General features: G+C 40.8%; 2 protein-coding genes across 15 annotated transcripts in view; both read left to right on the top strand.

The window, feature by feature from the left end:
- The first annotated feature begins 58,939 nt into the window (after positions 1 to 58,939).
- On the top strand, positions 58,940 to 125,043 carry SPIN1 (spindlin 1). 14 transcript variants are annotated; one of them, XM_049796194.1, is made up of 11 exons: positions 58,940 to 60,679; positions 61,254 to 61,508; positions 61,985 to 62,202; positions 65,956 to 65,987; positions 66,067 to 66,164; positions 92,319 to 92,485; positions 94,576 to 94,801; positions 111,573 to 111,621; positions 117,602 to 117,855; positions 118,824 to 119,057; positions 121,804 to 125,043. In XM_049796194.1, the coding sequence occupies exons 7-11, from the start codon at positions 94,750 to 94,752 to the stop codon at positions 122,001 to 122,003; spliced, it is 789 nt and encodes a 262-aa protein (XP_049652151.1). In that variant the 5' UTR covers positions 58,940 to 60,679; positions 61,254 to 61,508; positions 61,985 to 62,202; positions 65,956 to 65,987; positions 66,067 to 66,164; positions 92,319 to 92,485; positions 94,576 to 94,749; the 3' UTR covers positions 122,004 to 125,043. The 14 variants fall into 14 exon arrangements, with proteins under 14 accessions (XP_049652151.1, XP_049652149.1, XP_049652147.1 ...); XM_049796192.1 differs by having other exon boundaries at positions 62,013 to 62,202; positions 65,956 to 66,164; XM_049796190.1 differs by having other exon boundaries at positions 65,956 to 66,164; positions 92,352 to 92,485.
- Positions 125,044 to 139,720: 14,677 nt separating this feature from the next.
- Positions 139,721 to 144,179, top strand: part of NXNL2 (nucleoredoxin like 2) — a 10,041-nt gene continuing 5,582 nt past the window's right edge. Inside the window, exon 1 of the mRNA XM_049796203.1 lies at positions 139,721 to 140,208. Coding sequence (XP_049652160.1) covers positions 139,907 to 140,208 — 302 coding nt within the window. The 5' untranslated portion in view covers positions 139,721 to 139,906. The remainder of the gene's footprint in view (positions 140,209 to 144,179) is intronic.

Below are 144,179 nucleotides of genomic sequence, written 5' to 3'. Positions count from 1 at the left end.
TACATGAGACAATGTGGTGGGTTGACTTAGACTGACTGCCAGACCCCCACCCAACCACTCTCTCGCTCCCCCTCCTCAACAGGAAGGGGGAGAAAATAAGATTAAAAAGCCCATGAGCTGAGATAAGGACAGAGAGAATACTCACCAATTACCAACACAGGCAGAACAGACTCGACTTGGGGAAAATTAATTTTATTTATTGCCAGTTAAAAATAAGAGTAGGATAGCAAGAAATAAAAACAAAACGAAAAGCACCTTCCCCTACCTCCCCCTTCTTCTCATTTTCAACTTCATTCCTTCATTCCTGACTCCTCTACTCCTACACACACACACACACCCCAAGTGGTGTAGGGGGTGGGGAATAGGGGTTGTGGACTGTTCATAATGCTTTGTCTCTGCCACTCCTTCCTCCCCACACTCTTCCTTTGGTCCACCGTGAGTTCCCTCCCACGGGATACAGTCCTTCACAAACTTCTCCAACATGGGTCCTTCCCACAGGCTGCTGTTCTTAAATAACTGCTTCAGTATGGGTCCCTTCCACGGGGTGCAGTCCTTCAGGCACAGACTGCTCCAGCATGGGTCCCCCACAGGGTCACAAGTCCTGCCAGAAAACCCGCTCCAGTGTGGGCTCCTCTCTCCATGGGGCCACAGGTCCTGCCAGGAGCCTGCTCCAGTGTGGTCTCTCCACAGGCTGCAGCTTCCTTCAGGGCATGTCCGTTTGCTGCAGTGTGGGGTCCTCCATGGGCTGCAGTGTGAATACCTGCTCCACCGTGGACCTCCACAAGCTGCAGGGGGACAACCTGCTCCACCACGGTCTTCCCCAGGGGCTGCAGGGGAATCTCTGCTCCGGTGCCTGGAGCACATCCTCCCCCTCCTTCTGCACTGACCTTGTTGTCTGCAGGGCTGTTTCTCTCACATTCTTCTCACTTCTCTCTCTCACAGCTGCTGTGCATCATTTTTTACTCTTTCTTAAAAATGTTATCACAGAGATGCCACCAGTGTTGTTGATGGGCTTAGCTTTAGGCAGCTGTGGGTCCATTTTGGAGTCAGCTGGAGCTCAGTGTGCAACACAGGGGCAGCCCCTGGTCTCCTCTCACAAAGGCCACACCTGCAGCCTCCCTGCTGCCAACACCTTGCCACATAAACCCAATAGAGACAGTATCTAACTGCATTACTCTTGTTTCAGCCACTGAAACCACCAGGTGCTACCAAAGTTACTCCAGGGTAGTTCTTTAAAATAATCAGAATAGCTAAGGACTTAACCTAACTTTTTACTGCATAAAATCTAGTGGCAAGTTTCTTAATTTCTCTGATAATAGTGTGTATCCCAGAAATATCAAACATCAGAAGGCTGTTAATGACTTCTTAAGGCAAAGTCATTAAAATCAATATAACAGTATAGCAAGGGGGTTGGTTTGATATCTGAAAAAAAAAGTCTTTTACTGAAAGTGGTTTTATATAGTCTATCAGCTATGTGATATTTCTTCAGCTTTCAGATTTCCCTTACTTTCATTTGTATCATTAGGGTGTATAGGAGATTGCTACATCAGGCCAGTTTTAATCTTCAAAAGAAAACTATACTAAAGTGAAATTGACCAACAATACACATTGCCAATGGCTAGCTTTTATCTGCTCTCTGTCATTACCACTGCATATTTGAAGTTAGTTCTTAATAATCTTGTCTGAAATCAGCTATAAGTGAGGAGCTGATGCCATTCTGATAGCACTGGTGGCTGTAGTTCTCCATTGATTGGTCACTAAGATCCAGCTGATTGGACTTGAGAGTCCCTTAAAGAAGAGGAAAGAAGGGGGCAACCAAAAGGGGGCAACAACTTTCATCCCTATTTCATACCTTCGGTGTTCTTATGCTCCTTTGTCTCTCTGGTGCAAAAATAAAAAGGGGGATCTCATCTTCACCCAGGATTATTCACATGATTTCAGGGCCTGGATCACACCAGGCAGCTTTCCTGCTTATTCCACACAATTTTTCTGTTTTCCCTCTTATTCAGCATCCACAATGCTCATCTCCCAGTTCTTCTACCCAAACTGTTGTTCAGGTGTATACCTGTACCCTGGTTGTGCAACTGTATCACAAGTTGGCATTGGTCTCTCTGTGGTTTAATATTATTTACGTGTTGATGCTTCACAGTGTTACAAAATGCTCACAGGTTGTTACCAGTTATGCTATTAGCAGTATTACATTGTTACAAAATGCTTACATATTGTTGTCATTTACACCATTTTGTTGTGTTTATGCCTAGGTTCAAGGCATGGAAATACTAATTACACTCTATTTAGTGTAATTCTGCTTTATGGGAAGCAGCAGTTCTCTGCTTTCACTACAATTTATTTCATATTAAACATTTGGCTTCCATGCACTTCAAAATCAGCAAAGGCAAAAGACCTCTGTTTCCTGATTTCCACATGAATTTAACTCTTAGAGATAATGAAACTTTGAACATAGGAGTATACCAGAGAAATACTGTCAGGCACTTGTGCTGTTACTGTTAAATGGGGATCTTTAACTGCAATAGCATCTTGCTGTGTTGAAGCCCTTATTCATGCCTCAAGGCCATCCAAAATACTAGTGTTTGATTTATTGGCAGTTGTTATTATGCAGTGTAAAGGACTATAAACAGCAGATCCAAGTGGTATAATACAGCATAGTGATTCTTTCTGCAGGGCCTTCCCCAGTAACTATTTTTCAACTCCCATTATTTTTAGATATGATCTGTATTCACAGCAGACAAGAAGTTCCCACCATGCATGTTTATTTTAACAGCACCTTGACTAGTCTCTGTAATTACCAGGACATTTTAAAACAAAGTCTTCTACTGGAAGGGTTTTAACACAGTCTACCAGCTATGTGATATTCCTTTGGCTTTTAGATTTCCTTATATTTCCTTTATATTATTAGGGTGTATACGAGGTGGATACCTCATCAGCATTACCATTTCTCATTATTCAGATGGAAATGATGTTATCCAATACAACTGAATTCTGATTTCAACTGCAAGTGTATAATAAGGACTTCTATATATATAATTATTAGGACTGATTAGCTTCAGCATTTCCACCATTACCATTGACCTGACTTCTAAACATTAAAGTATTATTTATGTATTTGTTTATTTATTTTTATATTCCCATAGCCAGCATCTTGTCTTAAAACTGAAAGTACCTGGCAATTTCTTTATTGTACTGTTTGAAAAACAGCCACCAACACTTTCCAGCTGTAGCTTGAGAGATCTCTCAACTGTAGAGGTATCTACAGTCACAAGTAGCTTCTGAGCATCTAAATCTGAAGGCCTCTCAGAAATTCAAGCAAGCATCAGTACTAGATCCATGCATTTAAGGATCATGACACAAATTTCAGGTCATCGCCACCAACATCCTGTTCCACATGACAAAAGTACACTAAGAAATACAGGAATGTTAATGGTCAGATCCAGGTGACTGGTTCTCCCTATTCAGTCAAGATGTTGTCATTCTGCAGAGGCTGCACAGTGTGGAAAATGGCTAATCTCACACATCCTTAGTTGTCTTACTTCCAAAAGGAAGGCAGAGATGCTGAAGGTTTGTGAGATGGGAAATAATTTTCCATCATTCTCTTAAAACACCTGGAGCATGGGATTCGATGCTTGTACCCATGTTTCTGTTTTCACTGGGGAACAGTTCTAGGCAGCAGCTGCTTGCCGCCCAACAAGTAATAAATATGACAGTCTCTAGTGATCACAGGTAAAAAATACAGGTAAATAACAGCTTGAAAAATTGAAAAATATTTTCGAAATGGTTCAAATGACAGAACTTGTGTTGTCACTGCAAACTGTTGGCAGACCTGAATGCTGAATTACCCAGGTTTCCAAGACTTATATTTCACCAAAAAGCAAGCAATATCAAAACCCCTTATGCCTGAACTACTGCTCACAATGCAATAAGTTCTGTAGGAACATGGAAACTACAAACAGGACTGAATTTAGCCTAATGTGCCTAAATCTGGGAGTGGAGTTGTGATTACATGTCATAGTACACAGAGCATCTTATTTTGTAAGTCTGTTTATCAACTCCCTGTGATATGTGGTCTTCTAAAATAGCTGCATTTTTTACTAAAAGCCAACTGTCTCTATCACTAAAGTGTTAAGCAACATGATTGGCATATTACAGCAGAAACCGTGAGATAACAAGACAAGCCCATAATACGTTGGCAAGCAATTGGCTGACGGGTCAGGCTCAAATAATTTTAGTAAATGGGGTTACATCAGGCTGGTGGCCAGTCACTAGTGGGGTTCCGCAGGGCTCAATTTTAGGGCCAGTGCTCTTTAATGTTTTTGTAAATGACCTGGACGCAGGAGTCGAACGTACATTAAGTAAGGTTGCCAATGATACTAAATGAGAAGGAGCTGTGGACTCCCTCGAGAGTAGAGAGGCCTTACAGAGAGACCTGGATAGACTAGAGAGCTGGACAATCGCCAACCGTTTGAAATTTAACAAGAGCAACTGCTGGATTCTGCACCTGGGACGAGGTAATCCTGCCTATGCATACAAACTGGGGGGCAAGAGGCTTGAGAGCAGCCCTGCAGAAAGAGATCTGGGGGTTTGGGTTGATGGCAAGTTGAATATGAGTCAACAGTGTGTCCTGGCAGCCAGAAGGGCCAGCCGTGTCCTGAGGTGCATCAAGCACAGCACAGCTAGCCGCTCGAGGGAGGAGGTTGCCCCACTCCACACTGCGCTGCTGCGATCCCACCTCGAGTCCTGCGTGCAGTTGTGGGCACCTCAATACAAGGAGGACATCAAACTATTAGAGTGTGACCAGAGGATGGTGACCGAGATGGTGAAAGGTCTCGAGGGCAAGACTTAGAAGGAGCAGCTGAGGTCACTGGGTTTGTTCAGCTTGGAGAAGAGAAGGCTGAGGGGTGACCTCATGGCAGTCTGCAACTTCCTCAAGGGGGGCAGTGGAGGAGGCGGCGCTGATCTCCTCTCCCTGGTGACCAGCAATAGGACACAAGGAGATGGAAGGAAGCTGTGTCAGGGGAAGTTCAGATTGGACATTAGGAAAAAGTTCTTCAATGAGACGCTGGAACAGGCTCCCCAGGGAAGTGATTATGGCACCAAGCCTGTCAGAGCATCTTCAAGGAGTGTCTGGAGGACACTCTTAGTCATACGGTTTAGTGCTAAGTAGTCCTGTGAGTAGCAGGGAGTTGGACTCAGTGACCCTTATGCATCCCTTCCAACTCAAGATACGCTATGATTCCAGGATTCTATAACCTTCTCATGGGTTGTTCAAATTTAAACCCTGGAAGACTGATACTTCTTTTCAAACTCAATCTTAATTTTCAAAAAGGAGGATGTGACTTGACTCTTACCAATTTAAGCTGCCTTAAATTTGGCCTCATCTTTATCACTATTGAAATCACTACTGTTTCAGAAAAGACATCAGTCAATACCACACTGCTGTGTTTAAACATATTTCTACCTACAGATCAACAGCTTCTTTCAAAAAGCCTGAGAAAGCTGCGGCAGATGATAAAAGCCACCAAAATGCAGGTGAGAAATCTTTTGAACTGATAGGTGAGAGAAGCATTAGTTTTAATGAGTAATCTCCTGCTGCTCAAGCCAAAGCTCTATTGTTATCCAAAGAAGAATCCTCCAATCTGTATGGTAGGAAATAAATTTGAACAGGATGGAATAATTGTTATTATTTCATAACAACCTAATACAGTACATCAACTCATTTCCATTGCAAATTTTGGTCCCAAATCAATCCTGAGGGTTCCATTAAGAGGTGGCTGAATATTTTCAGAAGAATATTTCTCGAAGAAGTGGTTTTTCAGCTAAAATCCCTTTTTTTCCACGGGAAAAAAGAAATCACTTGAGGTGATTTTTTTTTTTTATGATTACCTATGGAAATTACACTTCTGCCACTAGTCTGTAGCCTTGTTTATGTGTCCATCTGTGTATTTTGTTACCCCAAATTAGTTTTGGAGCTGCTGGCTTATGCAAGTTAAATTATTATTTAAATTAAAAAAACTACAGTTCCTAAAAATTCTGTGAAAGGTATGGTTGGAAAGAGCATAAAAATTTACTAGTACTCCTTGGCCCAGATAAGAAGACTACACCACACTAAAGAACAAAGAATGCACAGGGACCAGTCTCCTGTCCCAACAATGAGAGAAACTCCAGTCAGAGCTCCTACTTATCTGCATGTGCAAACAAAAGACACACATCCATTCATCAGACACCATTCTTTTAAGTAGTCACAAAAATGCCTAATTATTTTTTTTTTTTGTATCAGGTTATTTTAAAGTACATAAAAGCTTATTTTCATTTTTGGCTGAAAAAATCCAACTTTCCCTCTTTTTTACCTATAAAGAGAAAAAATGTTGAAGGATAGGAGCATAAAAGACTATGGGGTTTGTTTCTGATGTTTTTATTAAAAATAATTTCATTTTTATGAAGGAAATAGTTCTTATTTGTACTGTCAGAACTGTACTTGCAGATTTTGTTTCTGTGTTTCTTACGAATACTGAGACGTATAATGAGTTTATGTTTCTGTAGTTAACAAAGGGCCTTAATACAGCCAACATAAAGACTAATTTAGTTCTCATAGGATTAATTAAGCTGATTTGAAGGAGCAGCAAATTGTGTTTTGTTTAACTTAGATTGCTAAAATGAGGCTAATAATATAAATGAGGATTCTCCTCACTAACTAATTTATTTACTTATGTGGGGAAAAATAAAAAATTACAGAAGAGGAAAAAAAAATGAAGTTCAGATAACTACAGACTCTTTGTCAAGCAGTGAAGAGTTTGCGTTGTAAATACATACAAATTCAGTATAGTGAAGTAATGCCAGTTCTGGGTCATGAATTTATGCCCTAATTTTGTTTCTGTCACATCACTCTAGGTTCCATTCCTCCTGGTTTAGCCAACTGTTTTAGCCAGTGTTGTGTGTATGGGTCAAATGTTTTGGTCAAAATATAAGCACAAAGAGAAAACAACAAAGGGAGAAAAAAGGGGGAAAAAACCCAAAAGCAAAGTACATCAAGGAAAAGAGAGCTAGAAAAAAGTTTTCTACAGGTGAGAGAAAATCTCCAATTTGGATTAGGTGCCTGTTACTTAGAAGGTACTTAACACTTTCGCTGTTAGGTCAGCCAAATAACCTCTGCCAAAGTTTGTTCCTGGCATTGATAGAGTCCTCCAGTATATGCCTTTGGCTACAAATACTGCTTTTGGCTACAAATACTGCTTGAAATAACCACACTTTTGATGAGCTGGCAATCTTCCAAAATGCTGGGCAACCTCTCAAAGCACAGTTCTAGGAAGTGATTTTTAAGAGGTTATTTATTGTTAGGGTAATCTTCCTGCCTATGTCTAGTTAGAACAGTCTACTCTTTTGATCACATGTTGATCCTCCAAGCCATGCCACTGCTCCTCGCTATGCCGCTGTTCTTTGCTAAATACTCCTCCTTACCTTACCCTGTCTTTTGTACCTTGGTTGCTCACACTCCCTGTGGACTGTTTAGATCTACAAATCACTCACACAGAATGTCAGAAGTGAGAAAAATAAGAGAAATAAATGGAGGGAAAAGTTCCTGGGGAAACTGGAAGCTGATTTACCATTTCTTTAATTTGAGATTACTTGGAACATGAAAGGTAGGTATAATGACAATTTTCTGCAGAGTAAGAAGACATTAAATGATGTCTGCATTTGCATCTTTGCATTTGTGTAAAGCTATGGTTTAAGTTGAAACAACAAGAGGTCTCAAAGAGAGTAAGTCTCCTGCCCTCCCCCAAATTCAATACAAATCTGTTCAGAGCTAGATGTGTGGATACTGAGTTTTACTGGCCAATGGTCACAGATACAGAGGAAGCAGAACCCTGAGAAAAATCTTAGAGAGTGAACAGACCAGCCAGTAAATTAAATAAGCTTTGGAAGAACAACCTCCTCCCAGCATTTAATTCCTCTCATATTCAGAGAAAGAGACTTTAGGTAATATTTGTAAATAGGTAATTTTGTATCAAAGATACCTTACTGTGTTTTCAGTCTCTGACATCATTTCCCCCCATACTTGTGAGGACCTGAATATCTGACCAGCCACTTTGGTCAAAAGGGATTGTACAGTGGTTAGGATCACCATCCATTTTCAGTTCCTGAGCAAGTATGATTTTCTACATTTTCCATTTACACTGACATATTTTGACATGGATCACATTCTATGTATTGCCTCTGAAAACTTCAAGGCAAATGTTTATTCATCTTGAAAACGTAGACACGTTATCAGCTTCCAAATTCTGCCATCTAGTGTACTGCAATATATTTGGAGCAACTGCTAATAAAGATAGTTCCTACAGGTTTGTCCTTGTTGTAGGTCTACAGTCCCAGACTGCTGACAATAATGGGACTGATAAAACTCCCACTGACTACAGTGGTGCAGGATTCAGTACTAGCTGAAGATGTTAGATTGGTTTAATATTTGCAAACTTAGTGTGAAATTTTACTTGCCACCTGAAATTTTGAAATTCTCTTTAATCCCTGAACTGTATGACTGACAGCTATAATCCTGATATATCACTTATGTATCAGTAGTCATCAACTGTATTTAGCTCTTTTTACTTCTGTTCACACTGATCTTTACAGTCACATTTCATCCACGAATTAGAAAATAAAAAAAAGAAGGAATGCATGTGGATACGCACAGGTGGATACACTGCTATTGCTTTTCAGAAGTCATGATCTCCAGTTGCTTCACAGGAAGAGTAGCAGACTCTTCCCTGTCTGGGAGCATGACTAATCACAGAATAATTTTCAGGAATTAAGTGGGATTATGTTGGGCTCTCATCTCTCCCCACCCCATCCCCCACCCCCCGAAAATGACCATGAAACAAAACATCCTTTCCAGAAGTCTCTTACCTTCCTCTTCTCAGCCATCCCTGTCTTAAAATAAAAATCCTCCTCTTTCTCAACAGATGTTGTCAGTTTGGGACAGGGATTTGGTACAAAGTGGAGCTATGTGGTTTGAAAACCCCAAACTGAGATTTATGGGTTCATGGTAATAACTTCACCATGTTCTTGTTTCCATTTAAAGCCCAGTTTTCCAGGCTCTGTCTAACTCAAGTTTTCTGTTTAAAGGCAAGATTTCCAGGCTTCCTCTAATCCAAATGCATTTGTCCTAGAACCATTCCCAAACTAGAGTGGCCAGTGTTTTATCCATGAAACCCTCTTCCTTGTCCCACAGTGACAGAAAGCCATCTCCACTGTGGTGAAGATGTGAGGCACCATGTTGCTCCGTATTGTCACACATGAATCAACCAAACTCTAAAAAAAACCCCTCAGCCCCCAGAAAACCCCACTGGGGTGTACAGGAATTATGCACTCTCTTTGGAATCTCAGATCCCCTGATGGCCTCCACTTAGTTCGCAGCTCTCTTTCTGAGGCTCCCAGATGCGGTGCCAGAGCAGCAGAGTGCATAGAGAAAGAGTTCAGGTCTTTGTTTTGCATATTTTTAGCAAACACTTTCATGCAGACCCCACTGTGTCTGTGTTTTCCTTCCTGTTTTATTTTTTTGTGTAACGAGCAGCAACACGGCACTCACTCACACACTAAAAAATCAGAATTAATTAATCACCAATTAGGCTGACTCACTGAACAAAGCAAGCCACAGGCTTCACCTAGTGAGTCCTGCGTCTAATCTTCTAATGAGCTGTGTTTTCATGTCTTCAAAGGATGTGTGATTTCTCATATTTGTTGCAGTGTTTAATTTTATGTCCTGTTGAAAAAGCAGTTCCTGCATGAACTTTCCCGATATCATCTGATAGCCACTGGATCTCATTACACCTTCACCTCCAGAATGGAAGAGCTTTCTGGCATAGCTGCAGTTGTGAGAGTCAGTGGCACTCTTCCTCATGTCCTCTGAGGTTTCTTTGTTCACAGGACTGCAGCTTTCCTGCAAAGGCATTTGTTGCTGAATGTTGCTGCCATGCTCTTGCAGAAGTGACACTGTATTTCCTTGTATTTGACAAATTTACACACAGAAGACATGTAGGAGGAAAAATTACTGTTGTGTGGAAGTAACTTTGCCTCTGCCTACTGAGATCATTTTTCAATCAGGTATGTTCCTCAAGTATTCTGGGTGCCTGTTGCCATTATATCCATTTGTAGTTTTACTTTCCAAGGTTGCAAATTCTCCTACTTTTGCTGTAATGAGACACAGCCTTTACTGCTGCTATCTGTGAAGAGGCTGTTCCGCAGAGGCATGTTGATTGCTGACACTACACACTGGGTTTTCCTTGCAGCATTCTGTTCTTCTTTCGTAAACCTGGATTGTTTCTATGCCGAGAAACTCAGATATGTTACTGGTACAACTTTGTCTGCCTCTCATTGCTTTTCAGCTTTTCTTCCTTTAGTTCTCCAGCACCCTCTTTCAGAATTTGAGCTTTATCAGTGCGAATCTCATACATCACAAAAAGCATATACTTTTCTGATGGTGCACAGTCTCTCTGGGCTACTTTCCAAGCACCACTGTTCTTTATCTTATAAAAGTCACAGACAATTAATAAATGAAAGACATGAGAAAAATCTATAAATGGACATGAACGATTAGCAAATCTATGTATTTATTCAAGACACTACTAATGTCTCTGAGTTAAGGGTCAGGCTTGTTTAATAGGCAATTTTTACTTCTCTTCAGGTTTTTCCATATAGCTAAAGGATGGAACGTGAAATAATTTTCCAGCTAACAAATGACTACTACTAACAAGACCTTCTCATAAAAGTAAGCAGAAAATAAAAGAAACATTTAAACAGACTTCTGAGCTTGGACAGTTCCTTGCATGCTAATAATTAATTAGCCAAATTTAGTGTAGCAATTTCTAGAATATGTTAATTTTTTAAAAGAGCGCTTATTAATTCTGTGTGAGATCATGAACGTGCTGTGTGTGTATGCTCTTCATTACTGTACGCTCCACATGGGAAACACAGCTGAATGAAGAATGAAGGATCATTAAGCATGAAGATCCTCTCCCACAACAAGGATGCTGTAAGTGCAGGTTGTCCTCCAGCTGGGAGAACTGATTTAATGGCATAAGGTCACCTAGCAACTAAGTCACCAGGCAAGCAAGGGTGTGGATCAAGTCACCCCATGCACACTGTGGTGCCCCCTGTAGACACCAGGTAAAATGAGGGCTGTATGCAGAGCTCAGGCGTCTATCCACGATGCATTTGAGAGGGAATGTGAGTCAGAACTGAAAAGTCTTCAGTTTACTGGCTGGTTTACAAGTAATCTATATTTAACTGCTCCCAATCTTGTAAGTAAAAGGCAATTGTCTTTGTAAAGGTCTGTAAAGCCTATTTCAGCGATGGGATCTATGCCTGTGGCATGCTCTTGGAAAGACAAGAGTGGAAATCGTGAGATTTACATTGATGGTGGAATACTAAACTGGGAGAAAAATGCTATGAGAGACAGCATTACCTTCAAACAAAAGGATTAAGGGTCATCCTGTACTAATTCGGCGCTTGAAATGCTTGCTAAGAGGTCCAAACAAAGGCAAGGTGTAATATAAGAATGCTGTCTAGCTCTACAGAGGTGAAAGCACTCGCTATCTCACTCAAGAGTCTCTAACAAGGAAAAATCAAACAGGTCACTTGCACCAACACATTAACATTCTAGTATTTCTACTCGGAGGCCTGTATTCCCATTGTACTGCTCAGGGAGTTGGCCAAGCTGGAACTGGAATCTCCTTTTCCTCTTTTACGGGCCTCATATATGGATACAAGGGCTTCCACCTCTTTAGTATCCTGTCTTGACAAGATAGAGAAAGTGGTCTCCTTTTCTTCCTAATACTTCCCCGTTCATTAGGAACTCTTGGGACTGAAGTAAACTGGAATTGTTCCAGGAACTTAAATTCTCTTCTTTGCCAAAGATTAAACAACTTTTTTAAGGATCACTGAATCATCATGAATACAAATAAATCAATCTTTCTCTGAAGTCTTTATATAGAAGGATAATGGCACACTGTCAAAACAATATCAGATTAAAAAAATAAACTCTTGGAGCAATAACAATCTGAAGGAACAGTGTATCAAGAAAGAAAATTCATGTGTTCTGCTCATGTTCTCATCATCCTGCAGTTAGTAGCCATCTCATGAGTCACACAGAGGGACAAGGACAATTTACTCACATTGAAAAGAACAATCTTATAATAGGCAGATTATTTAAATAAATAACTTTCCAGGGCTTGATAGCCCTGTCCTCAAGCACAAATATCTATACATGAAGACAAAAATAACTACGCAGGATACTTCTATTCATGTATGCACAGGCATTACTCAGCAATGGTATTCTTGAACAAAATGGGTAGTTATCAGAATTTCTGCTCCATTTCTTTTCAATATTAATCCTTCTTCAATCTCCAGATGCACACCACACTTGAAACAAGCTGCTGCCATAGAAAGTTAACAATCTCAGTGTACCTTGATTTTCCCACCTATAAAATAGGTATAAATTTAAAGCTTCATTAAAAATATTAAATCATGTTGACAAACATTGATAGTTGTCAATATACATGAAATCCATAGCTATGTGAATTTATACATATGCTGAATATGAGTATAAATTTTCTTTCCCTTCTTTCTTTACATTTAATCTTCTTTCCCTTTTTCTTCTACCATTGAATGCAAATAGTGAAATCCTGGCCTTATTAAAATTTTTGGCAAAACTCCCAAGTCTGAAATGGAGCCAGGATTTTACTCAGTAAATCTGGTTGACTGCTTTATGTATTTTAATAGTATTATATCGTATCATCTTTTTTTTTTCCCCTTGTGTTGTTTTCGTGCTATACACCTCTATAAAAGCTTGTATTTGAATTAACTAGCATGCAACTGTGAGTATGTGTTTATAGAAAAAAATTCTGAATGTTATTTTGCCAGGTTTAAAATAGAGTACTTGTGAGCTGCAGTCCTTTGTGCTCCTGATGGATATTCAAAAGCATCTGAAATGTCTTTTGATTTCTCACAACAATTTGAAACGTCTATTACTTTCAGCGTATTTCATACAAAATGTCCTCAGCATTTTCCAGCTAAATTCTGTGCCTTACTTTCAGTTATGAGGATGACTCTTTTGTTAGGTCTTTTCAATTTCTCCACAATCCCAAGACATGCTTTGATCACTTTGGAGTTAGTAACAGGTATACTCAAACTCTTCTCATGTAAAAGAACAGGCATGGCAGTAACTAAAGCTAAAGAAAAGTCAGCACAAAAGCATTGGTAGAGTTATTCTGTTCAAGAGCATGTATATACCACATAAAAGGCAGAGCAGCAGTAGGATCAGTGAAACAAACAGGAACAACTTAAAATTTTAAACAGGTTTTAAAAAGAGAAAGATGTTATTGGATCAAAGAACAGGTAGTTCAGATTAGCTTGTCTCCTACTTAATAAACTTAGAGATGGGCCTCCTTCTAGCCTAATTTTTCCATTCTTCTCACTAGAAGGACATGGAGAAACAAACATATTTTCACTGTTTGAGTCCACCTACAAATGGATTCTCAGAACTAGTAATGTTTGATACAGGGTTTTATGCCATGCTGAGCTGTGTACTTAAAGCATCTTCCCTTAAAGCTTTGTGACCAACCGCCACCATCCTCCCAAGGAAAGAGACACAGTGAATTCAGGGCTTTTAGTCGTCCTTTTATTTCTATTTGACAGGTGAGGAAAGGGGAAGAGAGTTTATATTTTATCAACGTGTTCAAGAAGTCTTTCACACACACACACACATATATATATTCAAAAAGACACTTACAAGTAACCCAGACAAAAAACCAAACCAACATATTTTGCAATATGGCCTGGCAAGTGATAAGATTGTCATGATCCCTAGATCCCTTGCACATTCATTTCACAGTGATAAGCCAGCTGCCAAGTAGGTCTACATGATCTTCATCTTTCTTGCATGCCAAGGTATTCCATAAAGCCAGAAGCATTAAATTCTCAGCCATGATTTTCACCATGGTGTTTCACACAGTCTATTGAGTATCCAGTCCTTGTGCAATGGAGGCAACTAGAAGAAAAAGACCATGTATTTTAATTGGGCTGGGAATCGATCCTACAGGACAACAGTGTGGACATTGAACAATTGTTCCTGATATGCTGTTGCTGAGGAAACATTGTATGCCACTCTGTACTAGCTGGAGTTTCCTAAGTACTAATGTCTAGGTATACTGGCATGCTGTGGTTTAGCTGAAAGATAGTGAGGTTTTCAATATGGTGAGACTGTTCCATCACCTACCAAGAAGAGCTGCCCAACTAACCAGCTAATACAACGGGGACAGAGAATAGGAGGTGGAGTTTCCCATCCTTATTCAATGGGATCTTCCCTCCAGGAGGGGCTTGAACTGTTTAGTAAATTGAGATGGACCCTGCCATCTACTTAAAGCTACACAGTTTTGTGCTTTAGTTTTGTTGTACCTCACACTTGAGATCCATCTTCACTAGAACAAAGCACTGCTTGACTCATTGCTCTAATGAGCTCAAACTTCTCTTCCCAATAGTCATGTATTTATTCTGTAGGTTTCTAAGAAAGTGAATAACTGGAAGAACTGCATGTTGTGAAATCTAACTGCCATGGATACATTCTAAAAAATAATTATTGGTACAACTGTGGCTGGCCATTTGATCCCACTCCAAAATGCTCTTTTAAGGAAAAGTTTTATTGTCAGAACCAACCATAATACCCTGATACTGAAGTTTAGCAGAGGAATCCAATTCTTTCCCATGCTACAAGGCATTGTTTAACATATGAACAAAACTTTGCCATTCCTGACTATCTGAACTGCTTTTTTCTTGTTCTGTACTTAGAGGGGAAAAAAAAATACAAGTTGTATTTGATATAGGCATATTTCACTCTACCTCATTTACTGTGCTGCTTTAGCTACTCTGTGGCATGTCTTCCACAAAAAATGATCTGATTTCATTCATAAGAGGACTGAATTTTTATTTTCTTTTATTAATAACTTCAGAGAAAAAGATGTTTAACTTTCTGCTAAACTTTATGATTTATTATAAATTCATTCCATTTAACACCCATTCTTTTTCTAAGCAATTTGATTTTAAGAGTATTTGTATATGTGTGTATATACATGTGTCTTTGGTGGATTTCCAGATTTAATGAGTGTATATTAAGACTAGAGTAACATTTGAATGAAGGATTGGCAGTTTAGTCTTTATGCTGCATGTTTTTGCAGAACAAATTTGGCTTCAAGTGGTAAATGTTGCTTCTCTTCAAACTTAATGATGGTATTGTCTTCAACCACCCCTGCTGGCTGATGTTCTGAGGGGAAGGAATATATTCAGATTCTTTTATTCTGTTACTTTCCCCTCCAAACTAATGTTTGTGCAAAAAATTACAAGTCATTTTTATATTAGGCCCTCCCTTTTTTTAAACAGCTCTCTGTCTTTCCAGCATGTTAATTGAACTACCATTTAGAAGACATATAAAAGACGAGAATAAAATAAAATTTCTTCTGGCATTTGAGGCCTGTGATATATCCATTCCTGATTAAGTCAACGATAGTACCACACAGCACAGTGAGACAAGGCAACTTTTTGATTCAATTTTAGTGTCTGTTTTGAATAATTTGTTCAAGATGGGAATTATTTCAAGGCTGTCAAATAAAACTTGCTGGAAATACTTCATGATGATGAATACTTTTTGTTGTCAAAGCATAATACCTGTAGATATTCCTGAGTGAATCATGGTGAAGGCTGTCAAATATTTAAACAAACAAATCCCCTTCCACAAATTACAAGGAATAGGGGCAGGGGAGGCTCACAAAAGTTCTCTTCAGTGACAAGCCTGACAGTGGAAATCTGCTTGACAATTGCCTAGAGTGGAAACCAGCCTGATCTTTCTTGTCTGTCCCTTTACCACGTCCTTCATGCCATTTCAGAATTGTCTAAAATACTCTGCAGTAACACTTTATCAGATAGTTAAAATCACTTGCATCACTTTTCTCTAGTGTTACAACAGTAAAGTTTTTCCCTATTTTTCCAAATGTTTTTCACTGAACTGTAGAAAATTTGGCTGGGAGAAAACTTGATGCTGTACCTACATTGTTCTTGGCAGATGCATTTTTCTTTTGCAACCTTCTTCAGTGTTCATGTGATTCCACCACCTTCTTAAAAAACTTATTACTGTTATATTTAAGTTTTTACTAGTCTCCAAATGAGACTCTGCTGCAGTCTAAATTGCATCTTATTTTTTCTACAGTGGTCACATAGATTTGATTGTTTTACTCCTCACTGCAGCAGCCTTCTGTGTATTGGAAGATTGTTAAGTCTCCCTGTCTTCACGCCTTTAAACTAAATACACACAGTTCCCTAAAAATCCTGTTTTCTGGACCTCATATCCCTTAATTTCCAGGAATTTTCTCTCAGCTGGTCAGTTCCCCTGTTTTATGGTATTGGTAGCATGTTTTAGAAAAAAAAAAAAGCATACCGTTAAAAGAGGATACTGTCATGACCCAGACTGGACAGACCAGGGAGTCATGTTTAATTCGAAATTCCCTCAGGCTAAATTAAGGTGAAACCTACACCAAACGATCAGTTAAAGGTTTGATTTATGACAGAACCAAACTGAACTGGGGAGGCCTGGTAGTAGGTGGCAGGGTTTCTCACAACAGAAACTGGCATAAGATTACTTCTGTAAACTGTGCAACCCAGGGTAAACATATACATCAATTCAGGGAATAAGGAGATGCCTCCCATTGAGTCACGAGGTTCAGAGCAGTGTCCCTTGCTTTCCAGACTCCTTCTCAGAGAAGGGTCTAGGGGCGGTTGGATCCACTTTAGTCTCAGACTTGGTCAACAGTTTATATCTTGAAACAGATCAGGTGTAGGGATCGTGGAAAAGGAAAAGGAAAGAGAGAAGAAGACAGAGAGAGACAGGAAGAGAGAAAGATTTCACCGGTCCTGGGTCCAGCATTGGTTCAGTCAGCTGAAGTGTTCAGTCAGCTGAAGTGTCCAGTCAGCCGAGGGGTCCAGTCCTGGTGGGCCTGCACACCCAGGGCTTGCGTTTGAGTCTTTTTATCATCCTTGCCCCTCCTTCAGGTGGGCACCTGAACTGTCAGGTTAATGAGCAGTTTGTAAGCCTTTGGGCTTGGGGGCTGTTTGTGGAGTAACTTCTCCTTCCCTGCAGACACTGCCATTGTTTGATCTTTGTATCAGAACAGGGAGCTGTGCACCCTCCAGCACTCCCTCCCCCTCCAGTTGCTGATGTCTGAGCTGATGGGCTTTTCACCTTGGTTCCTTGCTGTGCAGGGTTTGTTTTTAAGCAGAACTTGCCCCACCACAATGTTTGAGACATTAACTCTTTCAGCATCTCACAGATACTGATTAATATTGATTAAAAAAGGGTACTGTCTGGAAAAAAAAAAAAAAAAAAGAACATATGAACTTAATGCTACAATCCATAAATTTGAATACATTTGAAATATGAATATTTGGAGATGAGATTACCAGTAAGAAGGTGTTCGTTAATTTAGTACTTTGCTGTCTTCACTACTTTTAAGACTTTTTCAATAGTCCATAACATATTCATCTTTAGAAGTGTTTGCTAAACATACATTTCATTTCATAGGTGGATATTTAATTAGATTTATCTCCCCATTGAGATCACTCATAAGAGACTATTATAATTTATAATGATCATTTATAGTTTGGGGTTTTCCTTTCAAATTACTCCCTTCTCACACAGATTTTTTGTCAGTTTGGGGAGGCTTCTAGTGTCACAGTAGGGCAAAGCTTTTGTTACTTCTCAGCTAGCTGCAGAGAGAGATGTCCTGTCTAAACATCTGCTCCCTTCAAAGAGGACTTACCAAATCACGTTACTGCTTATGTGAGCCTGAAGAGAGAATATAAAAAATTATACCTGTCCTAGATCATATCAAAATTTTCAAAAAAAAACCAAATCCCACCACAACTAACTTAGCCATGGGACAGACATGCTACTACACAGGAAAATCCGCAGCCCTGTGGCATTTAGAGGTCCTGTTATCTTGACAAGAACATTGGTAGAAAACCTCTGATCTCTGGTGTCGTGGTTTCAGCCCGGCCGGTAACAAAGGACCACGCAGCCGCTCGCTCACTCCTCCGCCCCCCTCCGGTGGGATGGGGAGGAGACAGAGGAGAGAAAAGAAAAAAACCTGGAAGCTCGAGGGTTGAGATAAAGGCAGTTTACTGGGACAAACACAAAGAGATTACAACAACAACAACGGCACTAATGAAAAAAAAAAAGTATACAAAAAGAGTGATGCACAGTGCAACTGCTCACCACCCGGGACCCGACGCTCCGCCACTTCCCCCACCGAAAACAGAGAGCACCCCCGGCCCGCTCCCCATTTATATACTGAGCATGATGTCCCATGGTATGGAATAGCTCCTGGGCTAGTTCAGGTCAGCTGCCCCGGCTGTGCCCCCACCTCCCAGGTTCCTGTAAAAATTAACTCTATCCCAGCTGAACCCAGGACATCTGGTCATCCCAACTTTTATAAAAGGCTCCTAGTTACTAAGAATCAGCACAAGGTAGTAGTCTTCAACCTGCTAAGCCTTATTTGTGATGAATGCTGAGCACCATTAAAATGGGCAGCAAGATCAGAAAAAGAGGGGGGAAAAATAGGATAGCAAAAACATATAACCTCTGCCAAAGATGTTTTCTGGACTGTAACAAGTTCTTCTCTGATGTAAGATGAGAAAAGAACAATCAAATCTGAAATCAGTGCTACAAAAACTTTTAACATTTTCATTAGTTGTTTTTTTTTTTTTTTAAGAAATATATAAAGTGTTTTGTTTTTTAATCTCTTCAGCCTCATATGTGTTCAGAGGATTTTGCAGACAAAGAATAACAAAGTGACCCAAAGTCTACAGACCTGGATTTCAGTCTCTGACAGCCATGAGACCACAGAATCCTGGAATCATAGCATATCTGGAGTTGGAAGGGATGCATAAGGGTCACTGAGTCCAACTCCCTGCTACTCACAAGACTACTTAGCACTAAACCGTATGACTAAGAGTGTCCTCCAGACACTCCTTGAAGATGATCTGACAGGCTTGGTGCCATAATCACTTCCCTGGGGAGCCTGTTCCAGCGTCTCATTGAAGAACTTTTTCCTAATGTCCAATCTGAACTTCCCCTGACACAGCTTCCTTCCATCTCCTTGTGTCCTATTGCTGGTCACCAGGGAGAGGAGATCAGCGCCGCCTCCTCCACTGCCCCCCTTGAGGAAGTTGCAGACTGCCATGAGGTCACCCCTCAGCCTTCTCTTCTCCAAGCTGAACAAACCCAGTGACCTCAGCTGCTCCTTCTAAGTCTTGCCCTCGAGACCTTTCACCATCTCGGTCACCATCCTCTGGTCACACTCTAATAGTTTGATGTCCTCCTTGTATTGAGGTGCCCACAACTGCACGCAGGACTCGAGGTGGGATCGCAGCAGTGCAGCGTGGAGTGGGGCAACCTCCTCCCTCGAGCGGCTAGCTGTGCTGTGCTTGATGCACCTCAGGACACGGCTGGCCCTTCTGGCTGCCAGGACACACTGTTGACTCATATTCAACTTGCCATCAACCCAAACCCCCAGATCTCTTTCTGCAGGGCTGCTCTCAAGCCTCTTGCCCCCCAGTTTGTATGCATAGGCAGGATTACCTCGTCCCAGGTGCAGAATCCAGCAGTTGCTCTTGTTAAATTTCAAACGGTTGGCGATTGCCCAGCTCTCTAGTCTATCCAGGTCTCTCTGTAAGGCCTCTCTACTCTCGAGGGAGTCCACAGCTCCTCCTCATTTAGTATCATTGGCAACCTTACTTAATGTACGTTCGACTCCTGCGTCCAGGTCATTTACAAAAACATTAAAGAGCACTGGCCCTAAAATTGAGCCCTGCGGAACCCCACTAGTGACTGGCCACCAGCCTGATGTAACCCCATTTACTTGATCTAGGTTTACACCGAAAAATATAGCTCCAATAAAACAAGGCTATCTGTGCACAGTATTGGGAGTCAAAATACACTTCATCTGCATAAACCTGTATCTTTTTCTTACCACCAGAAGCCCAGTGTGCTCAAGCGTTTGGTATTCATGGACAAAAATGCTCCATTTTGTTCCTTACAACTTTCCCAGGAAAATTATGTAAGTTCTCACCTTCTGCAGATATGATAGGAAGGCCCCTGATCCTCTGACTTCCATCCTTATATCACAGAGATTCAACCCTGATATTGCACGAGTCAATGGAATGACTCTCCTCTACTCCAGCAGTATAAAATCAAAAAAGGTGGTGCTTTATTCTGCAGCCACATTACCTCCAACCAGAGGCAGAGACTCCTGCTTCAGTCTTCTCATTCCCTAGGAAGCTAAGAAAATGCACTTTGCCTTTCTCGTCCTTTGGCAAGACCATTCAAACTGGAATTTATATTTATATATCTACGTAAGCATTAAGACATAACTAACCTGTCCACCATCCCAAGCTGCACTTAGCTTTGCGTATTATTTCTGTTGAATTTCCTATCTTGTTTCTCAAGAGTTAGAAATGGAATGAAACAGAACTTTGCTTCTAACATGCTTGACTGGAGCAGGAAAAGCAGTAGGTGGCACAGAGAGTGTGCAGTATGAATAGCTGAATTTTGCAAATTAATCTTCAGATGTGGTTTTCATTTTCATGGAAAGGTGAATGTATTGGTAATAATGTAGGAGAAGAAGGCTGCCATAGCAATGGAGGAAAGAAATCAACAAGTTTTAGCCCTGAATAACAGAATATTATTTTCACAGAATCAGCTATGATTTCATGGATGTCTTATAGTCTGACGCTATGAAGCATATCATTATTCTATCATTTTTGCCTGTCAGTTGTTTAAATATATTCAAACTACACTGCAAAGTAAATTTCTCAACACCAGATACGCATTATGTAAGTATCCTGCTCACATAAACATATCCTATGCAGAATAAAGAAAAGTCACATGGTAAGTAGTCTATTTTTAGAGAAAAGTTGGTCCTTCAGCTGGAAAGGAGACCGGGAAGTTGAGACTTCTTGGATCTGTACACTTCTGAACGTAACTTACTTGATAAAGCTGGGTTGTTCATCCTGCCTTTGATGTCATGCATCTATCTGTAAAACCAAAAGACTTAATACCTTGCATACCTGTGAGAAAACTGTATTTATGGACTATTTTAAAACACATACTTTCTAAAATATACAAGATAAAATTATATATACCGAATAACAATAATATATTCCAAATCAAACCTGGTCTGAGTAGATACTTAAAATACAGCACAAAAGAAAACTGAAGAGTACATCTGTACTAGGTCTGGCTGGGCTGGAGTTAACTTTCCTCTTAGCAGCCCATATAGTGCTGTGCTTTGCATTTGTGGCTGGAACAGTATTGACAACACACCAGTGTCTTGGCTATTGCTAAGCACTGCTTGCACAGCATCAAGGCTTTTCACTACCAACAAAGGAGAGTAGGCTGGGGGTGGGCAAGAATTTGGGAGAGGATAGAGCCAGGACAGCCGATCCCAACTGACCAAAGATATTTTGTACCATGTGATGTTGCGTTCAGCAATAAAAGCTGGTGAAAAGGAGGAGGAGGGGGTGACATTTGTGGTTGTGGTGCTGGTCTTCCAAAGAAACCACTACATGTGGTGAGGCCTTGCTTCCCAGGGAATGGATAGACATCTGCCTGCCAATGGTTAAGTAGAGAATACGTTCCTCTTATTGCTTTGTTTCCATGAGCAGCTTTGGCTTTTCTAGTTAAACAGCCTTTATCTCAGCCCACAAGCTTTTCCATCTTATCTTCTCCTGCTTTCCTGTTGAGGAGGGGGAGTGAGAGAGCAGATGGGTGGGCATCTGGCAGCCAGCCAAGGTCAATCCACCATAGTGTATTACCATTTGATCTCATTTATCCTTTTTCTGCACTTCTTGGAAGAGAGATTGTATTCGTAACTCTTAACACTAATGTTGTATTAAAAAAACTAGTGTACCATGCTGAACACAATACCATTAGGACAACAAACTTAGGATAAAGGAGCAAGAGATTTGATACACAGATTATCACATTACCTTAACTGCTATTTATTTTCTGGGTCATTAAAGTAATTGTACATTAGTAGCAGTCCTTGACAGTTTTCAAGGTAGGAGGATGGGAATGTAGTAGAACAGGATTTATTTGAAAGTTTCTGAATCTTCCACTTTGAACACTGAATTAATTTGAACTGACAAAATATAAACATAAGTTTTGCAGTAAAGACAACTCCTACCATCTTGATGGATTTTCAGTATGATTATAAAATCTGTTCCCAGGTAATTATGTATGTAAGTTCTTAATTTACTATTGTTGAAATATGTATGACTTGACCTAAATATAGTTGCACAACAGTAACAGTATTTAGATTAGGTTAGACCATGCAGTATTGATGTGTTTGGTAAGTTAAATACGCAAGTAAATCAATACTTCAACATTGTGTACTTTTCCTTTACATGATGTTTTTTTAAGTGCAACAGTAGAATACATCAAAACCAGGTACTTTTGTATTGAGAATTATATAATTTCCCAGAATTTTGCCAGAAGCAGCTATATTTTGGATATAATTTTTTATATTATTTGCAACATTAAAAAGAGAAGTGATGGTGATAATGAGGTTGTCCATTATTTCCAAAATAGATGTAACTGCACCTAAGTAGAGCTGACTATATCTTCGTGCAAATAGTTGCAAATTATGCATCTCAACCTTCACAATTATGTTAAATGTATAAAAGCTAATTAACAATCTATTCATTACAGATAGACAAGACTAATCCAATCCAAGAAAAAGGTATGTGCAGTTTTGTGACCATCTTGCATTCCTCTCTTAGGTATCCTACCTGGAGTGAACTGATCATAATTAGGTCAAGATACTTAATGTTTTTTGCAGTGCTACATGCTCTTAGAAATATTTGCTCTGAGATGCAAGCGTTTGTTCTTTCCTTTAAATTCAGCATAGTGTAATAGAAGACATGACGGTGAATGTATATTTATCCAAAATATTGACAAAAAAGATCTTTTTTTCATTCTTCACTTCATACAGTTTTGGAGTTAAATGAACCAGGTGCAGAACTGATGACAAAAAGAGTGGTCCAACCATATTTTTTTTTTCTTCTTATACCCCCCTTCCCAGTATGCTGATCCAAATAAAAAAATCCCATTTTGTATTTTGTACAGACACGTTTTGAATGGATAGGCAGCTCCAACTCACCACATAACTTCATTGTCACTAGAGACAACACAGTGTAATCAGTAGGAGTGCATATCAAAAGGGCAAAAGAAGGCAGGACCAGTTGGCAACAGCACAGCTTCAGCTTAATTTGAACCAGTCATGAAGCATCCCCAGAGAATGAAAGATGTAAATAGGATACTTCCCACTCTTTTTTAAATTCCTTTCAAGCTCAGATTAATTTTTGACTGCCTACCAAAGCCGGTAGACTTGTCATGTCTACTGGGCTTACAGATAGTGCTTGGACATCCTGAGTGCAGGAGTTCCTGTGATTCCACTAGTCATGAACCATGGCTGTTGTGCAAGCACTTTCCAGGCCTTTGGGCTCTTCCTGAGAAAATGGAGTATGAGCTGAATCCAAACACCTCTCCAGTCCTCCTCACTGCATTTTCACAAAGTTAATGAAATTATTACTTTTCTTTATAGGTTTCTTTATCATGTTATCATTAGACAACTGCTGTATCCAAAAATGGAATTCAAGTAGCAGTATTGAGACCTTGTTTTTTCACATAAACCCTACTTGTCAGACCTGCCTGTATTATAGGTAGATTGTTCCTTAGAATTACTCCTATCTTGATGGTTGATTCACAAAATTAACTCTCCAAGATTCAATAACAGTGCAAGATCCTACAATTATTTTACTTTGAAAAAGAGGCACAAAAAATAACTGTGAACTGACCCAAATATTTCTCATTAACCCATTTATTCCCAAAACCCAGTTCTCTATTCCAAGTTGTGAAGATTACTTTTCTGCAACATATGAATTTGTTGACTACATTAAAACATGCAATTTTGCAAACTGAAAGTTATTAAATTCCTAAAAGACATGTTGATATAAAAGTTGCATTACTTTGAAAATGAGGTAGGGTACAGGATTCCAGTCATCGAAATAGCATATCTTCTTGCTATTGGGGTGAAAATGCACTAAACCTTGCCAGACATTCATGTGTCAGTTTGATGTGTCCAACAATGAGGTGATGAGGATATTTTTGCAAGTGCTATTCTGACTTAATTAATGATGCTGTCTTGTGCCAACACCTACTTTTGAGAAAATATTTGCAAGATGAAGCTTTTATCTGCTCTTGATGGGAAGGGATTGAATTCTACTGTTAACTGATGTCCTGGGTTCAGCTGGCATAGAGTTAATTTTTACAGGAACCTGGGAGGTGGGGGCATAGCAGGGGCAGCTGACCTGAACTAGCCCAGGAGCTATTCCATACCACGGGACATCCTGCCCAGTATATAAATGGGGAGCGGGCCGGGGGGTGGTCTCTGTTTTCGGTGGGGGAAGTGGCGGAGCGTCGGGTCCCGGGTGGTGAGCAGCTGCACTTGTGCATCACTCTTTCTGTATACTTTTTCATTAGTGCCGTTGTTGTTGTTGTAATTTCTTTGTGTTTGTCCCAGTAAACTGCCTTTATCTCAACCCTTGAGGTTCCAGGTTTTTTTCTTTTCTCTCCTCCGTCTCCTCCCCATCCCACCGGAGGGGGGCAAGGAGTGAGCGAGCGGCTGCGTGGTCCTTTGGTACCGGCCGGGCTGAAACCACGACAGTCCTTTTTGGCGCCCAACGTGGGGCAGAAGGGTTGAGATAAGGACAGATCTGGCCAGAGCGTGTTGAAACAAATTTGCCAAACGCATTTCTTAGATATATACATGTTAGCCACAATGCTGTTTCATTTGTTTACATGGTGGCGTTTTGTAAGCTCTTATATGCTCTATGTATTGCCTGTAGTTGCGTATCTCATCTCTGGGAGAGTGATTGGGATTATATTTTTGCTGTACTGGGCAATGTCGACTTGTGAAATGATTACATCACTGGTCATGAGGTTAAGCTGGTATCTGTATGAGGCAGTGATAATATTTCCATACTTCGGGCGCCTTCTGTCGGATTTTATTAGTAATTACACCCAATCCATGGGGAAATTAGGGGGGGATACCTCCCCCCGTCCGTTCACCTCCCTCTTCTCCTTCCGACTAATTACAACAGCTTTTGAGAATTTTGAATATCCTTGGGATGCGCAAGCCAGTGTGCTGTTAGTGCTATGCCTCCTGAATATGTTTCAGGTCTTCTTTAGGGCTACAAAAAGGCTCTTTAAGAGTACCACTCAGAGATCTGTCCCAAAGCTGGATAATCATGGGTGGCACGGCATGTGGGAGCATATGGGCAAGTATCTAGAGAACTTCTCACCGCCAGTGACTTGGAAGTTCACTCCCGAACAACTACAGAACCCTTATGAAGTGACAGAATATTTGAAAGAAAAATGCTGTGGCTATTCCAAAGACATACAACTCGCCTCACTGTGCTGGGCCCTGGCCAGTATCTACCAAACACTGCTTGATATTATGCAGCACCCTCAGGGTGAGAAGGGGGAAAAGATGGAAAACAGGACAACATGCACCGTGGCTGCCCCTACCCCGACAACAAGCACCGTGGCTGCCCCTACCACGACAACAGGTACCATGACTACCCCTACCCCGGTGACAGACACTGCAGCTAAACCAGAGAACCAGCCTGTGCCAGTATCAGTCGCCCCTGTACAGAAAAAGAAACACACAAAGAAATCAGTTCGCTTAGCGAGAGATGAAGATGAACCAGGGTCATCGCGAGAACAGGAGGTAGAGGCAGAACCTGAAATAATTACCCGATCTCTATCCCTGAGTGAGTTGCGTGACATGCAAAAAGATTTTAGCCGCCACCCAGATGAGCACATTGTTACCTGGCTGCTCCGATGCTGGGATAGCGGGGCTAGTAGTGTGGAATTAGAGGGTAAGGAAGCCAAGCAGTTGGGATCTCTGTCTAGGGAAGGGGGCATCAACAAGGCGATTGGGAGAAAAACACAACTCCTCAGCCTCTGGAGGCGACTTCTGTTAGGTGTAAAGGAAAGATACCCCTTCAGGGATGAAGTTACATGTCACCAAGGCAAGTGGACCACCATGGAGAGAGGTATCCAGTACCTGAGAGAATTAGCCGTGCTGGAGGTGATTTACAATGATCCAGAAAATGCGCAGTCACCCACAGATCCAGATGAAGTCCAATGCACACAACCCATGTGGCGGAAGTTTCTACGAAGTGCACCACCAACCTATGCCAACTCATTGGCAGTAATGTCCTGGAGAGAAGGCTATGGACAAACGGTGGATGAATTGGCTGTCCAACTCCGGCAATACAAAGGGAGTCTCTCTTCCTCCCTACGGGCCTGTGTCTCAGCTGTAGAGGAGTTGTCCCGAGAGTTCCAGCAATTCAGAGTGGATCTGTCCTCCTCCTCACCTGTACAGGCCCGCATCGCAGTTATTGGGAGTAAGTGTTCCTCTGCCCAAGAGAGAGGAGAGAGAAAGTACACTCGACGGGCTAACCTGTGGTTTTACCTGTGTGACCATGGAGAGGACATGAGGAAGTGGGATGGAAAACCTACCTCAGTCTTGGATGCACGGGTACAGGAGTTGCGAGAAAAAGCAACCAGAAAAAAGGATTCTTCTTGGAAAACTGCTGCTCCAGTTTCCCGTGAGCAGTCCCCCAGACGCAGTAGATGGGCCGATCTCATTTCTGATCCTCTTGAAGGGACTTCTGATTCACGTGTGCAAAAAGTGAGTAACGGACATTCTAACCAGGATTAGAGGGGCCCTGCCTCCAGCCAGGTGGAGGAGAGGGACAACCGAGTCTACTGAACAGTGTGGATTCGATAGCCTGGCACATCAGACCCACAGGAATATAAGGCTCTAGTGGACACTGGTGCACAATGTACCCTAGTGACATCAAGTTACAAAGGGGCAGAACCCATCTGTATCTCTGGTGTGACAGGGGGATCCCAAGAGCTAACCGTGTTGGAAGCTGAAATGAGTCTAACCGGGAATGAGTGGCATAAACACCCCATTGCGACTGGCCCAGAGGCCCCGTGCATCCTTGGTATAGATTATCTCAGGAGGGGGTATTTCAAGGACCCAAAAGGGTACCGTTGGGCCTTTGGTGTAGCTGCATGGAGACGGAGGAGATTGAACAGCTGTCTACCCTGCCGGGTCTCTCCCAAGACCCTTCGGTTGTGGGGTTGCTGAAGGTTGAAGAACAACAGGTGCCAATTGCTACCACGACGGTGGACCGGCGACAATATCGCACCAACCGAGACTCCCTGATCCCCATCCATAAGCTGATTTGCCAATTGGAGAGCCAAGGAGTGATCAGCAAGACTCACTCACCCTTTAATAGTCCCATATGGCCCATGCAGAAATCCAATGGGGAATGGCGACTAACAGTAGATTATCGTGGGCTGAATGAAGTCACGCCACCGCTGAGCGCTGCTGTGCCAGATATGTTAGAGCTTCAATATGAACTGGAATCAAAGGCAGCTAAGTGGTATGCCACAATTGACATTGCTAATGCATTTTTCTCCATTCCTTTGGCAGCAGAGTGCAGGCCTCAGTTTGCTTTCACTTGGAGGGGCGTCCAGTACACCTGGAATCAACTGCCCCAGGGGTGGAAACACAGCCCCACCATTTGTCATGGACTGACCCAGGCTGCACTAGAAAAAGGTGAAGCTCCAGAGCACCTGCAATATATTGATGACATCATCGTATGGGGCAACACGGCAGAAGAAGTTTTTGAGAAAGGGAAGAAAATAATCCAAATCCTTTTGAAAGCCGGTTTTGCCATAAAGGAAAGTAAGGTCAAGGGACCTGCGCAGGAGATCCAGTTCTTAGGAGTAAAATGGCAAAATGGGCGTCGTCAGATCCCTATGGACGTCATCAACAAAATAGCAGCTATGTCCTCACCGACTAATAAAAAGGAAACACAGGCTTTCTTAGGTGTTGTGGGTTTTTGGAGAATGCATATTCCAAATTACAGTCAAATTGTAAGCCCTCTCTACCAAGTTACTCGGAAGAAGAACGATTTTAAATGGGGGCCTGAGCAACGACAAGCCTTTGAACAGATTAAGCAGGAGATTGTTCACGCAGTAGCTCTTGGGCCACTCCGGACAGGACAAGATGTTAAAAATATGCTCTACACTGCAGCTGGGGAGAATGGCCCTACCTGGAGCCTTTGGCAGAAAGCACCTGGGGAGACCCGTGGCCGACCCCTGGGGTTTTGGAGTCGGGGATATCGAGGATCAGAGGCTCGCTATACTCCAACTGAAAAAGAGATCTTGGCAGCGTATGAAGGAGTTTGAGCTGCCTCAGAAGTGGTTGGTACTGAAACACAGCTCTTCGTAGCACCTCGACTGCCAGTGCTGGGCTGGATGTTCAAAGGGAAAGTTTCCTCTACGCATCACGCGACTGACGCCATGTGGAGTAAGTGGATCGCACTGATCACACAGCGAGCTCGCACAGGAAACCCCAGTCACCCAGGAATGTTAGAAGTGATCACGCACTGGCCAGAAGGCAAAGATTTTGGAATGTCGCCAGAGAAAGAGGTGACACGGGCCGAAGAAGCCCCGCTGTATAATAAACTGCCAGAAAATGAGAGGCAATATGCCCTGTTCACTGATGGGTCCTGTCGCATTGTGGGAAAACATCGGAGGTGGAAGGCTGCTGTATGGAGTCCTACACGACAAGTCGCAGAAACTGCTGAAGGAGAAGGTGAATCGAGTCAGTTTGCAGAGATGAAAGCCATCCAGCTAGCGTTAGACATTGCTGAAAGAGAAAAGTGGCCAGTGCTCTATCTCTATACTGACTCATGGATGGTGGCAAATGCCCTATGGGGGTGGCTACAGCAATGGAAGAAGGGCAATTGGCAGCGCAGAGGTAAACCCATCTGGGCTGCCGCACTGTGGCAAGATATCGCTGTTCGGATAGAGAAGCTAGTGGTAAAAGTACGTCACGTAGATGCTCATGTACCCAAGAGTCGAGCCACTGAAGAACATCAAAACAACCACCAGACAGATCAGGCCGCCAAGATTGAAGTGTCTCAGGTGGACCTGGACTGGCAATGTAGGGGTGAGCTATTTATGGCTCAGTGGGCCCACGATACCTCAGGCCATCAGGGAAGAGATGCAACATATAGATGGGCTCGAGATCGAGGGGTGGACTTGACCATGGACACTATCGCACAGGTCATCCATGAATGTGAAACATGTGCTGCAATTAAGCAAGCCAAGTGGCAAAAACCCCTGTCGCATGGAGGGCGATGGCTGAAATATAAACAGTGGGAGGCCTGGCAGATTGACTATATCACACTCCCACGAACACGCCAAGGCAAGTGCCATGTGCTTACAATGGTGGAAGCAACCACTGGGTGGCTGGAAACATACCCTGTGTCCCATGCCACTGCCCAGAACACTATCCTGGGCCTTGAAGAGAAAATTTTATGGCAACACGGCACCCCAGAAAGAATCGAGTCGGACAACAGGACTCACTTCTGAAACAACCTCGTAGACACCTGAGCCAAAGAACATGGCATTGAGTGGGTGTATCACATCCCTTATCACACACCAGCCTCCGGAAAAATTGAACGGTACAATGGACTGCTGAAAACTACATTGAGAGCGATGGGGGGTGGAACTTTCAAGCATTGGGATACACATTTAACAAAAGCCACCTGGTTAGTTAATACTAGAGGATCCGCCAATCGGGCTGGCCCCGCCCAACCAAGAGTTCCACATACTGTAGAAGGGGATAAAGTCCCTGTAGTGCGCATGAGGAGTATGTTAGGAAAGACAGTCTGGGTTTGTCCTCCCTCAAGCAGAAGCAAATCCATTCAAGGGGTTGTTTTTGCTCAAGGACCTGGGTACACCTGGTGGGTGATGCAGAAGGATGGGGAGGTTCGATGTGTACCTCAGGGAGATTTGATTTTGGGAGAGAATAGCCAGTGAATTGGTCTGTATGATATTTAACTGCTAAATAACCTGCCAATGCATGTCATTGTATCTATAGTGTCTATATGCCATATCAAGGGTATTATTGTGAGAATTATCCAAATGACTACAGGATGGACTTTTGAAACTGAGCCAAGTACAACAGCGATAGAACTTGAACTGGCACCCAGCAATTTCCTCAAGATCAACATCTTCGACCTGCAGACCAGGGGCATGAGTTACACCAAATGTACTAGCCACAAGTTCCAGAGGCAGCGTACAACAACCCAACATCTCACACCATCTCTCTCTTATCCTGAAGAACTGTTACAACAGATAGAGCCCCAAAATCGATGGACACATTAGAGGGATAGCCCATAGGCTAAAGGAACACCGTGTGTGTGTGTGTGCGAGGTCAGGGGGTCGAGTCCATATACTTATATATAAGACAAGGAAAGTTGTAGTGGTTGATTGGAAAAAAAAAATGTAAGATCTGGGCATGATGTAGATGGTATAGAATAAGGGGTGGATAATGTCCTGGGTTCAGCTGGGATAGAGTTAATTTTTACAGGAACCTGGGAGGTGGGGGCATAGCCGGGGCAGCTGACCTGAACTAGCCCAGGAGCTATTCCATACCATGGGACATCATGCTCAGTATATAAATGGGGAGCGGGCCGGGGGGTGGGCTCTGTTTTCGGTGGGGGAAGTGGCGGAGCGTCGGGTCCCGGGTGGTGAGCAGTTGCACTGTGCATCACTCTTTTTGTATACTTTTTTTTTCATTAGTGCCGTTGTTGTTGTAATCTCTTTGTGTTTGTCCCAGTAAACTGCCTTTATCTCAACCCTCGAGGTTCCAGTTTCTTTTTCTTTTTTCCTCTCCTCCGTCTCCTCCCCATCCCACCGGAGGGGGGCGGAGGAGTGAGCGAGCGGCTGCGTGGTCCTTTGTTACCGGCCGAGCTGAAACCACGACAACTGATAAAGTATCCTATTAACTACATTACATTTAACTGATGTAAGTTTAGGAGATAGAAGTGTTTGAGGACTTTGTTTTTAAAGCTGTCTCCAAAGATATGATCTCTCATCTGTAATTTAGAATCATAGAATCATTTAGGTTGGAAAAGACCCTTAAGATTATGGAGTCCAACCATCAACCTAACACTGCCAAGTCCACCACTAAACCATGTCCCTAAGAGACACATCTACACGTCTCTTAAATACCTCCAGGGATGGTGACTCAACCACTTCCCTGGGCAGCCTGTTCCAATGTCTGACAACCATCTCAGTAAAGAAATTTTTCCTAATATCCAACCTAAACCTGCCGCAACTTGAGGCCATTTCCTCTCGTCCTATCACTAGTTACTTGATAGAAGAGACCAGAACCCGCCTCGCTACAACCTCTTTTCAGGTAGTTGTAGAGAGCGATAAGGTCTCCCCTCAGCCTTCTCTTCTCCAGACTAAACAACCCCAGTTCCCTCAGCCGCTCCTCATAAGACTTGTTCTCTAGACCCTTCACCAGTTTCGTTGCTCTTCTTTGGATGTGATTCAGCACCTCAGTGTCTTTCTTGTAGTGAGGGGCCCAAAACTGAACACAGTATTTGAGGTGCGACCTCACCAGTGCCCAGTACAGGGGAACAACCACCTCCCTGCTCCTGCTGGCCACACTATTTCTGATACAGGCCAGGATGCCGTTGGCCTTCTTGGCCACCTGGGCACACTGCTGGTTCATATTCAGCTGGCTGTTGACCAACACCCCCAGTCTTTTTCCACCAGGCAGCTTTCCAGCCACTCTTCCCCAACCCTGTAGCGCTGCATGGGGTTGTTGTGACCCAAGTGCAGGACCTGGCACTGAGCCTTGTCAAACCTCATACAACTGGCCTCAGCCCATCAATCCAGCCTGTCCAGTTCCCTCTGTAGATCCTTCCCACCCTCAAGCAGATCAACACTCCCACCCAACTTGCTGTTGTCTGCAAACTTAGTGAGGGTGCATTCAATCCCCTCATCTGGATCACTGATAAAGATATCAAATAGAACTGGCCCAGTACTGAGCCCTGGGAACACCACTTGTGACTGGCTGCCAGCTGGATTTAACTGCGTTCACCAGAACATTTTGGGCCTGGCCATCCAGCCAGTTTTTTACCCAGGGAAGAGTACACCTACCCAAGCCATGAGCAGTCAGTTTCTCCAGGAGAATCCTGTGGGAAACAGTGTCATAGGCTTTACTAAAGTCCAGATGAACAACATCCACAGCCTTTCCATTGTCCACTAAGCAGGTCACCTTGTCATTGAAGGAGATCTCATTAGTTATTTACTTTGTTCTTGCCAAGTCAAAATTCTCTTTTGCTGTAACTGTGAGTTCTAGGATGGTTAAGCCACCTAAAAAATCACCTCAGCTTATTTCACAGGTATATTTGTTATAGACATGTATTTATATGTAGGTGAACTACATAGCTATCATACAAAGATTATATACTATCATCAGATGTATCAGTTCATGTTAGATAATACAAGATATCTATTTCTAATGTGCTGAGAAGTTCAGCAAAACTTTAGACTGTATAGCTATAGTATGTCTTTATTTAGGCTAATTGGAAGTAGGAGGGGCAGAAGATACTGGAGAGGGGAAAAAAAAAAGAGAAGTGACCTGAGATTTTCTGAAAACAAGAGTTAGAAGGCAACGTCAATGTAAAAAAAAAAAGAAAAAAGAAAAGAAAAAAAAGGTTGCCTTACACAGATTATTAACTTGCTATTAATGTCCACTTACATTATACAGTTTAGATAATTTTAGGTTAATAATAAGCAGATTAAAGGTATTGGGATGATGTTTCCCTTTCACTGAATTCTGTTCTTGCAGAGGTTTTCATCTGCAAATGCCCCAAGTTTTCTTTAGAATTTATTCTTGCAATTTAAGTATACCCAGTGGAGTTTCCTCCCCAACAGGCTGACTAACTGTCACAGAATCACAGAATAATTCAGGCTAGAAGAGTCCCCAAGGTAAGTTCACAATCTTAAAGGTACAATTTTAAGTGTTGAGTTTATATATTTATTTCACACTGTATATAGTAAGAGGCTTTCTATTGCTGTTATATGTGACTTTTATATGCTTTCATAGCAGCTAATGATTCTTTATTTACACACTGTTCCTCAGATATGAAGTAAAAAAAAAATATAGTTTATGTAGGGTAGCCTTCTTAAACTGCTATAAGTCTCACCCTATGTCCAACAATCAGTAGGAAATTACTAGAACTTTCTGTTAGTTAGCTTAAAATTAGATATTACCAAGAAAAAAATGTTAACTTTTAATTTTGTTTATTTCTGATGCACAAACATGTGATATTCCCAACTGTAATGTGACTGTTTAACTGGTAAGTTTTATTGAACAATAAGTATATTTCATACCATCTCACAATTAGATTAATGGCTGTGGATCCACCTGTAAACATCAGAAAATATGAATATGAAGTGAACAAACTCAAAACTTTTGCATTATTTCATCTGAAATCACTTCAGGAATTATTCAAACCAGCTGACAATTCAAGATTTCTTAGCACAAATCTTGGAATTAATAGTTGCCAAAAACTTTCAGCTGCTCACATTATGGACAAATTCAGTTAATGTAAGTCACAAAGTATGTCTTTTTTATCTTTCTAACAGGAATCTGATACTAGCAAGGGGGGAAAAAAAAAACCAACAAAAAAAATGGGGAGGCTGTGGTGTGAAAGAGGAAGAGAATCTAAATAATCTCAGGTCTATGATGTCTTGTATCACTTTCACAGTCAAGAATGCAAGCGTATCCTGGAAGCTGATGACAACACATACAGCATATGAGTCTATTAATTAGTTTCTGATCAGGACTGCAATTCAAATGTTAGCTCTGTAGCAATGTACAGTATAACACACAGCTGCGTGAAGATCAGTCCTTCTAAGACCATACCCTCATGAGACTGGCATGCCCATGTGACAGCCACATGTCTGTTGGGGATACCAACAGACTAGCCAACCAGCTTAACTATGTCCTAAATTTTTTCTGTAGCAACTACGTAACAAATTGAATGTGAGACAGTAGAGAAGGTGATTTTTATTTCACTCAGTTATTTTTATCCTTTCATACTCAATTTTCATACTCACAAGCCACAGGATGTGTACATCCATCCAGTTAGTCTGGCCAAAGTTTCTTGTGTGTAACCCAGAAGAAAAGGGATGGTTGCTCTCAAGTCCTTCTCATGTATCCTGAGTTACCATGTGTCCTGGTTTCGGCTGGGATAGAGTTAATTTTCTTCTTACAGTACAGTGTACCTAGTTGCTGGCTGAGCTTAAAGCAGAACACCGTAACTGATAATAAGCAAGTGGTTTTCAGACATGCCTTTGGTACCTACCCACTAGGATATGAAAAAATTAGATGTTCTTACCTCTTCACCTCATCTCATCTGTTGTGAGTCAGTGGACAACCTTGCCAATGAACTTATTTTTTGTCTTGTTTGTCCGGGATTCTTAACACTCCAGCTCTACTCTTCATCTTCCTTCCATCTTTTCTCAATGGCTCCAGTCTGTCTTTGTTTTCCTGATCTTGAGAAATGTTTCTACCATGTGCTTTGATCTTGATGACCTGCTTCTCTAGATGCTATTGATACATACCATTTTCCTAACCTTTCTTTGGCCATTTCTTCTTGTGCTTTCACAAAATTATGTTCACACTTTGTTCATACAAATGTTAATATTCCTAATGAAAATTCCTATACTCTCAAACAGCCTCTAGACAATACACCAAACCACACTTTTTATGAGTAAAGGACTCCTTCTCCTGCAGAATCTGGACTTACCACATCTAAGGAAGAAATCTAGTCAACTACTTTTAAACCAGGAAGATTCATGTCCACAAAAAATATTTTCTTAGTCTAGGTTATATCTGATATACACATTCATAGCATTCCCTCTGATTCTGAGTTTTGTAGAGCTTAAAGAAAGACCAGTCACAGGTTTTCATAGTTCCAATAAAGATACATTGCATAAGGTCTGGGTGACTTTAGAGGACCAAAGCTGGTTTTGACAGTCCAAAGAACTACTGGTAGAAGTAGTCTAGTAGGACATTAGAGCTGAGGCTGAATTTCGTCTGAAACTTCATCCCAAATATTTTGGACTGTGTCTTTAAAGCAACTAGAACCATCTGTAAGCTGTATAAGTGCTAATTTAGCAGCAATTCAGACTGCTAGAGTCTAGATTACTTGTCTCTGTTCTGAGGACATCTGTTTTTCTTGTTCCATCAAATAGTTCATAGTGAAATATTTTCACTCATGAGCCAGATTACCATAACACAGCAGACAAAATCTGCTATTATTCATTAATGGAACCACTCTTTCAACCAATCCCTAATAAATTCTTCATTACACTATCTAACAGTGAGTATTTCATTTCTAGATTCAATTAATTCAGCAAAGAATAAATAAGAAACAATCATTTATGGCAAATCCTCCTTTTGTTTTCATTGTAAAGACAGTAAGAAAGTGAGACCTGCCCTACATTTATCTCACTAGTAGTATCATAGTTCATTGTTACTCAGAATGAATCTTTACTCATATAAAGACTTAATTCAGATACAAGACACTGTGCTGTATACCTCAGGGTCCAAAGAGGAAAATAATTATTTCCATAGAATGCACTCAGTTCAAAAATCACCTGACACACTTGTTTGCAGAAGATTCAAACGAAAATTATTTTTGCCTCATTTTTAAAATGGACTGCTGGTTGTAAATGGCAATGTATGATACTAATTCAGTGATTTATTCAAATATTCCTGGAGCTTATTCACTACAGATGCAAATTAGATTGACACATTCTTCAGTAGAATTTCCTTAACTGAAACACACTGGACAGCCATGCTGAGTCCATTCATGTATTTCTTGTGAGTCCTGAGGGATAGCATCAGATGAGACCCTCAGACTTGTTCAAAAAATGCCATGTGGAGCAAATGATAAGCCACTTACCAAGTTTAGGATACAGTCATAAGAATAAAAAGCAACTTGTATAGTAAAAGTGGCTCTTACAGATGGTTTTTATTCATGACTCCCATAACTTGACAAGCTTCTCCACAGCGTGGAATCTTATAACCTGAATTACAGGTGGAGATAGAGCTCTACAGGCAAGGTAAAGAGCTTTTGGTTGCTCTCATCTGTATGCCAAAAAAGCTCATGCAAGAGACTGGCAAGATGCAGACTAAGCACAAGGGGCATTTTCATACTCCTTTGCTATAGCCATATGTCCTGAAGAAGAACACGACTGCTAAAGATCTTAAAGACATGCAGTCACTATAAAAGCAATTTGCTTTTGTAGTCATACTTAGCTCCATTTAAATGTTGTCCTCCTAAGAGGCAATTAAAGTAGTTCATTAAGAAATTCAGGTCTTTTGGTGGTGGTGGTTTTATTAATAGATGCTGCTTCATGCATATTGGAAAACTGAAATCAGACTTGCCTGCTTTGCTTCCTCAGGCTCTAGTAACACCTTATTGCTGTAAAAGAGCACTGTAAAAGAACATAAAAGCAACGAAAAATAACAAAAACTTTCTTGTATGAAAGTGCTCTTGTCATAAAGACTTTGTAGTAGATTAAGTTTTGAGAAATCCATTGCTGCTTTTTGTTGTTGTTTTCTTTTCCTCTCTGTTCATTCCTTGGGCAGCTTAAGAGCTCTGGGGATCCTCTGCATGTTCTCTGCCTGGGGTGGACTTTTATCCACAGAATCAATTTTTAAGACAGTAGTATCAGGGACATTTTTTGTTCTGCCCTTTCTTGGAAATCACCCAAATACATCTGTAAGATTGTTGATTTCCATAGTGTTACAGTTGTGCGAGGTGAACAAAAAACACTGTGGTTTTCAATATTACAGCTGTGACAACTTAGTACTATTTTGTTTCACACAAGGGGAATATGATTCTCTCAGGTTTTCTTTGTAACAAATGTCTGTGTGAACCAGCAATAAAATTTCAGCTGTTCCTAATCAGACAGGACTTCCTTCATTCTTGACCCAAATTTTCCAGACCCACAAAACTACTATTTTCCTCTGTTGTTGCAAGTAACAAACATTTGAGGTGTTAATTTCAAATCCTTAAAAAAATAATGCCTGTATCATGAGTCATGGAAGAACATGTCTCACTGCAAACAAGAAAAAAACTTTTTCATTGAAGACAAGATTTACCCCCTTAAGTATGATTGCTTGAACTCTGTATTGGAGACCTAGCTAGTATCAGAGAAAAGCACAAAGAGGCACTAGTTAAATGTGGGCAGGGGCAATCAGTGCCTAATCTTGCTTTCAAGAAAAACATCCAAAGTCAACAAGAGTTTCTTGCAGCAAGCATATAGTATTGGTCCACATAAAATTACAGTGCCCAAGCCTCCACCAACGGTTTCCCCCCTTCCTCCTTCTTCTAACACCATCATATCTATTTTGTAAGATTGATTCCAAACTATTTTTATTGCAGTATCACAAACCTGCTTTCTGCAACACTTAAGTATTTAATAGTGTGATATTAGTTTAACAATGTTAGCTATATTACATATTTTAATTCCTGCATGCTCTGGTTGCATAAGCAAAAAGGTAAAGGGTGCAAACTTTCAGCCTCTTTGCTTCACAAGAGTTTTCAAATTTGGTGACGAGTACACTGGAAGTCTGTGGCACCCACTTTTTGTTCCTCATCAGTAAATTCCCTGTTTAAACTTGTCATGCACCTCCTAACACACTTTACATTGGATGGTTCTTGGTTTTACATTAATCTTATTGTAATAATACAGCACACAGAACTGCTTTTCTTTTACTTCACCTTCTGAATCACTTTAAGTAGTAGTCCTGGTTATCAAGACAGCAAATCCATGTGAATACCCATTTATTCATGGAAATGGATCTGCTAATTACTATGCTTCCAAAGGTGCTTCTTTGATCGTGCACTTCAGTTTGTCTTTTTTATACAGAAAAGTATTTGATTTTTCAAAGTAGACATAAATATGAATAGCTTCTGTTTATTACCACCTGGCCTAATTTCCTCATAATACTACCCAAGTTACAAGAAACAGCAAACAGAGGGTGGAGTGGTTGTAGAATAAAACACTAAAGCCATAGTAATTTGGTTTTGTATCTATCAAAATTTTGCTTAAGCTTACAGGTCATTGGCTGCATTGTTTCCACTCCCTCTATTTTTTTTACTCATCCCATTTAATCAGCCATACAAATAACTATAGATTCAATCAGGTCCTTGATTATTGTTGATAGAAAGCTCTAAAAAAGTCACACCACCATGTAAAACAAGGGCATATCTTACACCGCAAATATCAAAGTCATGGTACTGTAGACACAAAATTTAGTCAGGAAAGACTTTAAAAATACTTTTAAAAAGTTTTATCTGGTTTACTCTATAGTAAAAACTTCTAAACTGTACTGCATCTAAACTAATAGTGTCAATTTTATCATTTGTAAACCAAACTTTTAAACATCCAACAATACCTAATTATAAAGCTTATGTCCTTTGCTGGTTTCAGTTTTAGTAAGAGAGAGGAAAAGAGAGAGAACCACAGCTGTCCATCTAAGAACTGTTAAGGATACAGTAAGTTACCACTCCTAATAAATAATACAGATTTGCAAAATTGGTTCTCTGTACAGGGAACATGAGAAGGCAGACAAGAGGCGGCTGTAGGCTCTTTTGGCCCTGTCCTCAGGCTGCCAGACACTTCGCAGACAAAATCAGTAATTTTTAATGTCAAGGCATGGAACAATGTAGTGACAACCACGTCTCCAAAGAGGTTATTCTTTCATTAAAGATCTCTGGAGCACAAACCCCATCCACCCCAGATTTAGAAGACTACTTCCTAGGCAAGCCACTTGAAAAGACAGCAAAGACATTGTGTATGGCCATCGTAAATCTGTTCCTAGTGTTTAAATACACAGCAGATGCACTTTGTAGATCATTCTACAGTTCTTGTTCACTTGTCATCCAGACTGCTGGAGATAACGAAAATATAGCTGGCTTCCTCCTGCTCATCTACACAGAGTTGCACTGCAAAAGAATCCAGGGTACGCAGAAGGATACCCTCAGGCTTCATTCAGTTGGGATGTAGCCTGGACCCAGTGAAATGCTTTAAGGTTTCCCCATCTGGATGTACTCAGAGCCCTTCAAATCTATTCACTCACATCCTTTAAGTGATATCCTTCTCCAGCATCAGTTACACCTGCTTATTTGATGCTTGAAAGTTTTTTATTCATTAACCCTGTGTGTATGTGTGTCTGTATGTAAAAAGCATTTCTTTTCAGGGTGATACTCAAGAGACATTACAATCCAGTTTTACTACCAGCAAACGTCCTTCTTTTCTGTAAGATAATAGGTGTATCATGTTATACTGAGCATAACAAAGAAGTTTTAAAATCAGACAAGTGATCTTCATTCCATCCTTTAAATAGTTTCATCCCTTTCTTCCACCCCATGCTGAAGACTGAGCCACATTAATCAAATAATTAAAAATTATACAAATACAGAACTGTCAATTAACCGGTTGTTTTCTGCTCCTTTCGCTTTAAGAGGTGTGCAGCCAATTCACATTTCTTTCACTGAATCTTAAGCAACATAGTAGCACCATAAAAATGTAAACTTTTCTTCACTGCTGGGAACATATATGTAATGAAAATCTGAAATGACTCAGGCCTGCCTGAGAAGTGTCTGACTTGGTGTATTTACTACCACCTGTTTATCACAGGATTATGATTTTGAAGTAAAGGACTTAGGGAGAATGTAATTCCTCATATGTAAGTGTTAATAACAGGTTCTGGATGACATTCACAAATAATTGCATACTCCTACTATTTTAGATATTGCATCTTCAACAAACTTGTGCTGTGACTTTGAAATGAGATGCTACCAGTAACAAAATAATTAGTTACTTTAACATATGCAGATAAACTGCATTAGCATTGTTATCTTTAAAAATGCCTGTATAATTAATTGCATTGGTTCTTACTTTCCTCTGTACCTCATGTTACATTACCAGTTGAGGTGTTCCCAAGCCCTTAGTTTTATGCAGCTCAGAGCAGACGAATGAAATCAGTCCCCACACTCATGTTGAAAAGAGGTGGTACATAAGAGAAGACTTGTATTTTCTCATCAACTAATGTGGTTGTCTGTAGTGGGATGCTTACGTCTCCTTGCTCCTGCTGCTTGCTCCTGCGTGCTGGTGTGAATGCTTTCCTAGAAAGATGCAGAAGAAAGGAACAGATGTCTACAGAAGCAAATGCATGTTACATCTTGATTGTATTCATGAGAGAGTCCAGTTTAATCCTCTTAAAATATTTCTGGACAAGATATTTGGTACACATTAGCTAATTACAGTGTAGATAAGTGTAGATAACAGCTCCTGTCTTTTTACTCTTTTTTTTTTAACATTAGCACTGTTCTGACTTTACTAGAATATTGGAGAGTGACATTCCCCCAACATTTCTTGATTTATAGGGAAATAGTGTTTCTGTCCCATAAGTTTATATGAGCAGTTTTCAAAATTTGTATAGGAAAGCTCAGAATTGTCTCCATGGAGTACAATGCTCAGGCCTGAAGCAGGATGAGGAGATTAAAGAACTTGGATTTTCTTAACAGGACCATAGAAAAAATTAGGTTGAAAGGGATTTCTGAAGGTCACGTAGACCAATTACTTGCTCAAAGCAGAGCTAACTTCAGAGTTAGACGGGGTTGCTCAGGGACTTGTTCAGCTATGTTTTGAAAATCTCTGAAGATGGGAATCCCACACTATCTCTGGGCAGCTCGTTCCAGGGCCTGGTCCCTTGCACCAGAAGCAAGTTGTTCTTTATATCCAGCCAGAATTTTTACTGCTGTATTTATGACTGCTGCCTCTTGTCCTGTTGCTGTGCACCTCTGAGAAGTGTTTGACTGGTTAAAACTACAGCATGCCCATCACCTTGAAGAAAATGCTTACTGGGGTGTAAAGCACAAGTTTAGATATCATGTAATTATAACAATGCATACACAGATGGCAAAAAAAGACCACACTTGTGAAGGAAAAGAGTAAGTGCCCTGTAAATCATGTTGAATTTACCTCACCTGTGTCACATCCCAAGGTTGGAGTGACTCAGGTTTGTGGATTTCCTTTGTCAGAATTAAGGTGAAAACGACACCAGGGGAGTTCAAACAACAACCAACATTTATTCAACCAAGCTAACCTTGCCCAAGTACAAGTGAACTTGTCAATATGAACCTTGCATCATGTCATTAAGCTGCCATTTGGAAAGAGAAGGGAGCTGTAGAAAAAGAAGCGGGAAAAGGAGCATGAAACTGTGTCAGCGAACTGTACAACATGTGCTAACCATACGTAAGCCTTACTTATTTGGGGATCAATTCAAAGAAAATAAGGAGATCCCTCCCATTGAGTCGCGAGGTTCAGAGCAGACCCCCTTGCTTTCTAGACTCCTTCTCAGAGGAGCCCAGGAGTGGCTGGATCCACTCCTAGTCCTGGACTTGGTCAACAGTTTATGTTTAAAAGGTTGAGATGTAGGGACTGTGGCGGGGGGGGGGGGGGGGGGGGGGGGGCAGAGAGAGGGAGGAAGAAAGAGAGAAGAAAAGGATTTCACCAGTCCTGGGTCCAGTGGTCCAGTGTTGGTCCAGCCAGTCTAAAGATCCAGTTTCGGAGGGTGCGTGCTAAGAACTCATCCTCCCTTGTTTTATACCTAAAGGGTCCGCCCCTGTAGGCAGGAGTTTGCCACCATTGAGCAAGTGCAGTGTGAGCTCAGGAGTGTTCCAGAAATGAGTTGGTGGTCTTGACATGCGCAGTTCACATTCCTGGGATTCTCTGGAAATAGGTCGGTGGGCTTGGGAGGTCATCAGGGAGTTGCTTCTCTCTCCCTGCAGGCATGACTGCTATCTGGACTTTCCTTCAGGTGCATTCGTCGTGCTTCCTTTCATGGTTGCTTAAGATAAGGAATTGTGGCTTTGGAGAAGTGCAGTCCCACCCCCCGTGGTGCCTTCTTTTCCAGCCACATTTTCCTGTTCACACAATTCCAGTGCTTTTAGAGAGGCTGTCTTCTCCACCAAAGTTCTTTAATGAATGTTTGAGACATTGGCTATAATTTGTCAGACCATCACAGCCTGCCAAAAGTGACTCTTCATAATATAGTTGTTCCCACATATTTTGCATTTCCATTATGATCAGCTAAATCAAGTTTTCAAGAAGCTGGTTACACTACGATAGGCATATATTGGTATAAAAAATTTGACAACTCATCAGAGGCCTTATCTAAAGTACATGGATATCATGTGGCTAGATTATGTGATCTACCTCTGCCTCTGGTGAAATGACAGTCTTTAACCACATCCCTTTTGTGCTCAGTAAGCACCCCCTTTTTAGCACTGTTTTTGGTTAGACAAGTTTTATTAACTATCATGCTAGAACATGTGCTTCTGTGCACTTTCACTTAATGGAGGAGCCTTAAGAGAGCTGTGTTCCAGTCAAGCAAGTAACAGACAACCTCATAAGAGACAGCCTTGCTTCTTCCTATGTTCTTTCAGTTTCCAACGTTCCCATTACTACATAGATCTCTATATAGGAAATAATACTGCAACACTGGCAGCAAAGCTCAAAATGAGACCTTATAGGAAGGAAAGGTGGTTTTATTTTACAGTAAAATTAATTTCACCCACACTGTCATATCCACATACTCACAAGCACCAAGAAGTGTGTATCCAAGAGGCCTGTCAGGCATCAGATGCCACTAAGTGTGCAGCCAGGTGTCTTTCCAGGATTCAGACTTCCTCAATGATGAAAGGGACAAGGTACGCAAACTATCAGTCTTCAACATTTCTCCTAGGTCCCTTTTTAGGTGACTGGTGAAATGCTGATTTTGGATGTACCTCTTTTTTCCTGTTAGAAGATGGTAATGGTTAGTCCCTTTATCTTGTCCCACATCTCTGAATCACTGGGATTTACCAACTGTCTTTTGACTCCCAATCTGGGTGCCCTGCAAAGATGCACACAGGCTTCATGGGATCTTGATGATCTCCTAATCTAGGTGTCATCAACATATTCCATGCCTGCATCTTCTCTGCTGCTGTTCATTGCCCTGGTGCTTCCACATTCAGACATTCCCATTAATACGAACCTAAACCTTTCTATTACATTTCTCTACATCTACCTAATCAAAGTCATTTGTCAAGACTTTTCAGCAGTGGTGTTAGTTCACACAGTTGCTGGCCCCAAACTTCTCCAGTATGTATGTATGCTCATCTGTGCGTAACCTGCAGCAGTCCTAACACTATTCACAAACCGCTGTGCAAATACTGTGTATGAGGTGGTGAGAAGGTGAAAACAACCTGCAAAGGGAGAGGGAGCAATAGCAAAGGCCCTACTGCTGACAAACATGCAGCTGTGACCTAAACCCCCATTTGGCATTCCCTCCTCCCACTCAGGGTGGGTGCTGATGTTGCTACTTGGCCAGTCCATGTTACTTGTCTCCTCTGATTCATTAGTTGTCTACACAAGAAAGATTTATTTTCTGTCTTCCTGATATAAAAGATACCTTCGGATTCTCTGGCACCACAGGTAGAAAATTTCAAGGACCACCTTCCTCACTCTTTCTACAGTATACAACAACTATGTCTTAAAACCTATAATATTCAGATACTATCCTGTTGCAAAGACTGATGATTTCTGCAAGCAGTTAAGACTTCATTGCATGGTAAGTTTTTTTGTGGGTTAATTCTAAACATCTCCTAACAGCAGGAACTTATAATTTATTTTGCTTTCCTAATGAAAACAAATCCACTCCAGATCAAAAATTAATAGTAACAATTTGCCTCAGTATTTTTCAAACAATTTTCTTTCTGTAGTATCTTTGCTGGGAGGCTGGTTAGCTTATTTCAGATTCATTTGATTCATTAAAAAGTCAAGCCAGAACTGTTTAAGGCAACTTTCTTGTATTTTTCAATATTGATTTAATTTCCATGAGCTATTATTTATTCTTCCCAATGATCACCTGATTTCAGATTATGTAATTTTTTATCACTGTAGAAGAGAGTTAAAATAAAACTTTCACAAAAAAATTTGAAGTGAGATACTAGTTCTGCTTAGACAGAAGTACGTTTTCCTCAATGAAACACTCGAATGAAAATCCTTCCGGTTTGTTTAAAACATGATAAATGGTTTTGTAACCACTTGTATTATAGGGTCTGCAAGGTGTAGAAAATAGTATGAAAGAGTAAACTAATCAACTCTGTGTCATGAGATGCGTGCCCAGATTACAAATTCATGTTAGAGCTGAAACTGCACACTGAAGTCTTGTTGATCATTGCTCAGTACAGGCCAAAAATAAATGTTCACAGAAGACTGTGAGAACATGCATTTTAAAGCCATCCACTTACCTGTGAGATGTTCATGTGAATTTTTATTTAAAAAATATATAGTACATGGAAACATTTAAGATGTTTAAAATGCAAAGGTAACCCACAGAGAAGAATGGAAGAAACTGTTGATCTGCAATTATAATGACCACTAAATACTATCACTTGAAGTTTGGGGTGAACATTAACAATCTGCTTTCTTGAATTGAAACCTAAATGCTAGTTATATTTCTCCTTTGAATTAAGAAAGAGAGAAAAGATTTAACATACAGGTGCTGAGAATCTCCACATCAAGATTTATAATGCAATCTTTATATTGCATATTAACTGTATATCAGAAATATATGTTGTCTGGCTGCTATGTGTTGGCTCCAGACTCTGGAAAAGTGCTCAGACTGACTACTCCAATAGTGTTATTAAATATAAACAGACTGAAATGACTTATTTTTAGACTGTAGATTACAGAATTTCATTACATGAATAGTCAATATGTTACTGATTTGTTATTGATTTATTAGTTAGAATTAATCATATTCAATTTTAATAGGAATATAGAATTATAAGAAATATTTTAGCAAAAATATATATATATATTGCATTTTACACATTTAACCAACAACCAACAGCTTGCTGTGAAATCCTCTGTATAACCCTGTACCAAGGCCAGAGGAATTGGTTAAAATCATCTAGTAGGAACATTTAGAACTTAGATAACAAGCTTAAGATTTAAGATAATTTGGATATAGTGTTTATTTGTAGGAGTATATTATAACCTAGAAGAATGTATAAGATGTCAGAATTTCAAATTAATGGGAACTGATAAGTTCTTTATGAAGCAACTTGTAGTTATCTGCCAAAAACCAGTTAGTTACCTGCCAAGGGCCAAACTGCGCAGAATCACCTGAAGAGGGTCAAGAAGCGGACAAGTGAGGAAGACTATGAGAGACCACCAGAGGACTCTAGAAGACCACCAGAGACCTTCAATGCGCTTGCGTAAAGGACATTTACATATGCTAATATCTTCCCAGAAATCTAATAAATATGCATAACATTTCTTGGAAATCTAATGAATATGTATGAATAAGTTCAATATAAGGTGTATGATTTTGGTGTTCAGGTGTGCGTGGTTCATGAGAGGACTTGCCCGCGTACCTGGCCGTCAATAAAGAAGTGTCTGCTTATCTACACTAAATTGGTGTTGATAAGTTCTTTATTCTGAGTTTTTCAGCAACAAATATGTGCAGTAGTCTAGTTAAGTCTGGCACAAGAAGCATGGGAAAACCTTAACAGTCTTCATCTAGACACTTACGTCCACAAGAATATTCAGTCACAGTAACAGGTTGTCGTGGTTTAACCCCAGTCAGCAACTAAGCACCACACAGCTGCTCACTCCCCACCCCATTTCTGTTACTGCATCTACCAACATAACAGGGAGTTGGAGGAGAAACCAAACCAGATTAATTTTTAAGTTCTTTTGAGGAATCTAACAGAAATAACACACATCAAGCTAAGAACATTTATTTACTCTAAATTTAACTGATTTGTACTAATCAACATAAAAAACTATAAAAAAAACAATGCTCTGCTCCAAGTGTCCAGCAAACATTTGCAAGGGATACAGTAAAAGTGAGTGCTAGTTGTGAATATCTGCAGTGAAATTTTAGATCATGCAGATAGAGAGAAACATGTCAAAATCCACTATTTTTATTAAATTTAGTTAGGGATTTTTAGTCCCCTTGTGTGAATGTTTGCTCCCAAGTTTGCTTTTGAAGGTATTTTTTTTTAATCTCCCCAGAAGAAAAAGACGAAGTCACAGAGGATAGTTATTTTGTGACAAATACACTACTATTAAACAGGTATCTCCTTCCTTCATTGATAAGTTCAATGCTCATGAGCAGTGTTTGTTCAGTTTAACCTACACTGTTTCCACAAAGACATAGGATGAAATGGAGTGTATCACATAGAATTCCTATACTTTGAATGGTTCAGCTGTGGAAGGCACCTATTGAAATGGTTGTGAAGATCTGCAGGCAAGTCTTTTATCCATTATTTTGGTGCAATCTGGTTCCATTTGTTGTACAGTCTTTGGGAAGCCTGGCCCTGATAAGTCCCATTGGGTGGTGGGGAAATGGGGTTTACGTGACATCCAAACCTTCTTTAATATATTTAATGAATTCTCACAGAATTTTCAAAACAGAGTGGTATGAAATAACTGTATGAGTTATCGCTTCATATTGTATTAATTCTATATAGGGTTTTTTTTCTTTTTCTTGCAGTGCTCAGCCTCTCAAACTGTATTTTCCTTGTGTTGCCCTTATTTTGTGAATTCCTTTTAAGTTTGTGTTGCAAGTGCAGCTGTGTATAAGGTAACTGAGACTTTTATGCAAGCATATGCTTTAGACGGTTGCTGGTTTTATGAAGACGGATGTGTTAAAGCGTGAGTTTAAGTGCATCTAGTAATCCACAGGTTGCTATTTCTTTTTATGTTCATCATCCTACCAGAAGCTTACTAGATAAATATCACTACAAAAGCAGCCTAATCTGTGTCCTTAGATCATCACAGCTGAAACCACTCAAATACAGTAAATCGTTCCACCAAGTCATGTACATACTTTGCCTTAAGTATCATCAACACAGAACAGAGTAAAACTTAATTTTCTTTTTACACAACCCATGCATAAGAACTAGCAAATGCATCTTAACTGAAGTGACATGACTGTAATTAAAGCAAAAAAAAAAAGTAATTAAGATATTATACATAAAAAGTGAATGAACAACAAATGAAAATAATAAATACAAACTAAAAGTTATGTAAATACTATGGATAATCGAAACAGAATGAAGCATTCTGCTCATTATGTAAATTTAAAATAGCCTGTAATATGTGCTAATTAATCCAACATTACTGGAAGCAAAATTGTACAAGATTATCCACATCATATTTTCCATCTTGTATGGAAATAAACTTGGCTTCCTTAAAAAACAGATCAGCATTTCATAATTTTTTTCTCTCCTTTCAGTACTAAGTCTTTGAAAGAACAGAGTTTTCCTATCATCTTCTTCAAAAGCTATTAATAAGTTGGGATGCCATGCCTTTTTTCCCAAGATTTCTCGCAGTGGCATTTTCCTCCTGCTGTGTACTTTTTTGATTATTCTTTGGTTCCCCTGGAAAGCTTTAAAGCACATTACACAGACAGCACATGAGTTTCAAATGCTTCTGGACCACCTTTAAAGCAAAAGTTCTCAGGATGGAAATGAATGTCATGTATTTGCAAATTAAGCTGCTCACCCAGCTTCTCATGTTTCCAAGTCCATATAAAGGAAATAATGAAGAAAAGGTATATTTTGAGTACATATATTCCTTGTCTGTCATAGAGATTTCCTCTACCTACATGGAAATTATGAAGGGAAAAAACTGCTATACTTTGTCTACCGAAAGGTTGAGGACTACTGCCTTCATGTATGTGAAAGGGAGGAGGGAAGATACAAGAATGGGAGGAGAAGGGTTTAAATTTCTGCAATAGTAGTATGATTCATTTGGTATTCTCTCTTGCGGTGACCAAAGCAAGTCTGTGAAGAAGGGTGTCATCTTACATGACACAAAGTCATATCTGTTTTAAAGGAGTGTCAGGTTAGTATCTGTGACTCTTCTCTCCAAGCACATTTATTAGACTCTTCTTCCCCTTCAGTAGTTTATCATTCCATGACACATAGTAATAGATCATTTACTTACAAAAGGGATGTAACTACACTGGTAAAAATGAAGCCTTTTGTTGCTAGGAAGAAAAATCTAATCATCAGCTGAGACTGAGCTATGAAAAAAAAATATTAATTTTGCCAGAAAAACTTCCCCATCAAACCTCTAAAACCTGTTAGTTTTCGGATTTTGCTCAAATTGAAGTACTGATTTAATTTATTTTAAACACAGTTTTTTCATTACTTTTTCCATATGTTTCAATTCTAAGCAGATTCATTGTAAGCCTGCTCCTAGAAGTTAAATACATTGATGAGAAGCCACTCTCCAAGAGCACAAGGTAGAAATCTCTGATAGATTTTAAGTTTTAGTTTGGTAGTAGTTGGAGCATTTCCCTTAAAAGCTGAGCTTTATTCACCACTTCCTGCTGTATGCAAAGAATCACTTTAAAAAAGGCAAATTTTAATGTAGATCACCTAAATTTGAAGCTTATTGCTGTTTTACTTAAATTGTTAAAACACAGATGTAGGCATGACACTTCATAAATGTTGCAACCATGTCATTCAGTAAACAGATTGGAAAGATGTTTCTCTTAAATTTAAATAATTTCTGTACCTGCTTTATACAACTTGCTTGGAAAAGACAAATTAGCTGGGAAACCAATTAAAGTTACCCTTTAATAAAGTCCCCTTACTTATTCCTTTAAAGCAGAGTTAAAGCAGAACTGGCTGACTGATCCCAACATTTAATGGTGTTGGTTGAAAATTCGGCTCAGAGGCAAGATGTCATTCCTCCTTCAAATTCAGATCAAGCAAAGACCTTGCCACTTGGATTCTGAGGGTCCTTGATTCTACCAACAAGTCAAGAGAGCTCTGATTCTTCAGCAGTTAAGGCTGATTATTCTTAGGCTGGGAGGATGTCAGAAAGAAAAGCTTTTTATAACTGGAGGGAACCTGGTTCCCACCCAAAGCATCCCAATAGCCTTCAAAGCTTGTGGAAAAGTTTAGCCATTTTGTTCCCAGAAAAACTAGGTAGCACTTAAAGCATTCCAAAATTCTAGGAAGTTTATGTACAGCACTCTTTTCTTTTTTTTTAAACATTGGAAAATTAAAAAACAGTTTGCAGGATATTAATTACGTTAAGTTGCATTTTGATTTCAGAATATGATGGCCTCCAGTCAAACTATTCTTGACTCTTAAGGTACAGGAAGCCAAATGAAGTGTTTTATGGCTGTCTTTGTGCATTAAAGTTTTTTTGTCTTACAGTGTTGTAACAGAAAAAGCCATATCATGTCACAACTATACTTGCCAAGCTCTAATGAAAGGCTTGTCAGCCTAATGGAAGCTAAAAGTTAGGAGCACCGAGGACAGTCCATCAAGTCCATCACGACTGTGTAAAGAACTTGTAACCAGTGCTTTTTTTCAGCAGGAATTTTTGAAGTGTTTCCCCATCCTCTTTTTTGTTTCCTTGTTCCACAGATGAGAAGGACACAATTTTAAAGGAATCCTTTTGAAGGAACTACTCTTCCATACCAAGAAATAATGCTGGCTCTCTTCCATAAAGAAGACAATTTAGCACAAAATGCAGTCTTTGGTTTTGCTTTTGTCAACATCTGAGGGCCTCTATTACTTACAAATACTTTGCCTAGTCATGTGAAATGCTAGTTAGCTGTCAGGTAGCTGCACACTCTTGGGTTTCTCTGTACCAATAGGAGCACCTACACTTCCTCAGATAACCTGAATGAATATCATTTGGAGGTAGTGTAATGCAGAGCTCCAAGCTTGTGCTCAGGCAATCCACTGACTCACATTGTCAGGCTGAAGCAGAAGGTCAGATCCAAAGCTGCAAGGGTTACACAGTTAGGTTTGCCCTGCCATGCCTACAGGCAAGTCAGGCAGGAGTTGTTAGCAATTCAGAAGAAAGAACAAATAGCCTTGATGGGTAGTCAATGTCAAAGGTTTTTCAATCATCTGAACACTCTCCCATGCCCACTCAGGGGCCATCACAGCTGTGATGGGCATGAGATGGGAATGCATGATCATGCATTTCCCCTTCCAGGCATGAAAATGCAGTCTCCTTTCATGGCCAATTCCCAGTACCCAGGGAGAACTAGGAAGAGTGGTTAGTTCTTGAAAGAGAACTTGATGATCCTGCTCTGGGAAGGTTTTCCAAAGTAATGGCTCTCTGGAACCTCCCTTTGTTCCTAGAAGAAGAAATCAACAACTACCCTGGTGCAGCCCAGGATTAACAGTAGTTAATATTCCCCTTTTAAGTTGCCCTCCCCCTAACAGCATAAAGGAACTACACTGTAAGTAGTGTGTGTAGGACTGAATGCAGTCCTTGCTCCTGGGTGCAGATATCCCTCCAGAAATTACTCTTTGTTGATTTCACATTTGGTCTGATGACTTCAGAAACAAGACAACACCTGGTTGGACTCAAACAGTATTACATTCAAGAAACAGCCACATCACATTTTTGTTCTGTGACACACAAACTGAGAGACAAGCCCTGCAGTAAATCTGGAAGGCTTATAAGTGAGGTTGGTAACTGCAGTTACTGGCAGTGCACATTTTGGTCTGGCTCTCTGGATGCTCAGATGCAACTGAACTTTTTAGAAGAGTGTATCTGGAATTGGTTCTTACAGAAAACAGTGTAATTGTAACAGGCTTGTAATTTAGCTTTAGTGTTTCTGTAATGGCAGTATGGGTAATGCACAAGGTAAAACAGACCATGCAGGTTGTGCTAAAAAATATGTTAAGGAGGAAAAGGATGTTTGTCAACCTCTACAAGTGTGTGACTAAACAAAGCAAATACCCTTGGAGCATTGGCTGTTTTAAAGCAGCAGATCCCATCTTTGCTGCCTGTGAAACATACATTAATCATTGCAAATAGGCAAAATTGAAAGGCAGTAAAACCAAAGCTTGAGTCATTTGGACCCTGTCGTATGCCTTATATCATGCATGGGATCTTCCAAGAGAAAAATCTGAGGAGGTAAAGAACTTCGAAAAAGAAATCCAGAAACTGAAGGAGGATGAAATTCCAAAATCAACAGAACAAAACACTACCTTAATCAAAAGAGAGGAATACCTTAGATCTTGTTTACAAATTAAACAACTAGAGTTAGATGTTGGAAAAGTGCAAGATTAGAAACAAGAAGGTTTAGAAAATTATCTAGAAAAAGCTAGAAGACCAGCTCAGATTCCAGCAGGGCAATGTAAAGACATCCAAACAATGCATCAGTGCAATGCAATCATTGAAGATCTAACAGAAAACATTTCTTTGCATGACCAGTTCACAGCTTTTGTGAGGGCAGGAGACATTCATGTTATTTTCCTAACCCCTAAAACTTCTTGCCCAGGAATTTATTCTGAAACTTGGGAACTCTCTCCCAAAGACTCACTACCATGAGCTCCTTCAAACCCTGAGCTGGAGGTACTCCAATCCCATTAACCCTACAGTAACCTGAAAGGTTGAAAGGACAGGAAATAAGAGGAACAACAGTTCAGGAAGAAGTAGCGGAAACAGTCTGACAGAAGCCACATGAAGCTAACTCCATTGTAGACCAGTTAGGTTCTTTACATGCAAACACTCTAACCGACTTGGGCACTCAAGTGTGGAGCATGTATCCACACTTAAATAGAGAAGATATAAGCCAGCTGGCTCATGGAAGTCTGTCTAATACAGATGCACATATGTTTACGGAAGATTTAAGCATTTTAGTCAATCCAGACACAAACTTTTAACAGGTGGATAAGAGGTTTTAGCCCCATTTTTCCCAGTGAAGTCTTAATACTCATTTGAGAGTGACTGCACTGTTGCAGGATGCTGGGACCATCAGGAGGCCTAGTCAGTTGCAAGGGAAGATATTGCAAGGGAAGATATCCTGTGAGCCCATTCAAACTGTGATCTGTTCTAAGCACGGCCCTCACTCTGCTTCAGGCAGAATGGCAGAAAACCTCACAACCCCCAAATTTCAGTGTTTCTTCATGGACTAGTCTAACCTTTAGCCAGAGGTGACCACCTTTTAATCAAAGCCACTTGGAATAAAGAAAACCAAGGCCATCCAGAGGTGCAATTCAACTCATTGCCTACTCAAAATCCCTGCCCAAAACTTCCTGAATTCACGCTAGATCCATTCAGAAATCAACTCTGGAAGGAACTAAACAGTCTTTGAGAAGATATGACAATATACCATAATCAAATCTACTGATACTTTTATAGAGGCTCTGTGGATAGAGCTGCAAAGATAGAAGCAGGGACTACAGCAACTTCTCTGTCCCCCCAGTGAATCGATATCAAGGTCTGTAAAGTGAGTTTGGCCAACTCAACTGTGAGTCAAGGTCTGTAGGTTCTGCTAGGAAGGCCCGGGTTCCTGTGGGCTGGCACCAGAGATCCTTGCACCTTTGCCAGTGGATTCCTGGGGACAACCCTCAGTTGAAATGGTCACTGGGAACTCAGAAAAAGTTACCCCAATTATTAACAGACACAGGAGCATCCATGAACATTCTCAAGATGTCTATGTTAAACTCAGGCAGAAAAACCAAGTGCAGGTCATTTTAAGTAGTTAGGGTGGAGCCCACCAGCATGTCCCAGCTTGGGAAAATGTCCCCTTACAACTAGGGTAATTAAAGGGAGTAATGCACAGCGCAGTTAGGAAGAGCCCAGAAGGAGGAATTTTAAGTGTACCATTTCTAAAGGAAAATTGTCCTCCAGTGGATTTGGCAAAGAAAAATTTACAACACTTTGAGGGAAGACCCTCAGTCATTTCTGCTGTGCATAGTTGGGCTGCTCTCAAGGTACCAGACCACAACTGATGGTGCTTGGGCACGAAATCCATGAAAGCTTGGGCACAGAATGAGACCGAATGTGGTAGCATTGAAGCAGATATGATGATCTTATAAATGAAGGTGCTCTCACAGAGATGCTGTCTATCCATAATGCTCCCCTGCAGCCTGTGAGCAAACCAGATCAGACTTGGAGGCTTACAGTGGACTACAGAGCTTTGAATGCTTGTACAACCCCGGAAGCACTTGTGATTGCCAAATACAAGGAAGTTGTGACAGCAGCTGCACCAGGGTCATGTTGATACAGTGTGACAGATGTGGTCAATGGTTGTCTTCTCTACCACTGAATCAAGCTTCCTGGTACAAATTTGTTTTTTCCTTTTTGGGAACTCACTTTGCTTTCACTTGGACCCCCAAGGTTACCACTCTTCCCCCACTATTTATCACACACACGTATCACGTATGCCAGAAAAATTGTAACCAGAGTCCAGAAAGCATGTGATCATAAGTGTATGACATTTTAATCCACTCTCCCACCCAGGAGAGAAAAAAATAGAAGTCATGGAAGAAGTATTGCTTTTCCTAATTGAAACAGGACTTAAACCCAGTAGGTAAAAGGCTCAGGTAGTTCAAAACCAAGTCAAATACTTAGAGATGTCCTTAGATAAAAATGGCTCAGTCCCTGCGTGTTCAGATTGGGAACACTGTAAAATTCCAGCCCCAACCAATGCTCACCCATTATGGTAATTTTTAAGCTTAATTAATTTTCCCAAGACTTTATCAAATCCTTTGCAAAAAACCACAAGCCTCTGTATTGGCTACTCAAGAAAAAATGTAAATGGATGTGAGGAAAGAACAGTGTAAAGCACTCAAAAAGATTTACAGAGGGCCACTGCATTAGCCCACCCAAGGCTTTTCTCTTCCCTTTTACTTTCAGTTAGCTGGTTACCCTGAAAGCAAGGGAGCCACCCTTTTTCAGACTCAAACAGGGAAACCAAGGGTTATTGCACATGCATCCAGACTTTTGGATGTAAGTGAAAAGAAATTTCAGCCCACACAAAAGGGTTTGCCTTGCCGTAGTATGAAGCCTGAAGAACCAGGATTATGTAATTGGAAGGTCCAAAGGGATTATGCAAACTGCACACTCCTCTCTCAGATAATTTCAGGTAAAGTGAAGGACAGTCAAGTTAGCAACCCCAGAATTGCACAGCGGACTCCAGCTTTAGTAAATCAGGGTGTCAGCTTCAAAGCTGCACCCCAAGAACCTGTAGCCCCATATGAGCTGTTGGTGGAGAGAGAAGTATGTGCTTTTCCCTTCCCCAAGTTAGAGAAAGTCTCTGGCCTGGAAAATGCAGTGAATCACAAGAGGAAGCTCTAATAAAGGGGTTTTTCACCTTCTACACAAATGGGTCCTCCTTTTATGACAAAGCTATTACCAAAACAGGATACAAAGCAGTTATGTGCTAGATGGTAGAGTACTGCCTGGTCCAGCATGTCCTCAATCTGCATAAACTTCAGAGCTGCAGGCAGTGTTGGAGGTTTTTGAGATTTGAATAGCCAAATGTTCTTCTAGCAGTTTATATGGACTCAGACTTGACCACATCTGGCAACAGTCTGGCCTTCTGTTTGGTCAGCAAGAAATCTAGTCTTCAGATGGCAAACCAGCAGCATGCAATGCTAAATGGCAACAAATACCTAATATAACCTAGAACACAAAAGGAGTAATCCGGATCACACACACTGGGGCCCATAGTGAACAGCAAATAGCAGCAGCATACTATAATAACCAATATGGCTGATAACATGGCCAAGCAAGCTGTATACAAGTCTGAGCCCAGCACAGAGCACAATCCCGGCTGCAGCTGTCATAACTCAGGCTCAGGGCAGAACTGGAAGAGTCATCTCAGATTTAAATACCTTCCAGGAGGGATATGCAGAGATTAAAATATTGGCTAAAGCAGGAAAAGATCAATAAGGTCAATTCACCACAGTGTGGGAAAGCAATAGCTACTGGGCTGCAGATGCAGAAGACAGTAAGCACTGGATTGTATCGCAGAATATGCAACACCTAATCTGATTCATACATTAGCAAGGCCATAGAGCTAAGGCACACACTCTGAGCAGAGTGAAGGACACTGGCTGGTGGCTTAATAGGAAGAAGGATGTAGATCGCTGGTCTGAGAACCACCTTTGTGCACAACCAATGCAGATTATGCTGGTGTAAATGCCCCAATCCCGCAGCAATGTCTTAAATGCCCACCGGTATGACTGCAGATTGACTTTGTGGGACATCTGTCAGTGACAGCTCAAAACAACAAATACATCTTGGTAGCATTAGATCTTTTCAGAAAAAAAACAACACTGCAGCCATGACAGCAAAGTTGTGACTTAAAATCTTTTCATGATGGGGTACACCCCATTGCATAGGTTCTGATCTCGACAGCTGCTCCATCAGAACAGTTAAGCACGAGCTCTGCTAAGCCCTAGGAATCAAGCAGAGGTTCCACACTGCACGGCACCCCACATCTTCACATTTACTGGAACACATAAACCACACAGTTAAGGAAGCTTTAAGAAAATGGTGCAAGAATTGGGATGAGAAACTGCATTATTTTCATGGCATTGTGCGGATCTAAAGCAACTCATGGTTATGCTCCCTTCCAAATTATGACACAGTAGCAAATGAGAATGCTTGAGGCCTGCTGGTTTGGGGTAGAGCTACCCAGCCCTTGGGAACACAAAGTAGTTCAGACGAGTGGGTAGAAGCATTAGTGGAAGAAATAGCCAAGGCTCACCAAGATGTATGAAGACAACTGGGGAGAGCCCAAGTGGATATGGACAAAATGTTAAAGTGTAAATAGCAAACCAGTCACATGGGGTGTAGACCAGCTAGTACTGTATAGGAAATTCCCTGTGAACAAATATTCTCTGATACATCAGTGGGATGGAACAGCCAATATTATGGATAAGGTTAGTCCTGCTGTTTATCAGGTTGAAATTTCACAGAGCAAGCATGGATGGCAACCCACAAAGAAAATACCTCCCATGCTTCTTAACTGAAAGAATAGAAAGCTGAAACTTCAGCTGCTACAGACAGGTGAATTCCCAGAGTGGACTTGAGTAACACTAATTCCACCCTTTCACGGCGTGGTAACAGGTGTTTGAACATAAACAGTTCCAAATGCTTTCGTTACAACTTTATCCTTTACCAGGGAGCAAGAGTGGGGAGGGGGTTGGCAGTAACATCGTTCTCTAGTTCAATTCTTCACAGGAAACGTGCAGTCATATCTATGCATCTGGTTGTTACATGCAATGAGAGCAGTAAAAGTCAAGACCATTCAATCTATTGATAAGCAACTGAGACCTGTGCCTCTAACAGTTTGGAGCTGGTAAATGAAGCAGTAACCATGTTGGACTGTCATATGCAATGGTTCAATGGTCACAAAAGTGAAACATACCAAAGCTTCCATGTTTTGCATACACTGAGATGGACTGAAAGCATCCAGCATCCCTCTGAAGATTTGCTATGCTTTTGTTATAGCACACATCCTTTAGCAAGTGATCAAAAGGGAATTATTGTGGCTTGCAGAATTACGCAAGGAAAAACCCAGATGCCAGCATCATCCGTCACGTTTATACTGAGACTGTGAGGTGGTGCTGTTAGCTACTGCCTAGGCTCCAAGTTCTCCAGGGTCTCAAGTCTTAAAAGAGCCAAAGAAATGAACTGTACCTGGGTTTGATCAACCGTACCAGTCTGAAGATATTGAAAGTCGTTGCAGTATGAACTCCCCACAATTGGACAATTAAAGGCAGAGATTTGAGTAAGAAAGTTTCTGGACTGGCTCATCCCACTGAGTGGAACTACATCCAGTGAAGCTACGTCAGTTAACCACTTCAAAAACTTTGGGAAAGTGTCATTTAATGTTAGGGAGGATCTGAAAGAGAATTATACATTGGTTTGGGGAAGAAGGAATCAACCAATGCATGTGTTTTATTCTTTCATCATTAATGAAACATCCCTCTGTGACTTAAATATCCACTATTCATCCCCATGTACTTAAAACTAGATCAACCTACTAAAATCCTCAGAAACTCAAAAACTCCTCTTAAAGAAGTCCAGATGCAATTAGATGGCTTGAGTATCTCCAATATCCATATCCCAGTGTGCTTCCTACTTGAAAATAAGCCAACAGGGATGGATGAGATGGACCAACCCAGAGCATTCAGAAGCACCCAAATCCAAGTTTAAAAGAGGTTGGAAGGTCTAGCTAGGTCCTAATGGAGGTTTGTCTCCTATTAATGCTGCAGAATTAAGTCATTGCTAATAAGCTTTCTTATGCTACCAAAAAGTAGGAAAACTGGAGGCACCCCATCACAATTCTGTTCACCAACTGGGCACTAGATAGCCAGACATCAGTAAAAATCATTCAACGTGGGAAAATATTATAGAAAATTATGAATAACTCATGCTTACGAGTATTCAGTATCTTGAATCAGGCTATAGCATATATGCAACCAGACTATAATCATTGGCATGATTAGGCAAGCTAGAATGGGTAACATTCTTACAGAGGTAGTATCATTGATCAAAACTCCACTAACCATGAATGAAATTTCTCTAATTGAATGCAGCAAATTGTTAAGTGCTACTTACCACCCACACATAAATCAACCGATTATTCATTATCCTAATTTCAGATGCTGACTTACATATTGAATGTCTATCCTGTGATCCACTTGGCTTTGCAAGCACAGTAGCATTTAGTAATGTATTCTAGGGAGATGAACCACTATGATACAGAGAGAGAAACAATTTTAAAATGTTAAAGGTTGTCACAAACGTGACTCTTGGATCAAAGGTTAAAGAGTCATAATCCTTGTTTGTCACCACAGCCCACTGATTCTTCCTCCTGTACATTTGATTTAGTCAGGAATAACTCCTCTTGTTTATGTTGGTACAGGTCATTTGTGTGTCAGAACTGCTTGTACTTATGTTTTTACTTCTCTGGACGAGCTCAAGAAGTTGGCCCATGTGAACCTCAGGACGTTCAACAGGGCCAAGTGCAAGCCCCTGCACCAGGGTCAGGGCAACCCCCAGGATCAATACACGCTGGGCAATAAAGGGATTGAGAGCAGCCCTGGGGAGAAGGACTTGGGGGTACTGGTGGATGAAAAATTGGACATGTCCCAGCAACATGTGCTTGCAGCCCAGAAAGCCAACCGTATCATGGGCTGCATCAAAAGACGTGTGGCCAGCAGGTCAAGGAAGGTGACTCTATCCCTCTGCTCTGGTGAAACCTCACCTAGGGTACTGCGTCCAGCTCTGGAGTCCTCAGCACAGGAAAGACATGGACCTGTTGGAGCAGGTCCGGAGTAGGGCCACAAAAATGGTCAGAGGGATGGAACATCTCTCCTACGAAGAAAGGCCAAGAGCGTTTGTGTTGTTCAGCCTGGAGAAGAGAAGGCTCTGTGGAGACCTTACTGTAACCTTTCAGTACTTAAGGGGGGCTTAAAGGGACAGACTTTTTAGTATGGCCTGTTACGACAGGACAAGGAGTAATGATTTTAAACTAAAAGAGGATAGATTCAGACTGGATATAAGGAAAAAATTCTTTATGGTGAGGGTGTGAAACACTAGAACAAGTTGCCCAGAGAGGTGGTAGATGTCCCAGCCCTGGAAACATTCAAGGTCAGGTTGGATGGGGCTCTAAGCAACCTGATCTAGTTGAAGATGTCCCTGCTCATTGCAGGTGTGACAGTCTGACAAATTCAATGTCTCAAACATTCGTTGAAGAACTTTGGTGAAGAAAATGGCCTCCTTGAAAATGCTGGAGTTTTGTGAACAAGACAATGTGGCCGAAGGAGAGGGCGCCCCAGAGGGTGGGACCGCGCTTCTCCAAAGCCGCAAGTCCTTATCTTAAGTGACCAGAAGAAGGAGCACAGCATATGCGCCTGGAGAAAGAAGGCCCCACGGAAGTTGGGACTGTGCTTCTATCTTAAGCAGTCATGCCAGCAGGAAAAGAGAGCCAACTCTGTAATGAACATCCCCCCCTCCCCGAAAGCTCTCCAACTGATTCCAGAGAACCCCAGGAATGGGACTGCGCATGTCGAGACCATCGACTAACATACTATAAAAGAAGGGAGAACGAGTTCTCAGTGCACGCCCTCTGGAACTGGATTTCTACACTGGCTGGACCAACGCTGGACCCAGGACTGGTGAAACCCTTCTTCTCTCTTTCTTTCTTTCTCTCATCCTCTCTCTCCCTCTTTTCCTTCTCTCTTTTCCACAGTTCCTACACCTCATCGTTTGAAACATAAACTGTTGACCAAGTCTGAGACTAGGAGTGGATCTAGCCGCCCCTGAGCTCCTCTTTGAGGAGTCCAGAAAGCAAGGGGGTCTGCTCTGAACCTCATGACTCAACAGGAGGGCTCTCCTTCTGATACATTTCATGTTCCTTTTTCCATTTCATTTTTCTGTACTTCCCTCCTCTTCTCAAACAGCGGCTTAATGACATGTTGCAAGGTTCATATTAACAAGTTCATGTGTACTTGGACAAAGTTAGCTAGGTTGAATAAATGTTGGTTGTTGTTTGAACTCCCCTGGTGTCGTTTCACCTTAATTCTGACAAAGGAAATCCATGAACCTCAGTCACTCCAACTTTGGGACACAACAGCAGGATGGTTGGACTACATCCCCAGATTAAAGGTCCCCTCCAACCCAAACTATTCTATGATACTATGGTTGTTTTAATTTCAGGAAAATTCAACCAATGGCTGCTTATCTCAACAGCTGCCTTGTAGTAGTATCTCAGTGATACACGTGTTGTGGATTTTATAACCCTGGTTGGACAGTATGGCATTATTAAGTTGTACCCTCATCTTTACCAATCTTTATCCCTCATCTCATGCTTTCTCACTCTCTCTTTCCCTAATGCTTTCGGGAATATCTCTCTTTAGTTAATCACTCTTGTCCTACGTTTCTTTAAATTGTAAATGGATGATCTTCAAGATTCTGGGGAACCCCCCTGTCAGAGGAATTACTGGGGATACGGTCCCTCTTTGATGAAATTGAGAGTTGCGAAATTAACAAAGCACTGACTAAAGATACGATTCTTTGTCCTCCTGTTTTGCCAGTAACAATTTTAAGAGAAACATGTATGCCTGTACATTCATGTTCCTGTTATTTTCTGTCAAAGACTCTGAATGTATGAATGACGTAATGTTCCTGTTATTTTCTGTCAAAGACTCTGAATGTATGAATGACGTCATCTGTGAGTGTGAACTGTGTATTTGGATCTCACCGTATTTGCTACTGTTGAGCTAAGAAATCCCAAATGCATACCCATCCTTTGAACCAAATCCTCCTTTCCCCAAATCAATTTCATTTCTTGGACTCTAAATGTACATGGGGCTCTTAGCCACATGCAAAAGCCTACACATAACAGTACTTTACAGTTCCCTTAATCGATGGAAGTTTGTCTTACGATGTTTTAACAGTAACAGTTGTATCATGTCACGATACACCTGCCAAGCTCTACTTCAAAGAAAGTACCCATTTGATTTGTTAAGGCAGACCTCAACTGTTCACCTGTTTTCATTGTTAAACAAATCACTTAATTTATCAGAGGAGAACATAATCTTACTTATTGATGTTTCCCATTTTGCTGTCAGTCTGAAGCTATTCATGGCTCTTGAAAGTCTACGCTCGAATGATGTACCAAACTGATGGACTAGGATTTGATGACACTGTATCGTATTTTCATCAGGATGTCTACAGGTGATTTTACCTTTTTTCTTTCCTATGATGCAGGGCTTACACACAGTTTCATCGGAAAATTTTTGGTATGGCTTACTGAATTTCCTCCTTGCGTTCAACTCCGTCTAGGTCACGCATATTTCATTAATTAGAAAGTGCTCTCCATGACAAAGTTAAGATGCTTGCTGCTTCTCTTCTAGATGTCCTGAGATTTACCACTAGTGCTTCAGAAGATGACACTTATCTGTGGTCTGGCAATTGCTGAACAACTGTCTTGACTACTTGCAGGTTTTCCATCAACTGCCCCGTCAGGTATTGTCTGTCAGCCTACTGGAAGCCAAAAGCTGGGAGGACCCAGAACAGCCCACCTCGACTTTGTAAAGAACTTGTAACCAGTGCTTTTGTTCAGCTGGGATTTTTGAAGTGTTCCCCCGCCCCCTTTGTAGTTTCCCTGTTCCAAAGAAAACAAGAACGTGTTTTTAAAGGAATCCTTTAAGTTCTAAAGGAACTGCTCCTTCTCCACCCCAGTAATGTTGCCTCTCTTGCGACAAGAAGACAACGTAGTGCAAAATGCAGTCTTTTGCTTTTCTTTCAGCGATCACACTGTACTCAGCACACCCCAGAGCTTCTATTACTTACAAGCACTTTGGCTAGTCAGCTGAAACGCTAGTCAGCCTTCAGGCACCTGCACGCTTTCGGGCTCCTCTACCCGAGGACCACCAACACTTCCCCAGATCACCTGAACACTGTCTGAGGGCTGGAAGATGACCAGGGACACCGCAGAAACCCGCTGGAAAATGCTGGGCACGACGAAACCCGTGAGGCGGCCAGCCAGGGCCCCGGGCCACAGGTAGGCCGCGGCCCCGGCCCCAAGGCCTGCCCGGGGAGGAGCCGCTGCTGGTAAGCGGCACCGCCGCCACGGACCGCTGCGGCCCGCCCGTGAGGCGGCGCCGGGCGCGCTGCGGAGAGCGGGCGGGGCGGGGCGAGGGCCGCCCGCCGCCCCAGGGCCGGGGAGGCCGCGTTCCGAGGCGGCCCGGCAGCACGGCCGCTCGCCGGAGGGCTCCGGGAGGGGCCCGCGGCACCGGTGAGCAGCGGGCAGGGGCGAAGCGGCGGCAGCAGAGCGGCGGCCAGCGGCCGCGGCGGCGCAGGCGCGCTGGGATCGGCGACGGCGGGCGGGGCGGGGCGGCGGAGCGCTTTCTCCGCTCCTGTCGCAGTTTGGGAGGCGCAGTGCGCCTGCGCGCCGGCGGGGGGGAGGGGCGGGGGAGGAGGGCGGGGCCCGGCCCTGTGTTTTGAACGGCTCGATGCGGGTGGCTCACTATTTGGCAGGAAGGTGAGGAGGCCTCTATCCTGGCAGCGGAGCTCGCGTAGGGAGAGGGGGATCCAAATGTGGCAGAGGCGAGCAGGAGGCAGCGGCGGCGGAGGGGGGCAAACGAGACAAGGGGAGCGGCCGTCCCCGCTGCAGCCGCGGAGGAGCTGAGCGGCCTGGCAGGGCAGGGGGCTGCGGCTGCAGCGCCGGCACCCCTGGGCGCCCGTCCCGCCGGCAGGTGAGCGAGCGGGGAAGGCGGGGGAGGGGAGGCGAGGGCGGGGGGGGGGGGGGGGGGGGGGGGGAGCGCAGCCAGTCGCGCCGCCCTTGGCCTGGCCCGGCCCAGTACCGGGCAGAGCCGGAGGGAGTCGCTGTGGGGGGAGCCGGAGCTCCCAGCCCAGCCTCGCCTCGTCTCACCTCGCCTCGCCTCGCCTCCCCTCCCCCGGGGCTGACATTATGTATCCACCCGCGGCGTCCCGGCCCCGTGCCCTCTCCTCCGCCGGGGTCCGCCGCCCGCCTCTGCGGCCCGCCCGGAAGCCGCGGGAGGCGGGCAGCAGCGGGGGCGGCGGGCTCGTGTCGCCGTCTCTGCCCTCCCTTCCCCCGCAGCGCCCCGGCTGCCTAGCAACCCCCACCCTTCCGGGCTCCGCGGGGGCTGCCGCCCTCCCCTGGCACGGACGCCGCTCCGCACGCACCCTCCGTCCCAGGCCGGAGGGGAGGGGTCGGGGCCGCCCGCCCCCCCCGCCTTTCCCCTCTGCGGAGCTATTGTATGTGGGCTGGGGCCCGCCGAGGGGCTGCCGGCAGAGAAGCCTCCCCCTCGATAGCGCACGCCGGGGGAGGCGGAGGCGCGGGGGGGGGGGGGGGGGGGGGGCGGGGAGCGTGCCCCAGCTGCCCCCCCCCTCCCGTCCCAGGCCTCGGGCAAGCGGGGCGAAGGGGGCGTGAGTGCGGTGGCTGCGGGGCCGGGCCGGGTCGGGCCGCGGCAGCCGGCGGGGGAACCGCCGCCCCGGGCTGGCAGCGGCAGGGTTGCGGGCAGCGCTGGCGCGGTGTGAGGCGCCCCGAGCGCGCGCCCGTGCGCGCGAGTGTGGGGGGTGTGTGTGTGTGGTGTGTGTGTATGCGCGCTCGGCTGGGGCTGCGCTGGGATCCTTTGTCTGCTGCTGCCGCTTTTCCCCTCCTCCCGCCCTCCCTTCCCTCTCTCTCCGTGCCTGCTTCTCCTCCCTCCTCGCCTTTCTCTCTCCCTCCCTTCGTTCCCCTCTCCCAGACTCCAAGCGCTGCTGCAGCTGCAGGTTTGTAAATACTGGACCAACACACACACAACATGGCTGACGCTCGCCCTGCTCCTCCACCAGGGTCTCCGCCTTCTCCCTCTGTCTCCGCCGCCTAGCCTCTCCTCCGTTTAGGCTTTTGTTTCTTCCCCCTCCCCCCTCATCTCCCATCCAAAAAAAAAGAGGAAAAACAATTCACCCTCCTTATTGCGCGCATGGCGGGATTTCAAGGGTAAGGATCCTCGCTTTGGAAGCTTTCTCCTTTCGTTTTGCTGTTTACAACAAAATGAAACCTAAAATCAAAGGGGTTTGGGAACCTGGCGAGGCCTGGGGCGAGGGAGGGAGGGAGGGAGGGAGGGGGGAACGGGTGAGCCCCGCTGCGAGAGGCTTGATTGGAATGTGCGTATCTTTTTCTTTTTTTTTTTTTTTGCGTGGGGGGGGAGGCTGATGCACCAAAGTGCTGGCAGAGATGAAATACTGTGTTACACTTGGCGAATGATCTAGGGCCGTTTCTTTCATTTCAGGACGTAGTTCGGTATAAGGTATCAACTCAGCACAGTCACATTAAAAAGACCTGAACTAGTTATGTCAGAATCGGCATTGTGTAGGTAAAAACCATAGCAGAGGCTTTTTGGATTTCTTTGCGTTCCCTGTGTCTCCTTGTCAGTATCTTAAACAGCTCGCAAACCATGGGATACAGAACTGGAATTAACACTTGCCAGGTCTTTGTGTTGCTAGTTTTCTGTCACAGATTAATTTGCCCTTGTGATGACAATAGCACAAACTGAAGCATTTCCTTTTTGCTAAAATGAGCATTCCTGCTTTTCAGGTTCCTGTTTTTGTAAAAAAGGCATGGCATTGTGAACTTAAGTGAGGTCCCAAACTAAAACAAGACGGCATGCTTCTGACCTCTCCTAACACAAGGCAAATGCTCAGTTCAGTACCCCCCACCTCAGTTATTCAGAGCACCCCCTTCTGGCTTTGATGAATATGGCTTATTTTTTTGCTTGCTTATGACGCAAAACTAAAATAACGTTTGAAGCTAGTTTGTTGAGCATATCTAAAGTGATCTGTCGTGGAACAGATTGATATCTAGGTGGTAACTTAAGGGTGAATGCTGAAGGGGCTAAGACATGATGGTTTATATTGCTTGCTAGACATGTTACTGTAATTCATAGTAAATGTTTCGTTTTTCAGAGATATTTAAAAACACAGTCTTTATTCAGTCATATACACATGGATCGCCATGGTTTCTGTTCATATCTGAGCACTGCCCTAAAGTAACAAATGTCCTAGCTCTGTCGTCTTTGTCTACTTTGCTTTGGAAGCTTCTAGTGGAGAAGCGCTGGCATGGCATAATCATACTGCTTTTACCAAGATAGAAATAAATACTACACTTCGATGCTGGAATTATTGTATCTTAATACTTCTTTTTCCTGCTGCTTTTTCCATCCCCGTTAACAAGTGTTGATTAAGCAGAGGCATGGAGGAAACAATTTATAATGATGAGTTTACAACAATGTCAAATTTGAGTGGAGTCATCCAAGTTACAAGATCGTTCTGGACTGTGTATCTACATCATGGCTCCTGAGCCAACTGTACTACTTCTAGATGGAAGAGTCCTAGCAAAAGTCTGTAACTTGGTATATCAATAGATCCCTGCAGCAGTCAGTTACTCTTTTTTTTTTTTTTTAACTTTTAGCAAGCTGAAGGCAATATTGGTAAAGCCACTGGAATAGTTCACCAGTTGTAGCTAATTATTCATTCATTACGGTAGCCACCAAATTTTGAAATTACTGCTCTCTTAATAAAAGTGTGAAATGTGCTGACGTATGCAGCTCCTCCCTCAGAATAGGCCTTTGGATACTTAAGCTGAGTCTTAGGCTGAAGAGCAAAATAAACAAAATAAAAATAGGCAGTCTGCAACATGTCTGGTTAAATAATGGATCACTTAAAAATAGTCATGTTTGTTAACTCTGGTACATTGTAGTTTTGTTTCTAGAACTGAACTTGTAAAATTCAGCTCTGCTTCATTAGCTTTGTGAAGTTTCTTGTCTATAAGATCTTTGCTACAGGTTGCAATTGTGTTCTTTTCTATGACACCTAGAAGATTTTTCTGTCTTGGTTGTGTTGATTTGGTCAAAAATCAATATTGTGGGTCGTCATATCCCATGAGGAGCTGATCTAGTTGAAAAACTTGCCAAATATTTGTCTTTGGTACCACTAAGTGAAGACACTCCAGTGTTTTTGTCATTGTGGGTAATGCTAGGCTGTGTTTAACCAGGTTAGAAACCCGGTACTAGTAAAATCTTCTTTTTCAAAACTGTTTACTTTTTCACATTGGGAGGTGAGACTGAGGAAAAAGAAGACTGCAAGAAATTCATGCAGTCTCAGTGATCAGCTTGAATACGCTTTGTATATTTTCTTGGTCTGAGTAGTATTGTTCCATTGACTTATTACCCTGTATCTTTCCCTGGTATCTGTTGCCAAGCTGCACTCTGACATGTTCAGATCTGTAAACATCAAGCTGATGCAATAGCTGTTGTAAAGTGTTTTTTAATTAATGCATAATTTGCTTAATGTTTGACAAATGAAAAATTTTCAGTAAGGATCTATTTTCTGAAAAAACAGCTGGTTTTTTTTTTTTTATTTATTTTAAGGAATGAAGCCTATTGCTGTAAACTTCTTATGCTTTCATTTTGGTTTTCTTTGCCACCTTTCCTTTCTTTCCCCAGGTATTAGAAAGACCGAACTTGGCTTCTTGGTGGTATGGCATGAGAATGTGTTTTTGTAGATGGCTAAAACTGATTCAACAAAGAGATTTAAAAATCATCTTTCCAAAGCAGTTCACTGAAGTTGAACCAAGAGAGAGAATCACTACTATGGAAAGTTATTTCCTGTTGCATGGTTAGATAGCTTGTTTCTCATACCAGGCATGAGAGAGGTGGGTTTGTTTTGTTGTTTGTCTCATTTTCCTTATCTTTCCTACTCTTCGGAGTTCAGTGGTTTTATGATCGGAAGGAGAATGCTGATCTTTCTTGACACTGGTTTTCCTAATGAGTACTTTGTGTATATCAGGATGTGTCCCATTTGCTATCCAGATACTACCTAGATGTTGGCATACCACATGACTTAAAAGAATGTGCAATGTGACCTTCCTTTTATAAATATGTAGACTGCATCCATCCACACCTCTATGACATGGACAAGTATAGTTGAAACAGTGTAGTTAACTGATTTGTATTTATCTATGAACAGTTGATTCTAGAGACAAAGGGGCCTCATCACTGATCCATTTCAAACGATGGTGAAATAATTTAATTCAGACTTACTGCTTTCACCATGTGGTGGTTGCATTTAACTTTACATTGAATTTGCTGATGGCATGTGGAATTCAGGAGGTGAATTGATTTGGCTCTCAGGTTGTGGAGAATGGTTCTACAAATCCAGGTTACCTTTTTGTTTCTTTTCTGTAATGTATGTTGTGTAACTGCTGTAAATCTATGCTATATGAGGTCTTGTTTGACTTGCTTACTTGGAAACTTTATTGAAATTGTTCCACAAAATGCTGAAATATATAGAAATTGTTGTCATTACCTGTGGTGACTGTTAGCCTTAACTATTACCTAATCATATTCTAATCTTTGCAGTTATTGCAAGGTGGTTGAGATGTTGAAATATCTTCTGATGATTTTTTTTTGAGATGTGCTTGCAGATTGAGTTACAGTGTACTGTCAGTAAACACAAGTAGGTTTTTATAGTCTTTTTGATAAGACTATAAAGCTTATAAACCCCTAAGAGCTGATTAGCTCTTGGTTTGGGGGTTTGGGAGTTTTTTTGTTTGTTTGCTTGGTTGGTTTGTTTGCGCTTTTTTTAATGTTATTGTTGAATGTTCCAATATGGTATTAGAGGTCTGCACCACCACGTACTGGTGAGAGTAGATAGTTATTTCAAGAGTAATTCTGTGGATTTCAGTGATTTAGTAAATGCTTAACTTATACAGAATGACTGCTGAACTTTAGACCTTCAATTCCATATGGTAGTTTGAACAAAATGGAATTTTACCATTTTAATTACTCCTTTTGTTGTTGTGTTTTCCATTAGTTTTCCAGTTCTTGCATTGTTGACTTATGGTGGCCTTGCATAGGGAGAGCATTTTTATGATGGTGACCAACTCTTGAGTCCACCTGCCGTCTTTGAAGTCATCTCTTCATTTTCACTTCATGACTTCAGGCCTAGCTGTACACAGGTTTTATTCTCTGACTGCATTGTAGCTGGTAGTCCCCTTCTAACAGTGCCAGCTACCTCAGCTGAAGGGCCCTGGGCTCAATCACTACAGCTGCCTTTCTTGACTGATTGGTGGTGTGTGGTAACCTAACTATTCTTAATGCTGGTTTCCAGAGTTGTTTTAGTGTCAAAGTGTTCTGGAGCCTGACTGGTAAAGTCTAAGACTGCTTTTATCTGCAAGTTTGCAAGTGTGTTAAAGTGCTCCAATAAAATGTGTTGCTTTCTTTAAAGTCACTGGTGGATCTTCCATCCTTTTGGTTTCAGAGAATCTTCCTGATGGTTCACAGGTAGTCTTGAATCCTGAGATCCCAGTCTTGGCAAAGTAACTGTAACTTTGGGAGCAGCCTATTAAGATGACAGTTCCCTCTGAATGTGTGCCTCAGAGGCTTTTCTTCCTGTCCATTGTGTTGCTTTGTTTTCTCTTCTAGATTCCTGTTAGAGCAGAACGATTAATGAATATAGGGAATGTTAAGATTACTATGCTAACTATGTTGTAAAGTGTAACATTACCTGGCAACTTAATGTCCACCACTGATGCTGCTTGTTAGATTGATACTGATGCTGCTTGTTAGATTGATACTACTCTACCCACATGTGGCTAGTCATATATAAAATGAAAAAGGAACAAACTTGAATTTTTTGCCAGTAATGTTCTTTGACTTGTTCTAAAGCATAGTAAGCTGTTCTAGCTGGTCTATACCATCATGCTGAGGTCTGTAAAATTTCACCTATGTAGTCTTTGACACCCTTTCAAAAAACCCCTTTTTTTTTCCCCCTGTGAACTTGTATTTGTCCAATTTAAATGTAAAAATGAACTTTGCTAGATCATAATCTCTTACCCTAGGTAGGTAAGAACTGAAAGACTTATTAGGTGTCAGACTTCTGGTCAGGTGTTTTTTAAAATCAAATCATTATTTCTGTTGCAAAACTAATTTTCCTAATTTAGTATTTATGTTTGCTGTGCAGAATTCTTCCCTAGCATGCAGAACAAAGGTAGTTTAAGTCCAGCATATAATCTTGTGTTTGCTGTTGAGATTAAATAAGGAAATTTCCAGCTTTCTAGATTTAATTGGCGTGAACTGAGTAGCATAGAAGAAGGCATGTTCTAGAATAGCTACCTGGTGACATTTCTGTTAAGTTTTCTTGGTAACCTTTTCCAAATGCCGTAACAAACATAATGTCTGCTAAAATTTACTACAGTGCTTAGGCTTCTAGTATGCAAAGGGTAAGTACCTATCCTATACTGGCCAGTAGTCTGTCTGTTCTGTTCTTCTGCATGTCTGTAACTTATCTCTGGTCTTCAACTTGAACTGTAAAAATGTTTGCACATTAGACTGTCTTTATTCAATTTTCTAGGAATGATAAATCAAATAATGCTTGGAGGGTATAGGTCATGTAGCTCATAATTATACATGTCTGTATGATTCTGGGCAATTGCTTGCCTGTCCTGTTTCATGACTACATGTGTTTTAAGCAATGATCTGAACACCAAAGTGAAATCAGAATGGGAGAAAATATGTTGGAGATTAATTTACTACTTCCTTCTCAAAACCTTCCAGTTGCAGAGAGCTTTATTAAATGGACATAATGGCTTTTTTCTTCATTAATCCCTGTCATGGTTTCAGCTGGGATAGAGTTAATTTTCTTTCTAGTAGCTGGCATAGTGTCATCTCTTGGATTTAGTATGAGAATAATGTTGCTATTACACTGTTTTTAGTTGTTGCTACATAGTGTTTATACCAAGTCAGGGATTTTTCAGCTTCTGGTGCCTAGCCTGCAAAAAGATTGGAGGGGCACAAGGAGTTGGGAGGGGACACAGCCAGGACAGCCAACCCAAAGTGGCCAAAGGGATGTTCCGTACCATGTGTCATTATGCCCAGTATATGAACTGGGGGGAGTTGGCCTGGGGCGCAACTTCTTTGGAACTAACTGGGCATCGGTCAGCGAGTGGCAAGCAATTGCATTGTGCATCACTTGTTTTCTGTGGTCCAATTCTTTTATTATTATTTTCTTCCTTTTCTGATCACTTAAACTGTTCTTATCTCAACCCACAAGTTTCACTTTTTTTTCCTGATTCTCTCCCCTACGAAGTGAGTGAGCGGCTATGTGGTGCTTAATTGCTGGCTGGGGTTAAACCATGACAATCCCCTTCAGAAGTTCTTTGTCTGAATGGTGAAAGATAATATAAGTGGTTGTTCTGCGGTCAGTGGAACTGCAGTTTTGAGATATGATTGGCCAAAATCCATGCTCTGATGAGACTGTATTAAAAAATACCTTAACAGTAAATTCTGCCTTTCATGGGACTTCATAGAAATCTAACTTTTAAAGTGCTTTTAGGGTTAAGGAATATGCAGGTGTTTGACATACTGGGAAACCACTGGTGGATACTTTGGATACTTGCATGGCATGGTCACCAATTCCCTCCCTCTCTGCTCCCCCCATCTTTAACAGAAACCATAAGCACCTTGCTACAGCAAATGCTTAACTCCAAAAGATGGAAATCTACTCTTTGACAGAACTTTGCCTGTGGTTTGCTTCAGGTCACAGCTGTAAGTAATTGCACATGAGTAAAGCAGCTCTATAAAAGCTGACTTTAGGACAGAGCCAGCTGAGGATCTTGCTAGTGTGCTGACATCCTCCTGGCCAGGGATGCTTGACTGTATGACACTGGCAGTTGCCTTAATTGCAATCATGAGTGTTACCTGTATCATCATTGCTCTTGTTACTATTAAGTTCATATATGCTTTTATCAGTGAATATTTGAATAGAGTTAGATCTGTTAGATCTAATATAGCAAGCATTAGCGAGTATTTAGATGCTTAATAAAGCGTACATATATTGGTAATTCTGATGTTTGATTCGTTTAATTCTCTTCCTAGTGGAGCCCAGTGGGTACTTTTCTTTTATCTCCTATTTTCAAACATCATTCTGTGGACATTGCTCTGGTATTGTACATACTTCCACCTAACTGTTTGAAGTGGGTATAAGGTGACCGGGGAGGAATCTGAGTGTTGTTATCACCGGGATCTGTCCCTGACAGCCTGAACCTTTACCAACACATAACACCTCAGGGTAGTCGGTTTATGACACATGATGGACATCATGTTGGTATGGGGAGGGAGCATTCACAGTGGCTGTCCTCAGGGTCATCTCTCCCTACTGCCGAAGGGAGGAAAAGGCTTCTCTAGGAGTGAATAAGGGTAGTGTGCTGATTTTGGCTGGGATACAGTTAATTTTCTTCATAGTAGCCGGTACGGAGCTAAGTTTTAGATTTGTGCTGGGAACTGTTGTTAACAGGAATTTTCTCATTACAGCTGAGCAGTGCTTACACAGAGTCAAGGCCTTTTCTGCCTCTTGCACCACCCCAGCAGCGGGTAGGCTGGGGATGCACAAGAAGTTTGGAGGGGACACAGCTGGGACAGCTGACCCCAGCTGACCAAAGGGATATTCCAGACCATATGACACTGTGCTTAGCATATAAAGCTGGGGGAAGAAGAAGGAATGGGTGATGTTTGGAGTGATGGTGTTTTGTCTTCCCAAGTAACCGTTACATGTAATGGAGCCCTCCTTTCCTGGAGACTGCTGAACACCTGCCTGCTGATGAGAAGTGGTGAATGAATTCCTTGTTTTGCTTTGCTTGCGTGTGCGGCTTTTGCTTTAACTATTAAACTGTCTCTATCTGAACCCATGAGTTTTCTCACTTTCACCCTTCTGATTCTCTCCCCCATCGCACCAGCAGGGGGAGTGAGTCAGCAGCTGTGTGGTGCTTAGTTGCTGGCTGGGGTTAAACCATGACAGAAATCTCTTCTAGTCCCCGACTGCAGGAGTACACCTCAGGTGAATTGTATCTCTCTGTCTGCTGCACCTCCATTTTGTCAATAAAAGCATACTTTATTGTTAGGTGTCAACCATAAGACAGAGAGGGCAAGCAGACTCCCTTCTGGTTCATGTGCTCTCCTAACTGTTCAAGGTGTGGGGGGAGATTCACTCCTACCCTCAGTTATACCTATGTGTGTACCTGTGGCTTGTATGGAGAGACATGAGACAAATATGTGTTATTTCATATCACTGGGGACATGTGGCTGTATTAATAATGGATGAAAAGTACATTTTCCAGTAGTAATATCTTGCCGTGACCTTGGTGGGGAACCAGGGCTGAAGTAAGCATTGCATTACAGATAGTTTTAGGCTAGATGCTTGGAAAGACAGAATTTATATGGATTCATATGAGGTGAGGTTTTTGCTTTGTTTTTCCCCATATGTATAAAATTAATTGAAGCAGGATGGGGTGGGCGGAGACTTTGCTGTGAATAAACATCCTAGTTTTCAGTTATACTTAGGCCTCTAACCACATTTCTAGGAGACTGTATGTTTGGGCAGGGGTGGCACAAGGTTAAATATGAAGCAGGGATCAGCATAAAAGGCAGAGGTGTGGTTGTCTGTTCTTGTGTGTGCTCTGTTTATCTGTAGGACAGATGTCTAGAAAGCCTCACCTGCTTTTATGAGCAAGGATATCCTGCCTTCTGAGATCCTGTTTTCATTGGAAGATACTTCACTTTTTCCCTTTTTGAATTTCTATTTCTCCCCTCCTCTGCTCCTCAGTTGAGTAGACTCAACCTTCTTTCAAGTACTACAGGACAATTTAGTCCTCTCTGCAAATAAGTATGTGCGTGTCCAAAAGAAAAAAGGGATGTGTGTTTTTTGGGGGGTTTGTTGTTGTTATTACCAATACCTAGATTTATGCAAAATCTCAGGAAATACAATTAAATGTTTATGTTAGTGAATCTAGTTCAGGTCAGATGTAAAGCATTCTGGAGAGAAAATTAGATTATGAAGCTAAAAAGAGAAAAGTATACCTCTACTTGTTGCTGCTGCTGAAAGTTCTCAGTCTGAAGTTCTATCTTGATTAACTTTCTCACTTCATTTCCATTTGTGCTGCATGCATGGTGAAGTAATTTCAAAGCAGGGGTTTTGATCAGAGCTTGTTGTCAAAGTCTAAGAGGAAGGCGTGTCTGCTGTGGGACAAGCACGGTATGGTAGGAAACAAGGATTCCAAGGTGGTCCTTATTCTTAAAGTCTTGACTTCTTGCCATCATTTTGTCACCTGTCTGCTACTACAGAACAAGAGGAATTCACTGTTTTAAGGCAGCAGTTTCTAGGGAAATATTGTCATATACTCAAACTCATGCAGGTGTTCTCTTAAAAGTACATTTTTCACAGTCCAGTAAATAACCTTTCCAGAGTAACTTGAAACAGTTCTTCATCCTCTTAAGTACTTCAGGATCTTCTAATTAGTTTCATGAGTATGCAGATACCATACCAGTTTCAGAACTAGTATTTTGTGCATTTTTCTTCCATGTTTTAAAAAGCACCAGCAGTATAAGGCTTGGTCTGTTCTGGTGTTTCCACTGCTCTTAGGGAAAGTCACTGGTTTCACAGCTTTATTTTTATCTCCCTGTTGTCCTGCTGCCCCCCAGCTTGTGCAGGATGTGTGGTGTTTTTCACCAAAAATCTGCAAGACCTGTGCGTAAGCAAAGAAAATACCATGTAATGTCACAACACCAATGATTCTCATTTTTTTATTAGGAAAAAGCCCTATGATCAGCAGTTTAATAAATTATCATTGTCCTTGCTGATGAATCCAGTGTTGACTGCAGTATTTAAATTATTAATATTGCAAATCTCTGATATTTTTCTCTACAGCTATACTACTCTTCTGTAAGTAATAACTTTTCTTCTAAAGTACAATTCTTTCACTGATCCTCCAAATTTATGAAAAACAGTATAGTTAGCTATAGCCAGAGCTTGTAATACAATGCTGAATATTGTTTTCAGTGTCTTGCTGTTACTGTGTATTACAACTTTTGACATCTGTTGTAGCTATTCACCATTTAAAGTTGATCTGTTTAGGCTGAGATTTTTATTAACATTGTAGACAGTGAGTGAATGCAGTTGGTGTGGAAAAACGAAGATCACATTATTGGTTAGTAGCCATGGCAAGAGACTTGCCATTCTTAACAGCAAATGCTTTCACTTAAGTGATTTATGTTTGTAGTGTAAACAATTACTTGAATGCATTTGTATGAGAACAGCTTTAATCTAAGCAAAAATGGCTTAAGGTGAAGAAAATAGGCAAGACAAATTCAGTTCATGACTAGTTGCTCAGCTTTTTCAAGATGTAGATTAAAGGCAAGAGATCATTTTCCCTGAGTCCTTTTTTCAGGTTTTTTCCCCAGATCAATGCAAAGATAGGATGAAAATTACAGGTGATTTAAATTGCCTAATCATGTTTATAAGCTTTTTCTTAAAATCAGGGGCGTAGAGAGAAAACTTTTTATGCTTTGAGTATGGGCTTAGGGTCTCTGTTTCAATGTGATCATGCTTCAGTCTGCAAAATATTACTCTTCACTCTTTCATTGCAGTAATTCCAAATAAAATTATTTGTCCATTTTCTTGTGACTAGAGGAGGCCTTAGTTTACCCACTGTAATTCCTCCCCCTACTCCCAGCTGATTTGAGAGAACTCCATTTTTATCAGAGTAGAGGCAGTCAGTATTTTTGTCCAACAGAGACTCAAGTTAATACCCCTGATTCATTAAACACTGTTGACTATAATTGTAGTTACCATGTTGTTGATCATAGGAGAAGTTTAGGCATGTGTCTCAAATCCATGAATAAATAGGCTCATAGTACAGCTTGTCATGGTTTTGGTTAGATGCAGACCTAATATGGATAACTGAATTTTCTAACCTGGTCCCTCTTAAGTATTTTGTGGCCCTGCTTTTGGGTTTTTTAGGTGCTGAATTACTACTTACTTGTAAAATCCTTATTGGTTGCTTAGGCTGAGGTTCATAACAATTAAATTTTGATTAATTAATGCTGTGATTCATAACTTGTCCTAATAAGAATTTTGAATGCTCATGTATTTTGTCTGCTTTTAAAACTGGTATGTAGTTGTTATAGCTCAAGCCTTAAGTACTGATGTGTAACTATTTGGCTTACTTTCCCCCCACACTGTTTTTGGTGTCTTCTGGCCCTCTCCCTCAAATTGGTGGCCTGCCACTGCTTATCTTGAAGACAAATGGTGATTATGTCATGAGTAAGTTATAAAACAGCTGCAGAAATTGGATGTAAAATGTAAGAATCAATGATCGTTAGAGCATGAACTGTCACCTCTGAATGGAGGAAACAAAAGATGTTTTTTACTGTGGGCCTTCATGAATAAAGTTATAGAAGCCTGCTGCATTAGAGAGAAAAAAAATATGTTTCAAGTATGTCAGCAAAATATTTGCTTTTGCAAAACTAACTGATGTCACCTTCTTAAGCTTGGCTTAGGAAAATATTTTAATTATGCTTATTTTCAATTTAGTGTTGCAGTGGCATCTTCTCAGTGTACTAGGCTTTAAAGTCTCAGAACACATATCCAAGAATAATTTGTTACTTACGATGCATAGAGTACTGGTGAGATAAAAAGCTTGAAAGTGGTCAAATGGCAGATTTTTTTTCCTCTTTCTCTTCAAAATATATGAAAGGAAACTTACATTCCCTCAATGTTGGAAGGGGTGCGTAGCAGTGTTATTAGCCTGGCTTTTTGAGAACTGGCTCTTGTACACTTAAAATGTCACTTAGAAAGATCAGCCAGACTCCTAAACAGATATGAACCCATGAGTTTGGTGTGTCATGATTAATTAACCTAACAGATTTAGCTAAGTGCAGTAACTTAGCACTCCATTACCTTCTAACAGCAGGGTTAGGTATGTTTGCCCTGGCCTTGCTCTTCCAGAGTGTTTGGGTGATCCTTTTGACTTCGGAACAATGTTTCTCAGACTAACACAACAGCAATTAAACTTAGTCCTCAAACAAAGGCTAATGACATAAGTATCCCCTATGAGGAGACACTTAACCAGAGAACAGAAAAACGTATGTCTTTTTCAAATAGACACTTTCTGCTCTAGTTCCCAGAGACCTGTCTATGTAACTGTTACCAAACTAAACTGAGTAAACTCACTTAAAATTATAATAAATTATTTGGGTCAAGTCGATCTGTAAGAGCATGAGTAAGGACAAAATACTTGCATTATAAAATTTAAAAGTTCACTTGCATTTACCATAGAATGGTAGCAAGTATATGACTTGTCCAGTAATAAGGTGCTGCTGTCGTATCCTGGACAGTGGTTATTTTTGTGCTTATGGTTTTTGGACTCACAGGAAGAGGAGGATAGCTACCAATCCATAAGGAGAAGCTAAACTGCTTCATATTTGCCATGATGCAAAAGTGTGCAACTTAAGGCAATTACACCGACCTGTGACAACTTGTTACCCTGGTGTCTGTGCATGTTCTTGCCCTGTGGTTAAATGCAAGGTAATTTGCAGTAGACTGAACAATTAGGAGTGAGTTAAAATTTACCTTCGGATAAATGGATGCAGGGAAAGCTCTCCTGGCTTTGAATAAGTACTAGATCTCTTCGGTTTTTTGTTGTTTGTTTTTTTTTTTTTTTTTAATAAAAGCATCCTGTAAGATTTCTTTAAGGATGGAGGGTTGTGCATTTATTAAATGATCAGTCAGTATGTTGGAACATACACAAGGTTTAGTCAGCAAGTAGTTTTGTATTGCCTGTAAGAGCAATTATGTGGATGCTTTAAAAAGTCATTGTGCTTCAGAGTCCTGGATATATTGTGTAAAGTCACAGGAAGAATTGTAGCAATGTGGTGAAAAGAAATGAAATCATATCTTAATATTACTGGGTAAGTGATAAACTTTACCACCGTTTTTAAAGCTGGCTAAACTCTCATAGCTGTTTATGATGGTTCTATAGTAGAAGGACAGAAGAATACTGAAATTGAACTATGCCTTCTGTTGGCATAGGCAAATCATTCCATAATAGTTAAAAGAGTTTGTGCTTATTGGCGCTGCTTGAGGGAAGGGAAGAGTAGATGAGACCTCTAAAACAACTCTTTAAAAATGTTCTATGCCTGTGTCTCTATTGTTGTAGTACTAAAGCTGTGCATAATATTGTAGTAATGGACAGTTTTGGTTTGGTTTGGTTTTTTTCAAAATTAGTTTTGCTGTGCTAAAGAATGACTGAAAGGTTTGTGTATAGATAAATGTTTCACTTTTCTCAGCTGTTGGAAAGGAAGTAGACTGGAAACTTTTTTTAAATTTAAAAACCTGTACATGAATTAATGTGGAACTTTTGTTGACAAGAACATTCTGGTTTTTTAATGAAGCTGTTGCAAGCTCATTTGGTACTAGTCAATTCTGTTATTCCTTCTTTAGCTTGATTTCTGTTCAGTAGAACAGCCAGTGTGGGTGTTTTTAATACCAAATTTCAGATTAAATTTTTTGGATTCTTGTGTTCAATTTTTGAAATGTATTTCCGGACTAATATGGGAAACAAAGAATTTTTCAAAGGGCAAGTGTATGGCAAAATGTCACTGAGTCCCTTAGCCAACTATTACTGAATCTGGTTGTGATATTGCTGAGATGAGCGGTAGGTCAAATAAGAAACTATTACATTTACAGCAGTTTAATTTTAGACAAATGCTTAATACCTAGCTTTACTTTTGATAAGCCCTAAAAAACAGTCTAAACCTGCAAGGCTTTCTGGAATACATATTTGAAGAACTGAACTTTCTTTTTGTATCTGGATTATTTATTTATGTATTCTTAAAGTGGCGGGCATATAGTTGTCTTTTATCCTGAAACATGGAGGGTATTTCAGAAAGCTAGTTTTATTCAGTGTGAGACTAAACTTCAAGCCTGTAATTGAAAAGAGCTTTTTTTTTTCTTCTTTCTTACTGCATTCTGGATATGGCATGTGTATGTCATTTCCAACTCCCAACCCCTTTTACCTCAGGAATTTCGTTTTCTTTATTCTGTCTCTTTGGTTTTGTCAGTGCTTTTTTTTTTTTGCCTGTATGGGTTGGTGACTAGCTCTTTTCCCTTTCAGGCAAAATCCTATGCCTACAGTTAATTGTAACCATCAGCTGATGTATTGATAGCTTGTCTGGTTTAGTGAACATGTAGTGTTATTACTGTCACTTACTTCTAATCAGCCCATATGACTTGAGGTTTAGCATTTAATGATTAGTGCTCTTTGGATGTAAATTCCATAACCACTGATGTATGATAGTGGGTTATAGGCCTTTCCTGGCCTTTTTTCTTTCTCTGAAGAATTCCCAGAATAGAACAGCACATAGTTAAACATATAATGAAGAAGCCTTTGATCAGAGGTTCCCAAACTGTTACCAGTTGCTCCAAACACCCAAACAATGGGAGAAGCCTTGATCTGTGACCTACTGAGCTGGACCAGCCAAGATGATCAACCCTTGCAGGCACACCTGTCTGTTCGTCAAGGGAGGATAAAGAATTTTAAAAACCTCTGGACAAAGGTGAGCTAAATCCTACACAACAGTACTGGTCTGAATGATGTATCCACTAATGGTACTTCTTGCTCCCTTTTATATGAAAAACAAAGGATGAAAAATAGATAAAGCGTAATAAAAGTACACCTTTCTTCTGAAAGCAAAGTTAGTCATCCCCTTTGTCCTTCCTTGTCTATCTTTTTTTAATTCCACAAATGGAAAACCAGCTATATTTGCTAGAAGAGAGGGAAAAGGAGTCAGTTTTGTGTATCTGCACTTACAGTTCTATTGCAAACATCACTCAGGTTATCATGTACATGCAGGTGTGACAGAGGCTGCATGGTATGCAAGTTCCTAAAGTTCAGAGAAGTGTATTAATTTGCTGGTTATACCCAACACAAAACTAAGTATAAAAGTATTTTTTTAATTTCTTTTGCTTCAGTGACTTCTATTCATGGTACATAAATAAGGCTGCAAGTTGAAAGATTGTTGTGGAGCTGTGCTAGAATATTTTGTGGACAATTAAATATTCACAGATTTTACTGAAGCATAATATTTCTGGTTATTCCCACAGTTTTCTGCGGTGCCAAAGGATGATTCTTTCTCCTATTAGTTCAGAGTTCTTCTCTGAACAGTTTAACAGCAGTATCAGTCACTAATGGGCTGGAATGATGCAAATTGGTCTACAATTACTTTATAGGGATTTCTTACTTTCTGTTGGGTTTACATTAGCTTCAAGTAACTGCCAATCTTTACCACTCTTCAGGAAACAGACTTAAAAAATTGGTAGTGAATTGTTCCACATCTTCGGTTGTTTGCTCATTGGAACTAATAACCCACATTTCATTGCTGCTTGTCTGAGGGTTGAGAGGTGTCCAGTCAATCACTGTTATTAAAAGCTTATGAGGGCAAAACAAAGGAGTTCTTGCTGTTGAAGTTCATTGGGTTAATCTTCTTTGTCTGTGTTCATGGTGCAGGTATTGAGGTATACTTATGGATGCTTGTAATATGTGGTGAGTTTTCAGGTGTTTGTGTATACCAGATTGCCCATCTGGAAATTTGTCATTGCCTTATTATTTACTCAGATTTTTTTAAAAAGTTATGTATTTTTGCTCCATAAGTATCTGTAACAATGGTTGTAAGAGCTTTTGTCAATTTTAAGAAAGAAAATGTGTGATTTCTTAGAACGGAATTGTTTTTCTGAAATACAGTTTTATGAGGGAATTGTATCAGAACAGAGGTTGATTTCATCAATCAGCTAGCTGCCTTCAGATGAAAATGTCACTTAACCTACTTATGGAAGCTGTAAATATAAGAAATTGTAGGTGCGCACTGAGAGCTAGTTTTTGTTAGGCAGGTTAGTTTCTTCAGCTCTAGAAGATTCTTGTAACTTGTTACATGGTCTCCTGGGAAGTTCTGATAAACTGTGCTTGGCATGTGCTTGAATTAGTGTTCATTTAAGTTCCATTAGTGATTTGAAAGATGAAATGGAAGCATCCTTACAAAATCTGAGAGGAGAATTTTAGGCAGTATACTTTAAGAGTAAAAATGGAAAATATAGGAGAACAGTAGTTAGAAAACACAAGACTTGGAAAATATGCTTTAGCTATAATAAGTTTAACCTACTATCAAGGAAACAGCTTAAAATAGATGACCAGTTTGAGGACTTTAAGGCCTACTTCTCTAAGATGCTGTTTTATTATATACATTCAAGGGAGGGGGAAAGCACTTTATTACCTGTCTTTGAAGCCTTAAGCATTCAGAATAATTCAGGAGTAGTTGGAAAAGCTATAGATGAATAAAGTAGACATCTTTAGGAAGACAGTTGCTTTGGTTTTGTATGAGTTGGTAACAATTTTTTAAAAAAAATAGTAAATGCTGATAAAACTCATACAACTTGAGTTCAGTTTAGGGGGGGTGGTTTGTTGGGGGGGACATTTTTTTTAATAGTGTGGAGTTATATGGATCATGTTGTCTACTGTTGAGTGGGGAAAAAAATGTTGCTCTTCCATTGTTTTCCAAAAAAGTTAGAATAATGTTTTTCTTAAGCCATCTGAAGAGAATTGTACAGTGTGGTAAATTCATCTTGCTTTGAGGGCCAGGATTATCATACTCTAGTTGACTGGACTACCTACATATTAGTGGAATTAAGTGTTAAGGCTTTTAACAGAAGAAATAAAATAAACCAACTTGTCAGTGAAGTTGTAGTTTAATTGTCAGTGTCCTGGGGAATTAAGGGAAGACAAAGCAGAAAGGTTTCTTTTCAAGCAAATCTTTCTCTTACAGCAGAGGCATTAGCTCAATCCCCAACTCTACCAGTGCAGAAAAGCATCGCTTTGTAATACTTTCCACAGAAACAAGATCACTTTAAATCTCACTCTCTTCCCTTTTCCTGTTCAGCAGAGGAACTGGATTCCAGCTTTACAGGTGGACAGATGTTAAATGTAATATAAATGGAGAGTTTAAAATACATGCTTGTATAAGCTGGGTATTAAAACAGGTGATCTGGAGAACCTTTTGGTGTTGACACTTAAAACTAGAAAAGTTAGCTTTTGTTTTAGAAGACTAGCAAGACACCCAGCCTTATGTATGACTATTTTGTAGGGAGGTGCAAATCATATGCGTAAGGCTGAATTACAATGATTTTTCATTAAAAAAAAATAAATTTAACAATGCAATGTATTGCTAGTAGAACTAGCTACCATGAGGAGTACTTGTGCTTCTGAAGGCTTTCTAGAAACAGCTGTACTTGTAGAGAAGCTCAAGATGGATTTTGCAATACTTAGATCCTATTATAAACAGCATGAGAGGGAAATGCTGAGTTGCTGAAAAATTGGGTCAAGTGTTCAGTGCATTGTTCACAGCTGGAATATTTGGCCTCTAAAAGGATATTGACAATGCCTGAAGCATTTCTAATACCAGTAGGTTTTGTTGTCACAGGTTGCATGCCATGTGGAATAGAAAAAGTCATGTCTTCATTGTAATAAAAGATACTATTGGAAGTAAGAAGACTATAAATGAGAACTGTTCCCGCTCTGAAAACTTCTTCAGCTGTAGAAAACAGGGAAAAAACTCCTGTGTAGTTAGTAGTCATATACGTACATATCTATTCTGTTTCAACAAAGCAATGAATAGTAAGCAGGTCAGAAAGAACAGTATTACATGATTGCCTGCTGTCCCCTGCATACATGGAACAGTAATGGATTTCCTGTAGATCTACAGCTGATAGCCTTAATTATTTTGCTGACTTCAACAATAAAATAGGAAAACTTTTTGCTCTTTAGAAACGTTGGTTATCTTACTCATTCTGTATACCTCAAGACTGTCCCTCGCTTAATATATGCAAAGTGTTTATCTGTCATATGTGATAATCATATTTTGAGTTCAGCTATAGTAGGTAAAGCTCTTTCTGGGTTTAGAGCTGTTCTACCTTTTAAACCCATAATGCGAAGAGCTCGCTTGAATTAACCAGACTAGTTCTTTCTCTTGCTGTACACAGTTGTGACCGGATGGGTACATGTGCTTGAAATTCATTCTGTCCAGTGCTTGTCACCATTAGCTGTATTCCTAATTTTTTCCTCCTGAACAGTGAGGAAAATCAACTATTTTCAGTAGTATATTCACTCATAAAGGGAGAAAGGCTGGTGAAATTAGGGTTAGCAAAGTGTTTGGCAGGACTGCTGCTTAACAGTATTAACTGATTTTGGTAGATTTGGAGAATTTGATAAAATTACTTATTTTAAACTGGAGGGAAACTTAAACAGTTCCAAATCCTGTGCTGCCTCTTTTGTTCTTAAAGTTGTGGCTAGTAATATAAGATCAAGTGTATGAGCTGTTGTGTTTTATGTATTGTAAAGGAAAATACTGATATCATTTATAGTACAAATGCAATAGATTGGATAGCTTAACATTTTTAAAACATTTTGTCTTTTAAATATAAAATAAGAAATTGAAGTCTCCTTGCTTATATGTGCCCTGCATTTTGCTGTTGGCAGGCTAAAACTGTTGAATACTTAACTGAAAATGATTTATGACTTGTCAAATATCAGTTAAAGTTTTCTGACAAATGTGGTTCATTACTGAAGATTCAGTACTTCACTGCAGTGAGTGTTTGTGAAGTAAGTGCTGCCAATATGTTAGAAAGCATATTCACCTTTAGACTTTCATTAAGGTAGTAGCCAATGAACTGAATTTCTGCTATAAGCTTTTTATTAATTTGGATGGCCTAATGAATTTAATTGTAAATGAGAGGTAATTGGGTGAAAGGTGGAAAGGAACCACTGGTTCTAAAACTTTGTGGAGAAACATCTGTCCTCTAATAAAATGATGGAAAGGACAGTGTAGGAGCTGGTCAAAATACATTGGTGTAAGATTTGGGATTAAAAGTGGTTTCCTTTTATTCCATTTTGGACTGGTGGGGTGATAGTGTGGTTGGGAAATGTTTCTAAAGAAGGGATTTAAGAATTCTGTGGTACTTGGGGACTGTGGTTTTGTGAGTCTGCCCATGGTTCTGTTTATGCTGGAAGCTAGTATGTTCAAATTTGGGAGGGCTTGTTTGCAATTGGTTTTGACTGCCTGAGATCAGCCATTGAGACTTGTATCTCATATTCTGGATGTATGCTTTAAGCTCTTTGGAGTGAACTTCTCATAAAACTTCAATCAAAATTGCTTAATTGTCTTCATTATGATGTAATTAGGAAAAATAGTTTTATTTTTTCAGCAGAAAGGAACTGTAGCCTTCTTGATCCAATACTTTAACCTTTAGATCAGAGAGGTGAAAATGAAGTGTATGAAGAGTATCTCTATCTTTGATAAGGACATAGCATTTTTTTACTAAAAAAAGTAGTGAACTACTAGTGAATTGCTAATGAAGAACTTCAACTCTGAACAAATAGGCACTGGGCAATTTCTGTTCATGCACGCTTAGCAAAGACCCCCTGGGGTTTGGCAGCAGAGCTACTTAAGTCCCAGTGTTACGTTTTCTTTGTATCCAGCATTGTGTGGGCCGGATAGGATGGCAACGGTAGTTGGGTAGCATGTTGTTTGTTGTGCTGCTGAAGGTGACCAGTGAGACTTTTTCTGTTTGTATTCTGTGTTCTGCTTTATGCTTTTTTTAAAATGGTTTTATTATTGACTGAAATGCAGAGTTTTTCAGAGGTGTTGGCTAAAAGTTTTATTTGTGACAAGTAGCCCTCAGTGAGAAACCAGAAACCACGGAGAAGCGTGTGCTGCAGCTAGTTTTGCAAACAGGCTAGGACTGAAAAAAATGCTGCAGTGATCCCAAGAGAGCATTGGTATGAGGAACTATGTAAAAAAAGCTGAGCAGCTGATTGAACTGGTCATTGTCAGATGACTGGAGGAATTTTTCTATAAAGCAATGGTAAAATTACTTGTGTAAACACAAGGAAGACTGGAGGTTGAAGTCAGGGAGAAGGATAGTGCAGAAAGAGTATAAGGCAGTGCTTGGGAAGTAAGGTCTTCAAAGTTTAGAAAGAAGTGAAAGACTTCTTGGTTTGCTTTAATTCGTTTTTCTGGAATGGCAGATAGCTTTAGAAACTATGGTAGATTGACAAGTGGTTTTGACAGGTAAAGACACCTAGCCAATCTGGAAGGGTAACTGATGTGTAATGAATGTGGGTAGAGCCAGGCAAGCTAGGTGCTGACAGTGGCACAGACTTCTTAACCTGATACCCTCAACAGAAGTGCTTGAATGTATGTATGCAGTATAAACAGTCAGTTCTGTTGTGTGCTAGTTAAGGCTTATCTCACCTCTCAAATAGATATTTTCCATGTGCTTAAAGTGTTGTGAAATGTGAGAAGAGCAGAGCTCTAAAGAACATGGAAAGAATTAATTGTTTTTTTATAAAGACAGCCGTATGCAATTAAAGCGAAGCAAATGTGATGGGTGCACGACTTGGCCTTTAGTATTTGTTTAACTCCTATTAGATAGCAATGCATTGGGGTAAGTTCCAAGGATCCAACTAGGGAAAAAAGTTCATAATGATTTACATGCTTTATAATACAAGAAAAAAATTCCAGAGTTCTGTGGAGTCTTAAAAAAAATAATTAAAAACTTATCAAGCAGTGTCTGTATGCAAAAAAAGTTGAATTTAACATTGATATTCCAGGGTTTGATTTCAGAATTCTACCTTTTTAGATAAGGTTCAAATGTTTTCAGGATGCACTGCATTGTACGCTGCTTCTTTGCTTTGTGTGCAGTTTACACATTCTTTGAGCAGATTTTTTTTTATTGCTCTGAAATAAGACATCAAACTAAAATCTAAACATTAGTTACATTGTTATCTTGGAGTTTAAACAGCTTGGGCTACAACAGTTCATATTGCAGTTCTGTAATTTGATAGTAGGCTGTGTTTTACAGTGTTCTTAGCACAGAATTTGCTGAAATAAGATCAAGGGAAAACTGTCTCATAGTTTTAACATGTTGTGAAGCAAGCTTCTCTATCAGATTTCATTGATTAAAAATCTATGTATTGGGGTTCTTGTTCCTGTTCTTTCATTTAACAGCCCTTACTCAAAAGAATCTGAAGTCATAGTTCTAGGCAATTTTGAATGTATGAAGTGATTCTGATATAACCCAAGTGATGAAGTTTCATTATAAAACTTTTACTTAATAGTATCCATGTCAAATTTGTCACTCTTAATTATTTGGCAATTACGTTTTGCTGCTGCATGAAGTGTTGATGACACTGAGGCATAATGTCAAGCCCCTGAGAGCCTTTATGGATCTTTGTGTTAAGTGGCAGAGAAATCCAGTTCAATTTCATAACTTCTGGGTGGCAGTGTGTGTAGGGTAACTGTTAATTCTGTGTAGTACTTAACTTTCTTATTAATGTCTAGTCCTGGTGCTCTCTAAAAGTAGTCCTCTAACCCTTTGTGAAGCCAACAAGAAAATAGATGTGGCTCGCTTAAAAGTGCCTTAATTGTTAAGAAGTTAAACTTCTGATCAATTCTATCCTTCATCCTTATCTGATGATCTTAATTTCATGCTAGAAAAGAAATCTCTCTATGGGAAGACTTTTTATGAATTGATCTCATAGCTCTGTAGACTTCTAGAGTAGGGTTTCATTACCATAACTGCACATTAAAGCTTCCCACGCAGTGATTTCTTGAACTACTTGGACAAATATTGGAGAGTTAATTATGGAACTTCTTACAAGTTATGTTGAGATTCCTACCTAACTTTTATATGCAGGAAACTGGAGAAGATACTTCTAGGTCTGTGATGGATCAGGCTTCAACTTCTACCTTTTTTTTTTTCTTTTTTTTTTCTTTTTCTAAGAATCTTTGGACAGTTTGTTGTAAGAGCTTTTATCCTGCCCCACTGAAGAACATAAAGACAGACTAGACTGGTACAACCTGGGGCTTTGTAACCCTGAAGGTAAATACCAGTTCTCTTATGAGGTGCTTATACATATTTAAAATATTAAGTCATGTGTTCCAATGCACTGAAAATACTATCACCCACATGAAAGGTTCTGCAAAGGAAGAAAGCCAGATATTCTCTCTAAGGGGTACCCGAGTGGCGGATGAAAACAATAGTATTGTGCAAACAGATAAAGATTATATGAAGATTGTTGGGAAAGAACTGAGAGGGAGATATTAATATGAAGGGCATACAGGCTGCACTACAGTATATGTGCCTAATTTTTGGCTGCTATTATGGTCAAAAGTTACTGCTAACTATCTGTAATAGCTGTAATCTAGATTGGAAAAAAATAAGGTAAATTGAAATGTATCTAAGGTACTCCTGTGCTTTCACTGTACAGATGGTCAGATGGCAATCAGGCTCTGCCAGGCTCACAGCTGACCTGCTAGTTAAAGTCATCTCCAGCCAGTTTATCTTGGACAGGTTACTCTTTACTCTGTGCTTCCACTTGTGGCCCACTGAGTAAAATGCTTGATATGTCTAAATGCAATGCATTTCCTGGAGAATCCTTTAGAACTGTGTTTAGGGTATGCCACTTACAGAGACTGTTGCTTTTTGAGGCCAGAATCCCACATTCATGTTGGATATAGAGTTTGTACTATATGCTGGGGGCTAGCATAAAATATCAAGCCAGTCAGATGAGAATGATATGACATCACTGTAATTTTTAGTTGACCAGAAAGTCAGAAATAATCCTTTGCAGTAGGATTTAGATGCACTTCAGAAGTGCCACAGTGGTATATTTCTAAAAAGTAGGAGTTTGATTCTAGATACCTAAACTTTCAAAAAAGTAGTTCTTGTTATCAGGAGAGACTTCGCCTTCTTCAAGGCTTAATACAGCTAAACTTCAATGATCAGTTTCACTGATGTGGCACTAGTCAGATCCATTGACTAGTCTTGGGTTGGAAAAGGTTTGGGAAATCTCACATTTTACAGTTGGCTTTTCACCTATGGATTTTATTTATTTTAAGAATGCAATGCATACTTCTGTGAATGTTTTAAGGCGAACACCCTACCCTTCATTGTAGGGTGCTTAGAATTAATACCTGAACTTGATCTCTCTCCCAGTAATCCAGGGCTTTTCAAGCCAGCAAAATACGTCCAAACAGGATATAGTGTGTTCTTCCTGTAATTTAGAGCAGTGTCCAGGATGGTGGTGTCGAATGTGATTTCGCTGGGTTTGGGGTTTTTGTTTGGTGTTTTTCTGTAGAAAGTGAAAAATCTTGCTTGGTTTTTTTTGTGTTCCAGGCTATTGATGGATGGGTGCTCTAATGCAGACAAGAGCACACTTAACTTCTGTAGCTTGCATCTCTACAGTAACTATGTAAGCATAAGGGTAGTGCAGACAAGGCTAAAAATTATATATAAGCTTTGGGAGGAAATAATGTCTTTTAGCATTTAACCTGTAACAATTTTTTTAAAAATCAGAATAGGGGCATTCTGACATGGGGGCTGAGAACCCTGCACTCTCCTGCTCTCTTTACTGGTGCTTTTATTATAATTTAGAACTGTAGTGTGAGACCTCTGAAAATTAGTCTTGCAAGATGATACTCTGATGTTGGGAAGGTCATCATTAAGTCCCTGAAATTAAAAAAGATAAGCAAGTGTGTTTAAAATACTGTTTTATAGTACTGGCTCTGATGAAGTTCTTGCTGCTGCCTTTACAAAGTGGCTGAATTATACACTGTCAAAGTTTATTTCAAATTACATCTGTTGCAAACATAAGAGTTCTTAAATGCTAAATTGGATTAAGTGAGACAGACTGCTTTAATGATGTGTGTAATGAGGAAAGTGCAGTGGAAATAAGGAATAAACTATGCTGTTGTCTCAGTAACAGCTACATTTTGCTAATTCAAGAGGAAAACCAAGCATAGATAGGAAACACTGGAAATTATACTTTCAGGATTTCTCTCTGTTCTCTCCTTTTTTCTTTTTTTAATGTGTAAGAATTTTGAAGGCAGTCTTTAAGAGTTAACATTTGCATGTATTTGTACTAATGCTTCAAGTTGAATTTAAAAAAAATAATCCACGTTTCACCTGAAATACCGTTAGTAACTTTAGTAGAGGTATGGTAAGGACATGTGCTGATGAAAGATGGTTTAGACAAAACTTGTTCAAACTGTTGCCTGAGCTAGAAGACTTCTGAAATTCTGAACCATTGGGATAATTCTTCAAAATAATAATATTGTTGATATTTGCGCTCCTACTATAGCAAGTGTTTCCAATTTTTTTAAGATTCCTAAATTATGACAACTTCCCTGGTTTTGTACTATAATACGAAGTTCTTGTCTTCAGAACTTATCAGCAAACCCTTTTCTGCTCTATATTATGGTAAATAGTCTGTCTATTTATTAAGGCCATAATGTTTTGATAAGTTTTATAAATACAAAATGCAGTGTGCTGTCTTTTGCATTCTATATGGTTAACACAAAGTTAGAATATAGGAGTTTGCTGAAAGGTTAAACATTTTTATTCAGTTCCAGAATCATCATAAGGTATGATAGCCTTATCCCTAGAGTTCAAGTGTATGCATGTGCTGCTCCCTCTTTAGCAGAAACTGTACAGTATTTGCAGTCCCATTCTCAACAAAAGTCACTTGAATAGACACCCTATCAACAAGAGATAGTTTGCACAAATTTCAGATTCTTTCAATCTTCTGCTGAATAATCTGCAGTTGCATCACTATAGCATTGTAGCATGAAGGTAACTTAAAGTTTTATTTATGTCTTTATCATAGAATCATAGGGTGGTTTGTATTGGAAGGGACCTTTAAAGATCATCTAGTCCAACCCCCCTGCCATGGGTGGCGACTTCTTTCACTAGATCAGGTTGCTCAAAGCCCTGTCCAACCAAATACATGTGCATTTGTATGTGTGTATGTTTATTATATATGCACATATGGTTGCATGCCAGTGCTGCTTGTTTCTGTACAATTGTAAACAAATAATACATCTATGGTTAGAGGTAAAACTGCAGAGGCTATTGTAGGAGAGGGATAGTAGTACTTGATTTGGGATCTTTCAGCTCATAAATCCATAGATAAAATGTATCACTCTTCATGCTTGTCAGCTGCAAATCACTTCTATGTTCAGAGTTTTCATGCTGTAATCTTTCTTGTCAGACATCAGATGTTATACACAAAATCCTAGTGATAGGATAAAAAGATTCTTAATAACCAGTATGCTTGTTGAGCTGTAGGATGCTTCAAAATAAATTTGGAATTTGAGTGGCTGAATTCTTATATCACAGGAAAGTGCTCGGGGTTTTTTTATCAGGAAAGGGGAAAAAAGGTAACGCAGACTAAAACCGGGCATATATTTTTATTCCCCCTGTCATTTAGGAGATGTTTTAACATTAAGATTGCCTTTGGGGAGAGGGGGCACAGAAGACTTGCACAGGATCATCCTTTCCACCCATATGGTAAGAGTTAGGGAGTCTAAATAACATATATATTTCATCCATGGTTTCAGCACTAACAACTGAAACATGTACCAGCAGTTCTGAGCTGAGTTATGGAAATCAAAATACCACTTAACAAGGAATCTCTTAAGCTGACGCATTTCATTTCAGAATGACTCCTTCCACAGAAAATTAGCATGATCTGTTGCAACATGCTGGTCGTCCACTGAAAAACTACCAGTGCAAATGCAAACTTATAACAGGGCAGTTGCATGCAAGAGAAATGTTTTAGATACCAAAGTGAAAATGCTTGAGCCCACCAGGTGGTGCCAGAAGAGCTGCTTATGGGTGGCTCTGAAAGCAGGAACAGACCTCCTAACTAACATCAGAGGGTGTGTAATCTGCATTTGCAGCTCTGTCTGAGAGATAGAAGCAACACATGCTATTACCTTCCCTCTCTTTCCAAACTTTTACCCCTAAAGCAATGACTTTGTGGGTTTGGTTCCATTAGCATTGATTATCATGACTATTTTTGTGCTACTAACATCCTTCTTCCATGGATAGCGGGGTCATGAAGCTTTCACTAGAATGCAGCAGACAACATTGTGCTGTGTGTTGCAGTGAAACGCATGTAATCTGGTGGAAAACCAAGCATGAATGTTAACAAAGTTAAGCTACAGAATTGTTTTAGGTGGTTATGTTACCTGATCAGAAAGTAACTCCCAAAACACACTATGTTTAGAGAGGAGACACAGCTTTTATCCTGTGTAGGGTGCCAGGTGGAAGATTTCCACAAATTGAGCACATGTAACCGAGGTTTTCAGTCCATACTTATACACTACAGGTAAAACACCACACCTGTCTAATACATGTGTTCTGCCTAACTAGCAAGCATGATGTGTTGTTCCCTTCAGCAATCATCCCAAAGTCTTCTACACCTGCGCAGGGGTCTCTGGTGGTCTTTGGTGGCCCTTTGGGGAAGAATACTCTTTTGTCATTTTAACGTCGTGCCTATCTGAGGACACCAGGGTCTTCATTTCTCTTGCCAACCCCTCCTTTCTGAAACCCGAAAGAGCATGTATGTCTGTTATTGGCAAGTCTGTGACTCTTCAAGCATCCTCTATTGTAAGCAGAATCTTAAACTAGATAAGAGTTACCTTGAGTACACATAATCTAGACAGTCCTTGAATAGCAAACATGCCGCACTTCTCCTGTTTGGGTTTTTTTTTTCTTCAAACTTATCAACACCGCCTTAGCAGTTAATCAGTCCTTTGAAGGCTTGAGGCAGCAGTTACACTTATTTTCATGGTGTTAAAAGCACATATAAAAACATTTTGAAGTTTCTAAAGAACTAAGTTTATAGAGGGCATTAAGCTGGTTCACAGTGAAAGCTGCAGTCTGTGTGTGCTGGGCTTTCTTCCTTTTGCCTTTATACTGCAAAAATAATTTTTTAACACAGCTTTATTTTTTCTGTCTTAATATTGTGTCTTCCTCCATGCTCTAATAGTATGATTGTACTATTCGTATTTAAACTGGTATGATTGACAATTTCTAGGGCTTGCATTTTTAGTCTAACATTTATCCTTCTGTGAAACACTCCATGATATTTAGAATGCTATCAGACAAAGTAGTTGTCTAACTTCTGCATTGTGTTTTGTGTAAGTGAGCTGTGATCTAGGAAGGTTTGTAAAAACAAACAGCAAAACACCTGGGCTGGTGAGTAGCTGCAGCTGATGACAACTGAAAAGAATGCCTGTCTTTAAGTGAAACCTGCAGCTGTGGTGCTAGTCACCTGTGCTGTCAGGTGTTGGGGAAATCGGTGCGAACTGGTAAGCAGTGGCACTTCTGAAAGTTACTGGCAGTCTGTAAAGACTTGTATAACTTGTTTTAGATGTGTCACACTTTGGATCCAAAAAAGCTGCTTGTGTTGTTTTTGCTGTATCTGCTGCTACCAACAGAATTACCCTAAAAAGTTGATATGACTTTTATAAGTCATATACATCCAAACATGGAGCTTCTCCTCTTCCTTAGCAGTATAGCTTATTGCTACCGCGTACATCAGAAGCATGTTTTGGTTTATGTTTTCTAATTTTATGTGGAACATGGCATTCTTTGAGACATAATAAAATTTGTTACAAAAGTTTTTGCATTTTGTGAGTTAATTTTTTTCTTGATGATTTTCCATATTAAGAGTTTAAGATACTTGCCTGATGGCATTAAATGTGTTGTTTTGTTCTTTGTCATATTTAATAATTCTACATTTTATGGGGTTTGGTTTATTTTTAATCAAGTGTGTGAGTTACATATAGTTTAAAAGTCAAAATGTTCTCAAAGTACATCAGTTTCAGAAAATCAGGGTTTATGCCTCAAGATCTTAAGAACTATCAGTGTGCAAATGAAATGTAAATTGAATTCAGAATGCTAGTTTTAGGAAAACTCAAGTTTCATTTGCTTTTAGCAAAAATCTTTGGTGGGGTTCTGAATTAGTAACAGTCACTGGCTTAGTTTCTAGAAAATCAGTTTGAACTGCTGAATCAAGTTTTGACTTCAGTAGCCTTGTGTCCTTAAGTTCAGAGAGCACAGTGAAAAACTTCATGAAGTGCTAGTGAATGAATTGTGGCTTTAAAAGTATTAGGAAATAATTTTCCTTTTTAGAGGTATGACTTCAGATTTGTGGCATAGTAATGACTGGGGACATACCATAAAAAGTTAACTGGTAGAAGACCACAACTTTTGTTGTGTTTGTTATCTTTATAAACATAGTTACTTAACAACCAGTGAAATTAAAATATCTATATAGTACTTTATATTTTTGCCATGAATTGGAAATGATGGGTGGGGAATATATAATATATACAGGTGTTACGAAATATTTACAGCTTCTTGAATAACAGGTGAAAGGCTTATTGCAAAAGGATATGTTAGTTTCTAAAGCTGAAGGATTTTCACAGTTTGTGGTTTTGTGGTGGTAAGGTTGTTTGCTTTATGTTTTGGGGGGGGGGGTTGAGGGGCTGTTTTTTGGGCTTTGGTTTTGTGTTTTGGTTTTGTTTTTTTTTTTTTAAAGTAGAATAATATAATACTAGATTACAGTTGATTCTCAACCAATAGCTCTCCTGGAGGAAAAAATTGGATATCTCTCGTATGCATATGCTGTGACTGTGAGATTGAATATGGTAGTATATCACAGCAGTGCTTTGAATTCAGAGTTTGTTTTCATAGTCAGTGTGCTTCTCTACTAATGTATTTTAATTCATAGTAAAATATTTTTTTAGTTTAGTAGAAAAGACAATCCTTATGTTGTGTTTTAGTAAGGTAGTTAAGCTAATTGCTTCCTATTATATCTTCAAGTGCTTTTTAAATGTTGACTATTGTTGCCCTGGTGTCAGTCAGTATTATTGTGTACACCAGTAGATTTCAGGAAGAGATGAAATGTGGAAAAACTAGTAAGTTCCTGTAAATGAATTTTTAACTTTAATTTCACTAATTCTTACAAATTTCTGACTCTGAATGTTTAAGTTAGCTCTTCCAAGCATAGTAGGGAACTTTCTAAAAACTGTAAACTACTGAATGTTTGTCTCCCTATTGCTCGTTTTTTTCCTAGGAGTATTCATCTGTGTTTCTCTAATGTTCCTAGAAGTTAATGGGTGCGATTCGTGGAAGAATTGACAAGTGTTCTTAGATGTAAATACATTTTTCTGCGAAGCATTTTTACCGTACCTCAAGGCATGTCCCTGTATGTTCCCTTATTCAGTAAGGCATGAGCATAAGGTATGCTTTTTTCCTTCAGCTGGGTCACTATTTAGGGCCATTCTTCTGTTTTTTAACCCCTGCATGACAATTGACAGCAGGTCCCAAAACTGAAGTAAAAGAGGGAAGACTGGTGGGGATTAAGAGATACAGAGAACATGATTGCAGCAGTGACATTTCATAAGGAAATGAGGCTAAAAGGATGATCTGACCTCACTGGTCTTAGCTGTATGTAAGCACTGAAGTAATGGATTAATCTGGGTAAAAATTTCCTGTCCAAAAATGTTAGTGTGAAATAAGTTAACCTGTAATTCTTCAGATTTTCAGGTGATCACAAGTGTATTGGGTTTGCACAGCAAGGTTTTGGCAGCAGCAGGGCAACAGTGGTGGCTTCTGTGAGAAGCTGGTAGAAGCTTCTCCATGTCTGATAAAGCCAATGCCAGCCAGCTCCAAGTCGGACCCACCGCTGGCCAAGGCCGAGCCAGTTGGGGATGGTGGTAGTGCCTCTGATAACGTATTTAATAACAGGGTAAAAAACCTACTCAACAAACTGCAGCCCAAAAGAGGAGTGAGAACATGTGAGAGATAATGGCCCTGCAGACACCAAGGTCGGTGAAGAAGGAGTGGGGGAGGAGGTGTTCAGGTGCCGGAGCAGAGGTTCACCCCCAGCCTGTGGGGAAGACAGTGGTGAGGCAGGCTTGTCCCCCCAGAGCCCGTGGACGTCCACGGTGGAGCAGGTGGATAAGCCTGAAGGAGGCTTGACCCTGTGGGAAGCCCGTACTGGAGCAGGCTCCTAACAGGACCTGAGGACCATGGAGACAAGAGCCCGTGCTAAAGCAGGTTTGCTGTCAGGTTTTAGGACCCCATGGGGGACCCACGCTGGAGCAGTCTGTGCCCAAAGGGCTGCCTGCTGTGGAAAGGACCCATGCTGGATCAGTTCTTTAAGAACAGTAGCCCGTTCGAAAGACTGATGTTGGAGAAGTTCATGGAGAACTGTCTCCTGTAGGGAGGGAGCCCATGGTGGAGCAGGGGAAAGAGTGAGGAGTCCTCCCCCTGAGGAGGAAAGAGCGGCAGAGAAGGTGTGGCGAACTGACTAACCCCCATCCCCTGTCCCCCTGTGCTGTGGTGGGGGTGGGGAGGAGGTAGAGAATTTGGGAGTGAAGCTGTGCCTGGGAAGAAGGGAGGCATGGGGGAAAGGTGTTTTAAGATTTGGTTTTATTTCCCATTACCCTACTCTGGTTTGGTAATAAATTAAGTTAGTTTTCCCCAAGTTGTATGTTCTGCCTGTGATGGTAATTGCTGAGTTATATCCCTGTCCTTATCTTGACCCATGAGCCTTTCGTTATGTTTTCTCTCCCCTGTCCATCTGAGGAGAGGTGGTGATAGAGCAGCTTTGGTGGGCACCTGGCATCCAGCCAGGGTCAACCCACCACAACAAGTTTCTGTAATTTAGTCCTGAAAAAGACTAAAAAGTTGTCCTCACTTATCTGCCTCATGGAGAAGAATGTGATGACTAAATGTTTTGGGAATCTGATGGGTTTAGGTGTAGAGAATTCACCAAAACTTCTGCAGATCTTCTATGAACCAATGACTTAAATTGGTGGCTTGAGCTGTCACTGCTGTGGAATCAGTGTTTTTGATACCCTTGCTGTTGGATTTTTTCAACAGACTTTTTTTTTTTTAAACTTTTATAAAGCAAAGTTATTCTGCCATGTGGGTGTGAGGGTGTTTTGTTTCTAATAAATGGAAATAGTTGATCTGTCCTTTACCTCTGGCAAAGGTAGTACAGTTTCTTCTAAGCTAGTAGTCATTGTTCCCTGTACTAAGCTCAGTGTTTTTTAAGCAGCTTTCCTTCTGTAAATAGATGACTTGCCTGTGAATATGAGGGAAAAGTAGCAGCCCTAGTATTTGTTTTGCTGTATTCTTGCCTGTATGCCCTCTGTTTGCTGAATGTTTTCAGAGTAGCAGCATATGAAGGAATTTCCTGTTGAGTAGGAAAACAAGCATTAAAGTGAAACAAAATATTTTTTTATTGTAACTAAGCCAGTTAATGCTTATCTTAACCAAATCTCAAATCAAACTACTTATACTTTACCTGTTCTGTTTTTCAGAGTACTGTAATTGAAAGGGCATCTTCTACATTTGAGGAAGGACAAATTCATGATTGAATGGTGGATTAATAAGTAGCTGTCTCATTCTAAGAGTAAGAAGATATCCTGAGAGTTGGGAAGAACTGGATTTTCACCCTAGTACAGCAGCTTTGCTGCTCACTTAAACACAGATGAATGAAGACCCCATTTGGAAAATCACCAGGTCAGAGGTCCAGAGCTGATGCAGGTGAGGTGCTTTTCTGGGAGGTTTTGATGGTTTTATTGGGCAAAAAGTTTGTTTACTTACAGATTTTTTTTTTTACATATGTTAATAGTTTTATGAAGGTGATATCATTCCTGTCTTAAAAGAACATTTACTTTTGTTACAGAAGCTGATGAATTGAAAAGGCATACATAAATTTAATTTGGCAGTAGAGATGTACATATAAGCAGTGTTTAATATAATCTATAATATCAAAGTTTTATTAAAACTGTAAGTTGCATAAAATTCTAAAAAGGAACAAGATCAATGTTGTAGGATTACATTGCCATATTAAGGGGAGAATTTCTCTTGATCTCGGAAGTGCTGGAACATACAGAAATTTATTCAGCATATATTTATAACTTAGTGTAAAACTCTATAGTTTTAAAGAGGCTGATCAGCTCGTAATTGTAAAAGAGAATCTCTTGAACTCACTAAAAAAATGCAAATATTGTTGCTACTGTGTGTGTTCTCTAAACTGAAATAGGTTAGAGGATTTTAAAGCAACTTTTTATTCAGAGAAATGCAAAATATGAGTAAGCATTCATATTCTTATGACTAGTTAGGCTTATTCAAAGTTTTGCAGCTTAAAAGACTAATGAATCTCAGTCACTCCTCAGCAATGTCAGTCTCATCAATCATCAGCAATGATGCAAAAAATGAATCAAGTGACCAATGAAGAGTTGTTCTGTAGGTTGATACTTGATCTTGTATAAATTACTCTAGACTGTGCTTCAGCTGTAAATTCTACCTCGACAAGAGTGGTACAGGGACTAGAAGTTATTGTTTGCAAATGAGGAATTCTACAGGCCAGCAGTTTGAGAATGAAAAGGGTACAGATGAATGTTGTTCATTCTTCTGTTAAATTATTTGCTCTTTAGTTTAACTTTTTTAGGTAATGTAAATTGTTTTGTATATTTAGTCATTTTTTTTTTCTGTCATGAAATTACTTTCAGGTTTTTCCCGGGGAGGGGGGGAGAGTGCCCTTCCTATTCTGTGCTGCAGCAAAAGTTATTAGTCAGTGACCTGTGTGGGGAAAGATTTTGTAGACATATGATGCAGCATATTTTCAATCACCATTGTGAATTGGTGCTTTTGTAAAAATCTCAAGAAACTAAGCAACTTTCATCTGTAATTGGGAAGGCTCAGTTAACTTCTAAAATACCCAAGCAATAGTCCATTCTGGTGCTTTCAAACACTCATCGAATTAATTGAGAACTGAAGCAACTCATACTGGAAAATTTCTCTGAAACCCTTTGGAAACTTTCAAAACTGTGTTTACCTGTGATTACCTTATATTAATGTTTATTTGCTGTCGCAAAACATCTACTGATTTCAAATGTAACTTCAGCAAATATTTTTAATTAATGTTTCAAAGGAGAGACTCAGTACAAAGGCTTAAACGATTGGTTCAGTGAGTTTTCACTCTGTCAACTGATGAGTTGTCCTTCCCCTTGACACTAGCAGAATACCTGTGGGAGTGGAATTGTATTTGTAAGAGAAAAGAAAGGAGAGCAGGCTTTGACCTGGTACCTAATTTCAGTCTTGTTGACTTCTAAGTATTAACTGGGCACAGTGCCTAAGTTCAAAGAATTCAGACACTAGGTTTTTAAGGGAACTGTTAGAAGAATTTTATCTAGTGACTTCAACTGTGACATACAATGACGAACAAAACTGCAGCACAGATTTCAAGTGTCATAACTCAAAAGTTTAGAGAGTGATTATGTGGCTAGCTTTTTTTTCCCTAAAAACCAAAAAAGTTAAGCTAGGATATTTTACTTAGATATGTTGAGAAGAAAATTTTGCTACCTATTTGGTTTTTTTGGCTCTTAAAAGATTCATAGACATATTTTGAAGAGTCACATTTTCTATTATTTGTTATAGTTTGTCCTATAGCTGTCACCGTGCCAGATTGTCATTAAAATTGACACACAGATTTCTTTGGATGCCATTTTTGCATTTTAAAATCCCTGTACAACAGTTATTATTTGTGTATACTTTTCTCTGTGAAGTTTTTAATCACAACTGAGAAGTCCTTAACTTGTATTAATTTGATTAATGTAGTATCACTGTTGCTTAAATACAACCTATAAATCATGCACATTTGGTCTGCTTCAACTGTTGGCATGGTTGTGGCCTAGGCTTGGGTGTTGCCGGCTTTCAGTCTTTGGCTGTTATATCCTTGAGGAAGACAGCTGCTGACCTCTTTGCTGTTGTTGCTTCTCCTCCTCATCATATATGGTGGGCTGAGGCTAGATAGCTTTTACTGCTTCTTTTTTTGGGGGGGGTTGTGGTACAGCATGTGGAATTATCTGCTGTTTATTTCTTGATTATGGATGTGCATTAGAAAAGAGTACAGCAGGCAGCTGCAATTAGGAGACTGCATAGCCCACTCTGCAATGAAGATTGGGCATGGGACTTCTAAAGGCAGCTAGAAAGAACATTTGTTTATCACAGTGGTAGTTTCACTGATAGTGGTCAAATTCTTCCTTTGAAAAGAATAGCAAATGCAGTAATTGAGTTCATCAGAGATTATAAAATTATGGCTGAAAGAGAGGCCTTGCAGTGTGATATAAATTAAGATTATAGCAAGTTAGTTGTTTGGGGTGGGGGTTATTTTGGTTTTTGTTTTTTTAAAAAGTGTCTCTAGGAGATAACTTTATCAAAAGCGCAACCAGGTACAGTGACAGAGTGGTTTAAGTGGCAACTCCCCTCTTCTTTTTAGAAGGGAGAATTTGGTTATGAACAGGGAAAGAGATAGTCTTCCTCAGTTTTAGGTTAGAAGTTTATTTGCTAGGGAAGAAAGACTTTTAGTCCGGCGGTTGTGGCAGTGTTCTGTGCATTAGGATTAACTACGTGTCAGTGATCCTTATGACTTTTTATATACTTAAAGCAGTCATGGTGATCTTTTGGGGTGGGTTTGTTTGGGGTTTTTTTCCTTACTTGGGAATGCTAAGGATTTAGCCTACTTAAGTGATTATTGAACTTCACAGTTACTTTATTTGAAATAATTAGTAATGACAATAACAGTGGGCATGAGTATGACATCTATTACCTACATAATGGGAGAAGTATGGGTTGGTGGATTGACTGGAGGGCTGCATCTAAAGAGTTACAGTCAACAGTTCAACATCCAACTGGAAACTAGTAACAAGTGCTGTCCCTCAGGGGTCCATATCGGGACCAGTACTATTTAGTATCTTCATCAATGCCATAGACAGTGGGATTTAGTGCACCCTCAGCAAGTTTGCAAATTATACCAAGATGAGAGGTGCAGTTGATTAACTAGAGGGGAAGGTATGTCATCCAGAGGGACCTTGGCAGGCTTGAGGACTGGGCCCGTGCAAACCACATGAAGTTCAACAAGGCCAAGTGCAAGGTCCTGTACCTGGGCTGGGGCAATCCCCAATATCTCTACAGATGGGGAGATTAATGGTTTGGGAGCAGTCCTGCAGAGAATGACTTGTGTGCTGGTGGATGAAAAATTGGACATGAACCAGCGATGTGGACTTACAGCCCAAAAAGCTGATTGTATCCTGGGCTGCACAAAAAGAAGTGCGGCTAGCAGGTCGAGGGAGGTGATTCTCCCCCTCTACTCTGCTTTTGTGAGACCCCACGTGGAACATTGCATACAGCTCTGGGGCCCCAGTACAAGAAGGATGTGGACCTGTTGGAGCAGGTCCACAGAAGGGCCATGAAAGTGGCTAAAGGGCTGGAATAACTCTCCTGTGAAGAAAGGCTGAGACAGTTGGAATTGTTCAGCCCAGAGAAGAGAAGGCTCTGGGGACACCTTACTGCAGCCTTTCAATACTTAAGGGGGGGCTTATAAGAAAGATGGAGAGAGACTTTTTACCAAGGCTTGTGGTGACAGGACAAGGGGTAATGGCTTTAAACAAAAGGGGGTAGATTTAGATTGAATATAAGGAAGAAATTATGTACAATGAAGGTGGTGAGACACTGGAACATGTTGCCCAAAAGTTGTGGATGCTCCATCACTGAAAGTGTTCAAGGTCAGGTTAGGGACTCTGAGCAACCTGATCTAGAGAAAAGTCCCTTCCCATACCAGTGGGGTTGGACTAGGTGCTCTTGGAAGGCTCGCTGATTTGCTAGAGCTGTAAAAACAGTCTTGCACATTTAACAAGTAACTTTAACAAGATTTTTGCTGTGCTTTACAGCATTATTGATGCAAATATCTTATTTTAACATTTATTGCCTTCCTTTTTTAAAGACAGTTGCCACTTCCAAGAAACTACTTGAACATGTAGTGTTTCAGAACAGCCAGATACTTCAAGTGGAAAATTTAAGTCCTGTCTATAAAATTGCTATTATCTGAGAGTAGATAATTTAGCATTAGTATAGTCTTTCTATTATTCATTCTTCCTCCTGACTAAAAGATATGGTGAAAACATGGAAATAGTGTATGAACTTTATATTTGATCTGTTAATCGTGTAAAATCATGGGATTCTAGGAGACTCTTGGATCACATACAGGCTACAAAAAACTCTCTGGAGGTATAGATAAACTAGTGTTTGTGTCAGGTATTCATATAGGGCAAAATTTAATGCGTTACCAAAGCTTTTTGCAGCTGATTTTAATTTCATCCTATTGTAGAGACTAATCAATCAGTAACATTACAGGTGTAGTGGCTGCTTTGAAAAAGCTAATTTTCATTTGTCCTGTCTGTCTGCCTACAAAGGAAATGTGTTTATTTGCTGTAAGTAGGTGTAAAGGAAGAGGTACTTTTGATAAAAATATGTAGGCTTTTGAAATCTATCTCTACTGCACCACATACTTCATAGTTCCATCTTGAGAAATAAAGGGTAGGATTGAAGATGGAAAAAAGAAGGAAAGCTAAACACTTTTTCACAACAGTAGGTAGGGTGCATAGCTACAGCCTCTATGAGTTTGTCAAAGTATAGAGTTGCTTTCAAGGACATAGTTTCAGTAGATCAGCCAACTGTTCCTGTGCATGGCATGTGCCTGTCTCTAGTTAAGTGTGTGGTGTCTACAATATAGGGGAATACAGATTATTTTTCTTTTTAATTAATGTTACATAGTATAATTGATTGTAAAATAAGTTGTGTTTACCTGTCCCAACCCAATATCAGGGAGGGTTGTTAAATGATCCCGAGAGTGAGATTAAGACACAAACGAGGTCAAATGCTGTACAACCTTACAACTTTTATTTTCTACACCAACCAACAACTGCGATAGAACAAAGTGAGGAAGAAGGAAAAGAAAAGGCAGACCTAAGCAAGAGAATGGAAGAGAGGTAGCAAGACTAGTTACCACCACCACGAAGCCAGCAACATCCTGCTGAGTCGGTTCCGACGCCGATGTTGGAGGGTCAGGTCCTTCTGCTGCCAGTCCAATGCCTCTCCCTCTGATCCAGATGTTACAGTCCTTCGGATGACTACCAAGTCCAGGTTGTTCACACGCGCGCGTGCGAGAGGGGAGTACGCAGTTCTTTTATCGTTCCAGTCCCCCCGATTTCTCAGAAAAGTCCACCCATTTCTTTGGAACTCATTAGCCTGTGTGCCGCCCCCTGTTCCTCCATGGGTGCATGCCCAGGTGCTCATGGTGGTTTTCTCACCTTGCTTGTGGGCAGGCACAGCTCGGCAGGCACGGATGTGGTGGCTTTCTTTGGGGACATCCCTACAGTGTACTCCCCTACAGCAACAGGATGTCGAGGCAGCAGCGATGTCGAGTCAGCAAACCAATGCAGTCTCTTACATCCACCCCGTGGCTCAACATTGCTGTCCTCATGGTGGCGAAGAAAGTAAAGGTGTAGAGAGAGAAAGAGGGAAAAGGTGCATGCTACAACAATATAACCAAGTTAACAGATTTCCATAATACAACAAAAACAAAAACCAAAGGTCAAGATAAGGTGATTTGGATTCTATGCTACTACAATACTTCTACACTGGGATCATAACAATTAACTATTATAAATTTAGCTAACACTGTAATACTAAAGACTACAATACTTATCATAACACTTATAACAATTTCTATACAGGTTAAACAACAACATCCAATAACTAACAACATCTACTTAACATCAACTTTTATTCTAAACTTAACCAGCTCTACAATATTAAAACACGTTTCAAGGTTACAGAGAGTCAATAATAAAAAAAAAAATACGGCCATTCACATGAACAATTACAAGGACAAAAGAGAAGTATAAGAGAACTATTAAGATAACCGCCATTAAAGCAAAGGCTATATAGTAAATTGGAATCAATGCAAACACGTATTCATACTCCGTCATCTTGCCAGCGCTACGCCAGAAAATGGTCCCAGCCCTAACAGCCCATGCGGTCTTTCGATGTTGGAGTCCGCATGCGCCTAACACACATGCGCTGCTTGGGCCTAAAACTTCTCTCCCAAATTCGAATCAATGCAAAGGTAAACAAACAATAATCCTATATAATAATAATTAACCACTATTTATTTAAACACATATTAAGATAACAACAATGATAACAGTATCTACTGAAATATGTCCCTGTCCAGGCCTAAGGAGGGTGTTCCTGGTCTGTCAGAACGGGGAGGGGGAGAAGATGGTGGTCCATATGCACAAGTACAATTACAAGATGGTTGATGCGGACCCTTACAAAACCAACACATGCATACAACAAGGAAAAATGTAGTAAAGGCCAACAAAACAACTGCCACAAAATTCCAAAACCACCCAGGACACTTACAAGACCAAGGCATACATATAGCGATGGCTAACAAAACAACTGTCGCAAAGTTAATTATGAGAAAAGTATACATTTTGGGTAACTACGGAGCCAAAACATGGTGGTCTGACTAACCTGCATGTGAAGGGGTGTTCGTGCAGTTCCACGTCCCAGCCCAGACCGCATGTGCCTAAACAATTGATACAGTCGCGCGTTTTGATTGGCGAACGACACAAATCTGTTTTACACCGTCAGGTGAAGCAACAGGTACAAATTGCATATTTGATATGACATGTTGGATTAATTGAATAAAACAATGAATAGCACATGACAAACATCAAAGCGACAAATGCACACAACAGGTAAAACAGAAGCCGTTTTACCCATGGTGCTCCAGGTAACCAAGACCATGGATACTGTCCCAAACATTCCATGTTTGAATGGGGACATGGGCTAGTTTCTGACAAAACAGATTCGTTATCCTTATAGGAATCATATGGGATAAGGGGAGGTGGGGGAATTGCTTCCCTTCACCTTCATAGGTAAATCTCCAACATAACATAATTAGAAATAACATCGTGTCTGCTTTTCTTCTTCTGTGGTCATGTCTGTGTTGCTTGCTTCTTCCTGAAAGTGAAACAAGAACAACTTCGCTTCTCGGGTTAGTGTGAATCTTATGAATTTTTCCACAGGCATCTTTTGCCTCTTTCAAATGCAGGGGGTCACCCTCCAGCAGGTGTCTGTCCAAACGGATGCGGCACTGTTCACAGGAGGACACACAGGTTTTACATTCTTCCCTGGTAACTGGCCACCCTCGGGCTTGTGCTTCACTATAGAGGTCTTTGACTCCTGCATGTTTCCGTTTTACATGTAGCCATTCCAACAGGCATTCCCAATTTTCCACCATCTGGGTGCTTTGTAGGAGAGCTAGCCAGGCTAGCTCATCCACTTTAGCATTCCATTGGCTCACAGGGGCATCGTCTGGTTGGTGAGATGCTACCCATGCTACTGCAAATTTCCCTTGTCTGGCAACAGTAAGAATATCTTGCCATTTTTCTTTTTGCCATAGAGGTACCCTATTGACTTCCCACCCGTTTTGTTCCCAGAATGGAAGCCACTCAGTGCAGCCCTTAAACACAGTATAAGAATCAGTATAGATACAGACAGAGGAAGCAGACTGAGCCTCATGCTGGAAGACGCTCCACACAGCAATTAGTTCTCCTACTTGTGCACTACCTATCCCTTCGCTAATGATCTGTTCCTCAGTATCTACTTGAAGTGCCACAGCTCGATATTTCCAAATTTTTCCCTCTCGCTTCGACGAGGCGTCCATGAACCAGACATTTTGCAATTGTCCAGAAAACGGAGGAGCTACTTCTATTACAGACAAAAGCTCGGAGGTGTCTCTGTCTGAGTTCACCTCATCTTGTATATTTAACACTTTTGCAGCTCCTTCTGATACGGAGAAGACTTCACAGTAGTGTTCTATCTGTGCATACCACTTTTGCACAGAGGCTCTCTGGGCCACCCCGTCAGGGGGTGGAGTTCCTGCCAAAACTGCTTTGATCACTTTAAATGGACCTCTGAGCACTATAGATTGTTGCCGGATGATCCGTTCGGCTTCTCTCAGAGCTAAACTAACTACAAATAGACCCTTTTCCCAAGTTGTATACCTTTTTTCAGCGTCTTTAAAGCTACGAGAGTAAAACCCAATGGGCCCAACAGGCCCCTCTGGACCCTTTTGCCACAGATGGATTGACAGTCCAGTTTTGGCAAATCCCCACTCCATTTGAACCGGATCTGTTGGCTGAATGGGACCAAGAGCCTGATAGGCATTCGCTTCAAATACCAACAACTGTAAAGCTTTGTCATGGACCTGAGTCCATTCCCACTGAGCTCTCTTTCGCAGCAAGTAATACAGGGGTCTAGCAATAATTGAGAAGTCAGGAATGTGTTTTCTCCAAAACACAAGCAATCCTAGTGCATGCTGTAAGTCTTTGTTTGACTCTGGCATTTGGATTTGATCAAGGGAGGAAAGGGTATCCAGTGGGATACATGTCATGCCTCCCTTCCACCAGATTCCTAAAAACTTTACCTCACTCGAAGGGGTTTGGATGTTCTCAGGTGGAATTGTCAACCCTATACTTTCCAAATGGGTGATGATGTTATTCTGCGTTTCTCTAACCTCTTCTACCTGCTTTCCTCCTATGAGAACATCATCTATATATTGATAGATCTTTACCTTTGCTTTTATGGGAATTGTTACCAACTCTCGTGCTACAGCATGGTGGGCCAGCATGGGGGAGTGCTTATATCCTTGGGGCAGTTGTGTAGAGGTGTACTGTTGTCCTTCCCAGGTGAAGGCAAAGCGATCCTGGTCCTCAGGTTGTAAAGGGACCATAAAAAACATATCCTTAACATCGATTGTTGCCATGACAGGATGGGATTGTTCCTGAATGGCAGCGATCAATTCAGCATTGGTACAGCAGCTGTTAGTGGACCTGTGTTGGCACTGAGCCTCCTGTAATCTACGGTCAGTCTCCATTTGCCATTTGGTTTTCGGACTGGCCATACTGGGGAGTTGAAAGGGGAGTGAGTAGGAACTACAACCCCTTGTTTCTTTAAATCCTCCAGAACTGGCGTAATTCCTTCTCTTGCTCCTAGAGGCACTGGATAGCCTTTAACATTTGTCAACTTAGAAGGGGGAAGGGTAGGTGCCGCTTGCAATAGACGCACCTCCAGGCTGGATGTTTCAGCTAACTGCCTAATCTGAGGGACACCAAAAGACCATGAGTTTCCCTGGGTGTCATGCCACTGTCTACCCTTCAGAACATCTATACCTAAAAGGTTCATCTGGAAAGATCCTACGGCCACCATGGTATTGACTGGGTTTTCTTCCCCTGGTAACCATAGGGTTGCCGGAGTCATGGGAACGGATTGGGTTTTCCCAAAAGCATTTAAGACAATCAGATTTTTAGATGGGGCCGAAATCCCACATTGTTCTGCTTCAGTCCGCCTTAGCGCAGTAATTTGTGCCCCAGTATCAATTAAAAAGGTCACCGGTCTTTTCTTTGGTCCTACAGCGATAGGAGTCAGTAAATCTCCTTTTGTATTGCAGGTGGGTTGTCTAACAAACATCCACCCTCCGTCTCCCCCCTCACCTTCAGGGAGCAGAGGATCTAGTTTCCTGCCAACTTCTCCTTAGTCGACTCGTTCTCAGGGTTTATCAAGGGTGGGGCACTAGGTGTTGGTTTGGAAACGGCCTTTTGCCCTGACCAGTTCTGCACAAGCTCTTCCAATCTTTGGGTCAAGAGCCCATCCATCAAGTCCCGGTGAATGCCTTTCTGAAGCCCTAGTTGCCACAGTCTCTGTCGACTTAGGGGCTGCTGTCTTCCAGGGGCTAATAGCCACCCACTAAGTCGCCATATGATCTTGTTTTCAGTTCTTTGAGACGGTCCACTAACAGGGCCGAATTTTCTCTCAAAATCAATCCCAAATTTTCTCTCAAAATCAATCAATTCCTGAGCTACCTCTCCCCATGTCCACACTTTTCTCCCTGGCCGCCGATGGTCAGGGGACATTCTCCCCTCCAGAGTGGACCTAGTCCTTTGTCCATTGAGGGTGTTTAGAATTGTCCCTCACAGTTGGATCCCAATTGGTCTCAGAGAGTCGGGGAGCCCCCGTATTAGAATACTCATCCTCTCTGGGTCCGCAGGCAGCAGCATCGGGGAGCCCTGATGGGGCTTGAGCTCCTGGTCATACATTATCTGGATGGATGCCGCCTTTTGCACACTTTCTACCAGCTGATCCACCATACCGGTTATGGCAAGGGGATCTCCCCTTTCTATGGGGTTCAGCCCTCTCTAGCCCACTACGCAGCTCTCCAAGTCAGTGACCATGGGGCCCGGTGATCGCCAGTTGTTAGAAACACACCTGGACCCCAATATCCTTCTGCTTCTTTCTCTGACAATAAGATTCCATCTCCTCCTGTCACAGACACTCTCCACACATACTCTGTCTCAGATTCCTTTGCCATCCTTGAAAAATCTTTCCTCAATTTTGCTAATTCAGTTGCTGTATATGGGGCTTCTTTGGTGATTACCTGAGGACGGTCATCGCTACTGTCCTCATACACATACTCTGTTTTAATCACTGGACACACGTGGGGAGGGCTCTCTATGGTCTCCTTTGCCCTTTGCAAATCCACCTGAGGGTAGATTTGCTGTATCCTTTTCTCCACAGGTGGCGTTTCTACCTCTGCCTCTCTCTCCATCTCTCTCGCCATTTGCTTCTTCAATTCTTTTGTTAAAACCTTAACAAGGTTTCTTTCCTCCTCCAGCAACTGTTTACTTTCTTGCAATTGTTCCTGCAGACTTCTGATCATATCACTTTGACCAGACTTCTGCTTCCTCTCTTCCATCACAGCTGCCAGACTCATTCCTAGCACCGCACAGATTATAGCTTTTCCTTTCCCTTTCTTAACCTTAGCTTCCTTCTGTAAGATTCTTATCCAATCCACCACACTCTGTGGTTGAAACCAGTGGTTTTTCGCCCAATCTTGTCCCTGGACTGAGGAGCAAGATCGGTAGTCCTCTAAAAGATCATATAGTTTCTCTATTCCTTCAACCTGCGAGGGCGCAGAATCACACACACCAACAGTTTCCCAAGTATCCATTTTCTTTAACACAAATCGGGGGGTCAGCGTTCTGAGAGGGTCTCCCTCTCAGAAGGGCACACTATCCAGTCACAGATCAACACCACTAGAAGAGGGCAACGTCTTGAGAGGGTCTCACAGTAGTTCGGAATTCCCCCCTTCTCACTCTCAAGAGCACGAACTTCAAAGCCACACACTAACTGAAGGAGGATCACGGCCTGAGAGGGTCACACGTGAATATACTATTTCCCCCTTTTCAGTCTGAGGAGCCAGACTACACAGTAATGCAAAAGTTCAGCAACAAATCAGTACAGCATCCTCATCTCTAGAGATCCCACTTCTGACACCAACTAAGATGTCCCGACCCAATATCAGGGAGGGTTGTTAAATGATCCTGAGAGCGAGATTAAGACAGAAACGAGGTCAAATGCTGTACAACCTTACAACTTTTTTTTTCTACACCAACCAACAACTGCGATAGAACAAAGTGAGGAAGAAGGAAAAGAAAAGGCAGACCTAAGCAAGAGAATGGAAGAGACTAGCAAGACTAGTTGCCACCACCACGAAGCCAGCAACGTCCTGCTGAGTCGGTTCCGACGCCGATGTTGGAGGGTCAGGTCCTTCTGCTGCCAGTCCAATGCCTCTCCCTCTGATCCAGATGTTACAGTCCTTCAGATGACTTCCATGTCCAGGTTGTTCACACGCACACACGCGAGAGGGGAGTACGCAGTTCTTTTATCGTTCCAGTCCCCCCGATTTCTCAGAAAAGTCCACCCATTTCTTTGGAACTCATTAGCCTGTGTGCCACCCTCTGTTCCTCCATGGGCGCATGCCCAGGTGCTCATGGTGGTTTTCTCCCTTTGCTTGTGGGCAGGCACAGCTCGGCAGGCACGGATGTGGTGGCTTTCTTCGGGGACATCTTGTGCGCGCTCCCCTACAGCAACAGGATGTCGAGGCAGCAGCGATGTCGAGTCAGCAAACCAACGCAGTCTCTTACATTACCCTTGTGCTTACACTTGTATTTGGCCTTTTTTAGCCTAGTGATCATCTGTTTAATACTGTATAAGTGAAAGGCATGGTCTTCTGGAGTCCTTCCTAGCAGTTATCTCCCAGAAGTACAGAATCCCACCAAGCTGCATGATGGTCAGGAACAATTGTAATGCCTTTACTGGATTGTTTGAAAATGTAAAGTAATTTCTTTGTAAAGAAAAGAACTAGGACACATTAAGCCATATACAAACTTTTGTAGTTTTTCCCCATTTAAAAGCAAGTATAAATTGTTTCAGTACTGTCTTTGTGAACTAAGAAAAGAGATCCCACTCCTAGATGTGTTTAGGATTGCAGTGAAATCTTTTGGCAGAGTCAGAATTCCTTTTATCTCAGTACTTCTTCTGGTCTGCTTCAATTAAATGCACTCTCTTCCCTCCCCAAACTCTTTTTAAATTGAGGTTGGGCAATACTAGGTGCAAGTAAGCATGTCAAAGTATTTCCTAGGTCTCCTGAAGTAATTCTGAAATAGCCTCCAGATACAGAATAATTCCTGTGGGATTACTTGTTTTACCACAGAAGATTCTGAGGCACAATAACAACCAGCTTTTGCTGCTTGTTGTAAACACAAGGGATATTGAGAGAAGTAAGATATCGGTGCTGTGTTTTGAACAGCCTATCTTATTTTCATGGGTTGAATGGAGGGTGCTGTCTGATGTGAATAAAAACATTGAAAGTAGCTTTCTCTGATCCTTCTCCCTATTCTCTCCTCCTATACTCCCCAGTTGAAATTGCATGTATACTTCCCTTGGAGTCAACATCCTGAAAGAATGTTTGTTTTAGTGTGCTTTGTCTAGAGTAAAGTAGAAGTATTCAGGAACATGGTTTCTAGTTTTGCTGTTGAATTTTAAGGATCTATTATAAGGACCTGTTCTGAGCCTCAGAAAACACACAGACCACCTGACAAATGCTTAATTCTGTTGCTCTTGTCTGGAGTTGGAGTTTGTGTTCACTTTCTATTATAAAAAATGTGTTTCTGTGCTCTTATATAAGTGGCTGAGACATAAATATTTTCTCCTTCCTCAGACTCATCAAAGTTTGAGTCTTTACTGGTTATTTCAAAGACAACTAAAACTAATCCATTTACTTCATTTTTTGTTCAGTATTTATTTATTCTATTTTTATGTTAAAGGGCAATTTAGTTGTAGAGAGTATTTTGAGTGTTACCTAAAATATGGAATTTCATGGAGTGTTCTACCAAAAACTTGTCCGTAGTTAAAAGGAGGTAAAAAAATGTGGATTTAAACCCAGTGAATGGCATTCACACTGTATAGAATGTAGTAACTCTCCTTTATTGTTCTCTAATTAGTATTAACATCTTTGAAGTGACCTTACTGCTTGTGACCAAACTTTGCTTTACTGCAAAACACTTGGTACACAGATGGGTTTTTTCTCTTGAAAGATTTGCATGAAGATACTGCCTTTGAAATGTTTGGGATTTTTTAAATGCTTTTCTGCTTTGAACTGGACACAAGACAGAAAAACTAATGCTAATTGGGTTTCTGTCTAAAGCTGTTTAGATAGTACTGGAGGTTTCAGGAGAATTTATATGAGCGAGGTTACTGCTTTATGTTCTGCAATTAGGTGAAGAAGATGATCAGCAATATAAGTGTATGTTAAAAGTTAATTTTAAAAAAAAAATTCTCTCAAAAATATTTTAAGTCATTAAGATATAGCAATATGACATCAGAGGCAGCACTTATTAAAATGTCATGCATTTACAAATAAATACCTGTAAAGAAACTCCCCATGCTCTTGGCAATGCTAAATTGGGAAAGAAGAGTCTTCTGCAGAGCTGATTTCTTGCCATATAAAGAGAAGTTTCCTGTCTGTTTTATTCTGTGGTAGCTTTAATTCTTCCTTTAATCTTGAAAAAAAGCAAAACACACAGGACTTACGATATCCTCACACATCAGAAGAATTTTAGTATTTCTAATTCACTTTTTAATTTCTGTAGGGAAAATAAAAACTGAACAGTATTTCTAAATATTTTTATTGTGAATTGGTTATAATGGTCTCTACCACTTAAAAGGAATAGTTTTTGCAGCCATTCAAAGATGACCTCACATTAGCTGCTTGTAACAAATGTTTTATGTTGGCATGGGTCAGATGATACTCTGCAAGGAAGAGGTGATGGTTACAGAGGTGCTTTGGGGTCCATAGCTACTCCTCTGTGTGACAGGGGCTGTTCAGCATATTTTTAATATTTTTACCACTGGTGCTTGTGTCTGTTGGAACATACCATCTTTTTAGTGTAAGCTCACATTAGGGAAATAGTCTTTCACATGCTGCTGTTAAACACATAGAGGAGTTGGTTTGGGTTTGTGTAGTGGGGCAGGGGGCTGCAGGGGTGGCTCCTGTGAGAAACTGCTGGAAGCTTCCCTGGTTCCAAGTCAGACCTGCCAGTGGCCAAGGCCGAGCCCATCAGTGATCTTGGCTGAGCCCATCAGTGACGGTGGTAGTGCCTCTGCAAGAACAGATTTAAGACGTGGAACCTGCAGCGGGGGAGGAGATTGGAATGTGAGAAACCCCTCTCCAGACAGCAAGGTCAGCAAGGAAGGGGGGGAGGAGGAGTGCCGGAGGAGGGGATGCCCCTGCAGCCTGTGGTGAGAGGGCAGGCCGTGTCCCCCTCAGACCATGGAGGTGAACAGGGGAGCAGCTGCCCACCTGCAACCCATGGAGGACTCCACCCCAGAGCAGGGGGATGTCCCCGAAGATGGCCGTGACTCCATGGGAAAGCCCGTGCTGGAGTAGTCTGTGACTGAAGATCGGCCCGTGGAAAGGACCCATGCTGAACAAAAAAACAAAGCTGTTTTTGTTCATTGTTTGTTTTTTATATACTCTGTTAGGCTGAGATGTGTATATACTTGCCCAGTGCTGGTCTGGCTAGCTCAGAAAGATGTTTATTTGCACCCTTTTGATTAATGCAAGGATGAAAAGTTACACAGCCAGTTGATTCACTTAACCATTGTAGCCGATTGATCATTGCAACTGTTACACCCATTTTCCTAGAACACAGACCACACAGGCCCCTGTTGTGTTAAGTTCAGCTTTCTTTTTAATAGTTGCGGTCACTCCTTGTGTTTATCCCTGAGCTTCTGTATTAGGTTTGCATGGCAAGGTTTTGGTAGCCAGGGGCCCACAGGGGTGGCTTCTGTGAGAAGCTGCTAGAAGCTTCTCCCTATCCGACAGAGCCAATGCCAGCCGGCTCCAAGTTGGACCCGTCGCTGGCCAAGGCCGAACCGATCAGCGCCTCTGGGAGAACAGATTTAAGACGGGAGAAGTTGCTGCGCAGCAAGTACAGACGGAGAAGGGGGTAGCGAGAATGGTGAGAGATACGGCCCAGCAGACACCAAGGTCAGTGAAGAAGGAGCGGGGGAGGAGGTGCTCCAGGCACGGGAGCAGAGATTGCCCTGCAGCCCGTGGGGAAGACAGTGGTGAGGCAGGCTGTCCTGCTGTAGCCTGTGGAGGACTCCGCACCAGAGCAAGTGGAAGCCCAAAGGAGGAAGCCCGTACTGGAGCAGGCTCCTAACAGGACCTGAGGACCATGGAGACAAGAGCCCGTGCTAAAGCAGGTTTGTTGTCAGGATTTAGGACCCCATGGGGGACCCACGCTGGAGCAGTCTGTGCCCAAAGGGCTGCCTGCTGTGGAAAGGACCCATGCTGGATCAGTTCTTTAAGAACAGTAGCCCGTTCGAAAGACTGATGTTGGAGAAGTTCATGGAGAACTGTCTCCTGTAGGGAGGGAGCCCATGGTGGAGCAGGGGAAAGAGTGAGGAGTCCTCCCCCTGAGGAGGAAAGAGCGGCAGAGAAGGTGTGGTGAACTGACTAACCCCCGTCCCCTGTCCCCCTGTGCTGTGGTGGGGGTGGGGAGGAGGTAGAGAATTTGGGAGTGAAGCTGTGCCTGGGAAGAAGGGAGGCGTGGGGGAAAGGTGTTTTAAGATTTGGTTTTATTTCCCATTACCCTACTCTGGTTTGGTAATAAATTAAGTTAGTTTTCCCCAGGTTGTATGTTCTGCCCGTGATGGTAATTGCTGAGTTATATCCCTGTCCTTATCTTGACCCATGAGCCTTTCGTTATGTTTTCTCTCCCCTGTGCAGCTGAGGAGAGGTGGTGATAGAGCAGCTTTGGTGGGCACCTGGCATCCAGCCAGTGTCAACCCACCACAGCTTCATGAACACGTAGCCTGTGTCTGTCTCTGCAGAGCCTTTTCCTGTTGTAGCAGTTCATTGATCAGTTTTATATGAAGTGTTTGGATTCTTTACATTTTTACATTCAAACGGAAAACTTTCGTCTCAGATGGCTTTTTTGGCATTGTATACACACTTTATTTTTCAGTAATTCCAACATAATTTATATTGTAGGTCATGCAGGAGTGTCTGCCAGCATAATGAAGAAAAGAACTTCCCACAAGTAAGTTGTTAATATTTTTACTAAAGTGTAGCTCTCAATAACTGGAAGTACTGTTCTATAAATGCATCTGTATTGTTCCACTCGCTTTGTTCTTGAAAATCATGTAGAGTAATATTCAGTCTGTATATATGTGTAGAATCAGACTTTCGATTCTTTCAGGAGGGTGGTAGGAAAGAATGCCCCACAAATAAAGTTTTAAACACCATTTTGACTGTTAATATGCAATTATCCTTGAATACAATTTTGTAATTTTTTCTGGAATTCAGAGAGGAGTTGCAAGCCAGAAATTAGCCATGTGTACTGTAGGATCTCTGTTTTCTGGCACAGAGTTCATGCATTGTCACTAGGCCAATAAAAACTGCAAAGCATGCTTACTGATAACGCAGTCTGGAAGTAATCTTAGAAATATCTAATCTTGTATTGACTACAACTGTAGTTTTGAAAAGGATTTTTCACTTTTCTAAAATAAAGAATATACTGAAATACTTCTGTAAGGAGGCTGCTATTTGTGTGTGAAGGATACCTGCTTATCCTACACATTCATGGCATGTATTTTTCCCTCTACAACACTTTAAAATAGTAGCAGCTGAACATTGGTGATTACCTGTGTGAAAATAGAGGTAATGTTCTGCACATAATTGGTCTTAGTGTCAAACAGCAAGATGTAATATCTGGCTACATCTCTGGTGGGCGAAATCTAAGCTGCATATGTGTGAAACTCACTAAAATGTTACTAGTTGCATTTTAAGTGTAAAGTCCTATAGTGGTGCATCAATTGAAAGAAATTTGTTTGGCAGGTGTATTTTCCATGATTAACATAGTTAATCACTGCTAACAGTGTTAACTGTTTCCCAGAGACAACACCTGATGTAAAAGTACTCTAATCCCTTCTACCAGCTCATCATTATCCATTCTTGTCTATCTTCATAGAAGGCAAAGAGAAACATATATTTGTTTAGGGGCAGGTAGAGTTGGTTAAAACTTAATTTCTCTTGTTCTCTTTCAACCGCTCAGAGAAAGGAGTGTATGATGGGAAGACTATCAGAGGTGGGTTGCCTTTTGTACTTGAGGGTGGCTAGATTTGTCTTTATTGTTGTGTTGATATACACTTATTTAAATACCTAAATAGGCTGTGAATTTGCTAGCGTAAAGGCTTTTATGGGACATAAGAAGTTTTGATCCTAAGTGACATGATTTTGAGGCATTTAACTTAAGCATCCAGTTTAGTTTCATGTTAATTTAGCCAGGTTCAATTGTTTATTAATTACTTAGTAAAGGGGTTTTGTGCCAACCAAGATGATTTCTTGTGTGCTGCTCACTGACTTGTCTGAGAATGAGGTAGAGTAGTAGAGAATTGTTTATATTTGTAGTTTACCATAAATGAGTAGGATATGAATGACCATGTAATAATATATGCCAATGCTACTCTGAGCCATGACAGTAGACCATGAGTTAGTAATGCATACTTCGTCACTGATTTAGTTTTTTTATTTAGTTATTCTTCATTTAAGGAAAAAAAAAAAAAAAAAAAAAAAAAAAAAAAGAGGAACAAGCCTGCTGGCACTCAAAGGCCATCGAGGAGATATTAAACTAGCTTCAGAAAGTTTGTGGCAGAGGAAGGAGCCAAGAGGATGGAACAGGGCATGACTCAGTAGTTGAGGATGTGACAGAATGAGCAGTGTGGTTGAGTCTTCTGAACTCTTCTTTACTAAATGGTAGTTAACTGTAACCTTTTGAAAACGGTTCCTGTGGTTATAGGGCAGTTCTTCCAAATGCTCTGTCAATGGGTAGTGGTGATCTCTGCCAATATGAAGCTGACCTCACTGGCATCAGATAAGTCGGTAATCTCCCAGATCTCATTCTTTCCACCCTTGGTGCATAAGGAAAGAGTACAAGGAGTAGTATAAAACAATCCTTTCTTCTTAGGCTCTTCACTTTTCATGTAGTTGGCAATTCAAGGACTTTCGAGGCTCAGGTTATATACCTGCAATTTAGCTGCAAGTGTACTTGAACATTTTGAAATTCTGATCCCACTTTAAGGTAACTTGTAATCTTGGTTCCTGCAGCATCTGAAGATGAAAATCACAACTGAATGATGGCTTTTGATGGAGTACAGAAAGTACTTTAAAACTTTTGCCTCAACTAATGTGCCTTATAGTCTGAATATTGTGAAAAGTAGTTAATACCAGTTCTCTCATCACCATTCTGCTCTTAATAGTAGTCTGTAATAAGATCACAATTGTACTAAGTTTTGAGTCCTATTTTTAATAACTTACTGCTTAGCACCATGAAAGACTTGAAATTTTACTGAGGATTGCTGCTGTACTGCATTTATACTGGTCTATAGTTTTCCTTCCTGTTTTTCACAATTGTGTCTTTTTTGCACATCAGAGGGGTATGATTTTCTTTCACCCTTCTGTTTTTTTCCTCAGTTCTACCTTGTGGTGTTTTTCTGAGATGAGGTGACCAGAAAAAGAAAAAAAAAAACCAACAACCAAATCTAAATGGTTAACTGTACTTGATAGGTTATTGGGAATTGCCATTCTCCATTTTATAAATGCTAGTTTCTCTTTTAAGCACAGCCCTGAAGTAATGGTTGATTTTTCTGCTACCAGTCCTGTGCAGTTCTGCACTACATTGGTCTCCCTGGTAGCAGCTGCCAAAGAAAAGTTTGTGTGAGGACCATATAAATAAAACTTTAAAATCTGGGAAGATTTCTTTCTGCCTGTACAGTTTTTAGAAAGTTTCTAAAGTGTCTGGTTCCAATAATGAAACCTTTCCACATAACTAGGTTTCACTTACCATTTTACTGCCTTCAAGATAAGGAAGAGGATCTGAAACTTCTGGGGATTGAAGGGCCATTTACAATGAGGATGTGTCTATGTCAAGAGCTATTTCTAGGACTTGCTGTTTTCTTGTTTTCCTGGCTCCATGTTTTACGTGTCTAAGAAAATTGTTATCCAATCTTCAAAAGCAAATCTTTGTGGAATTCTAAAGATAATTCTAATGAAACAGAAGGAAAAAAAATGTGTTGGGCCTTCTGGATATAGCATCATAGAAGATTGTGTACATTTGTATTATTTGGTATATCACAGAAATAACACACTGTTAAGGAGAGGAGAGGTTTTAGTTGGTTACTTGGTTGTCTTACATGGAAGTATATTCATAGCTATTATTTATTCATAGTTAGAAAGCTATGCTTGCTTTCTTACCACATATTCTGATGCAAGAAGAAGCAGGTGTTCCTTGGTAATTTACTAGTTTGAAAATCTCATTTCTTACAGTATTAACCACTGTAAATGAGAGTGAATGGCTGTTCAGTAGTACAACCTTCAAACAGAAATTTGAACTGCAAGTACACCTGGAGAGTACTTGACTTGTAATGAAATTTGCAATGCTTTTTGTTCTCTGAAGCATTTTAAAGGTAGTTACCCATTTGAACTGAGTTATGTAGTCTTTTAAAAAACATGGAAAAATGAGTGTGAAGCTTTTCACTTAATTGTTTCTGCTTAAACATTAAAGTGGATCGTGCCTTATAGGCAGAAAGTAAAAATGACTGTGAGATTGAACATGAATAGTGTTACATATACCTTTTTTCAATGAGATGATTAGCAGTTGTCCTGGGTTCAGCTGGGATAGAGTTAATTTTTACAGGAACCTGGGAGGTGGGGGCACAGCCGGGGCAGCTGACCTGAACTAGCCCAGGAGCTATTCCATACCATGGGACATCATGCTCAGTATATAAATGGGGAGCGGGCCGGGGGTGGTCTCTGTTTTCGGTGGGGGAAGTGGCGGAGCGTCGGGTCCCGGGTGGTGAGCAGCTGCACTTGTGCATCACTCTTTCTGTATACTTTTTCATTATTGCCGTTGTTGTTGTTGTAATTTCTTTGTGTTTGTCCCAGTAAACTGCCTTTATCTCAACCCTTGAGGTTCCAGGTTTTTTTCTTTTCTCTCCTCCGTCTCCTCCCCATCCCACCGGAGGGGGGCGGAGGAGTGAGCGAGCGGCTGCGTGGTCCTTTGTTACCGGCTGGGCTGAAACCACGACAGTCCCGGCCCGCTCCCCATTTATATACTGAGCATGATGTCCCATTGTATGGAATAGCTCCTGGGCTAGTTCAGGTCAGCTGCCCCGGCTATGCCCCCACCTCCCAGGTTCCTGTAAAAATTAACTCTATCCCAGCTGAACCCAGGACAGCAGTATAGACAAAATGCTTAAAACTGACATTGTTTTATCTATTTTAAATCCTTCATCTTCAGTTGGTTTTATTCTGCTTTAAAATGGAACTATGATTCTTTAGAACTAAATATAAATTGCATGCAAAACAAACTTATTTTTATTTTGCTGAGAACCGTATCTCTGATCTCATTTTTTTAGTAGTAAACTATTACTGAGACTATTACAATTAAAAAAATGCATTTAAGCAAGAACTAGAATTTGAAAGCATGTTCTAATTTCTGCATAAAATTAGAACCAGCTTTGTTGGGACAGTGTCTCAACTGGCAGAGGTTGGAGTTCTTATAATAATCTGTGCTATCAAAGTCAGGAATACAAAAACTGCAGTTTGATCTTGCTGAAAAGCTCAAATGATAACAAAAGCAAAATTTGGCAAAACCCCCTACTAAGATCTAAATGGTGATTTAAAGTCTGGAGGTGGGACAAGCTGCTGAAGGAATCTTACATCGTGGTTTTAATATTTATGATACATCTTCACCATTAAGCATTCCAGTGTCACCTAGTGAGTGCAGTATTCTGAAAGACTACTTCCAGGGTTTCATTGGTATGATTATTTGTCTTTTTTGGATCATATAGGGACTTTTCTGAGAGCTTTCATTGTTCCTGGAGACGTAACTATCTCTAAGGAAGAGTATTGTTTTCTGCAACTGATACTCTTTTAGGTGTTGCTTTTAAGCATGCTAGTGGTATACATATTTTGCTGCCATTTAAAAGAAGTGTGCTACAAGTAGTAACCTAAAACTTTGTTTTACAACTAGTTGACATTCATGAGAATTTTGATCAAGCAACCCTCTAATCTTTTAGGAATGAATTATGTGGATTGTAACATGCTAAAATAGATATGATACTCATTTCTTATCACCAATATACTGTCATAGTGTTCCTTAGTTTCTTCCATTTGTATTCAAAATTGTCAATTCATGTTTTTAATAACTGGGTAGAACAAAACTTGTGTAACAGTTTCAGTAACTTGAAACTGTCAAACAGGTTACATGACTGTTGATCATAACAACTGTTATTCACCAGAGGGAATTTCCATGCAACTTCCATGAAAATAAAGGAAGGACAAAATAGTATATTTAATCTATTTTCCACATTAAGGAGTATCCCTTCTATTGCCATTGCCATTACCATTACATACCATTTTTCTTTTGCTGTACTAAAAAGGAATGCTAGAGAAGTGTTGAAGTGTTGTTGCTATCATGTGTCTTTAAAAATATTTAAGAGTCAAAAATGTTTGTAAATGGAGAAGGAAGCTAAATTTCCTTCAGGTGAAAACACAGGTTATGGAAGACAAATACATTGGAAGAATCTTAGTCAGCCACTGGTAATGTTTCCACTGACTTCCTCCTCCTGGGACAGGAATTGTGTTTACTATTCTGCAGAGAGCAACAAGGTAGTAAAGTTGTAATACTGCCAGGTAACCTTGTGCTTTGAGACCTGACCAGGTGAGTTTTATTTTTAACATTCGGTGTAGCAAGGGCTAAAATAGTTATTTTGGCTTAAGCAAACTAGTTTTAGAAATTACCATTAGGAAACTGACCTTATAAAGTACATTAAAAAAAAAAAATTTCAATACTTTTCAGTGTGGTTTTTCTTTTTTCCAATACAGCGTAATATGCTTTATACCTTAATTTGAATAAGGTGCACTAAGCTATGAAATATATTGCCATCTTAAAGCATACAGCTCTTGTCTGGAGTTTTTAATACGTACTTGTTTAATATTATGTTTGTATCTGTGTACAGAAAGCATAGAAACAATGTGGGACCAAGCAAACCTATTTCTCAGCCACGAAGAAATATTGTAGGCTGCAGAATACAGCATGGATGGAAAGAAGGGAGTGGACCTGTAACACAGTGGAAGGGCACAGTTCTTGATCAAGTTCCTGTAAATCCCTCCCTCTATCTTATAAAGTATGATGGATTTGACTGTGTGTATGGACTAGAACTGCACAAAGATGAAAGAGTTTCAGCACTTGAAGTTCTTCCCGACAGAGTTGGTAAGTTTGGGGTTTTTCTCTTAAATTTGCATACATATAAACTGACATATACTATTAAATGTTCTCCACTAATCTCTCCAGACTTACCCCAGGATAACATCTGACCATGTAAATGTTACTAGTCAGTTTCATTTTTGTCACATGGCAGGTAATCTAAATGCTTTATTTAAATTTTCTTGATTCCACAAAGATTTGATGATACCAGTGAGTCCAGTGCAGTCTTCTGTCTTTAAGTAGTATGCAGTACATTCTGGAGTTTTTATTTAGAGTCTTATCCTTAAGAACAACATGTAAAGTTAACATTGACATTTCTGTTAAAATTTAAACTCTAAGCCAACTTGGCTGTGTTGTCTGTTGTGTGTGTCTGACAGTAATAATGTCATATTTTTCCTCATGTACTTCCCCTAAGTATTTTTAATAATGAGGGGAAAAGGCATTTTCTAAGTGAAATAACTTGATTAGTAACAAGGCTTTTTGATTTTCAGAATAAGCACTGGATGGTTAAACTGCAGGTTTTTCAAACTGCAAAGTTCAGTATTTACCCAAGTAATTACTAGTTTTTAAACAGAACAAACTGTTCCTTCTTCTGACTGCTAAGCAATTGGTAGCAGTCTCTAGAGCGGCATTAGGGGGAGCCAAACCCCAAAATTTCATTAGTAACTTCATAGAGTTGTTCTGTGATTGGCATCTCTTCCTCTTCTCCCCTGCCTGCCTCTTTCTGTCCAGTGATCTCCCTTTACCTTGCATTATGATTGTTGAATCATAATAATTTTAATAAGGGAGTACAATGATGTATTGTTATTTCAACAACATTCTGAAGTTCTGCAGTTCTTCAGTAGTAAACTCTCTGAAATGGACAGTGTTTTGTTTATGAAATTACTAACTTCCAATCAAATTGGTTTACGAATCAGATTGTTTTTCACAAGACATACATCTCTGTTTTTGACTGAATTATGCTGTCATTTCAGCTTCGTCTCGAATTAGTGATGCCCACCTGGCAGACACAATGATTGGTAAAGCTGTGGAACATATGTTTGAGACAGAGGATGGCTCAAAAGATGAATGGAGGGGGATGGTTTTGGCTCGAGCTCCTATTATGAACACATGGTTTTATATTACCTACGAGAAAGATCCCGTCTTGTACATGTACCAACTCTTAGATGATTATAAAGAAGGTGACCTTCGCATTATGCCTGATTCGAGTAAGTAGGCTGGTTACTGTTTTCTTCTGGAAACTGGCAGCTTTTTATATTAACATTTGGCTGTGTTTTATTTATGGACAGACTAAGATCTTGTTATTCCCCTTAATTTTATTTATTTTAAAGTATCACAACTAACAAAGGTTATAGCACAACAAAGAACATCTATGTTAACTGTTGAAATATTTTACTTTTATCAGCAGTGACATATGCAGGAAAAGCATTTTCCATAATTATTCCTAATTCTGCTGAAAGTACATACATACTACTGTGGAAGAGTTTATGCTTGGATTTTTTTAATGGAAACTGATAATCCAGAAGTTTTCTACTGTTATTTTCTTAATAGAAGTCTTACAGCTTTTTGAAATGGCTCTTGATTTGTGTTTCTGAAGCAGTTCTTGTGGGAATAGTATTTTGGGACCAGGTCAGATTACTTTCATTGGGGTAGGTATCTTCAGTGTGAAAAACTTCTGAGTAGTTTCTTGGGGCAGAGGAGCAGTGATCTTCTGAAAATTTGTTTTCTTTCACATGTTGCAACACACTAGCAAGAAAAATACTTCAGATGAGGAAGGATATTTTTTTTACTCCTTTCTTGAAGTGAAAGTCATTGGGACTTTTCCTATTAACTTAGAGGGATTTTCATAGAATCAATATTGTTCAAGAGATTTGGATAGCCAGTACAAAAGAAAAAAAAGAAAAAAAGGCTTGTCAACAATACTTTTTTTATTTCTCCCATGTACCTAAAACACATATCTCTGACAGAGGCAGTCTGGGCTTTAAAGAAAATTAGTAACTGGATAACTATAGTGGTTAGCTACATGGTGCTTTAAATAAGTATTAGTTGCAATTAATTTGTTGAGTTTGAGACTGTCTTCCTTCAGATCTAGCACTGATAACAGTCTGCTGGCTAATAAACTAGTGGCACTTATTTGCATAATGTCTGTAGTAATCATCTGTGTTTAGATACTCACCCCTTACCACCCCAACAAAAAAGCAACATATCTGCTGCCACAAATGTTAATGGAAAAAAAGTGACCTTCCTCTTCCTAAAGAAATAAAGCAAACTCTTTCAGATTTGAACCTTCAAATAATTTGTTCTTTGTCTTAACTATTAAAAAGGAATTAGAATGTCTTTTTTAAGTCTGTTTTTCTTTCTTCCACCTTTGGGGGTAAGGGTAGGGAAAGAGCTTACATACTTTCTTTCTATTTAAGAACTAAGTGGTTTTAGTGCACTTTTCCCATCATGCTCACCATGAGACTACCTACTGCTTGCCTGTGTCCAAAACACTTCTAAGTATTTGCTACTTTCCCTGAACCTGAATGCTTTCCAGATCTTATGGACTGTGTCCTTAAATCAATGATTGGATATTGAGAGTAGTATTTTTCAAATCATATTTTAGAATACCTGAAAGTATGTCTGTAAATTTGGTGGAACTTGCATAGTGTTTTAACTAAAATTTCTAGGGAACTCTCTCTTCTCAAAGACAGGCTTTGCATATGTGAGGGGACCAAAATTTACATAATTTCTTTTAAGCTTTTTTTTGGTGAGGGGAAAATGTATTGCTGGATCTGATACTAAAACTTTGTCAACACTTTGTAATTCCCTCTAAATAAAATTTAAGAGTTTAACTTGCATCTCTGCCAAGGAAGACTCTTTAAATAAAACTGATATTAGGAGGATAATAACTGTGTATGACAGTGCATTTATAGAGGAACTGAAACAAAAATTGAAGGAGAAACTTTTTAAGTTTGTGGAAGAATCTGAAGCGTAAGTACAAGCCCATCTATTCATTCCCTGTGGGGTTTTTTTTCTCCTTTGGCAATTCTTTCACAACTTGCAGAACTGAAAAGAAAATGGGTGAAATCTGTAAGGGATTCTTAGTGCAAACTTAGAACGAAGACATTAATTTAAAAGCTTAGGATTTCCACAATAAAAGCATATCAGGTGTGACCATTACTAAGAAAATTCTTCACTGGAATACAAAACACAAGTTTATGTGAACTAGTGAAAAAGAAGACAAGCTGCGAAAGAAGGTGTGGTTAGCTTCCAGTTCTTCAGTACAGTGCTTTTACCTTTTATCACATTTGTTCTTTGATTGGCTTGTAACCAACCCCTCGGCAATTGGCGTGTTACAAATCACACCTTTTTGTATCCAAATTTAGCACAGACATCATCTAAAATATAAGGATATTTCTGGCTAGGTTTTGCTAGACAAGAAAATAGCATGGTTGGACTTTACCAACAGCTTTATTCCAATATGGAGTCAAAAGCCCCTTTTGATAGGAAGTTTACACTTTCTAACATTTTACAAGAGGTGTTTTAGTGTCTGCATGCCACTGCAACAGAAACTTTGAATAATGTCTGTGGGAAGAGGGAGGTTTAGGTTGGCTGTCTTTCTGCTAAGGGGACCCAGTGCCGCCTTCTGCTGATGGCTTAAATTCAACTATCCACAGATGTTTTTCATAACTTGTGTGTAAACCTTTATGTCAAAAGATACGCTTCTCTTACCAATCAGTGCTATTTTTGTCTTAATAAAACTGAAGACAGTATTGAAAACTCTTATGCAACTGTACTTTCCAGAAGCATGGCAATTGTTAGGTGCTTGTCTGAACAAAACTCATTTTCTACATACTCTGTATTTAAAACTTATGATTATTTCATATGAGTTTTAAACAAGACTCTGCAGTTGTCTTCAGTACTGAAAAATTCCATTAATGTCTACCAAACTACACTGGTTTTGTGTTACAGATGATTCACCTCCTGCAGAACGGGAACCAGGTGAAGTTGTAGACAGCCTGGTAGGCAAACAAGTGGAATATGCCAAAGAAGATGGCTCAAAAAGGACTGGCATGGTCATTCATCAGGTTGAAGCCAAACCATCTGTCTATTTCATCAAGTTTGATGATGATTTCCATATTTATGTCTACGATTTGGTGAAGACATCCTAGACATCATCGTGAACTTCTGCCAAATTTGTGGAACTATTAAATGTAAGATTTGTAGACACAAAGACTTGACTGCTTTCCAGTTTAATGAAAGCTTACATGTCCCTGCGAACCCACAATCTCTGCCAGCAAAACTGTTTTGTTCTGAATAATATAAACAAACGTGACACATTTTGTGCAAGAGAACTTCTCTTGAAGGAAGTCAGTATATTTGGGCAGGAGGGAGTTAAAAGCAAAGAACAGCTGCAAATTCAAGCTGTGTAAAGTTGATCTAGTATTGTAATCATTAATCTAAATTTTTTCATAGATTTTAACTTTTTCTTCAACCTTGCACTCACTTGTTCAACTGCCACATGCAAGTGTAGTTTGATATTTTGATATGCCTTCTTTTGTAACATTAAATTTAATTTCTTGGCTATTGGCAGTCCTTGTTTTCAGGGTTGGGACAGAGGTACCTACTGAAAGGTTTAAACAGTTTGTGCAGCATGGAGGAGGCCTAACCCAAGTAACATCTATCTGCTGTGTTTCTACATTTTTATTTCAGATTTAGCTTTTTAAGAACTTGCAGTACATGGAGATACTTGTGCATTTTTACTAGTCACAGGGCAGTAGGATATCAAGTGTTTGACTTATGCACCTTTCAGTGAAAAGGCTTTAAACTATAAAAAATATATTTAATCTGTATAATCAGTTAATTAGAAAATGCAGGTTAATGGCCCATATTTACAAGTTGTAGGAACCAGTAAAATACATGCAACAAGGCTGCCTTCAATCCTAAATGTTGTACTTCTTTCTTTCTTTTGTAATACACACTTCTTAGCAAAACCCAAGTGCTTGGTGCCACAACTTTAACAGTATATATGCTACTTCAGAAGACTTTAGACTACGCATTGGCAGTCAGTAGTCTCTCATTTAATATCAAAACCTAGCAACCTGAATGTTTGTGTGTGGACTTAGAAGCCTAACTAGTTAATATTTTACATGGTAAATACAATCTTATGCCGGGGGGTGGGAGGGGGTGTCCTTTTACATTGAAGACTTACTTTAGAGAAGGAGAAGCATTTGTTGCTTTCTGCTCAGTCTGTTGCATTCCTGTTTGTTTGTTTTGGGTTTAACCATTTTGGTTCAAGAAGGCATCTTCCCAATTTATTCTTTTTCTGGCTTTTCCACATAAGGAGTGTCCGGACAAATCTACAGCTTAAACCTGTTGTTGCCTTTTGTGATGTACATTGTACTTGCTTTGAGGTATGCTGTTAACGTGAATTTCATTCTATGAACACTAGAGTTCTGCATGCCAGTGGTGTACTATCTAATGGAAGCTATAGGCAGTCTCAGTGGTTCAGTCATCTGCATTAGATTGTGGATGTAAATAGCAGCCCACAACAGCAAATCCTTTCACAGTTTTAATCTTGCAAGATAGTTGTAAATGAAAATTAGGGTTTTTTAAGTGTGGAAGCTTTTAAAAGTATCAGAATTGCAACAACAATAGCACAGCAACAAAATTGTCATGTTACATTAAGGCAGAGCTCTGCAAGTTTCAAAGAACTGCTTCACAGAAATACAGTATGTGAAGGCAGTCAACACTGTTGATGGAAGGAACAAATACTTCGATATCCAACCGTATGCCGTTAGTGGAGGGATGCAGGAGAGGTGCTGTTAATCAGAAATCGGAGGTCTGGATGACCTCTATTGTAGGTATTCTTGATATTGAAGACTCAGTGGTTTAAGCCCCTTTCTGTCCATTGTTTTGCCTGATTTCATATTTTAGCCTTAAGGCTTGTGCCTCATTATGCTGTTGAATGGTAATAAATACTCTCCATATAAATATGATACCTTAATTCTTTGTCCATTGCTACTATATTGCATTATGTCCGGTATTTCATCATGGGCAACCAAAGGCAGGCTATTGTCTTTCAGTGAATAGCTTCTCAATGCAGTCCTTAAGCACTAATATCTGAGTGTTTCTTGTGTTTTGAACAAAGTGAGCAGATTTGCAACACAGTGTTTTCATCCTGCAGATCTGTTATGTGTTTTCTATTGACTCTTAAGAGTCCTGCATGTAAATCTCAAAGCTGAGCCTGGCTCCATGAGCCCAAGTTGATATTTGTGGCACAAGAATGAGTGAGTGTATTGATTATACACAAGATACACGAATAACCAAGTACACTGAACTTTGGGCTATATATCTGAGGAATACAAGGTTTGTTTTGAAATATCTGAGGTTTAGGTCTACTGGAACATTTTTAGCATTAGGCTTGCATTTGTGGGTTTTCTGCAAGCCTCTTGAATACACCATGTATTCTGCCAGTTAGAGAATAATCTATTAACTGTAAATTTTATGATTGTTTTTAGATGTCCCCATTGTCTGTTGCGTGTTTATTTTCATCGGGTTTTTTTCTCTTTCCTTTTTTTTTTTCTTTTGGTAGCTTAAACCACCTTTTTGAGGCTTGAGGCTAATTCCACTCCCTGCCCATCTGCTTTGGGCTTTGTTTTAGGCTCATGTTTCAGATCTGCATGCAGTGCTTGCGTTACCCTGGTAACTAAATGTTGGTTCCTTGTTATAGGGGTTCAACATTACTTCCAAAATCACATAGGGCTTGTGATGGCACAAGCCATGGATCTTTGTATAAAAGTTATTCGCCTTTCACATTTACCTGCTGTAGTATTGTTGTATATTGTGTGTGTGCGTGTGTGTGATGTCAGGCTGCCATGTAAAATTTTTTAAAAGGGAAAAAAAAAATCTTAAATGCAGACCATCCTTTTTTGCATGCTTAGAGGGTTAGAACATTCAATGTAACAAACTAAAGTTGCATGTTAAAATGTTTAGGTTTTTGTTTTGTTCTCTTTTTATTTTGTGTTCAGTTTTTTGTGAATTTGCTTATTGTGCTGTTTTAATGGTTGTTAGTAGGATTAAATGCACCGGTGAGACGAGCATAGTGCCAACAGAAGGTAATTTTCCAGTTGTATGTGTCATACAGCATTTGAAGGGACCATGTATTCTGTTAAAGAAAAAATAAAATTGCAGTAGATTAGCAAAACACTACATTTTTCTTCTTTCTTTTGAGTGCCAAACCCTAAACTATGTTGGAGTAGAGTATGGGGAAAACCCTTCTTATTGCAACAGGTGGAAGCCTTCTTTAAGTGAATTATTTAAAAATGGAGGCTTTATCTTCAGATAGAATTGACTAGTTGCTTCAGGGAAAAGAATTATGATAAAAACAGTTTCTGGTTCCTTGAAAATGCTGTGCTTTTTGTATTTTACATCATTAGTGCAATTTGGATGGTTCTTGGTATGTGTATAGTTCAAAGGTCTTCGTGTTCACATTTTAAAATTAGGTAGTGACTTCATCTTTAGAGCTTGGTTTCATTATTTTTATTTTATTTCGAACAATGTAGACAGTTCCCTGTTCTCTGCATTTAGAAGTATAAACACTTTAAATCTGTTACTTAATTCTGTAAGTAATTTTTATAATTATGATGTAACTCTATCCTTAAAACATTTAAAATAAACCCTTTATGTGCAACTTATGACTGTAAACTTTGTTCTCATGAGCAAAACATAGTGATGTGATTTCAGATTGTAAAGAAGCAGTTTCTTCAGTTTTCTAATTAAAGAGGAAATACTATTTTAATGCTGAGCTATATATGCTGGTATAATACTTGCCCTATGAAGTAAGTTTGCTTGCAAACTTTTATTCTTTTTCCAAGTAAGTATAAATGCTGATAAGATGGAACTTGGCTAAGGTAAAGCATACTGCTTAAATTGTACTTTACCAAACGCAGAAAAACTCCCCTCCAGGGGATTATGCAAGTCTGTGAAGGAGTCTCTATTTCCAGAGGGGACAAAATATTTCAGCAGTGGAGAGCAACAGAAGCATTTGGTAGTGTTTAGGTGATACACTTATATGCTTTGAATTAATAAAATTCAAAATTCAATCAAGCACATTTTACTGATGATAAAAAAGCAAAGTTGATCCAAATTGAAGGTGATGAGCAGGGAAGATATCACCATGCTACAGATTTTTTTTAAGTCATATAAGTTGTTATGATTAATACATGAAGACTTAATTATTTCATGTAGTTAAATTACTAAGGCAGACTTTCAATATTGAACAGATTTTCTTTATTCCTATGTCTTTTCTGATAGTAAAGGGGAAAGTGTTATATGGATACCCCAAAATACGTTTTTTTGGCACCAAGCTCATTAGATGTATACTGAAGATCTTGGAGCATGCCAGCATGCAGTTGGGATGAATACCCAAGCCTCTTCAGTTCCCTTAGTTCAGTGTCCTGTTCATTGTATCCTGTTGCCTGACAGGCTGGTCCCAGTGAAGATCTATATTGTGTACATCTGCTAATTAGGGAGAGTCTAAGACTTTGCTTTAGCAAGAGTATCACATCCAAAAAGCAGGTGTTAATCTGTGTGAGCTGGCTACATTAAAGTATAGTTAAAAGTAGACTAACATGTTATGACTAATGCCTGAACCTGTTCTGTATTACACCTGATAAACCAGCCTCAGTTTTGCAGCATCTCTTCTCTCTTCATAGCGGAAAGAGCCTTAAAAAAAAAAAAAAAAAAGATATTTTTATTCTGTATTACTGGAGTGATGGAACTGCCCCTAAAAGCTGGTTACTTAAAAGTTCATTTACAAGCAACTCAGATGTCAATGCTGTGAAGACGGTCATGTCCCATGAATTTAGGAGGGTGGGGGTGGGAGTCCTACCCAGAGCTGCAGCTTTGTTACTACTGTACTCTACTTTCACATGTGTCAGGTTCCTCCTTGTTCATGTGAACAGGTTATATTTTCAGAAAAAAATAGCTTCTCTCTCTGTTCTTGGTGAATTATTTATTTTGAAATCAATAATTTTTTAATTATTCATGCTGTAAGCAGTTGATCCACTGGTAACTTCAATGGACTCCATTGTTTTTCAGAAAGGATAAGCTTTAGTAAGGATATTTTGGAGCAGGCTGTGCTGCTGCAATTTAAGATCATTAAGATCTAAAAGGAGAAGTAAGAATAGGTCAAGGAAATGGCAGGTATGTTCTTTAATCTTCAAGCACTGGGTAATACAAGATTTTCTCTTTTTTTGCACACTTAGAAGCATTTTTTCCAATCTAACTCTAGGGGTTTTTTCAGTAGTTCCTGCTGTGGCGTGTTACATCACTAAACTCTTTTGTCTGCCAATATCAATACCTTACTATTTTAGTTCATTTCAGGATTGGCAGCCTGGGAAAGTTATCAGGCTACTAAGCATTTTTTTCAGGCTCTGCGCTTCCCATTTTAATCATTTACTACCCTGTGAATTCCTTGATTTTTCTTCAAAATTCAGAGTGCAGAGCTGGATATGCACAATATACAACTGTGTATGCACAACAGAAAGTGGCTGGGGTCTCAGCAGTGCAAGTAAGGTGTTGTCTACTTAACATTTCTCTGTTCTACTTAGATGCTAATTACAGGTTTCTGCACATTATTTTTCTGAAATCAACGATTTGTATAATTTTACTTGTACACAATTTGGGTAAATCATTTTGCAGCCTGACAGTTAAAAAAACCTATGTGCTTTGGCACTGGTTCCACCCACCCCACTCCCATGCAATTAATCCTTATATTTACTTGTATTCAATGGAGTGTGACTTTTACAAATCCTTTTTAAACATTTTGATGCATTTTGGTGCCATGTTGTTCCTCAGGTTTCTGCACTAAGACTGACCTGGTCAAAGCTAACTTTGGTAATGAACATGGACATCTGCACATTTACTTTGATTTGAGCAATCTTCTTTGGCTTCTTCTTAAGAATGTTCTACCCAGACCTGACATGAGGGGCATATTTTTGTTAATAAATGAAAATAACACAATTTACACTACTTCAAATGCACATTTATGTTAATCAAAGTGAATTCATGTAAACATCCACAGTTTTGGGAGGGGAGAGGGCTGGGTGTTTGGGGTTTTTATTTGGGTTTTGGGGGTTGGTTGTTTTTGGTTTTGGTTTTTTTACATTTGTATGGAAGATTGCTCAGTGATAGGGCAAGTAGTCCTTCAAGTATGAGAAGGGAAAGGTAAGATCCTTACACATTTCACTCAACTGGATTTTGGGCTAATGATTTTTAGACCTGCTGCACTAACTAGATACACATGGTATATACTCACCTTTGAACTGGACTGTGGGATGACTTCTTAAATTTATCTTCACAAAGACTTTTACCACTGGCATCATGTACTGGGAACACTGGTTGTCCTGCTTTGCATAGAAGTTCTAATTAATTTGATTTTTACAACACTGTTTACTAACTCCTAGACATTTTTAACTTATAGAAGCAGATGTTTAAGCTGTCATGAATTTAATGAATTAAAAAACAACCATTTAAGCTGTAAGAACAAATAAATCAACATTAATAGCAGAAGCATTAGAGAGGAAATCTATAATGATTCAAAGGTTATTCTCAAAAGTGTAAAAAGGATAGCAACAGCAAGTTTTATAAGTAACATTTTGCTACATTACCACACATTTAGTTATGGAAGGTTGAAACTGTGTCTTGCTGGGAATCCTCATTAATCTCAGGCTTTGTACACTCATTTTCAGTTTCCTGCCCTAAAAGGATATGCATTCTGCCGGACACAATGTTCAGTGTCTTGTCTGCTCGAAAGATGGCAGATAGAATAAAATTTTAAAAAAATGGAGTCATGGTACAGTTTTCTGAAAAAGTGAGGTCGAAAAGTTATGTACTCTTGATTCAGAATTTCTGATGGCAGGGAAAAAAATGATAGACCCAGTATCTACTGATCATGAACTGAGGATAAAAGTGGCTTCCAAAAGAATGGAAGTGAAGACTAATGAAGGTGCTTATTATATATAATAAAGACAATGTATGAGGTTTTACTGAGGAGAAAAGAAAATTAAGATTAATTATTGCCTAGGATGGACAATACTTTCTAATGCTGTAAATCCAAACATCATTATCCTGGTCTTTAACATGATATTACAAGGCTAGCAGTGTACATGGGAGAAGAACTCATAGCATTTTGGCTTCCACAGAATTAGTTTAACACATGGAAATTCTCATATTTAAACCGTAACTGGATTATGCAGGCAAGTGGCCCAAATTAACATCATATGTGCTCCAAATACTGAATTTTTAGTTCAGTAAATAACACTTTTGCAGATTACAAAATTACAGCTACCTAAAATTACTACTAATTATTACTAACCAATCATACTTTTAGAGATAATCTGGAAGTATGAAAAGGGAGATCTGAATTGCTTGAGACTTTTATGGAATAGTCGTGTGTGGAAGGAAAGAAATGCTCGAAGAGTGCTAAAAATCTCACTGCAGAAAAGCTGTGACACATGCGGTCATAGCCCTGAAAACCATTTTTTACTTCATGCTTTGTGTTGAGATGCTCCTTTGTGGAGTAAAAACCTTTTCTTGCACTTGACAGAGGTTCTAGATTGTGAAGATGAGTGATGCTGATTATTTTGTCCACTTGAGTCAATAAATAACAAAGGAAAAGTATGCACTGTGCCGCTGAAGACAGAAATTTGAATTCTGTAGATACCTGCTTTTCCATAAACTATCTGATTATATCACTGGCAAGCATCTTGGAAATAACTAATCCTATTTCAAGGTTTGGTTTTGTTTGTGTTGTTTTGTTTTTCTTTACTGGGATTAGTCATTAATCTTGAATGGCTGCTTGGCAGGGTAAAGGTGCAGAATAACCACTGGAGAAAACGGTGCAGTGGAGTGAGGAAGTCGCCGGGCCAACGTACTGAAATCCTGAACTGCCCTTTGGGATGGCAGTGAGGCAGCAGGCTCTGGCAAGGCACAGCAGCAACCGTACCCACTCTTTTTTACTGGGTTCTCTACCATAGCTATAAGGATATAAATACTTAGTTCTAAAGCAATAATCCTTTAATCACTAGGCCAGATTAAGGTTGGTCCCGTCCCACACTGTAGTGCTCTCTTGGCAAGGTGATTAACAACAGGTAAGGAAGGCTCTGTCTTGATGCTCTGGAACAGGGGCAGTCCTGCCCAGTTCTAAGTCTGTTACTTGTTTTCAAGGCCCAGGTCCACCTCACAGGAAGAATTTGTGCCACAGCCAATCGGAGATGCAGAATGTGATGTGGTTTCACTGTGAACGTTGAAGACTTATGCTCTGACGATTCTGAACTCCCTACCTATGCAGACAACAGATCTGCCCTTCTAGCAGCAAATGACCTGTACAGTTTCCAGCCCCTTGCATCCTGGGCCTGACTTTCTGCCTCTTCACTGTGTCCCATTTGCAGTGATCTGTTCCTGTGGCTTAGCCTCAGAACCATCCCCGGAGCAGCCAGTTTTCAGAGTTAACAACCTTCCAATTTCTGGATACACAGAAGATAAAGGTGACTGAGTTGAAATAATTCCTCCTCTGAATTATTTCAGCCATAGAACAAGTTTTGAGATGAAGTTACTCTTGCGAGGCAAGAATTGAAAATAGCTGTGCTGAGTGTACACGGCAAGATGTTGGCAGTGGGGAGGCTGTAGTGGTGGCCTCTGTGAGAAGAGGCCAGCAGCTGCCTCTGTGTTGGACACAGCCAGCTCCAATGGACGCACTGCTGGACAGGGCTGAGCCCATCGGCCAAGCCGGTGGCACCTCTGGAAAGTGCATTAGAGAAAGGGTACAAAATGCTGCACAGAAGCTGTGAGAGAGGAGTGAGAAGAACATGTAAGAGAAACCACTCTGCAGACAGCAAGGTCAGTGAAGAAGGAGGGGAGGAGATGCTCCAGGTGCCAGAGCAGAGATTCCCCTGCAGCCCATGGTGAAGACCATGGTGAGGCAGGCTGTCCCCCTGCAGCCCAGGGAGGTCCACGGTGGAGCAGATACCCACCTGCAGCCTGGGGAGGACCCCACGCCGGAGCAGGTGGGCATGTCTTGAGGAAGCTGCAGCCTGTGGAGAGCCCATGCTAGGGTAGGCTCCTGGCAGGGCCCATGGCCTGTGGAGAGGAGCCCACGCCAGAGCAGGTTTTCTGGCAAGAACTGCAGCCGACGGGGTACCCGCACTGGAGCAGTCTGTTCTTGAAGATCTGCAGCCCATGGGGAGGACTCATGTTGGAGCAGGGGAAAAGTGTCAGAAGGAAGGAGCCAGCAGAGGTGGAGTGTTATGAACTGATCACAACCCCCATTCCCCAGCTCCTTCAACTGCTCAGGGTGGGGTGGAGGAGGTAGAAGATTAAGGAGGGAAGCTGAGCCTGGGAAGAAGATAGGCATGGAAGGAAGGTATTTTTGGTTTTGTCTTTTGTTTGTCACCATCTTACTCCATTTTTAATTGGCAATAAATTGATTTTCACGAGGTTAAGTCTGTCTTGCCTGTGTTGGTAATCAGTAAGCAACCTTCCTGACTTTCTCAATTGATGAACTTTCTCATCATACTTTCTCCCCAGTTCTGTTGAAGAGGGGGACTGAGAGACCAGCTGGGTGGGCATCTGGCAGCCAGGCAAGGTTAACCCACCACAATAGCATAAGGATATATTCTATTCAACAACCTTGCGTATAATTTTTTCTTCCCTTGGGTAGCATAATTTTGTATGCAATTGAAAATTATGTGATTATATGAAAATCAAAGTTCATGGAGCAGAGAGACTAGCAAGTGACACCTGAGTCTTTTGACGTCTTTCATTCTCCCAAGTTAAATGGCATTTCAGAGCTCTAAGAACAGTCACTGTTTTCTGAACCCATGTTCAACCAAAGGAACGGGTCATCTTTTCCTAGGCTTTTTCTTTTTGTAGTGGAGCTTTCAACCTATGCCAATTTTCTGGTGATGTTTCTTTCTCAGTGCAAAAACCACACCATGTTTTAACTGTCTTAGCTCCTAATTATTTCTCTGTTTCTAATGGTTTTAAAATTAGAGATCATGAGAATAAAGGCATGGGGATGTTATGTATTCTGGGTATGTCTGTGCAAGGGGAAGGTCTTTGGGATTTTATAGTGGTTAGACAAAGCATGTACAATATAAATGACAGTGAATCTCAGCCTTAAAATAATATTACCTTTACGCAAACAGCAGAACCAGAGATTTTCTATGAAAATGACCATGCTAGACAGAAAACTCTCTCTGGAGACTATCTGCAAACGCCTGAGACAAGTGACGAGTGGCATTAATGTGCTCTGCCAAAACTCCGATTAGGAGCGCCTACTAGCAACATAGCTGCATTGGCAGCTTGCTTATTTGCAGAAAAGCATTCTAGCTTTCAGCCCTGTAAGACTTAGGTTGGCTTGGCTTTTTTTTTTTCCCCAGGACCTGTTCCTTTATTTGCTAATGAAGGAAGGTACACGGTGGGAAACTGTAATGGGGGCAATACAAAACAAGGCTGAGTACTCAAAGCATGCTCTGTGTTGGTCTTACACATGAATCTGTAATGCACATAATAATCTAATGAATCAATAGGACATTTCAAGTATCTCTTGTAAAGGTGAAGCTGGAAAAAATGTTATTAGACTGAAATGATGCCATTATACATGACAGGCTTTTTAGTAGTGCCATCTGCCCTTCTATAAATAAGAAGAACATAATCCTTTTATTCTTTAAAATACAACTCTTTCAACTCATCAGAACTAATATTGTGAATGAACACTTTGAAATGCTTGGATTAATTAAATCGTTCAAAGTCAATCTAGCTAGAATAGAGGCTGCTAACAAGATTAGCAGGAGTAGATGCAGACTGTCCTCTCCATGACTGAAGTCTCTTATTCAACTTTGGCCAGAAGACGATATGTTTATGTAGCAAAGGCCATTTACTATGCCTACCAAGTTACTTACACAAAGCAACTGAAACTACTACCAAAACTCTCGAGTCTCCCTTTGTGACAGAGTCATTGTGACAATCAGGTCTCCCTCTTCCATCAGAAGCTCTGGGAACAAATAGGATTAAATGGTGGTCGCTAGTGACTACAGAGGACTAAGCTGGATTCTGCAGGAAGTCTCAGACAGCCTTGCACTTCTCATAAGGCATAGCGTAGGTATGCAAGATCTAATGTTGGATGATTCTGACCCTGGAAGGGATGCACCTACTCTGAGGTCTCATCACAAAAAAATGTTTACTTAACTACTTTAAACTGCTGAAAGCCTAAAGAGTGAAGTGGAAAGAGTGTCTGAACTCAAATGAACTTGAGCAGAATTTTATTACAGCTTTTTTCCGCTGCTGCAGGGACAAATGTGCCATGTTGCCATGCTGCTGCTGCTGTATTAGACGCCTCTGCATTGCTTCCCTGTTGTACCTCTTTGGAAGCCAGAAATGCTACAGCAGTGATATTTAGGCTATCTAATGCTATTTGGCAATTTGATACACACTAGCAGGATAAAGTTAGACGCAAAGGGTCGTTGAATCACGCTTTTCATGCTGCAAGGAGAAATTCATAGACCTTTGCTATTTTCCCAATGTTCAGCACTGGTGTAATTTCAAACCCAGGGAACAATGTGAAGAATGTAGCCCTAGTTGTTGCACTTCTTGTAATAAATTTATTGCTTAGTTAGACTCTATTAATAGGTTTGAGTATTTCCTAAATAAAAGAAAAAATACTCCTTGCAGTCTCTCAAATACAGCTAATTTATAAGTCTTTGTAATGGTATTCTTTCCTCCTTGCTGTATGTGTTATTGTTTATTTTTGTCAAGCACACATATTAAGCGGGGACCCAGGGGTATGTTCCAGATGTTGGTATAACAATTGTTATGTATAGGAATTATTACCTGTTATTTGTAACAATCTGTTGCTTTAAAAAGGGGGATATTCCTTACCTAAACAGCATCTTCTGTACTAAACCGTTCTGGTTAACTGGTAGCTCTAACAGCTGTCATTCAGTCCTAACTTGATGTTGGATGTCTTTGTGGCAAGAATGATAAGCTGCATCCCAGTATCTCCCTTATCCAGGGAAAGCAAGAGTCCCTTACAGCTAGCCTTTGATGTCTGTTGTTAGGCATTAGACAGTTTGAGTAACAGTAATAAAATTGTAATTTAAAGAACCTATGCACTACTTAATTGGTTAATTTTCCTACCTGAAAAAAGGACACTGGGGTTTTTTTGTGTGTGTGTAGGTTACACAGGGGAAGTAGATCCAAGAATAGTCATGAAGGGACATTCACAAAGTACTTGTATTACTGCTGACTATATACTAATGACCCATGTGTTTGGGTCTCCCGATCCCAGCTGAGGAAACAGTGTACCAAATGTGGCAGCTCTAACAAGTGCTATGAATATCCAATAACTATTTTAGCTGGCGGATTGTGTATAGTAAAATTGAAAATTTTTTGGCTCAGTATTTCGTTGTGCACTGGTTTCTTTTTACAGCTCATTGGTTAATGTAATGGGTTGAGACTAAGAAGATTTCTTTCACTTTTTTTCACTGTGTACACTGTGGAGAGTAATTTTACCTGTTTTCTCATTAATAACTCAGATTATAAAAACCCTTTCCTGTAAAGCATATTGATATGTACTGTGAAAGTGAATTAAAACAAAAATCTAGTTGTATCAATGACTGCTGTATATTTAACTCTTTAATCCATCGGTATGTTTCCTTTTTTCTGTGTGTTCCTTCCCTTGATGTCTCCTTTGGGCTCCGATTTTCTGACTGGCTAGTATTCACACACAATGGGATTCTCCAAGGTCAGTTTCTAACCTGACTTCTTCAGGGACTGCATTCCATAAACTTCGGTCGGGCAAAACTATATCTTGATTAGGTTTGTCACTTCTATTTTTTTACTTAGAGTATAATTAAGTACACAGTGTGCTAATGGTTAAATTGAACACGGGTCCAACAAGCCTTCATCCAGGTAACACATTCCTTTGAGTAAATTTAGCCAGATTTTGCCTTATGGTGTATGTATGACTTGTCAATGTCAATTGTGTTATATAGATACGCATTTCCTACAGACCACTTAAGAATTATAAGCAGATTGAAACCTTATGTTTTATACCTTTTCACTTAAAAATCCAGCATCATGCATATACTGCAAGTTACAAGGTACTGCTTATTGCAAATGTTTATTGGATCAAATCCTTTATTACTTAGAACAGTGCCAGCTATAGAAAATGTGCACGAAGGAGAGAGTGAAGAGTGTGTTTATTAAAGACCTAGACAGGCTTTCAGAACCTTCTCCTAGTTTAACTTGTATATAGCCTATAGAGACATTAGGTCTGCCACCAGAGATGTAAGGAATTACACTGCCTTGAGCGTATATTATGCTTTATAGGAGTTGGCAAGTTTGAATATTTTTTACTTCCTTTTCATTTCTTCTGTGTCTTTTTCTCAGCATCCTGCCCTATATCACGGAAAACATGACTTTATTGATGCAAGGTCCTTATATTTTTTAAAATTCTCATTTGCTTGTCAAAACCTGGAAATATAATTAACTTCAATGTAAACTGAAGCAAAACACACAAGGGAAATAGGATCATCTTTGCAATGTGAGGACAAATAAACTGAAAGCCTTGCTTTTAGATTAAAAGACAAAACTAAATGCAGGTACATTAAAATAATATAGTAAAGTCAATAATAAAATGCTTGTTTTCTAGCAAAATCAGACACGCAGTATTTTGTGGTGGGAAGTTTTTATCCCAGTTACTTTACCCTGGAATTCCTCAGAGGCTTCTACTGGATGACTGTTGGTTACAAGCTTTCCAAAAGTGTTGTCTCAGAGGTAATCTCCACTCCCTTGAGAAAGGACCACAGGTTCTGTATAAAAAGCTACATTACTATCAGTCCAAGTGGAGATTTGTGAGTGGAGATGCGGGAATGGAATAAATCACAATATTGTTGACACCTTTAATGAGAATATTCCTAGAAAACATTTGTAGCTGAAACAGGCTCTAGCCTCCTTGGTATGAATCATAAAGTGAAACCTGTATTGCTCTGTGCCAGTGTCATAGAGAAGTGTCTCTGTGGTCAAACCAAAGGCAGGTGCAAGATTAGATTTCCTGTGATATGCAGCATTTTCAGTGAATCTGTGATGTCCTGACAGAGTTGATCACCTTAAACTTCCTGAGGAAGATATCTGGTTTCTCAATGCTTAGTAGCTATTCCTTAAATAGTTTAAAGAACTTTAACATCGCTGTCATTGAGACTTATGAGCTGAAGCCCATCAGCCAATAATTTATAATTTTCTTCATAAGCTAGTGTGTGCATATGCCTGCCTTCTGTGTAGACAGGGTGTGAGGCTCAAGCCATACAGTCTTCTGCACACATTTTAAAGTTTTATCCTGTCTTCCATTGTTTGTATGCTTAGGGAAGGGGGAAGCCTACCCAAACTAAAACAATTTACAGAAGGTGGTACAGTTATCTTCTCACCTACAAAATCATGCTTTTTATCAGCTACAGGAATAACCAGAGGTAAAAATGGCAGTTGCTTTGCATGCAGACAGGCTTTCAGCAAGTTACACGTACAGCAGGCAGTAAAGCACTGTACTAGTCACAGCTATACTCCCTGTCAGCGTGGACTCCCTTCAAGTTTAGTACAGACAGCTGTAAGCTCAAACCTTGTGTACCTTGTACACCCAGCTCTTTCTCCCTGTGGAGTTGTAGGTAGCTGGAAACTTTTCCCTGTGTGCCCAGGGACCTCGAAGATGAACCTCGATATGTCTTTTTCCCATGGATTAGTACCGTATCTGGCTAACCAGCTTTCTAACCTGTAGAGGTGGGATGGTTGCAAGTTCCTTGGGTCATTGCTTCAGTTCGTAATATCGGAGAAAATATGCTTTTATTGGTTGAAGGAGAAATTGGTAGGAATATCAGTAATGAACCTATGGTAGCCTGAACTTACGTGGCAACTGTTTTTCCATTTTCCTGTGACTCTAGAGGGTCCAAAGGCTCTGATTCCATCCTGTTTCCCAAATGGTCTCACAGAGGCAGACAGTATGGCAAATCAAAGGCTCAGGTGAACTGAATTTCCCTTCTGTGCTATTTTAAGAACAGGCAACCTTTCACTGCTCCTTTTGTCTTCTACTTCTGATATCAGATGGAAGTCTGAAGTGGGGAACTACACAAAACAGCATTCAAAACTTGGAGAAAGGACTGTTGGGAGATGAGAGATGGGAGGATCACGCTGTTTTAAATGTCACTACTGTGTAGGAAGCAGATACTTAGATTTGAAAACAATATAGCTCAACAGTCCATGAAAATGGAGAAATACTGCATTTAAATCTAAAACACCTAAGCAATTCTTTTTTTTTTTCACCATAAAATATCAGAATAGTAATTACAAATTAGTCGGATATACTAGGACATAAATAAAAAGGCCTAACTTGTAAAGATTAATTTGCATATAAACAAATCTCTTAAAAAATAATAATAATGGCTAAACTCATGCATTTTTAAAGATGTGTGATCTTTGGCACAAGAAGAAAGCAGACTTTTAATTAGCAGTATATCTGCATAATAAAAGGAAAAGGGGGTAAGAGAAAAGGCAGGTGAGTGCATCTACCAAATCAAACTTATCCTACAACCAGGCAGTTACTTTTGGTGAAGCCCACGGGAAAAAAACATTGCTGTGTTACTGCTGTGTGGTGCTTTTTCAGGCTTTCTCTCACATGGTCGAATTTTTAAAATGATACCTTGTTTCTTTCACTCTGGATGGAAAATATCAGTAGATAACCAAAAATTTTAGGTCAAGCCAATGGAAGAAAAAAAGACATTTCAAAAAGATCTCAAAAGGAAAGGTACGTGTGTGGGAGGACACCTGTACTAAGTTTATTCCTATACAAAATTAAGTTTGAATTTTTTACTTTAGTTATTGCAGTTCTTACAATGCATGCTATATGGTCAGTAGATAGTCAGATTGGACTTAATTTCACTATGAGCTTAGCTGCAGTTTACTAACCGAGCAGTCATCGTGATTAACATTAGTTCCATTCTAGTGTTCACTGTTTGAATCACGGTACATACTTGTCACAACTCTGTCTTTTCCAAAAGTAACATTGACAGATTTGGGGAGGGGCTGCAGCTTGAAAAAGAGGACCAAGCAAAGAGGAAAAGCCTAGAATGCATTTGGACACACAGTTTTAATGTGAAATATTTTCTACGGTATGTCTATGATTAGACACTTGAAGTGTCCAGTATAAATACCAGAATTAGGTTTGGGGGATATTAATAATTCTTTGTTTAAGATAAATTCTCTTTTAATTGGGTATTGTGCAACTAATGAAAATGAGACAATGTACCAGCTGTGGTTATCGTCCTCTCACGACCCTTTAATTAGACTCTAATTTGAGTCTCCCACAGCGAAATCATCTTTCATTTCCTTTTTGCAGGTTGCTTTAGGCAGAGAAGAGATTGCATATTTGTAATACAATGCCATTTTTATTGATTTCTAACTCAGTATCATCTGGAGGAAAAAAAAGCATTATTCAACCCAAACGCATGATACATGTACTGGAATAAAATGATAATTCCAACCCCCTGCTTGAACAGAGAATAGACAAGCCCCTTTTATAACCAGAATTCAGATGGTTTTCCATGCTAGAAAAAAAATCAGTGCTGTGTGTTGGACAAAAAAAAACCCAAAAAACAAGTGCACTTCCGAAGCCGACCAAACCTTGTGATGTGACCGTCCGGGGCGAGAAGGTGAAATCCACGACAAGGTGAAGAGGTCTGTCTGACTTTGGCGTGCAGGTGACTGCTGCTTAAACTTATTGAAAGTTCAGTATCTTCAGTAAGGCTAGTAAGCCTTGAAACGTATTCGCCTTCGCAAAAGGGCGACTCGGCACTTAGAGGAGCAAGAGACAAAAAACGCCTCTAGATCAAACCTCTGGTTTGCCGAGCGAGGCAACGACGTAGGCCGGGTGTCGCGCTTTCCCGTCGCTACAATCTAGGAGAAACGACGCATCGCCAGGGACTCGCCCTGGGGAGAAACGGACCAACACGGATACTGTGGATCAAGCGATTTCCCCGTTTAATTGCTACGTAACAGTCGGTTATATACCACAACCACGCGCAAGCCATCTCCTGCTTGCTTGACATGTGCTGTTCACGCGCCTAAAGCAATAGTTCAATTGGGTAAGGCCTTCTGATCACGCGAATGGTTCCTCCTGTCTTTGTCTTGCCTGGTGCCCTGCTTTCAGTCACGTAGGACCATCTTGTTCACCTTCTTGTGCTTATTTCATCAAACTTTGTAGCAACAGTTAGCCTTCGCTGTGTCCTTGAGGCCTGCTGCTTGCAGGTGCCTCTGGCTCCGACTGAACAGCCCCATCGTGTCTCTTGTTCGCTATGTGTCTATTTTTCTAATTATCCTACAGCCGGGCTGAGAAGCCACGAGCATGCCTTGCCTTACCCTCTCCAAAGATACCGGGCACCCGTCCGCCTCCCCCCCCCCCCCCCCCCCCCCCGACCCTTCACCCTTCGGTCGCCGCCACCTTCGGTCGCCGCCGCCGTGCTGCCTGCCGGGGCGGTCGTGGGGTACGGCTGAGGAGGGGAGGACCTCCGGACCTCCGCAACCTGTGCCGCCAGAAACTCTTAGCCAAAAAGCAAAATCACAAGCAGCCGTCTTTTCCTAGGCTACCACGGGGGCGGCGGAGCGGGCGGCCCGACGTTCTCCCCGACGGCTCCGAAACCGCCCGCCGCCGCAGGCACAGGCGGGGGCGGGGCGGGCCACCACGTCCTGCGGCGGCCATTGGCGAGCGCCGCTGTCAGTCAGCGGCGGGCAGTCCCCGGGCGGCGGCGGCGGCGGCGGCGAAGGCGGCGGGACGAGGGCGTGGGAGCGTGGTGCGGCGGCGGGCGCCGGGCCGTTGCCCCGGGTGGGCTGAGTGGCGCGGCCGGGGCGGGAGGAAGGTCCTAGCGCGGCGGTGCCGCGGTCCTCCGCGGGCTCGCAGCCCGCCCCCTCCCCCTCCCCGCGCCAGCCTTCGGTCTGCTGCGTCCCGCGGGGGCCGGGCGGCGGCGGCGGCATGGTGGATGTGTTCAGCGGGCGGCTCCTGGTCAGCAGGGACGGCCGCAGCGTGGACCCCGAGGAGGCCCTGCAGAACAAGGTGGTGGGCTTGTACTTCTCGGCCGGCTGGTGCTCGCCGTGCCGCGACTTCACCCCCGTCCTCTGCGACTTCTACACGGAGCTGGTGGAGGAGACCCAGCCCCCCGCCCCCTTCGAGGTCGTCTTCATCTCCTCCGACCACAGCGCCGAGGAGATGGCGGGCTACATGCGCGCCATGCACGGGGACTGGCTGGCCCTGCCCTTCCACGACCCCTACAAGCAGTGAGTACCAGCGGCGGCGGCCCCCGGCCCCGCCCGGCCCTTCCCACGGCGGGCGCCGGGGCCGGGGCCGGGGCCGCCTGGCAGGCCGCGACGGGCGGGGTGGCCCGCTCGCCCACCGTCGGCCTCTGCCGGCACCCCTCCTCCGGAGCGCGGGAGAGGGCGGGCGGCGCGGGCGCCTCCGCAGCGGTGTAACCCGACAACGAAGCCCGTGAGGGAGAAGCTCCCCGGGGCCTCCGCCTGCCCTCTTGGCCCTGCCCTGCCCTTCCCTTCCCTTCCCCTGAAATCCGGGTTGCAGCCTCTTGCCTCGGGGGAAGCGCCCGCCGCAGCGTCCCCTCAGCCCAGGCTGAGCAGCGGCTGCTGCCGGCCCGGTCTCCCCGCGTCCCCGCGGGCAAACGAGCGGGAAGCCAGCAGCGTGCTTGCTTCAGAGGAGTAACGGGGCTGTGGCCTGTTACACCTGTGAAGGACGCGATGAAGGAAAACTGGGCTTGCGCACCGAATTTGGGCTTCAAAGGGTCTTCAAAGAGGGGTGGGTGAAGACGCCGAGTGTTAGGGAGGCGACGGGAACGGCGAGTCGAAAGCAAGCTAAGGGCGAATGAGGATCCAGGGACTGTTTTTCAGCACAGCGGTAGCTGTTATTGAGGGAGTTCTGGGCTCTGTAGCTTATTAGTGCTCTGGAGAAAAGGCAAGTGAAGAAGCAGCAAAACTGATGACAGAACAACTTCGAGGAGAGCCGGGCAAACTATGAAGATTCGGACAGATACCAGTAGGCTACCTGAAAAAGAAACGTAGTAGCAGCTGGAGTTTAGCTGTGGCAAACGCACCCTGGTAACTGGGATGCAAAATTCTTGTGCCGATCGCTTTCTAAGGGGGCGTTCCTGCAGGCAGCTTGCTCAGCAAAACAGCAGAAGGAAAGGACGTGACCGTGTGTAGGTAACAGGGTGAAGGGTAATGCCAAGAACTGTTTTGACAACCTAAGTCATTTGGATGACTGTCAGAAACATGATTTAGCTCGTACCAAGAAGTACAGATTGGGATTACAGGGGTACAGGTAAGGTGTTTAGGGCCACTGAGATGCCTATAACTGGAGATGCCTGGAGACTTAAAATATGTGCAAATTCTGGTAAAGGGATTTCCCCCCCCCCCCCCCCCCGTCAAGTAATGTGTAGGTAGACTGTGGAAAATATCGTTACAGATGTCATCGAAGTCAAGGAGTTAGTGTGACTTTTAAACGTAGACTGGGGAATTAAACTCATAATGAGATTTGTTCTTCTAGCAAAGAACTCTGTTCTAGTGCTTCCAGTAATTTCTAGCATTCGTTTAACTCTAGATCCATCCCAGTGGGCTACCTGGGATAGAGGTGTGTAACACCCTAGCTACTCACTCAAGGCGGAGCAGGTTTACTAATCCCATTTTCTCAGTGTGCTTTGACAACCTCAAGAGCAAACAACCTGAAGCCAGGAACTACGTCATCCTTCCTTGGCTCATTCCTGGATGTCAGCAGCCAATTAATGTTAGGCCTTTTTAACAACAATTTCCATTGACCTAAAAATAGATTGAAATAGCAATGCTGTTTTCCGTAGTTCTCCAAAGGCTCCCCAGGCAGTAATTGTGTTTGGTATCTACCAATTCTAATAGAATTCAGGCAAATTTCCTGATGGAAACGTAGCACTTGAAGTTACTGCATCCAGCAAGCTTTTCGGCATAGACCATGGGAATGCGCTTAAAGCTTCAGCCTCTGTGGATTAGGGGTCTATTTCTGACTCTGCTCTTGTCCAAGTCATGTGGAGTGGAGGTACAGAGACAGTTTAATTGGCTTTTCTGTGGCAGTCCGTAATGCCCTTCAGAATCCTATAGAGAAACATGGCTTATCCCGTCACAGATAGCTGCGAGATCTTAGTGTTTGAAGTGGCTTATTTAAGAACAAAGTGCAGAGGGATATGAAAAGGCAATGTTTTTGAAGTACTGTTTCTTGCATGCAACAATAAAAGGGCTGTGTGGAGATGTTCAAGGTGCTTAGGTTGAATTAACTGGTAGTTTGGCTTCAGGGATACTGGTAAATCATTGCAGACTTAGAGCAGACAGGTGGATGTGTGTTCACTAAACCAAACTATAATTCTGGCTAAATACTACTTCTAAGTAAGAATATAATTTTAGAATTGTCTAACATCAATTAATAGTTTGATTATTAGTATTTATTAACATTCACATATTTATTAACATTTGTCATTCGTTAATATTTTTGAAGTTCCATTGCAAATAATTTGAATTGCTTGTTCTTTTGTGGACTATGTAAAAAGGCATTTCAGTATCCTCAGTGAAGTTAAAATATTCTAGCTGGTGACTTCCGTGTTTAAGATGCATAATTGCAGCACAGGCTGAACTCTCTTTTAGGCCCAATGGAGCCAATTTTAAATTTGCCATCTGAAACACATTTCACAAGTGGAAGCATGGTGTTTCTTGGGGATGATTTGGTCCTGTTAAAAAATAGCCTGCATTCATACTTGTAGTGTGTGAAGTGTAATGCCTTGCATATACCTGCGGAGAAGCAAAATACTAAATTCGGAGCAGGATCTCAAGACTCTCATGCTGTCAGTCCTGACCATTTCCCTGGGGTGGGACTGCACCTTTACTGCTTCATGCGGTTTGTGGCATGACTAACAGGAAATACTGCTCCTGATGCCTTGACTGTTTGCAGACGTAATGTTGATTTTTGCTGCCTGATCAGGCTTTTGATCCTTTCAGGGGTGTGTGAAGACAATCTAGTAGGAGGTGAGCACTAGAAGGAGAAAGGGAATAGTAGAGAGGAAGAGCAGGAGTAGGACAGAACACGTCAACCACAAATGCTAGTAAATGGGGACTGATGTTTTAATTATGATACACAAATATATGCTGCTGTGTTTATACTGAGCTGTACTGTGAAAGGAGTCATCCTCTGTGTGGGTGCCCAGTGCATGCTAGTAGTTCTTGCAGGCTGCCAGATAGACAGGTATTTGCTGACTCCATGTCCTGTACACCTCAGTGAAAATTAGAATCCCAAAGAATTCCTGAAAAGGGAAAATAAAAAGGGTATGCTTACACTTTATGTTAGGAAGCTTTAGGTATGAGGGTGGATTGGCACCTACAGGAGTATGGGGGCAGGGGCTAAAAAATGAAGGCAGAAGGAGAAGAATGAAAGTATCTGAGCAGTTAAGAGCTATTGCCTGTTCTTAGTCTTTTTAGACCGCTATCCCAAAATCTCATCAGACTCTTTAAAATCCCATCCATATGATGTGCTTGTTTATGTGACTAACACCTAACAACGCAGAAAGTTCACAGCTAAAAGAAAATAGACATACAGCTGTGTCTTACAGGGTATACTGCTAGAACCAGATTAGCAGGCTTAATCACTTTGAAATGAAAGCATTTCCAAGTGGAAGCTGTTACAATTCAAATATTGTCATTACATTACACAAGTATATAAAAAGTACCATTGATGTTCCCAATATGGTACTAACTTTGCCCTGTGTTGTCTACATCTCAAAAACCCTCTTGCGTACAGATCTTAAACCCTTACATAAAAACACTCACCTATGTTGTGAGTTAGCCCTAGTAGACAGCCAAGCCCCACCCAGCTGCTGGGTCACCCCCTGCCCCAGTGCGAGGGGGGAGAGAATCCGAAGGCTGAAAGTGAGAAAATTTGTGGGTTGACATAAAGACAGTTTAGTAGCTAAAGCAAAGGTGAACACACAAGCAAAGCAAGATAAGGAATTCATTCACTACTTCCCATTGACCTGCAGAAGTTTCGCCATTTCCAGGGTAGCGGAGCTTCATCCTGTGTAACTGTTGCTTGGGGAGACAAACGCCCTAACTCTGAAAGTCGGTCCCTTCCTCCTCCTTTCTTCAGCTTTTATTGCTGAGCATGTTGTCGTATGGTATGGAATATCCCTTCATTCAGCCAGGGTCAGCTGTCCCGGCTTCCGCTTCTTGTGCAC

Source organism: Accipiter gentilis, chromosome Z, assembly GCF_929443795.1.
Source record: "Accipiter gentilis chromosome Z, bAccGen1.1, whole genome shotgun sequence".
Taxonomy (NCBI): domain Eukaryota; kingdom Metazoa; phylum Chordata; class Aves; order Accipitriformes; family Accipitridae; genus Astur; species Astur gentilis.
Note: the sequence above shows the minus strand (reverse complement) of the source record. Positions and strands in the feature narration are given on the sequence as shown.

Coding starts and splice junctions, on each gene's coding strand:
- SPIN1 (XM_049796198.1), top strand. CDS start 94,750: ATGAAGACCCCATTTGGAAAATCACCAGGTCAGAGGTCCAGAGCTGAT. Junction 117,856..118,823: donor AGTTCTTCCCGACAGAGTTG/GTAAGTTTGGGG, acceptor CTGTCATTTCAG/CTTCGTCTCGAATTAGTGAT. Junction 119,058..121,803: donor TCGCATTATGCCTGATTCGA/GTAAGTAGGCTG, acceptor TTTGTGTTACAG/ATGATTCACCTCCTGCAGAA.